Source organism: Megalopta genalis, chromosome 6 (genome assembly GCF_051020955.1).
Source record: "Megalopta genalis isolate 19385.01 chromosome 6, iyMegGena1_principal, whole genome shotgun sequence".
NCBI lineage: Eukaryota > Metazoa > Arthropoda > Insecta > Hymenoptera > Halictidae > Megalopta > Megalopta genalis.
Genome location: NC_135018.1, coordinates 14,754,205 through 14,876,044, shown reverse-complemented (window position 1 = coordinate 14,876,044; position 121,840 = coordinate 14,754,205). Strand labels below are relative to the sequence as shown.

The following is a 121,840-nucleotide window of genomic DNA, read 5'->3' as shown; positions in this document are numbered from 1 at the left end:
GACTCGCACTTGTTTCTCACTTTGAAATAATCACTGCCATCTGCACTGATTCATTTTGGTCTCCGTGGATCGGAGACTTCTTCTTTGATCCACTTGGTCCGCAAATAGTACTTGACATATGCGAACGTGTGAGTGAGTGTGGGCGTGTGCTAGCTAGCAGGCGAGCGTGTGTGTTAGTTTATAAGTCGTCGTTGTAAGAAAGGGAGCCATAGCGAATTCCGACTTCGCTCTGACTCCCTTTCGGGTCTCTAAAGCAGCAACCTCCTCGCGGTGAGATCCGGGCAATCGGTATCATTCTCGGTTCAGAAAATGTTGCCAATGGCAATGATTTTTCAATCGGGGATTATACCGAGCAAATAGCTGCAAACTTTATACTGTAAAATGGTGTGTATTGTAAAAGTGTGGCCCCTCAGGGGCTCGCTTGCAGGAGGGGTCTGCAAGCGAGTACGGGGGGTAGCGTCCCCGAGGTACCCGAGTCGCTAATTTCGCATATGTCCAGTAGTATTGCCTTAGCTTTACATTTTCGCATCTCGTTTTAGACTCCGCCACTGCAGATAGCTGTGGTGGCCTTGCTTGCGCATACTCTTGGGTAAGTCCGGACACATCTCGATGTTCGACGAGTGACCATGCGGCGTGGTGATTCGAACGCGGACCCTCCTTCTGGGGAGGCTCTCGCTTGGCACATTCGCTACATAAGCCGTCCTTAGCTCTCTCTTGGGGGCGGGGCGCAGGGCGAGAAATCCGACCCATTGTGGGATGATCCAACTTTGGATCATCATTCCTCATGTGATCGCGCCGGTCATCGTGATGTGCGAGGCTCCAGACTTGTGCGAGCATTGTACGCGTCGCGTCACCCTCGAGTCAGTGCCTTCTGTCCTGACTCGCACTTGTTTCTCACTTTGAAATAATCACTGCCATCTGCACTGATTCATTTTGGTCTCCGTGGATCGGAGACTTCTTCTTTGATCCACTTGGTCCGCAAATAGTACTTGACATATGCGAACGTGTGAGTGAGTGTGGGCGTGTGCTAGCTAGCAGGCGAGCGTGTGGGTTAGTTTATAAGTCGTCGTTGTAAGAAAGGGAGCCATAGCGAATTCCGACTTCGCTCTGACTCCCTTTCGGGTCTCTAAAGCAGCAACCTCCTCGCGGTGAGATCCGGGCAATCGGTATCATTCTCGGTTCAGAAAATGTTGCGAATTACAATGAGTTTTGTATCGAAAATGATACCGAGCTAATAGCTGCAAATTTTTAACTCTTTTTGACATTGATATTTTCTAATCATAGATGATGTTATTATGCTACACATTCATTGATAATTTATGTATAGAAATTTAATTGTGTTCCTTATACTTCTTCTACGTTAGTTCACAACATCGTTGGTTCATCGTTGCAAAAGTGAAGCAATGATGGATGATGTCGATAAGAATCGGGCTGAATTGAGCGAATTCCCGATATATTTCACTGTTTGAGTCCGCCTGAGACCACGCAAGAATCGTATCCTGTTCGATTCCGCTCAAATTTCTTAATTCCACCCCGATCGGGTTTCCGCTTACGCCTGTCCGTACAGGCATTACGCATTTTTGATAATTCATGAAATTTTAATTCTATACTGTACGAAAGAATTATATAAATTCTTTTGACTTCTTTGTGTTATAAAAATATTCCTCTTCATTTTAGTGACAATTAAATTGTAATGCAGATGCATTGCTTGATATTAATTAACTTCAAGGGAACGAAATTTATTTAATCTGCTTGGCTTCGTTCACCACGAACGTTCTGTAATATACAGATTAATATTTAATGTGTATAAACATAATTTGGGAAATGCTTTACGCACATCTCGGGATAGTGTGGGATTCCATATATGTTTTCCCGCTGAAACCCTATCTCTGCGCTGACCCTGGCGGCAGTCCCTAGGAGCTCATTTTACTAACATTCCGACTGAGCTATCAATTGAAAAATACGAAAGAAAAGAAGTAAAATGCTGGAATTTATTACCTGCAATAGCCTTGTTTAATCAAATTAAGAAAGATAAAGCCCGGGTTAAAGATTTCAACATTTTAATAACGTTTGAATAGTTACAATTTCTCAACGACTGAAGTTTCTTATTTGAATTTGAATCTTTTCCCGCATTTGAATAGATGGCACTAACTGGAATTTCTGTTCCAAATCTTCTTTATCTACAGATAGTAAGCGCGTTCGTTTGAAATTACTGATTTATTAATACTCATTTATTTTTTAATCGATATAGTTTCAATCATATTCGTCCTTTATAAAAAGCGTTAATTTATTCGATTAACAGCTGGCAGCTACATCTATCGAGCGAATGGCGTAGCATGTCACGATGGGCATCCGCAAGAGGGCGCGCGAAACATTTGGTTTCGCGACATTTCGGCGTGGGGGTCCATCGCTTGTGGCCCTCTGATGGCGGATCGTCGAGGCACCGTCATATAGTAATTGGTCTTTCAGGTATCATATAAACAGTATATACTATGGGCATCGGAGTATTCGAGGCAGTTCAATGCTCGAGTGCGCGCAAGTACGGGAGTCGTCGAGACGCGATGCTGAATTAAATCTTCCAACCGCGATTCCGAGTCCTAACGTTACATTCGATCACGAGTTAAAGAACCAGTGTTGATCATTGTGATAGAGAAACCGTCCACCGATACACCGTTCCAGTAAGATCCAAGGTGTATCCGGAATTGGCACGTGTTCCCATAAATTCGCAATGGAACGAACCGGATCGGCGGAATAGAGACCAATGAAAAAGAGATGTAGCAAAGTGCGAGCTAAAATTCAAATAATCGTGTGATCGGCTTCGATATTGTCCGTTAAATGGTACCTAGGCGTAGCTGCGCCTTCGCGTAGAAGGTTTGCCGAATTAGTGAGATGTTAACCACTCGTGTGCCATGATAATGGTTCACCTATGGCGCGAACATCGGTCTAATTCAAGTTTCTTATCGGAGCAGAGACAGTCGTCGGCGTGTCATGGAGGACGGTGGTGGTCAAGTGCATTCTAGCACGCTCCTGGAAGAGACCTTCTATGTCACCTCGAAAAAGAACACCTACTACAAGGTGAGGCTGACCGAGAAAGGTCTCAGCCTCGAGAAGGACAACAATGGTGCGACGAAGGTTGAGACGATCGCGTTGGGCGACATAATCGGCTGCAGATGTATGCGCTCGAAGCGCAAAAGCGCGGGAAGCTGCGTCTGCGGCCCGGGCACCTCGAGATCGCAATTGAAGCTGGTCGAATCCGCCGAAGCATTCCAGTGCTACGACGAGTTCGACACCTCGGCCTATCTTTACATTTACGCTTACACGCTGAAGAAGGCCCGCATGAAGGATGCGAAGCGACGCGAGAGGACCACCATCACTCTGCGGTTCCGTAGCTTCGACAAGTACGAGGACAATCTGCGGGAGGCGAGCAGGTGGCGGCTGGCCATCAAATGCTTGATCGCCAGCGTGCCCGTGCCAAAGAGCTTTATGAGCCCCAGTCACGGGAACCTTGAGTCGCTGATCAACGGTGAGTACTGAATGGAGACGCGATAACGGGCCGCTCGATTAATTACAGCCACCCTACCGGAGAGCCTTCTTTTCTTTAAGCAAATCGACGCGACCGCTGATTAGGCGGACGATAACGTTAGGTAACCGACTGTTCCTAACGCCATTGCAATATCTGTGGCGGTCGCGCAAAACAAGCGTACATCAGAGGTTGAACAGTAATATTATGTAATGATTTTCAAGGGTCTGTACTCTGCTGTCAGGACACCGATGCCTGTCCTCTCGACATTTTTTTAATGAGATAAACAATGTTACGTCTGCGAAGCTCGCGGATAATCGAATATACAGGGTGTCCCACCTAACTTGAACATCTCGATTAACGCGGTTATTATCGAGGCAACGTGATCGAGAATTGAAAGAATCACTCGTTCAAGAAATCAGGACGTTTTTGTTGTGATGTCATAACGACACGATCAAGTTCAAGACTTCGGTCTGGCAAGATGATCGTGCGACCTTGGAATTATCAACGACCTATGATCTCGAAAGACTTTGAGTAAAACTTTCTGTTCACACAATGTTTGCCCATTTAAATCTAATCATATTTTTCTCGGGCATTTCTATTGTCAATGAGAAGAGAGAGAGAGAGAGAGAGAGAGAGAGAGAGAGAGAGAGAGAGAGTTGTTCGAGTTTTGTAAATGAGAGTAGAGTTGCGTTATTCCGTTCGTATAGGATACATTTCATACTTTTAGTTGTTTGATGGAGGTTCAAAGATATTCAATATTTTTTCATTTAAATTTTAATGGCCTGTTACGTTTCCTGGCATTGTAAACGCTGAGTGATACATGTACATTATAATGTGAAATACTTTCTATTACATAGCCTGCATATGCAGGCTGGTTGCCAACATGCCTGCCTGAGTAGGTCCAACTGAATGCATGTAATATCTTGGTATCTAATACAACAAGTGTTTCCTGAGTTCACCTCTGGCTGAGGTAAACAATTAATTCTGTGATGCTGAATTAATTCGGGGATGCATGCTTGGTCCTCTATCTTTCTCTAGTTTATACTTGGCAAGTATGTATACCTTTGAGAATTCCATTAGGTTTTCGGTTGATCAATGTTGAACGGGTAATTAATTATCTTACGATAACATTCGCTATAACAGTTATGCAACGCGTTGCGTCATTCGTCTAATTTTAGGAAATATTTATAACCCTTATGAACACTTTTTTTTTTAAATTCAATTAATTTTACAGATCTTGTGGTATTTTATGGTTCTCGTGTTCGCATGTTTTATTGTTTTTTTTACTACTGCTTCTGGTTAATCTTGCACTATGCTTCAGTGAACGTGTATATACTTGCGTAGTCACTTTTATCTTAGTCATGAATTTTAATGGATAGGTCATACGCGCATTCATTTTCAGTATCATGCTTAAATGATATTATTCATTGTCTAAAAAAACACGAGAAAGATTAATGAAAAAAGGATACTGAAAATTTAATATTGCAACCTGTTTGAATTTCACAGAAGAGGTCTTGACTCGTGGTTTCTAAAGTCCACGATTCTCCGAGGTTTTAAAATGAAAAAGAAATGATCTTTAACAATTAGAACATTACTTTACGCTTTACAAAATTAATCTTTGCTTACGTTATCCCCGGCTATTTATTTAGAGATCTTATAAATCGTCTGAAAATCAGCCGATCAAATGAGATGTTCTCCCAATTAAAAACGAGGCGGTCCAACTGTGAAAAACTCGTTGAAATTAGGCCAATTTCCGTCAGAACAGTGCGTCTGGAACCTTCCGTTCGGGTTCCTTTTCATTAGCGCGTTTTCTGCAGCGTAATATCCGCAATTTCGAGGAGCAGAAAAATCATTATTCCACCGGTGGCAGGACTCGTGTGAAATTTATGCGCGTTCGCTTCCTGTTTCAGAGGATTCGAAATTATTCTGCTCCCAGTATATTCTTCAAGCTTGCACAGGGAGATCATTATACTCCACGCCATCCAAATCAACTAATTTTTCCCATCCCTGAACATCCTTGAATGAAAAAAAAACATATTAACCATTTACCTTATGTTTTACATAAAAGAATATTTATTCTGTTGCAAACAACAGAATTTCGTTATTGGTTAAAAGAAATTATTATTTATTCTATATAAATTGACGATTGACGACTGACTCGATATTACAAAGTTGTTTCAATTGAATTTAATCATTTTGAATTCTACGTTAACTAAAATAATCTATCTCTCTTTGTTTCTATACATCGCTGTTAATGTGTTCTGCGAATTTTAATGGTTCTTCAAAAGAGATTATTGTACAATACTTTTGTTATACAATATTTCGAAATCTCCTAATCCTGAAATTCCTTCACGCTTTTTGACGCAATCGAATTATATTAATGCTACCAATTTCCTGTTTGGTAAGTCAGAAATGAAGGAAAAAATATTTGAACACCTTTCCATTCTTTATTCGCAACGATTCACACTGTTCTAAGAATCGCACGGTGCAGCAACAATGACGTAAATTTATTTGAAAAAACCCAGCAAAATATTTACGAAACATTTGCATCGAGTGTATTTGGATAGTGTCCATGCCGATAGGTGAAATGCTGACGTTTGTTTCCTCGCCGGAAAGAAGGGAGATATAAGTATTTGCAATTGTTCAAGGCGAAAAGATTGATTGAACAGTGTGCGAAAAATTTTCATAGAATTATTTTTATCCATTATCCACTTTTCATAGAATTATTATATCCACCGATCCAAGTGAGCGGCTAATAATACAAAACATTCGCGCGTTCTTGAATTGAACACATACACAACACACACACAATACATACACAACACAGTAAAGTAAGTTCTTGCTTCACTGTCGCGTTAATTGCTTTGTTTCTTTGTCTACACGCTGCGTTTATCCACAATTACACAACGCCGCCGCCAGCGATTTGTGTGGTCGTGTCTACTTTTATACACGGAAGAGGCACGATGCTAAATGTTTATTGCAATTTTTACTCAATACAAAAGTTAATTTCTTCTTCGAAAATTTCTCAATACAAGAATTTGTTCCTCCACGATTTCTAAATATAAAAGTTTATTCTGTCGAAATTTATCGATGCAGAAATTTATTCTTCCACGATTTCTAATTATAAAAACTTATCTTAGTATAGAGAGATTTATTCTTCTACAATTTTTCAATATAAAAATGTATTCTTTCAAAATTTTACAATATAAAAATAGATATATTTTTCCAGATATTCTCAATGCGAAGATTTGTTTATTCATCAAAAACCTCTAAATACAAGAATATGAATTTATTCTTCGAAAATTTTCCTTAATACAAAAATTTGTATTTGTGCTCGTTAAAAGCCAGCAGAGATATCCGCTTAAATATTTCCAAGCTTTAGAAATATATCACACGATTTATTAAAATTTTATCCTGGTTTTCAGTTTCGGCTTTGTGCCGTTATTTTCCAATCTCAATTTATCTCGTTCATTTCATATTTTATTTTTGCAACGTTTTCAAGCGTTGCAAATGCAGAATTCATTTTACTAAATATTTACCAATGTTTCCTTCGCATCGAATTTTATCGTTTCCCAATTTTCATGCTAGTCTCCTATTGTTTCATATATTGTCCGTAACGATATCTTCCGATATTATCTAAAATGAGAAGGATTTGCATTGTTAAAACGTTGATTTCTTTTATCAATCATCATAACAATTTAACAAAGGAATATTCAAGACATGCTACGATTTTAAGTAGTATAAAATTATATAGTGTATAACATTAATTTGGCTATCTACATGCATGCATAATGTGCATAAACTACAAGATGGCAGCGAATGTGTTAATGCACGAAGATCCAAAGTCTTGTCGTAATAGTAAAATAAGTGACAATAAAATATGTGACAGACTTAACAAAATTTTTATCGATATTTGTCACTGCATTTTCCTCAATTAGTACTCGCATTTTTAAATTTACATTTTATTTGCAATGATATACGTTCAAACGTTGCAGCTAACATTTTCAATCGTCAAAAGTACGTAATGTATTTCATTTCATCCACGTTTTCATCGGGTTTTATCCTCCTCCTGCTGGTCCGCTGCGTTTTATATCCGATTGACATTTTCATATTATATATATGTACATCTAAAATGAAAAGATACTGTCTTCCATATACCAACAGATTATTTGAAAACTGAAGTAACCACATTGCTAATTTTCATCAGTATAATACACTTCCTTGTATGTCAAAAACGTGAATGCATAAAAGTCCACAGTCTTCTAGTCGTGATAGTACGGAAATTGTATTGCGCATTGTGCAATACATTCGCCACAGGCATTATCTTCTGTTATCTCTCAATTTGTACCAGCATCCTAAAATTCACGTTTCGTTCGCAAGAACATTTCCAAACGTTGCAGTAACATTTTCCCTCGTCAAAAGTATGTCACGCACGTCATTGCATCCATGTTTCCATCGTGTTTTATTGTATTCCAACTGGCCCGCTGTGTTTTATATCCGAGTTACATCTTCGTATTATATCCAAAATATGAACAAATTGTCTGCCGTCGACAAAAATATGTCTCGCGGGAAAATTGAAACGTGCATCGTTTAGTAATTTTCATCGGTACAATACACTTCCGCATACGTTAACAATTTACAATGTACACATCTTGAACGCATAGAAGTCGACGGTCTAGTTGTAACAGAATTTCGAAACTGTATCGCACGTCGTAATACAATTTACATTAATGTTCCTGGCTGTATTATGTTTCATCGCTTCCTAAAATTCACGCGTTCCAAAATTCATCACCAAACTATACCTATCACTAAACTATCACTAAACCATAGTAGTACTTGCAATCATCAGAAATATGCTACATATTTTATATGATTCCATTGTTTTCGCGATGGTCTGCTCTGCGTCTCGTGCCTCGCGCAACAACAATTCCGATCTTTCCGCGAGAAACGTAGGACGCGCATAAACGTCTCCGGCCCCTTAAACGGAATACATAATTCGTGGTTTCCAGAGCGGCGCGACACGGGTCCAACAAATCACGCGACATTCAAACAATCGGCCGGAAGAAATGCCGCTTAAGCGGGAAGATTTATTAACCTGTCTTCGAAAAGTTCGTTATTCGGTGCGGCGAAGGTGGCCGAATCCAAGAATTCAATTGCACCGGTGCCAAATCTTTGTCTCTTTAATAACACCGGCAACCTGTAGGGCATTCGGCGATCGCGTCTCATAAAACGATCATTCCAGCGCAGAAGAATTTCATCGGCGGAATACATAGATTTTCCCGTTACACGGAACCCATCGAAAAACCATTGAAGCTGTTAAGTCGTTTGCAATGGCCATGACTTTATCGTCGGTCCATTAGTTTCCTGAATAGAAATTTCTCATTAAACGCGGATGAGATAAGCTCGCAAGGGCGATCTATGCAATCTACGCAATCGAAGGTAATTAATGGACTGGCAGTCTTTGCGAAATAAACATTTGCATCGACCACAAAACGCCGGGATTACGTGGAAACAGTTTCCTCTCTTAACCATCTTAAATTGCTCTGGTGTTTGTACCGTTCTTTGTTACGATCGCCCATTTCTTTCATGAGCATACTGCGGATTTTTGTGCTAAACAAAAATTGTTCGTTTTAATAGCAAGATATAGAAGCTCCGTAAGTATTGGGTTGGCAGCTAAGTAATTGACGATTTGCTCAATGAAATGAAAAATTTTTTTAACTTGGAACGAAGTTTAATCTGTAATGTATTTTCCATTTTGTTCGATGACCTTTTGCCGTCTCTCTGACAACTTGAAAATTCCACGCTCGTAGAAAGTCTGATCCTTTTCGGCCAAAAACTGAGTTAAGTGAGATTTTACAGCGTCATCGTCGTTAAAAGTTTTACCACGAAGGGAGTTGTCCAGGGATCGAAATAAGTGGTAATCCGATGGCGCGAGATCAGGGCTATATGGTGGGTGTAACATCGATTCCCAACCGATATCCATCAATTTTTGCCGAGTGGACAAAGACGTGTGCGGCCTAGCATTGTCCTGGTGGAAAATGACACCTTTACGATCGACCAATTCTGGTCGCTTTTCCTTGACCGCTGCATTAAATTTGTCCAGTTGCTAACATTCACGGATAATATAAAATAACATAATAATAATAATAATAATTTTATAATATAACATTTACGAATAACATAAAAATGGGAGTGAGAGACATCTATAACTGAAATCGGCAATTACTTAGTTGCCAACCCAATATTTCTTTCAATTCTTTAATTAATCTGTTTAGTTGAAAACAATGCAATAGCATCTTGAAATTCATTAAATGTTTTCACCGGTTTGTATTTTATCTGCTCGTTTTTCTCGTAAACGCATAAAATTCGCAGCCAGCAATTAGCATGCTTCAGATAAATATGAGGATAATAGAATAAACGCTGTTTATTTTCGTTTATTTTGTTTCGTGATCATTGCAGATCATCGATCGTCTAGGCTGTCTAGATACAGTTTAGAGTCTTGCAGTCTAGAGGAACGACGCAGAGATTGAAAACAGAATCATTCACAGGTCGAATAAAAGTTGCTCGTTCACCGAGACGATTGCCACCTAATTAAAAATCGTTTGTCAATGACGTTCTACCGTGGAAATAGCGTGAGCAGTATTTTTTACGTTCATTAAGCGTGAACGCAGCCAGCCGCGGGGGCGTCTAGTGTTCGTTTTGGGTGAGCGCGAGCTTTTCTGCCTTCATTTTGTTTGCTCAGCCGGCTTCTTTGCGCGGACCATTTAGTAACGGGACACCCTGTATAAGGATCATATCATTCTCAATTAAGTGCTTAACAGACCGTGATTAATAGATGCAAGCAAAAACTCTATTGAAAGGATTAACTCACGAGGGAAAGACTCTGTTCTTCGTGGTATAAACGCAAGAGCAAAACAGCGTTGGCGTTTCTTGCGAATAACGTGATCTATTCGATCATTCTTCATCCATCTTAAGCCGCTCGATGCTCTGGTTTCGAATAGTCGTGGCAACTGCTTTAATTACGAATTTTAATTACACGGGGCGTCAACGTTTTTCATTTTCAAATGCATTAAAATTTGCTAGAAGATTGGAACCCCGATTAACTCTGGATCGTCGAAACGAAAACGAAATCGTATTCTATTCCAGATTTATTAAAAATTTGTTTATAACGATACGATATAAGCAGACAGAATTGTCTCGTCTTAGTCTCTTTATGTTCGTACTCCGTTTTATTAAACCTGCCGGAAGGGCAAACTCTGGGATTTTTTTAAAGGAGAAACTAGAGAGGTTGTCTCCACGAAACTTTCCACGCTTATTTATACATATTTACACAACCTTCGTGAATTTTTACACACTGCTATCGTTAAAACTATAATAGTTAGGCACACATCAATGTGATTGACCAGGCTGGGTAAATCTCAATTCACGAGGTTCGATGAAAACGTTGGAAAACGTTTATTAGGATTACGGATTAATAACCTTGAAACGATTGCAATATACATAATTCAATATTTAGATTCTTTGTTGTATCTTTCTAACCGCGCATCCCTGTACGTCTCGGTTCAGCCCGCCTGAAGCCTCCAATTCTTATCTACTCCTTATGTGTAAATATTCGCTCTTTATCAGAACCTCGGCCACGTAAACTATTCATTCATACATACGAATCTTACACTCGATATTGATTCTTCTTGTGAACTAAGCACGCTTTTCAATAATGTTGTTGTAAAACAAATTGTTCGTTCTAAAAACAGAAGAAACAAGAGCCAATTTTACAGAAAGTACGTAAGTTAGCGCAAACTTCCGCGGTATACAATAAATTCTTCCTAATTGACGCTCAGATCGTACACAAAAATGGACAATTTGGGAAAATGAGACACAATCATTCGGGCCTCGCGGTTCATCTTTATAGTTGTTGACAAACGGGTAACTATAAAAACGAGCGGCAAGGCTCGAATGAACGTATCTCCTCTTCCCAAATTGTCCATTTTTGTGTACAATCTGAGCGTCAATTTTCTGTAAAACTGGCTCTTGTATCTTCTGTTTTTTAGAACGAGCAATTTGTTTTACAACAACATTATTGAAAAGCGTGCTTAGTTTGCAAGAAAAATCAATATCGAGTGTAAGATTCGTATGTATGAATGAATAGTTTACGTGGCCGAGGTTCTTCCCAAATTGTCCATTTTTGTGCACAATCTGAGCATCAATTAGGAAGAATTTACTGTAATTCAAACGTTCCGGTAGCGATTTTTTACTAGGCCGTGGAACTTCATTTCGCTAGACCAGGATGATGCTTCAAAGAAGAGAAGTAATCATGCCACAGCGGAGCATAGGATAGTAGCTAAGAACAATATCCTCCAGAGATTTACGCCATTGTTCCATCTCGAGGAAGTGCATAGCGAATAGCCGCATAGAATCGATCGCAGAATAGCTCGAGAAGGGTCGCGGATTGAAATTCTTATTCAGACATAGTTCCCTTGGCTTTTTAGCCAGACCTTGCGTCGCCATTTGTGCGTGCTCCGGAGTGCTATAGTTTACTTGTCCCTGGTCAATCGTAAAAGTCCGACCTCGCCGAAGAAAAACCTCTTCCGTTATCGCCCTTCCCATCTTATTGGATTAATAATTTCGTGGTGTAAAAAGATGTTTTCTGGTACTATGGTAATCGGTATCCTGTTTTAATTTCGAGATTTTTATAAAGAAATAGAAAAATCTGCTTCTTGTTTAAAAAAATTACACAACTGTGCAAGTTCGACATGTAGTTGTTCCTTATTTTACAGTAAAACGTTTTTACCGTGACATTGAACATTTCTTAGAACTTCACTATCTTCTTCTAAGAAGTTTGAACACTAAATCTACCACCGCAGCGCCGATCGAATGACTGGTTTTCGCATTCTTGATTTCACAGTTATCGAATTCATAAAGCTGCTTCCATTAAAAGCTGTTCAATATATTTCCTTTATTCGAGCTATTATAGAAAATTGTAAAAAATTTGAATAAATTCTATCTTGTAATTATTGTTAAGTAATTTTTGTTTGTCGCTTTTTTTTTAGACCTCGGTAGGTTTGGTGTTAGAGAATATTAAAATACAAAAATTTAAATCAATTCTTCCAATTGATCGTAAAATGAGTGATCGAAACGTGCGACGCAAGCGAACAATGTTGCTTTCTTAAAGAGCAAGCGATGAACGAAAAGTTCAAACCGTTTTTCAAGCAATGAAAAATCAGAAAAATATAAAAACGATTGTTCTATTGCAATTGAACACGAAAACAATGATGGATGCGTGTAATGAAAATCGCAAATAATGTTTTTCAACTGATAAAAAGCAGCCGAGGCAGAGGCAGAGGCAGCAGCACGCGTGCTCGAAATGCATGAAAACGTTGCTCTTGTCGGGAAGAGTGCAGGATTGCAAAATGCATAAATCACTTATATAAACGGATCCGACTCATAACTCCGGTATTAGGTAATACTTCACACGAGATGGGGAAAAACGCAGCACACGTGCGCGTCGGCAATATAATAATACTGTTTGCTGATTGATTCAGAATTGCAACAGGAAACGAGCAAGCAATTTCTATCAATATTTTATTCCGTCACGATCTTTCGTTTCATGTAATATTGCGTAAGTTCGTTTCACACGTTCGACTTCCGACAGTAATGAATGTCGCCGGGCAAAAGTATTCGAAGCGATATGTTTAAATGTTTTATAACTTGGTTTGACGTCGACAGCGATATAATACCTCTAGGAGAGAGTGGGGTAAAAATGGCTCGTGCAAATCATGCTAATTTATTTGCGCGAACACGACGCTGCAACAGAAAAAAAATACCGTCGCAGCCGATTCGCGGGAATATATAATCCTCCGCGGTGATAAAGGTCCTCCGGACATCCGGAAAGCACAATTTAAACTGTATCAATCCAATCGAATACAGAAAATTCTGCACTTTCTTTTTTGTCTGCACGCTGACGACGAATAATTTGCAGAATCGTGGAAATTTTAGAGCTTCGAAGTACGACAAGTTCATCGATTCCTTCCCGATTGTCTGTAGCGTAGTAAATCTCTTTCTTTAGATCATAAAATGCGGCCCGAGAAAGCAGATAAACGACGCTCGGTGCAAAAGGATTTGACGGATTATTTGTAAGAAATGAATTTATGTAATCTCGATCCGTTTTTATGTTCTCTCCAATCTCCGATCCGATAAGAACAAATTCTAAAATTGTGTACATTCTACGGGTTCGAGAAATGAAACATTTATTGATTTATTGCAGCGGTTGATCTGATTTGATCTGCTCCTCATTGGCTTGGTAATTTATAACACAAACAAGTGATCAAACGAGACGCGTACGATATGAAAGTTTTCATAGCTGAATTTCGCAAACTTGGTTATATCGTGCGAACTACGCGAGTCAACAAATTACACTTTCTCGACGCCGATAAAAATAATCTACAAGATTGTGTGAATTGTAGACGTTCACAAGGAGTATAGGGAGTTAACGGAAAAACAATAGCGATCACGCGTTATGTTACAACTGAACGTTGAAAGACTGATCGAATGATCTGATAAAAATGTTTGATTAGAAAACAGAATAAAGAGCACAGTGCAGAAAATCGTGTAAATTCTAAACGTTGTTGAAAGAGCGAGAAGTTTATTGATTTATGGTAACGGTTAATCTCGTTTTATCTTTTTCTCACTAACTCGATAAGATACAGTACACAAAGGCGACTAAGGGTATCCGTGAAAATGTTGATATAATCGAATCATGTCGGACTCAATTGCAATTAATTGCCATAAAAGATTATATCGAGCGTTGTCCCCCGCCGAATTACTGCATCGTAAGTTTTCGAGGTAATCGTTTATTCGGCACGATCTGCGCTCGATAATATAATATGTGAACCAGGAACATAATGCAACCTATGCGTATAAACTATGTATAAAACGAACGTGTTTTTCATGCCAGGCATTAGAACGCCTCGAGCCATGCATTCTAATGAAACAATTCGTTGACATGCAGACTGACCGGATGAATGAAAAAGGTTAACCGACGTGGCGATATTTCTTTCTTTTTCTATACTGGGTGGCTCCGAAGTAGGTCTCGAATTGTGGTAATGTAAGGTCTCGACCGGTTACGAAACTTTGCATTACCACAATTCGATTTTGGAGGAAATAATATTCGATTCTCCAGACGTGCGATTCCGCGGCATCGGGAATCGAAAGCTTCGAAAGCAAATGAAATCATTTTAAACGTGAGCAGCAGCGTTTCTATCTAATCAGTGGATTGTATAGAATTCCTTTGACGATATTAGTACATACTCACGGACGCGAACGTCGTAGAAAAAAAGTTCGACCTTTAGAATTTCCGAGTTGCGGATTTCTCTGTAAATTTCAATTCTCACAACACAGTTTGAGAAATTTTGAGACGGAGGGAAAATCAATTTTGTTGGTTGGAATATTTCTTCCGGTGCAAATGAAAGAAGCGCAATGTCAACTTTAATTTGAAACGAATTCACAAATTCTACGAACGCATGAAAATTTTTACAATCCAATTGTGTGAGCAAGACATTGAAACGAGTGTGATGCAATTGCACACTTCGTCATCGAATCACTCATTTATCAGATTCGAACAATTTAAGTTTCTTACGGATTACGTTTCGCATATATTAAAGTTCATTAACACTTTGATTGCTACGACGCGACGGCGGCGGCGACCTTCGAGCGGCACAGTCTTTTTATCAAACTTGATAATCATTTTCCATGACGATCTACTATGTGAACCATAAATTGCTAATAGTTTTTATTCATTTCTATTTTTCTATTATAAAATGAGTTTTAAGAACACGAAGCCATGGTTCGCCTTTAAGGGCCTCTCCCGTGCATCGTTATAATTTAAATTTATCTGTTGCCCGAGTTGGCATCGTAGATACAAAATCCAAAGCGTCGATTTGGCAATTCTAATAAGACATTAATCACATAGCATGGCGGTGCGAGTTTTTCTCCACACAGCATTGAACAGATTGCGGAATCGAATAATTTATTTGCCCGAACATGGAAATTCGTTCGTTGCTTTCCCAAATGTTAAGATGCGTTTACGTATCTTTTCATTTCTTAAAAAAAAGGTTTCCTCTAAAGATTTACCTACTTGCTTTATTTAACGTAATACGATGCAACATTAATAATAATACATGCAGGTATATATATATATATATATATATATATATATATATATATATATATATATTAATAATAATACATGCAGTAATACATGCAGGTTTATACACTGCATTTCTATGTGTTATTTTGTAAAAAAAATTGTTGTCGATCGTATTTTCTTGTCAGCCAATGCGAATCTCGGGCGAGATTCCAGGTGTTGAATAAAGAAAGAAAAAAAAGTTATCCCGATTTCGCGTGTCTGGGAATTCGGTGTTAATTTGCATAGTACGGTAAACGAAACGACAAACAACTAGACAGAACAGAACCGCCATGCCGCGTGTCCGTTTCCCTCGTCCAGTTTCAATTTCGCAGCCATGCAGTGTAACACGACACACGTTTATGTAACAATTTCACGGTATGTACCATCCAAGACTTGCTTCACACGCAATCGTCCACGACCGTAGTTCAACGTTCACAGGTCACCCTGTAGAACGAACGGCTGACTTGATTCTGGCTTGTCGAGCTCCCGGCGATCAACGCGTTCAGCAATCTTTTCGTTGGTAGATAAATAAAATCAATGCGAACGCATCATCCACTCGGTGTTATGCAGATATTGCGAGCGATCGTGTCGCGTCGATTATACGACCCGGCGTTTGTGCCCGAGTAATCGATTGCCTTGATTAATCGAACAATGGTTAATTGTCGAAACAAGCGTCGCGCGATTGATTTATCGGTTTTCTGCATTCCTCGCCTCCTACCACGCGGTCTACTTTCTCTTTTGCAAACAGTATGTTATTTTTTCAACGGATCTAGTGAAATTTTCCCTAAGGGAAATTTCTTGCAATCGGGATTAATAATTCGATGAAACATAAATGAATTTCTTATCGCCCTGTACGTTGATACAGAATGTTTTTAGTTGCTTATTTTTTCATTTGGAAATATAATTGATGGAGATTTATCGATATTATGCATGGAAAACGACATCCCCAAGGGAGATCGTCGACCGATCGAGTTCTTTCAAACCGGACATTAAACGTTAAAATGTTGCCAGTATTTACTCTGACTTTGTATAATTTTTCATTGAAATAGAAACGTTCGATGAGCCTTTATTCGTTGCTGGACATCGTACGTAGCCATTTTAATATCTCGAAGGGATGTTCCATAAGAGAGGAACTAAAAACGATTGAAAATGTTACTTTTTCCAAACCGTCCAGTTTTTCAGGGGCCACCCTGTAGAATAGAATGGAATCTTATTTTCAGTTTATCGGCACCGAGGAGGAACACGTTTGTACATATAATCTCTCAATTATATTATTCAATTATTCTCACTTTATCGTTCCGCACTCTCCCAAAGCGGATCCGAAGTGTATAAAACGGTAGACAAGGCGACATCCTCTATAGACTCGAATATTACACGAAGCAATCTAACGAGATGTAATCAGGAATTTTATGTAGGTCGTTCCAGCTTAATTTGGCCGATGTCCACGCCCGCGGTCTGCTTCGGAAAAATGTCGGGACCCTTTTGGCGCCTCTAAGACGCGACACCCGCGACCCAATTGTTCCTCCAGACCAGCGACTTACATATTACATAGAGACCCGTGGTCGAAATCTCGACTCGCGTCGATATCGTTAGCAAGGTCATAAATAAAACTTTCATCCGGCAGATTGCGACTTCGGATGGACGTAAATCGTAAGCTGTCGCTTTATCGTTGGCGGGAATTGAATTGATTTCGTCGTTCCTTTCGTTTTCATCGTTTCTCATGTGCGAATGCGAACCGAGATGGCGTCGCTTCGGGATTATACATATACCAGGGTTTCCCATAATTAAATGTATATAATATATGATATGATAATATATGATACGGGGCGCGCTGCATAATTAAAAACCGCGATACTCCGCTGCCGAGCGATGCAGCCTGTATTAAAAGCCGAGCGTCAAGTATCGGTACGTTAGAGACACCCTTCTGGATCGTAATCAGATTGTCACTGCATACTTCGCATCGCGAACGTCTTCGTTACAATATTACCAACAACATCTTTATTATTCAACGATAGACATCGATCTCGCCGAATCCGGCGCACTTTATGGCGCCGAGAAATTAATTTCATTGCGATTGATCCATTTCGTCGTGAGGTATATACAGGGTGTCCCATAATTATGTTAACACCGAACCTGGAAAGGACTGATTCCTGAGGTCATTCGAAGTAACTTCTTCCGCAGCGAAAATGCAAACCGCGGCTTTCTTTACGATCTATTAACGAAAAACACTGACCGATGAGGGACGAGCACAGCTGGCTCAAGACGGCCGAGCCAACGAAGCCCATTTCCGCCGATTGGCTCGGCCAATCAAATTTTATTGAAACAGTCTAATTATTTCCAATGCCCTATCGTTTTATGTGCGTTCTCTTGTCCGCTGTAACTCTAAACCGTGAATCCTGGTGACCATTCACCGTAATTCTTTCAGCAACTTCTTCGGTTCTTCCGAGATATGTGAAATCACTGCGGACGATTCTTTGGTTTTCATCTTAAATACCAAAATATAACTTTCTTGGTTTGTCTGAAACCCGACACAATTTTCTTGTCAGCCTCGAAACCACAATAACGTCCTGGTTCTCCTTAAAAAATAATAATGCTATTCTCGTTTCCCTGCAAACCACGATGCTGACGTGTCCGTTCCATAACCATAGACTTCCCTCATCTTCATTTGAAATTCGTCGAATTTTTTCATACACGCTTATCCGCAGTTATCTTTTATTTTCTTTGTTTTTTTTTTTTTTTTTTTTTTTTTTTGAAGCCGACCCCCCACGGTAAAAACAGACCGTAAATCTCGCGGCGCGAGTACACGGTTGCTTGCGACGCCTCAGAGCCATGAAATTAGAATCCCCTATCGAGGCGATGTCAGCAACGATCGTTCTTCGAATTCGCGTTAGTGTGGCTGGTCTCGCGACGCGTCCGTGTTTACGATATCGCCCGCGATAACGGCGACACGCGGAAGATAAACATAATAATGACCGAGCGGTGATTTCACCTGACGTCGACACCTCGTTGTTGCTTTTACTCTGTACTTTCACCGCTTACGTGTAACTCTGCGCGTAACAGGTTTACGTAAATCCGATCGCGGCCTTATTAAAGTTTTCACCCGCGGCGGACAGACCTGTACACGATTTTCTTCGCTCTTTTCCTGGTTGCATTCCGGTAACCTATTTTCTTCCGCCTGCCGCGTCGTACATGCCGGCACACTCTGTTTACGGTATGTACGTATGTATATGTTGCAACACAGTAGAGTGTCGCACACTTGAGCTGGGCCTTGAGTACATAGATACATACACCTTCGCTTTGGAAAAGACGACGATTAGTTTCGTCGTGCAGCTTCCATCGGTTTCTCGACGGCAGGACAATCCGAATATCAGCTTCCGTGTAGCGCAGAAAAATCGCAAGATAATTTCTATTTTGTTTTACGTTCACAGAGTTCGCAAGGTTTTATAGCTTTTATAGACGTATCTTAACACTTTATCGACCGCTAGCCTATTTATCGGCTTTTCGATTGCCAATGTTTATCGATCGCTAGCCTATTAATCGGCTTTTCGATTGCCAATGCTTATCGACCGATAGCCTATTAATCGACTTTTAGCTATCGACGGTTTTCGCTTCTTTACTGTTTTGTTAGTAGCTGACCTCCTGTATGCTGACCTCCCCATATCCTTATGAATTATAATTATAATAATTATTATTATTTATTATTATTTTTAAAGGAATAAGCACAACACAATGAATAGCGAAAATTTAGCCGGTACTGGGAGCAAATGCGCGCGCGACTAAGCCAGTCCTTACTGAGTGGCAGCCTTAACCACGACCGGACGATAAAGTGTTAAAGACATTAAAGGCGGGAGTCGTAGTACTACGATTTATCTCGACTTCTCATAAATATGTACTTTAAAACATTTTTTGTAATTAGTGTTTAGTTCTTTTAGTTTTAAGAGTTTAAATAAACTTTTTTAAGTCTAAATTTTTTTATGATTACACAAAATATCGCCCGCTCTAGGACAAAAAACGAGGCGGGGCGGTCGCCGCGTTACCTAACATACTTTCGTCAAGATCCCCCGCCTTTAATGTGTTAATATATTTGTTTATGAATACGTCGTTGTATTAATTGTATACAAAGAAATGGAACGCGTACAGAAATCAATTAAATTAAATAATCGGGACAGAGGATATTGGTGAGTAATTAATAAATTGTGGTGGCAGGGCTAGCGTTAGTATGACGCTAGTAGGGCTAGGTCTCGAGTTGGGATGTCTTTTAATCGTTGTTTTTGTAAATGAAGTGTTGAAGTTTGAAGTTTAGGGAACATGCAACGATAGTAATAATTTTCGACGTCTTTTAAAACTTGGTACAATTGTGAAGGAAAATATCAGAAATGAATTATTTCGATTTACAAGGTAACTATAGCGTTAACGCGACATTGGTAGAACTAGATTTTAAATTAGAGTGGAATATTCAAGGTGTGCAGGAGTTCGTCTCGATCAACATTCATAAAGACATTTTTATAACCTTCCAGAAAAACGTCTGTACAATCCCAATAATTATACAATGAATAATTGAAGAGTAATGGTTGGACCATTTAGTATACTCGCTATTAACACCAACGTTATTACCGAGTGCTGTTAGAACCGTAAGATCATGAAATATAGCGGTGACGAATTTAATTCGGCCATGCAGCACCATCGCTAAACAAATTGGCCAACTTTTTACAGGGGCAGTTTTATTATCGCAATAATTGTGAAGGAACGAGTTTGAAGATCAGCCTGTTGAACTTGTTGATAGTTAGAGCGTTAATATTGTGCTGTTTAAGAGCAGTTTCCGACTCGTCGAATGACTTAGATGTTACTGAAATCAAAAGCGAGGAATACAGCGGTAATAAATTTAACTCGGCTATAAAATGGATCAACGAACGTAATAATTTCCACGTGAATATCTTTACATCGACAATCGTGGCATGAAACGTTGTACTTGTCGGAAACGTCGGACTCGTTTGGCAGCAACAATATTACGCTATTATGTTCCTCGATTATACCCTAAACAAAAGCCTGGGGCAGCAGTAACAATACGTTGTGGTAAATTCTCTGCAGCGTTCTCTGTCAAAACTCTCGAAAAATATGGGATTTCTAATGGTGTGAACCGAATGAAAACGAACTATAAATATTTAATCGATGGACATCAACATGCCGTACCTCGGCACTCGGCATACATTGCAATTGCAAATCGATAATCCATCCGCATTCAACTATCTTCTTCTTCTCGCATCTCAAAAGCTACGTTCTTTCTTCTCTCAGACTCGCCAATTCACGTTCAAAACAACTTCACAATTCACAATAAAAAATGTATGAAAGATTTATAAAATAAACATTTAAATTCCTGTATGCATTGATAATTTTTATAATCCTCCATAAAATGCTCAAAATAAATGAGGACCGGTGTGTCTAACGAGACACTGGTCCTCAGATCTATTCGCATCATAAACACGCTCAGAAATAATTGCTAAAATAGAGGAAGTTTAACTTGTCTTTTAAAAGTCTTTTAAAGTCTTTTAAAAGTCTTGGTAAATTCTCCGACCAGGACAAGAAACCTCACATTTCTTGAGAAACTCTCCCGTTGTGTCGTGGCGACATAACAGAGGATATTTTTCAATTTTTATTTCACAGCGGCATTACACTTTCTTCATCTGTTCTATTACGAATGAAACAGTTGTCCACGTTTATGTAAATAAATTGAATGAAAACCGAAATCTTTTCGTTTCATTTCGTGACAACTCCTCGCGCAGGGTCGCGCTAAATTCAATTGCCTGGACGCGCACGTTTCTTTGAAAATAAATCGCAGGGCGAGGGCTTAAAAACTGCATAATTTGTCATTCACCCAATGTACATACCGAGGCGAACCGTGCTTCACGATCTCTGGCCGAACCTAAATCCGCAACACGATCGCATGCAAGAAAGGAGGACGAAAGAGAAGAAAAAAAAAAGGATAGACTGCAGCGAAATCTCGGCGAAGGGGTTGGCGACTGCAGCAGCAGAGTGCTCTAAAGATTGAAGACGCTCGTTGCATTACACGTCACGTAATCGTCTAGAGATCCTCCGTGGCATTCTTGACGAACGTCATCGATCCCAACTAGGATTCAGGAAGAGAATTTAGAATTTATTTACACGTTACGGGTTCGAGACCCTTTGGCGTAGCAGAAGTATTGGAAATTATATCACCATTGTACCGTTGTCACCGGAACTCATACAGAAGCAGCATTGGATCCGCAATGGTTCTATTGCGTTTGTTTTTAAATTTTGAAAGGAGAAGGCCATATATTAATAATATAAATAAAATAAATAATATATGAATATAATATATAAAAATATAATAATAAATAATATAATAATAATAAAAATATAATAATAAATAATATAATAATAATAAAAATATAATATATAAATAAATAATATAAATAATATAACAAAGGCCATCATAAATTAACGCTGAACATTCTCTGTAGTATTGCCAGAATACAGCATTTTGTAGCATTTTTGTCACCTAGTTTTGCATTTAGTTAATTAACCCGTTCACTGGGACCACTATCTCGATACCTGTCTTCATTGTTCAAATGATTCGTTAGAAGCAGCCCGATCTCGTAAACTATTCAAATAATTTAGCGAAAAGGTTCTGCTCCTCTGAATTGTTTTATATCGTGCGTATAAAATGCAATATATAAATCGTATAAAATGAAAATACTGCAGATCGAAAGAAATGTCTTGGTTTTGGAGTCGAAACAGCTTCGAAGGTTTAACAAAGCCTGACAGCATTTATATTCCCGGTTTATAGTAATCTTTTAGCTGGCAATGGAAAATTGTCTTCGATCCTAATTATTGTAAATTGACGTAAGGTAAAAATACTTGTTACGAAACACTGTTTAACACCGCGAACACAAACAATACCATCAAAAACAGCCCGATTCTATCCGCATGTTTAAACATTGTTCGTTATAAATTCGCTCATGCAAATACTATTGCGCAACGAATTCTTTATTCGCATTAAATAAATGTTATCTGGAAACATCATTCTATCGAACTAAATATTCAACGATAACGCTTTTCCGTTGTAACAAGATCGACGATGATCTTACGCCCCCCCCCCCCCCTCTCCCCTGAAAAGCGTTCCATAATAGAAACTTCTTTCGCCTTACGAAAATGAGAATTCGAATGAACGAGATCGGCATCTAATTATTAGGTCTACCGGATAGTTCTGTCCGTTTGAGAAATGAAAGGAAATAACAGATTTTTCATAAATTTAGTAATATTTATATTGTACAATATAATTTCCGTCGTTACTTATGAACTGTTGCCAGCGTGATGGCAATTTGTGAGCAACATTTTTCAAAAATATATGTCTCGAATGAATATGTGCATTATCTATTGAAATTTGCAACGACATTATCAGACAGAACTTTCCGGTAGACCTAATACGTACTACGATCGAGCGATTCGTAATTTCTGATGGGATCGTTTTTTCGTAAAATTGTTGCAGCGTGTCCGGGCGAACAGAGGAAGCTGCTCGTTCTCCTGAACCCTAAGTCGGGGCCGGGAAAGGGCCGGGAGACCTTCCAGAAGAGGATCCATCCGATCCTTTCGGAAGCGGAGAGGCCTTACGAGATGCACATCACGAAATGCTCGAATTACGCCCGCGAGTTCGTGCGAACCAGAGACATTTATCAATGGAGCGGGCTGCTGATGGTCGGCGGCGACGGCATAGTGTTCGAGGTGGTGAATGGACTTTTCCAGAGGCCCGACTGGGAGAGGGCCCTCAGGGAGCTGCCCCTTGGCGTGATACCGTGCGGATCCGGGAACGGCTTAGCGAAATCCATCGCGTACGCTAAACAGTAAGTTCCGTTCGAGCTTAATACCCCCCTCCGGCCTCGACTTGGTCCCCCTTTTCCTCCATCCGCAACCCCGAGTAGGTCATCCAGCTTTTAATCCCTGCGCGACGAATGCCCGTTCGCTAGACTCTTCGGCTTTACCCCTCCCTGCGGCCTAGACAGTGTGCAATGCTGCAGCTATGCGCTCCGCGAAATTCGAGGGACGATCAATTCCGACAGAATCGTTCGTTTCTGGACAATTGTAATTGGCCAGACGTCCTAACGCTAGATTTACGGTGCACCGAAAAGAGCAGATGTTTTATATTAAGTTTATAAAAATAACGACAAGGCATTATGTTCTGATTTTTAACGAGCGTTATTGTAATATTTGCCGAAAATAACACATATATCAGAATAATCGTAGATTAAAAAATTAGCGAGCCGTCGCTTCGAGCAGTTTCGTAAAGCTGACGTTGGGGGGGGGGGGGGCTTGAATAAACCAATCATGCAATAAGCATGATTTTTGCCAATATTTTTGTAACGTAAAACATTGATGAAACTTTTCGCCGCTCTACCATAAATATTCTTCGACATTTCAAGAGACACGTACATTTTTTTACGTTTCATTTTATCGACGTTTACTGAGATAATAAATCTTGTTCTCCGTGAACCTCCCGGTCGACGGTGTTGATTGGCGCGCAGTCATTATTTCGTTGGTTGTAAAACGAAAAATAAAACGGAGTTTTTATTGTAATAGCACTACGCGTCGTATGAAGCTAAATATGTACTGTTAGAAAAATACAAGAAATAAAATGATAATACAGGGCTCGGAGAACAAAGGAGTGATTACGCAAAAAATTGCTTATATATATAGTTAATATTAATAATTAATATTAACAATATTATATATATATATATCTTTTTTTAATTTTTATTTCCATTGTTCTCGTGTGACGGCTATACAAAATCTCTTGTTTTTGTAGAAAGAGATTTCTCTCTCTTTCTCGTGTACATGAATAAATTATAAATTAAATTATATAAATGAACATTTAAGATTCACATTAAAGCGTCAATTTTATTTTACCAGAGATATTAGCGTACAAAAAGAACGTCAGTAATATTTGGGAGTACATTGAAATAAATAATGAACACTTTATGAACCGGTAGTTTTTTAATAGTTCTTTTAAAATCGAAGATCAACACAATTCCTTAAAAAATTGTTTAGAAACTACAATAGTAGTTTATTGTACATAAAATCCATCAAATTATTTAGATTATTATAATACAAGTAATACAAGTTCTTTTAAAATTATTATTTAGAAGAAAATTATCGAGCTTCACACATAAACAGTGAAATATTTCTCAGTACCTGTAACATCTGTATTGTATTTACCGAGATATTGCAGAAAGTGCCTGTTTGCTGTTATTTCCAATCGAAGAACAATTTTTAAACTATTGAATAAATATTATTCAGAAAATAAGAGTGCTGAAAAAGAAATAATTACGCGCGTAGACAAACGTCCCAGCCCCGAATCTCTTTGTTAGCCCGTTTCCTTTGAAACTTGGTAAACAATTGTTCTTATACATAGAATAACCATATTCGGGTCATATCAATCACAATTTAACTGGCAACGATATTGATTTGTTACATCGAATTCCATTGCGGTCCAAAGGGTTAATTGTTCAAATGTGAGCGGTATAACATCGTTTAAGAGACATCGTCGTAGCCAATTTATCATATGTATTGATATAAATTTTGTTGATTGACAGCACGTAATTACCTCGCGGCGCGGCGTTTGCCATCTCCAGCGTCGATTTAAAGCTTAATCAAACGATTGGTAGATAGGTTCGAAAATATCTTCGGCTGCACGAAAACAACAAACAACACGTATCGCGCTCCTATTAATCTGACTATGCGACAGTGAAAACGGTGAATTAAAAGAATTATGTAACGTCGTAATTGAGCGACACAATTCCCTGTAGCTGTAACGAGTAGATTTTTATGCAAAATGAAAATCGTCTACATTTATTACGACATATATATGTATATACATACATATGTATACATTTATTTCTGCTCTTCATCATTTTGATAAGTCCAAAATAATACTCCAGTATCTTGAAATCGTTGAAACATTTTCACTCTTTTGAATTTGATTCACTCATTTGATTATAAACGCATAAAATCTCCACAGTCTAATTGAGCAATATTGTATTAGTGTGTTACAGAATATTCCGATAGTTTTCATGACATTTTTTCCAAATTTAATGTTGTTAATCGGGGACGTTGGGCCGTCAAAATTAATTTTTACGCACAGAATGACACCACTTTACAATAATATCGTGCATATTTTTAAATATAAATATTCTTTGCATATTTATATTTATTTAACTACGGATTTTATGCATTTATGATTGAAATCAGTCGATCGTACAGACAATTTTATTTTGCATAAAAATTGGCAGCCTGGTCGCCACTGCGGCGAACGGTAAACCTTTCGAGCACAGTCTGTTCGAATAAATTATTGTAATTTCGTATGTTCACATTTTAACGATGTTCGTTCAGCAATCAACTTGTTAACGTACGATTACGATATTCGGTGCACCGATAAATAATCCACAATAGTGATCAAATCTCACGATTATTCGGTCGATGAATACCAAATAATGCCTGCGTTTCTCTAACAATATTTATTGTTATTTTTCGACATCGACGTCTGAAAAGAGCGACTATCGTTAATATTTTGCATATCTTCCAAAACGCGATAACCTTTTTTAAAGTTAGACCAAATAACTTGAATTTTCCAAAGACTTTAGACCGACTAGTTTACCAGCCATGGAGCACAAAATAATCAATAAATTGAAATTCGTTGGAACTACGAAACGCATTGTTCAAATTTTTGTTATCGCCTCGGATAAAAAAAAACTCAACAGATATCATCAGTACCTTTATCATTTCAATCAGTTGCAAATTTTGCAAAATTGTATTTGCTCATTGTCCAGTAAACAAGTCGGTCTAATGTTTCGGCAAATTCCGAGCCATTTAGTCGAATATTATCATTTTAACTGCCACGCCAACAACCTCAAGAATTTCGTATGATTAAAGTACTCTATTCAATCGAATCAAAATTGAAAAATTAGGTTATACGATATCAAACACTTCTTCGATACGTTTCTGCTACTCGCTGACCCTAATAAAATTATAAAGACATAACAGATTAGCGTAAAAATTAGTTTCCGAATCTAACAAAATATTTCCGTCACCTACATACATATCGTTGACGCGTCAGTGAAACTGTTAAAAAGAGACGTTGCTGCATCAGTCCATAGGAATTGTTAATCGAAATACCACACAAATATCGAGAAACAGTTTCAAAAGGCTATTTATCCTGCGAACAGGCTAGACAATTGAAAATTTGTCCGCAATTAATCGCAGGCCGCGCAATCCTTGTGTTCAGGATGCTGTAAACAATGGATTGCGGACTCGCGGTTGGGCATTATAAACCAAAGCCGATTTCGGGGAAATCGTGGCGCACTCGAAAGATTTGTTAGATTATTACCCCTAACGTTTCTAAACCGCGGCGTTCGTAAGCGCCTCCTCGAAAACACCAACTCGCCGGCCACCTAAATTTCATTGACTTTAGAGTCATGATACGTAGCCGAACGGTTGGCCGCTGTAAATTTTCCAGTCAACAAACACCGTGCTCGCCGGCGACCAGTTCAACACTGAGGCATGTCTGCGGCATGATTTCATGTTGCTAACGAGTTATCGCTTGCCGGCTCGACCACTATAAGCCGACGATAAATCGACCAAAACGACCCGATGGCGAAGCCTGTCCGTGCTCGGAACTCTAGCCGGACGAAACCGCCGAAGCCGATCCTGTGCCAACTACTTAATTAGTCGAGTGATGTCGTTAGCGATTCGATCGTTCAACCGGAATCACGAACGATCGATGCTCTCTTTAAGTCGGCAAATTCTGTGGATGCAGCTACGATTAAAAATAAGTTTATAGAGCTTTCCACAGAAACGTTTATTGATTTTCAATAGTTAAAAGAAATTAGAGATCGTGTGCACCAACTATAGTACTCACGCGACAAGATGGCACCTTTACGTTTAGATTCCCCCTCTTACTAGCTGCCCCCACTGCTGCAACTATTGGCTGAAATCGGTCAGTAAGAGGGGGAACGTAAACGCAAAGGTGCCTTCTTGTCGCGTAAGGAGTATACTCGAGTAGGCGAAATTCGATTGTCCAAAGTTGCTACTGTCCAAATTTGCTACAAATTTCACATTTGCACACGAGCAGACCGCGGATCTTTCTGCGAATTCTCATTTTCATTCGCCAGTTTACAAACATTACAATTGAAACAGTTTTTTTCTTCGTCGACCAAAATGTTACTCGTCGTCAAAGGAATATAATAATGCTATTATTCCTCATTAATTTATACGTTTCCTTGCATTAGAAAAGAAATTGTGAAATTCATCACAATTTGCTCGATATTGCTGGCGATATTTAAGTAAAATTTCATTTTTATCAATTCTCATTTGTTGTAACAATTCAATCGCTGCAAGCTAATTAATTTGTCAGTTTCGGCATCAACTTTTCATGGTCACAACTTTTTGTCAGAAACAACGTATCCTCTCGTGAAACATGAAAGCGTATTATATTACGTCGGAAACAACAGGTGTGAAATTAATTTCATGTTCTTTAGGAAGGTAGGAAATCGTGATCGTCACGCATACATAATGTATACGACAGCTGGTTATGAACGCGTCAATACCATCTTCGACTCTGGTGTTCCTGAGAGAAGCTTAATAATCCTCTTCCAAACAATAATCTTGAAAGAAGCTGTTAGATTATATTGCTTCGGATAATTCGTTACTTCACAAATAAAACTGATATGGTTGCTGGACAATTTATTTAAAAAAAAATCCTTAACTATTGCTCTTTACGATCTTTATGCTGCTCTTTACGATCTAAGACTTTAATGTATTTAGTAAACCGGTGTTTCTAAGTAATTAAAATACCGCGTAGCAGCTAGAAGAATATATTAATTTTATTTTGCACCGCACATTATGACCAGACGTTATGAATTTATGGAAAGAACGAATGGGCGCGATTTAAAACAGCAACTTATTAAAATTATTTAGAACAGGAAAGAAATTGTTATTTGGCTCCTATAGGTCTTGCAACTGATGCATACAATTTTTCTAATTAGTCTAACATCGTAAGCAATTATTCAAACGGTGAAGCAATCTCTTTCTATCTCTAATTTCCACAAATGAATCTATGTAATAACGATGTATCGCAAATGAAATTCGCAGTTGAAAATCATCTGCTGAAGATACTTGTTACGTCGTTCTCGAAAGCATATTCCCAGTGATATCAGAGTTCAGAGATTGAATATCAATTATCTTATGAGCCAGCGATTTTTTGAATCTGCACGCTTTAGCAGCGCGTCGTGCTCGCTTATGCTAGACAGCCGGAAATGATAGTTCATAAATTATTGCAAAAACCAGGTAACCTGCGTGAGAAGATAATCGCACGTGAGCGACGATGGTCGAACAATATACAATGAACTCCGTGAGTCGGCGTATCGAGCGAGCCTGAATTATTATTCACGATTGCGGCTGCGAGTTTGCGTAAAACGCGGCCGCCAGAGACAACAGGAAGTCTCATTATCTCATCTCCTATCTACTAGTAATAACCGCCGTTAATTTATCGATCAATGCGTAACAAGTGCCGAGGAGTGAGGGTCGTGATGCACGTTCATATCTCGATGCTGAAATCAAAGTAGTAAACGTGCCAGAACCAAAACCCATTATCGGCTAGATAATATTGGTGGTAGATAGAAGTTCGTTCCTTTCATTAATAGCGTTAATTATTGTTCGAATCTTTATGCCGTTTTAAATTGAACTTGCCGAATTCTGTCACAAATGCATCAAATCTTCGGTTTAATTATCACGAGATTATGGACACGTACGTGCAAAGTAACAATTTTCTGCATCGATTGTAACGCACAGCTTGCAAAAATGTCTCTCCTTCTTCTCGACGATTTCATTCAGTTGAATATGTTCGATCGATGATCCCAGGTTTCGATTATCTTTCCATCGTTGTAAATTGCATCTGCTTGCGACAAGAACATCGAATCTGCAGTCCGTATGCCACATCGTAATCGATTCTGCGTTCCGCACTATTATTGAAATATTATCCCGACTGTATGAAGAACAAGCTTCTATTGCCAATAAGGTAATATAGTTGCAGCAACTGTTTCAATAATTCGCAGAGGGATGTTTAAATTCTCGTGTACGTCGGCGGAGCATCGAACTTTTTCTTTTTTTGCCAACGACAGTGAATCTGTTTTCTTCGTTCGGAAACAAGGAAATATGCGGGATGGAAAATTTATGTAATGCGAATACGAGTTTTTCTTGTTCGGTTTCCTTGTTAACAAATTTTACGGCAGAAGAATGAGGCCATTGCGCAACGTCGAGACTTCGGGTAGTTAATATTTTCTCCGTTACGTCGGCCAATAAAATTATTCTTTATCGAGTAACGATTGGACCGGGAACTTCGTGCATTTACGATAAAAGCGAGTAGACCCGATTTAAAAAAAGTCACAGGAAGACTAAACGAATTTGAGGACAGAGTTGGGCAAGATTCTATTCGGACGACTGATATAAAGTCTGACGAATACAATTTTGTACGACGAATAAATATCCAATCGAATAAAAATGCATCTAGATCAAATTTTGTCCGCGCGCGCGAACAAGGTTTTATTCCAATAAGAATTCGTTCGAATAAGATTCATTCGTACCAGAATTCGTATAAATAATCGATTTTAATAGAAATGATAGAATATCAAGAGTTTTTCATAATTTATCGATTCATTTCTTCCACATTACTTTGTCCAATTAACTGTAAATTTCAAATGTTGCATCAGTGTGTCATGATATTCTCATAAAATTATTCGAATAAATAGTTGGAATAATTCACGGCGAATAATGAATAATTGTTATTCGAACAAAGCATTCGACTAAAAAGAAATTCGGATAATTATCTTGGATAAATATTTATTCGAAACGATCCGAATTAATGTCCAACTCTGTTTAAGGATAGATATCTGTGTTATTAAAACGATTAAACAAAGAAACTTCTGTTAAACTCGATTGTTACACAATCGCTAAAGAAGTGGTTTATATTGCATAAAAATTCGCAGTCTCGCAATAGACAGATTAGAAAAAATGTAATGTTAAAATTTTTAAGTAAAGAAAGAAATTTTCATTTGACCCTTGCTGGTTGCGATCGACGAGGGCGTTTCTCTTCGTATAAAAATCAGCAGCCCGGTGACAGTATCCTAAATTGTGTGTATCGAACTACCGCGAATCACTCCATTTCCGTAGTTCGCTCGCGTCTTCCTGAACTTTTCCGCCAATTGGCCTGTTTCCGTTCGCGAAAAAAGCCGCGCGGTTTCGAGAAGTTCCGCCGTAAAAATGCTGTACGAGCGACGAAGCAACGTTTCGAACGACGCGATCGCATGCAAGCAATTGCTATTAACGTAACCGTATAACACTTTTATCGGCCCACGCGGAAAGAAACCCGCCTAATCCAATAATCCAACGCTTTCGTGTAAATACCGTGAATACCTGATCGTGACTGTGTATCCAGCAATTAAACTGCGGCCGGATAAAACGGCAGATAAAACGTACCGAAACGTTCGCTTAAACACAACGGCGCATGGAATTTATAATTAGACCGCGAATTTTTATTCAGATTCTCATTTTCATATTCAGCTGTATGATAACTAAAGCGTTGGAAAAAAATAATATCTTTCGTTGATTCAAAGACCTCCACGTGGTACATAAAACGAGCATCATGAATATTCGTGCACGTGTTTTCCTTTCCGCGCATTTTTAGATATTCGCTTGAGAAGCGTAAATGCACGAGATCCGCGGACTATTCACGATCGAAGTGATCTGTAAATCTTCACGATTGTTCGATTTCTATTCGCGATTTGGAATTTTTGTGGAGATTTTGATCGAAATTGATTAACGAGATCCCGCTGTTATCAGTTGCCCGGACAATGAATTTTACTGTGTAAAAGCTTGCAAAGATAACAGATCGACATAGTCATAGATAGTCTGTCAAACTCAAAAGCTAACTTGGGCCATAATAATAAATAAACAATGCTTAACTTTAGGTGGGCCGCAAAAAAAAATCAATGTTCATAGAAACAAGTATTTTTATTTTGACTAGTACATTGTAATAAACATATATAAAGTTAAATTATTGTTTACGTCCTGATACTTGACATCACAAATGTTCGTCTCGGGCCGCGAGTTTGACACGCCTGGTCTAGTGTGAAGCATTTATTTCCAACCTCCGTAGGATGCCGTGCTTTCAACTGGCATCTTTGAAACCAAATAACTGTGCAAAGGACTAACTCCATTGTTTTCAGTGATTTTTCAGGATTAACTCTATTGTCTTCAGTGATTCTTCAGACTGTCCTTTTAGACGAACTCTGGCGAGAAATTCTTCTGTGTCATTAAAAATGTCCTCTGCTATTCCTTTCAACTAATATCTGCCAACGCAACGTGTCGCTAATGACCCAGATATCGATGCGACTTTAATCTTTTAAGCAGCAGGAAAAAAAATTGCTGTCTTACAGCAATTTTTAAAACTAGCTTGAACATTCGTCGCCGCGCACGTGATATCATTATCGCGTAAACTACGCTATGCTTTTTGTCGCCAAGCATCGCAATCGTCGTGAAAATTTCTGTTCAGGCCCGCACACTTTGATCGTAATATTTTTACGGTAGCTTTTACTGACACGAAAAATAAGAATCGATTGTGTACAGTTCCGTGCGAAGTGAAAATTAGTGAAATAGCGTGGACAAACGCGTTACCGTTGCAATAGTTTTATCGTAATAACCGGACGAACCTGTGTTGCAACCCAATTCTTTTACGAAAACTTACGGTCGTTTATGTGCAGCTTTCTAAAAAGCAAGAATGAGTTAAGCAACACGAAGAAACGCGTTAATGTCGCAATCATTTTATTATGGATTACAATCTTGCGAGCAATTAGAATAATTAACGTGCAGATTTCTACAACGTAAGAATGAGTTGAAGACCCAAGGGAATTAATATTGTAATACTTTTACATACCTTTAGGAGCAAGAATTAGTAAAATCGTAAGCAGACATACTTCTTTTCTTTCTTTAAACGAGTCGGATGACATAACGAAATATATTATCTTCGTAATATTTTTAACACGATCTTTATCTTTGTAATATTTTTAACATGATTTTTATCTTTGCAATATTTTTAACATGATTTTTATCTTTGTAATATTTATAACATGATTTTTTTACCTTTGTAATATTTTTAACATGATTTTTATCTTTGCAATATTTTTAACATGATTTTTACCTTTGTAATATTTTTAACATGATTTTTATCTTTACAAAAGAACGAGGATCGCGTACAATTTTACGCGAAGCAAAAATTAGTTAAATAACGTTTCCAAACGAAACATTAGAGACATTCGCGAATCGTTCTGAAAAACCCAAGACTTTCTGAAGTAGCGCGAAGGAACAGCGATGAAAATTGGAGACAATGGCTAAAGCGTCGTTCGCGCGATGCAACAGCAGTTTTCAGCGGAGTGCGCGCGAACCACCCCGTATGCGGTGGCTGAATCAAGTTGCCCCAGTTTCCAGAACAGCGACGTAAAGTCGATTTTTTTTTTCATCGGAAACAGCGACGGCACGTCCGAAAATGGCTGAAAAGTGACACACCGAGCAGACCAGTCCCCGAGGGGAATCGAATGGTATCAAGGTCAGATGGTTTCGCATCTGCTTAGCCCGCCCGACGTCCATCTGCTGTGTCTTTAAAAAACGCATGCAGCCGGACGGATGTGTTCTAAAACGGTCGATTACGAAATGCGAAACCCGTTTGCGATCACTGGACTGCGGAACTTCTCGTATTCGTGCTTGAATTCCGATTTTGAATAAAACGCATAAATTAACTCACGAAGAAAGAGAACGAAACACCAACACTCGGTTTCACTTTCTTTTCAGCGATTTGCATGAGGTGACCCACCTGTCGCTGTTAGACTGTAAGTCTTCATGCAATTATGCTAATTTTCCGAAGATTAATGAAATACAACGGTTCATTGAATTCATCATCACCGGATACATTAACGCTGCTCAAATAACGTTCGAAAGATCGAGTAGATTTTTTAAAATTCAAGTATCCATTAAAATCTGCATTGCATGAATTTTAAAGGAATTCATTGTTCTTGTTTTTATAAGCTGACGCACGCCGAAACATCGAAGTCCAGAGAATTTAACATGAAGCATAATAACGCTGATCAAATTACCAGTTTATCGTCGTTTATTTGACAAGGGTTGAAATTACGTGGACGAATCGGTCGGAAACGATTCAATAGATTTCTTCGTTCAGTTGTCTGTTCCATTCAAAATGGCAGAGTATCTATATAAACGAATAAAGTCAGCGCTGTTATTTTTACAAGGCGATACATACTAAAACGTGAAGTTCACAGAATTGAAATCTAAGTATACCCGCGTCGCAAGAATAAATTCATTGAATATGATTGAATAAGTACCTTTATTTACGGATCTATTGTGATCACAGTCACAGAAAGTCTGAACGAATTTATCATCGCCATTTTTATAACGCAGTTTAAGGTTCATCAAGACAGTTTTTTGCCTATTGCTTATGCATAGAAGCTATCGTCACCCGTAGTGACGTAAAATTCTACGCGGTTCTACAATGCGAACATTCGTCAGCATGAATATTTCGCAGTCGTCCTTGGCCCTGCTCATAAATTCGATAAATCACCTTTGAACTATTCACGTATTTATAGTATGGAGGGGGGGGGGGGGAGGTGCAAAAAATACATTATTTATTCGGAAGACAGATACTACACCGTGTGGCTTCCGTGAGAATCGTTATCGATGATTTTCATTATTATTATTAACCCTCGTTCGTTTTGGACCACGGAAGAACCGCATCGGTTATTTATGTAACAGAAACACTTCGTTGAGAAAGCTGCCCTAGAAAATTGTAAACAGAAATGTTCACAGTTTGTACGTCGGTTATCATCGAGCCTGTTAACGTCACGTTCGCATTTATCGGGTGTTCGTCAGCGATGGACGCGGTGATTCGCGTCATTTCATTATTTTAAAATACGGCGTGCTGTAATTCGATCGCCCGACTTCAGGAAGTTAAGTAATGCAATTTAGGCGAGCATGCTGAATTGATAGCTAATGGAAAGCGTGGTTATCGTTGTGGTCGTGTAGCAGGTCCTGCGTAATAGCAACCGGGAGTGGAAAAATTGAGTCGTTTTATTTTCAGTCAGACCAAATTGTGTCCAAGTTACTCTTTGTATGATATTTTTTTTTTCAAAATTGCTCGCAACTTTAAATATTATACATGATCTGTCATGTAAGTCCCTAAAACTAGAGTCTTCTGGCCCAGGCTAGAAGCGTTCTTCATGATCGTTTTAAGAAGAATTAAAGTGGAAAAGGACAGACGTATATTTTTAATGATTGTTTCAGGGAACCATACGACTACAATCCCCTCCTGATCAGCGCACTCTCCGTGGTGAAGTATAAGAGCACGCAGATGGACCTGGTGCGAGTGGAAACCAGGAATCAGATTCTATTCTCGTTCTTATCCGTCGGCTGGGGTTTGCTAGCAGACATTGACATCGAAAGCGAACGTCTGCGAGCGATAGGAGGTCAAAGATTCACCGTTTGGAGCGTTGCTCGTCTCATAGGGTTGAGAACCTACAGGGGCAAGGTATCTTACTTGCCCTGCGATAAAGTACCGTCCGTCGAAAACCTGGGCAACGGGAAGGCCTACAACGAATACGTGAAAGACACCCAGATCTCGCACTCGAGGAGTTACGGCGATGACTTGGACAGGTGAATCTCTTTGTCTTTGTAATCGTCACAGAGAGTTTGAATTGAATTTTCATTGCCTACAATTTTTGATGTTGATGAACACTAGTCCAGATCTCTCAAACACGCCCATCTGCGAAGAAATTGTATATTCGGGACATTCAAGAGTCCACATCTTTTGCTTGGAACGTATTTTTTTATCCTGAAAACTGCAAGTTATTTAAGTGGAATAGCGATCACGAGTATTCACAAATATATGATTTGCTAACAGTTAAGATACAATTTTGTTCACTGCATCATGGTCTATTTGTGACTCAGCAACTTTGGTTCCAAGCATCCTTTTCTGTCTGAGAAACTGTGATAGTTATTTAAGTAGTTTGCCTTGGCTGTCTCAATGACAAGTTCGATGAGACAGATGGAATTTATTTGGCGATTGAAACTTCTTCCTGGATAGGAACCTTTTGGACGGTTGAAAAGATTTGTGAAACATGAAAATGAATTGCGAACACCTCTGGATTAGGTTCTCCGCTTATTAATAAGTGCGAAGTAACTGTTACCTCTTTCGTTTTAGGTGTAGCAAGATCAGCGAGTCGAAGAGCTTCCATGACGCGCTTGACGCAGATCCAGCTATTCTAGACGACTTCGACGGCTGTGATGATAGCGAGATAATAAGCGAGAGTATTACACTCGAGACAGATGCAGAGAGGAGGCACAGGCTAGATAGCTTCTATTCAACGACCTCCGCGAGGTCAACTTACTTTAGTACGGGTTCAATTTCTAGTTATCACAGCGTCGTCGAGCCAGACGCCGAGGAAATCGGTGGGTACCTAACTTTTCATCCAGTTAGGGTCTTCCTTTGCACAACTCCCAAGTTCTCTTCATTTCATCAAGCCATACCGTACATCTACCTAAATCTACTTACTCTAAAAAGCAAGCAGCACAACTCTAAAATGCTTTGAAAACAAAAAACAATAGATTCTCTGTTACTTGTATCGTTGCTATTCGAATTGTAGTTGAAATAATCATTTTTATATAATCAAGATGCAGAGAACAACATCAACCAAGTTATGTACGGCCCCTCTTCGAGATTGCCTGCTTTGACGTCAGAGGTGTCGAGTTCCTGGACGCAAATTCAAGGTGAGAAACTTGGTTTTAATGCACCTTAGGTACACTTTAAGTACACTTCGTTTCATTCTCTAATTATAGAAACTCTTGGATCATTTCAAGCAGCACTTTCTTATCTTTTTCTATCGAAAATGTATCCATTGTGTTCTCTTCGAATCCTTATCATAGTGTACTTTTATCGAGCATCATGAAAATAAGAGATGCGTCTAGCGAAGCTAACTCAAATAGCAGCCCTTTTCTTGCTGAAGTATGCGTACGTCTTATGCATTGTTGCATATTCAGCGCCTTTATCCGTCCGCGATCCTATTATAGATATGGTATCGTAGCCGCATTTGTTTCGTGCTGAAAACCGTGCAGAACGTCAAGGACAGACACTGATGCGAGCTGTTTTGCTCACCATGACCTGTATTTGGACATAATATACGAGCACACCTTGCTCGACGATAGTAGAATTGTCTTACCAGAAGCGAAACGCGAAGGAAAACATAGCCAGGACATTACAAATTACAGTAGTTAATCACCATGAAATATAATCAAGCGATTTTAATCGTGGCAAGGGCAGTGGCTCAAGGTTAAACCTGTTGTATGTTTCAGGCGAGTTCGTTATGGTTCACGCGGCATATCAGTCACACTTGGGCCAGGATTACTTCTTCGCGCCCCGTGCCAAGTTGTCGGATGGTATTATTTGGCTCATAATAGTTAAAGCCGGTATTACACGAGTCAATTTACTTCAGGTAAATAGTCCAATTAAATACATTACTTCCGGCCGCTGTAATTAATTGTCAATTGAAACATGCTGTTGAGAGAATTACACCGCCGAAGTTGTACGGCTTGGTAGCACTGATTGCGATCATCTTATACTATTTCATTAATAATGTAGATGCTTGCAGAAAAAACAGTAAAGTCAATATGACTAGGATATCAGAACAGTAAAGTCAATATGAATATCGCTAGCAACAAGTATCATAGTTCAATCCCTTCACAGTTGACACTCTAAGCTTAATAATTTCTATGCTGTATAATGATTCCAAGGGGGATCACTAACGTATTCTTTGAAAAACGATATTAGTCACAAAAGAACGTAGCTTCTGCAATAAAGAAACAAAAGAAGTATCATTTTGGGGAGGATTAGGTACGCTTCTGTGGACTGTGAAAGGTTTGAGACATAGAGCTATTTACCATAGATGTGATTACATTGTCTTAAAGAGTGCTTGTTGTGCCTATTAGTTCCTGTTGGGTTTAAGTAATGGTACCCATCTAACACGTTCTGGCATCGACATGATACCGGTAAAGGCATTTCGAATAGAACCAGAGGAGGACGTTAATGGTCACATAACCGTCGATGGAGAACGAGTAGACTATGGACCGTTGCAGGCAGAAATATTCCCGTCTTTAGCGTCGGTAATGTCTCCTTGATACAAATGACAGTCAACCGTATAAGGAGCTAGCAAATGGAAAATGAAATGGTACAATCCTAGAACGTGAACGTTCAATTATTATGGTAGTATGGTCGAGGCGACAATACTGTATTAATATATTTAATGTATATTCGGGATTGGTACTTTAGTCTAAAAGCGGTGATAGGTGTATATTCTAGACTGTCAATGTAACACGAAAATCATTCCATACCATGTAATCAATGTATTTTTCATTTCATGGAAACGATACAACGCGCATTATAGTTTCTGCAAACTCAATGGTTGTCACACTTAATGTTATTCATACTGATATCATTCCAATAGTGCTCGTTAACTAGTAACAATTCAATTACATTCGTTAGCTTAAGATTTATCTTCCGGGCAGTTTCCTGTACGACGCACAATTATTCCACTGGCTTTACGCTAGTTAGCAGGCACTATTGTTACAGCTGATGGCATAAGGATAAGCTCCGCGAAATTTTGTTTCTCATTACTTACCTAAAAAGGTCATTTCATTTAATTGTTTTCGTACTCGCGTATTGTACACCCCTGTCTGTATGAAGTATTCGATCGAACAAATCAACCGTCTTATCATTACAATTATTCAATCAAATTTTCTTACAATCTTCATCGTTCAAAGTGTTAAAAAGAGAATGTTTAAATGCATAGTATTTTATATTTGTTAAGAGAAGAATAATATCTGTTATTTTATTAACACGTTCCGTGCCACGTGTACCATCGATGGTACACGCTTGCATGTTTACTTAGTGAACTGAACAAATTGTTTACAAGAAATTTAGAACCGAAGAATCAATTTCCACCGCAAGAATGGGCGTTGATAAGTTTTTGTTACGTTGTTATGTGTACGAGAATTAATAATTGCACGTAATACATCAAGTTTTAGTAAAATATCAAAGTGTGAAGATTCGAGTAAAAAAAGCTCGGCACGGAACGTGTTAATATACTTCTTTTTAAATTGTTATTTCCCGTTTCGATTGAATGCTTTCTGCCAGGAGTAATGCATTGTATTTCTGATATAATTGTTTTACTGATACGTCGTGGCTTCCAATATTAGCGCAGAACAAGGACTACATAAGTAAGTCAGAACAACTCTGTACAAACATACTGATTTTGTAGCTTAAATGCATTTTATGAGCAAGAAAAGGTACACTGTTACATGGTCCAACATCAGCGATACAATATTGATTTTACAGCAATAGTGCTCAAATTTTATACACAAACAAACAAACACACACATACACGCGCGCGCGCACGCGCAAATATATAATTAGTGAATTGCATTTACTATTAATGAGAAAATAAAAGTCAGTCTTTCGGTACAAGTTAGAGTTTACTATAGCTTCTTGTCTTATGCTCATATTCGAAGTATTTTTTTAGAATATTGTTAATTACATTATCTGATGTAAGAACATATCATGATTATCGAAGTAGCGTGCGACATGTTTAAGAATGTCATACCTAATCATGAGCATATAGATATACCGCGTAAGTAATATTTGTAAATAAAGTATAATTACGAAACGCAAGAGAAATATTTGATATTGTATTAGAAAAGAAGATATTAAAACAATTATATTATAATAAGATATACTTACAAAGTTATCTTATATATTGTTATTGAATTGCACACTTTGATATCAAGAGAAAAAGTTTTCGAAATGCATTTTTTCTGTGTTTCCTAGTTCACGAGCATCTCAACAAAAATCTAACAATTTTTGTTGAACGCGTGCATACGTGATATTTATTAGTTTTGTATAAATTATATTGCATAGAATTCCGGCGATTGTAAATTTGTGCCAAGAGACGCGCGAGGTTTATCGTCTATTAATACATGATTTTTTAATTATCCTTCTTATGCCAAATTTTATGTTTATATAGGCTGTATTACGAATGTATAGAATAATTATGCATAAGTACCGTTCCGTTAATTTTTGTATTGTGCAGAACAATGAATCTTGTAAATGGATATTATTTTTGTTAAAACATAAATGAATTGCAATAATTTCTATTTAACAATTTTTTTAAAGAAAGAGAATATTTAAATCATATATAAATTTAAAAAATTTCATTTTTAATTCACAGACAATCACAGAAAATACGGCTCTGATTTAATTTCAATTGCGTTAGTAAGAAGCAACATTGTAAAGTTCAGTCTGTTTTTCGGTTTATGTGACATAAAAATAATGAATTCACTGCATTGTAAAATAGAATTATTTAATTAAAAAGAATGTTTAAATAGCACACTTGTTTGAGATATGCTCCGTTATCACTCGAAGTGAAACTTATTTGTCATCCTTGAAAAGTGTATATATGAAAAGTCCATGTATATGTACTTTTGTTATTCCGCACTTTTTCGCGGAAATAATCGTTAACGTTTTTAAAAGTGAATCCTCCGTTAATGTTGACTTTAATAAAAATTATTGAACAAAATAATAATTGTAGATGATAATAAATTTCATAGTATAAACAGATTATTATTCCATAGATCCTTAAAACCGCATGAAACATACTCCATCCTTGTTCGGTCATAAATATGTCATACAATGGACTAGAAAAATTCATTATCTGTCTATTTATCTTAAATACAATTAACTCCTGTGATGACTGTACACGACGCACCTTGTACATAAAGTTTAAGAGAAACGCAATAGTTTGGATGTATCAATTTATAATTTATTTATTATTAATACGTAGTACAAGAAAAGTAGTATAATTCTCACTTTAAATACTAGTTAGAGTAATAACCCAAGTTTCTATTCTTCTATGTTGATTGGATTACGGATATTAATGGATCAATAAACACTTTGCTGCACCGAGTTTCGGTAAAATATGTTATAAGTGCATAAACATCCGCAGTTTAATGATAATGCGTCCTCTGTGGTACTCAGTAATAACAAAGACACAGTAACAAGAAATTAAAGAACATTTGTAAAATATCATATAGTGTACAAAATCAATAATTTCTTTTAATACATTTGTTTAATAGCTTCCGGGGAAGATATATATGCGCTGTACATATAATATATACATAACATATATGTATGTCCCTATCAAAATGAGATACTTTGTAAAGTTCTACAAGTACCGCTAGCAAAATAATTACTTATGTACAGAAAGTATGAAGTAATTACAGAAGTTATTTACATGACTCCGTTCCCAAGCGGAGAGTACTAGCTGGTACAGTTTATCTTAATTAAATATTGTATGTTCATTTTGCAAAAGTATTGTAATGTGTCTAACATTCGTTCCCTCATATAGGATGCTAAAACAATTGTATTATTCCAAACGCTGGAAAAGTTTCCTCTGCCAAACATTCCTTTTTCACAGTGACGAACTGCATTTTTCAAATTTAATGTCAGTGCAATCGTTACATAAATATTCGGTTACTTCTGCTAAATATTGACAGCTTTAATTTCACACTCTCGAGTAGAACAATCAGACAGATAAATGTATAATGCTTATAGTTTATCTCATTTTTATACATTAGCATTGCAGCTGCAAGTAGAATAAAAAGTATAAGCTGATTCAGTAATGATACTGCTTTAAAACATAGATAAACTGCTTTTTTGCAAAAGTTACTTACTGAGTATCAAATAACAGAAACTTAAAAAAGTGCGTGCATTAGAGTAAGAATATGAAAATAAATGTATAGCAATTCTCTCTTATAAATATCTACATACACTAAACCTTTCGGCCGAGTAATACTTTATTTGCAGCTTTTGTCGGTATTTGAAATAAATTTTGTCTTAAACTATTAAAAACATTATCGAAACAAGAATGATTTATGCAAAATCCTATGAGTTGCAAACATTTAATGAGAACTTACATAACTCATAAGTGAATGAGTTAACTTTTAATTTTGTTGTAAATGTATTTTATGATCATCCTAAAATTTAGTTTCTTTTATGACCGATAGCGATATTAATCTGTGTTAGATATATATTTTCGATTAACGATCGGAACATTTGTTAAAAAAAGATTAATTAAGGAACCAAGAAAATACAACTTGCGAAAATGTTATTAATGATTAACTAACAGATTTTCAACAGTATTTTCATTCTTGCTGATGTGATTCAGTTATAATTCTTACGTTTTCTTAAGTGAAAATATTAAATGCTGCTCAACGTAAGAGTTTAAAACAAACTTTTCCCGGAATTGTGTTAAATATATAAATAAAACTCGTTACTTGCGTAACAGATAGTGTAAAGTATTAATCTCTTATTTAATTTCACGTTCTGTTGAGTTTGTCAATGAAACTGGCAATGCGATGATTGTAAACATTTAATTCATAATATAAAAAGAGTTCAAATTAGCCAACAAGTCTTTCATACCATCTTAAATTTGGTTGGATGCATTTGATAACGATAAACGCGAATAAAATGTGCTCAACGCTTCTACCGCTTCTTGAGAGTTTTTTTGCTGTTGTAGATAAGTTAATAACAAATTAATTATATCATGAACCTGTTTTTTTACCGTTTGTATATCATCTACCTTAGAATCAGAATAAAAATTCGGAAATAATTTTAACTTCTCTTGCGCCAATTGCAGCGCGTTATAACCATCACCATCTCGAGTCACAATCTTCGCTCCCGCTTTCAAGAGAAGTGACACAACGGATATACAACAAGTCAGCGACGCCAAGTGTAATGGAGTGTTACCTGCTCTGTCACGATGATTAGGATTTGCACCGTGTTGCAGTAATAACTGCACCATTTCTGGGTAACCCCTGTTGAGTCAAAAAAGAATAATTATGTGCGCTGTATCAACACTTTAGTTACAAGTACACAAAAAAATTGCCCAATATCAATCTTGTGGCAGCATACTGCTCATTTCAAGTATTGGTTCAACATATTTAAAGACTTACTGGCTACAAGCAATGTGCAAAGGTGTCTGTCCTTTATCATCTAAAACATTAGGAGATATTCCATTGTCCAATAATTTTTCCATTATCTCTGTATTATTTGTGCATGCTGCCAATCGCATTTTAATACCTAAAGTTCTATTAACTCTATCGTAGTATGGCCAACAAACGGGACGATCTCGTGATGAAACGAATGATTTAATTTTTCCAGAATAATGAGGTTCTTGAAGGAAAAGAAAATACACGTATAAATTAACTGCTACAAACATTATACAGGAATCCATTTTTAGAAATTACATACTATATCTTATAACGTTTGTGGACCTCGAATATGCACATGGAAGACTCTGCAGCTTCAAATGCTAAAATAGTTGTTGTTAAATAATGTTTTCACGATAACTTCTTCAGAAATTGTTTAATATTTAACCGAAATAATACATCACCTCATGAAAAGATCCGTAACTGTGTTGTAATGGCGCGCTTATCGGCACCGAAATTCTATTATTTTCAGTATCCGTAGAACTTTGCATCGCGGAGAAAGATGAGATCGGCGATTGCATGCTGAAAGACCTTGCTTGAATGAAGAAAGTATTCGGTCCGCTCTCGCAATTGGATGTTGTTGTCAACGAAGTTGTTATTGTTGTTGTTGTTGTTGTGGCCACAGTAGAGTTGACAGTACCGATCTGGCTCACCGACAGATTTTCATGCTGCGTGATTGAACTGTCGTTTGAATCATTGCCCATTTCTACCCCGGAATCCATTGACGTCATTTTACATTAAAACATCCGGTAACGTTTTACAAATACAATTATTCACCACTTAAATCTGACATGGACTAATATCAGAGTATAGGAATATCGTGTCCATTTCAGACTGAAAGGCGCAGAATTGCTATACATAATGTGCAATGTGCAAGCAGTGCATGTAGTCAACACTTTTTCCATTCTTTATACAAAGCATGTAGCCCTCTGCGGATGTTTCTTGCACCAGCTTAATAAATGTTGCTCTTCTTTACCATATGACCTAATAATTTCTAGATTACTATGGATAGGCAAGATTAATTAAATATATATGTAATAGAACATAACATCATTTGCTGTTGAAGCGTGAAAATCATGGAGAAGGAATTCTAGATTCAGAAGAAGTATTAAATCAGAATCGAATATCCAAAAACCGAGGAAGAGAATTTTCCTGATGTTCCTAAATATCTATTTTTTGAGTATTTATCCCGATTGATATTTGGCAGCCATGAACGGCACGTGCTCTTAGTTCTTTATATATTTGTTTATTCAAAATTCATCATTTATTGACAAAATTGTCACCTGTGGAAGGTTGAACAATTGGTTAAATGAAAAGAGCAACTTTTTGATAGGTCATACAACACGTTTCAAGCATTATTTCAGAAATTTCGTGTTATTAAATATCTCCAATCTCTAATAAAAGTTACTAGGCGTCTCACAATGTTTTTTGGATATTTCTCGAAAAGGATAAGCGAGCAAATACAATTAATTGGTGACTAATTATGGGCAATTAAAGAGCAATTTTTTTAGCTATGTTTCATTAATATTGGTTAATATGGTGAGCCAACTTCACACGGGTCTCGATTGCGGTATTGTTCCAAATTTCGTATCTAAACTTTTGACATTTTTCTAGGGAATTTGATTCACGTAGGAATGCAAGTGGTCTGACTGAATAGAAATGGCATAGATAAATTGCACCCGGATGCAAACGTCTAATTAAATCATGTCTGATCATTGACACTTTCACTTTGTTTATAACCTTGTCTATCGTTAAGACAGCAGGAATGATCCGTTATATTTAATATACATTCTTTGATATCTTCTTTATACATAAATTAAAAATTGTGCGACATTCCCGACAACATGTCTTTAACTATTGAGAAACAAATCGAATTATTATTATCTGGGAATTCCTTAGAGATTGATGACACGCATGAAGAGATCCATGCCGCACAAACTGATGTATTAGGTAAAAATATATTTTACACGATTTTTTACACTAATAACTTTGAAATATCATTTGTTACATTCAGACATTGTGAATTTGAAAACTTCAATCAAACGATACTTTAATCGCTATTATCAAACATTATAAATATGTTACACAATGGGTTGAGAATTACACCGTATCACGTACGAATTTATGGTGTATATAAAAATTGTTTACAGCATATTTATATTAACAACGGTCTCTGAAGTAGTAAAACATGTTTCAGGATCGAAAACGTCCAGTAATTATGTCCCAGTTTGTCAAAAGACTGTAGCATACATTGTTGCTGCTGTTGTTATAAACGAACATGGAGAGGTATTGATGATGCAGGAAGCAAAAGCCTCTTGTAATGGTAAATGGTATTTACCAGCTGGTCGAGTCCAGCCCGATGAAAACTTATTGGATGCTGTTAAACGGGAAGTTTTGGAAGAAACAGGCCTTATATTGGAACCAGAAACACTGATATTAATTGAATGTGCAGTTGGTTCATGGTTTCGGTTTGTTTTTACTGGCAAAATAATTGGTGGCAAACTGAAAACTTTAGAGGATGCAAATAAGGAATCGTTGCAAGCTTGCTGGGTGCAAGATATAAATGATCTGACCCTTAGAGCGAATGATATCATTCCTTTGATAGAGAAAGCAAAATCTTATATTGTGAACAAGGATACCTTGCATTATCCAAATTTAATTCCAGTTACTAAATCATTAAACAAATTATTGTTGAGACTTGTAATTACTTCAAAAAAGAGAGCAACGTAAGTTAGCATACAATTGAAACTTTCAATTGTACTTGTCAAATAATACTTTCTTAAAAATTTATATAATGTTTTATTTGAAGTTTATTTTCGTATGTACAGGGTAATCATTCCTAGCGTTGAACTAGAATGAGTTATTAAAATTTGTTGCTTACCCTGTATATGTTATTGCTTATGCTTGACTTCTCTTTAGTATTTGCGCTTTCAGTATAAGGTCACTGGTGGTAGTTTTCATAACAGAACAACAACAATCTGACTATGACTATGATTGTGGATGAAGGCTTAGATTGGAGTATACTAGGTACACATTCACGCACATGCACTGTACATATACAATTACGACAATGATTTCACTTCTTGATACTAATTATTTTATATATTTTCTGATTTATTTGCTCTAAATCCTAATCGTCACGTACTCTTAACATATCTGTAAATATAAGTATAAATAATACATACTTTAATAACATTTTTGAAACGTATATCTCTAATGGATTCTAAAGTCACTAAATCATTTAATGAATTTCTTAATAACAAGTGTTAACATTTGACCATTAGCCATAACAATGTTATGCGTACCTTATACATTGAAAATCTGAAGATACACTTTATCAACAGGAACAAGTTACACGTTCTTACATCGAACGTGGAACCGGCTTATTTACCGACTTGTGAAATTAATCCAAATTGTAGTCTTCTTTCTACTTTGCATAATTTCATGGAAGTAAGTTGTTATCTTGTGTAGAAAATTAAATTGTGTGAGTAGAACTACAATAGAGTTTTCATCAAATAATTGTTGCAGGAACTGTTTGGTAGTGGAGTTGCACAGCATAAGCCACATGGTATATTGTCTGTAGAATTTAGCGGAGAACAAGAAGGAGACGGACTTTGTTTAACATTATTGGTATCGTTCAAGCTGCCTGTAGAGGATATACCTACTATTGGAAAGTATATTTGGCGCGAATTGCCCGATAATGTAGCCACAAATATATCTTATCGTTTGCCAAGAAATATGACACTGCCTTTAAATGTTATTCGATAAAGTAATGTGTGAATGTATATGTAATTATACATCAAACAATTTTGAGATCTTGTATCCAATGCACTCAGTCTTAACTTGTGGTTTTTAGATATAAAATTAAACAATCTTTAACACGATTAACAAATCATAACAAACCGCAAGTATAAATACGAAATATTTGAAATACCCTTAAAATTCATTTATAAAGGCGATTGATAGTTCAATTTATGAAATTACGATTACAGTATAGCATAAAGCAGTTATATTAACTAGTATCAGCATTTAACAATGACTAACTGAACAGAAAAAGATATTTATAATCATGATTTTACGTTTATCCTAGTCTATACCAATGATTTTTTAAACAGATGTGAGTATATATTGTATATCATTCACGGAAGTATATAGTGTAAGCAAATTAATATTAATTCGAATCATCTATATAAGTTTTTGTATTATTAGCGAAGAAACTGCAAGGACTTCGAATTGTTACCAAAAATTACTATATCTCTGCTTCGATCTTAAAAGTTACAGTATAGTAATATTTTGTGGAGCATTAAACTTTCAGAAACTATTCGTAGTGAAATTCGACAACGTATTACACAACGTGTATCGAATAGAAATTTATTTTTATACATTGTGAAATATAAACAGAGATTATTGTTATTATTTACATTCCAAATAGATAATATATAAAACAAGTACATTATTCAATGTACCTTAAAATTCATTGAGCACAAGTATTTATATACACATATACACAAATAATTCATAACACAAATACATTACAATATGTATATCATATATATTTATGTTGCATCAATGATATACATTATTAAAATAGTATATAAAATAATCCGAATACCTTATATTTAAAAAAAAAACAGGTTCAATTATGACAAAAAATATTATTTGTAATTGGACGCATATAAAAGAATTGTTATGTATTTTATGAGCAGAATAAATATGTTAACGAATCATTGATATATACAAATTTATTTAAAGCATATGCAGTTGTATAATAAAGTAATTATTTGTTAATAAATAGTTCGCAATAAAATGGAAACTAATCATAAAACGTTTTAGCAAATTGAGTAAATAAAATATCTGAAATAGAAAACTATGCTTGGTATACAATTGTATAGTTTTATGTTATAACAAAAAATTCATTACAAATGTTATCTGAAATTGCACGTGTCCTGTACTTTGCACATATTCTGCAATATCGTCAATGAAATTATACGTAATTCCAAAAATATATGTTTATACATTTGTAGACATTCTTATGACTACGATCGTTGATTAATTCTGTATATTTCATACATGCTTAAGTTGATGTTAATATTTCAACACCGTTCGTTAATCTTTCGTCGTTACTTTCGTGTTTTATAGGAACAATGTTGTTTGCATTAGATATCACTTTTATATTGGTAGATGAATTTAACGGTACGTTATTTGCAAATGCATTTAAGGATGCAGCATCATTAAAGTTTACTGTAGTTGGCATTGCTGAATCTTCATTAGTCTCGCACTGATTAACACTAGCATAAGTACCTATGGTATGTTTCTTCATATGAGTTGTTAAATTTCCACTGTGATAAAAATCCTTTCCACAAACTTTACATTGAAATGGCTTTATTCCGGAATGTATCCTTTCATGTATGGATAAATTTCCACTGTGCCTGAATTCCTTACCACAAATACTACATTTATATGGTTTGACTCCCGAATGAGTTCTTAAATGCGTCGATAAATTTCCACTGTGACTAAACATTTTCCCACATATCTGACAACCATAAGGTCGTTCACCGGAATGCGTTCTCATATGGATTGCCAAATTCCCACTATGAGTAAAACACTTCTCGCATTGACTGCATTTATAAGGTCGTTCTCCGTTATGAGTCCTCATGTGTATGAACAAATTACTTTTGTGTCCGAATTCTTTGAAACATATTTCACATTGGCATTTAAATTTTTTCCCTACGCTCAATTCGGAAGAGGTTTTCGGTGGTCTTCCAGGACGGTTAGATTTTATCGAAGACACCGGTTCGGAAACAGTTATTATTTGATTTACATGTTTCGGTTGTTGCGATTCTTGGGAAATCTGTGGCTGTTCGGGTTTCCGAATAGGATTTACATGATATCGTTGAGTCGTATGATTCTGATTCGCATTGATTTCCTGATTTGTGTGGAACATCATACCGTTTTGCATGTAGTCTTTCATGTATGCTGCGGGATCATTTTCCTGAAACATTTACAAATATTCAATGGTATATCATGGTATGACTTGTCAATATCTGAATAACTCCAAAGTTCATGAATTTTAGGTTTCAACTAAAGCTCATATTATCCAAATATCAGTACTCGAGTAAATTTGCTTGCCATTCTTTAAATTTGCTCACCTTAATTTTAATTCAAATATATAATAAATATTTTGATTGAATAATAAACAAAAAAATATGCTGGTTAATTTGTAAGGTCAGGCTAAAGCTTGTGGAGTATTAATATTTATATTGAATAAGCATCCAAGTACTTAGGTATATTTGATTACTCTGACTAAATAAATACCCGATTATCTATATATATTTGAATACATGTACCCTAATTTGGCTATTCAAACAATAGTAAGAGCTCCAATTTCAGAAATCAATATATACTTTATAAAGTAAAATAATAAAACCCACTTCCATTTGAAATAAATTTTGTTGTCCATGGATTTCAGTCTTCGATTGTATCTCGTTGGACAGCTGTGCATGACTCCAGAATTGTGGTAATTGATTGTATTTGTACTCAACACCTGCACCATTGAACAATGGATACGAGGAGTTATCCAATGATACATTAATTCTGTTATTAACATTGACATCTTCTATACTTATATATTCATGTTTTATTTGTACAGGATTAAACATCTACGAATATAAAATATGTTATAGAATTTTACATTGTATAAATAAATTCTAATTTATTAATCTAACAAAGTAAAATGATGAAAACTTTGTTCGAGGCTCTCAAAAAATACGTACATTTTTGTTTGGATATTTTAAAAGTATCAATAGCTGTGCTATTATGTATTTGTAATTCTTTTGAATTCGATGAGTTGTTAAGAAAAACAACATAAGTGATGCACTATTATTTCACTGCGGCTGTTCATTATGTGCATATTTACACAAATGATTATTTACAAACAGCTCTTAAAATATTGTTTAATACATTAGTCATTAGATAATAAGGGGTTGCTTTGATTGTATCAGAACATTGAGTCTGATCGGAGTTTCTGTTCTGCGAAGAGTATGCCAACAATGCCATCTATAAAGACCCCTTAAATATGTATTCGTGTTTCGAAATTTTTATTATTATAAATATTAATTATTATAGCAGGTATTGTATTACATATCAAAAAATAATTTCATTCGTGTTTTTCATTACATTCTTTACATGCAGATATGTTGCACAATTTTATACGAAACTTGTTAGTCTTTTCTATTGGCAGCAATTGTTACCAATCAGAAATTAAAAGGTGTTTGATACAGTCTGATCTGATATTTCTTTGGACATCATGGATGGATAACTACATTATATTATTTATCGATGCATTTAATGTTCTGATGTTGAGACAGTTGTAAATAAAGATTTTGGTTATCTAAAATTAGACTTTAAACAACCAGTTGTATATTTTGTTTAAATAACATGACGACAACAATGAAAATAATGTCACTGTTGCACGTTGGTCGCAATACAAGTCAGTAAATAGATTCTTACTTTATAAATACTATTTTTAGCAATTAATGTGTGTAGTAGTACAATAGTCACAGCCGATCTGTTTCTTAAATAAAAATAACTTCATTCTTCAATTTTACAGATTTCGCTTCCATCACCAATGGTTTTCACTTATCTTCGGCACAATATTTGGACCAGCGCCGGAGAGAAAAGTATGTAATTTTACAAAATTTCTTGAGTAATTGAAGAACTGATTATAATATCACTTGCAGGAAAGGTTTACCTGTTAATCCAAATGTGTACGGTCCTCTGATTACTCTGCCGGATTTTTCTTATAGAGATAATAGACCTAGTCCTTACGGATCTAACCAGTTGAAGCGTATATTAAAACATCAAAACTACATGGTATATATTTCGATTATACTTACGTTAAATCAGAAGTATCAGTAATATTGATGAAATGTTATGTTTATAGAAACGGGTTGAAAAGTTGGTTGATGAAGTTGATTACGCAGTTGAAAGGCACAGTAAATTGTTAAAAGAAAAGGAAGAAAGAAAACAGGAGATACTGAATAGGAAATTGAAACCAAAAGGGCAACTACTTTTAACAGATAATTAATATACCCATGTAATTATATATATAAGTAAATAAATTCGCTATACAATGATTTATTTCTTTTTCAGTTCATTTGCTACTTGATTATGTAAATGCTGCAGCATTAAGTAAAAAGATGTTTGTCCTATATACATTTATTTGTTTATTTAAGCTCATAGTCCATTGGATATTTTATGAGCCTTGGGAAGTTCTCTCTTTCTTCTTTAGGTACATCTCTCAGTTTTACTGGCACTGGTTTCAGTTGCTCAATTTGATGAGTGACATTTTTCAGCATGTCTTCAGGTACATTTGAATCTGGGAAAACGTGCAATCTTTGCATTGTATGTCTTCTTTGTAAATTTCCATGCATGGAACTGTAAACTGCTTTTATCATGATCTATGCATTGGAAAGGAATAATGTTACTTCATCTAAGATATATTAAGATCTAATAATTAATGATTAGATACCATTGCTGGATTTGTTTTGTGCAATTCCCACGCGAGTGTCCAAGTCGCACCTCCATGATATCCTGTATGATGAAAATATACACGTTTTTGCCATTCATCTCCAGGCAAAGCAATCATTTTGCTATTTATTACTATTACATGATCCCCGCAGTCATCTGTGTACAAATTGATGATAAAGTATACAGTACTAAAAGTCGAATTATAATTGAATGTAAAATTTCATTCAATTAAAATTGTATGTAACTAATAATACTTACTCAGAGGATGGTATATAGGTTTGTACAAACCCTTAAGATATCTTTGAATCACTTCAGCACTTTTATATGGATTTTGCCAAGTTGCATCGTATATGTGCCAAATGCGCGCAAAAGTACCCCATTGCTAAAATTGAAATTATCAATAGGCTTGATAAAATTATTTCAACAGTCTATAATAACTGTTAACTAAATATGAATAATATATATAATAAATATATAATAATATATAATAAACAAAGTTTAAAATTTCAAACCTGGCCTTTACGAAGTAGAGACATAACGAACAATCAAAATCAACGGATATAACAATATAAATGTTTAAATTGTATCGTCCATTCTAGTTTTCAGGTTAAGTTCTGAAGTTGTATGCAGAACTTTACATGAACGCAGCCTACGTTGTTCTTTAAGTTGATACTACTGAAATGCAGGCTTGCTGGAATGAAACTTTACGCTTTCCCTTCTACGTATGTATGTATATACCATGAATCAGATGCGGTTCAATCAGGCTCGGTCCTCCTCTAGTTGTAAGTGCTTATATATTTTTGTCTTTTGATTATTTTTGTGGTCAGACTTTAATAGGTGAAAGATAAAAATAAAAAAAGATAGACGTGTCATGTATTTAATAAATTATTTTAAACTTGATCTAAGCTCTCTCGGTTGTGCTGCTCGATTGTCTAAAATATAAGGTTGGATACATATTCTTTGGAATCAAGTTTTAAAATTGATTAAAGCTACCTCTGTATATTGAAAAATATAGATTGTTATTTATCATACAATTATATTTAATCCACAGCAATCTAATCATCCCAAATGCACGATAGTAATCACATTTTTTTAGTATATTTTCTGCAATATTGCAATTGATAGAAATAATTGCATAGATATAAGGTAAACAAATGTACAGATAAGGTATTTATGCTCATGGAGTTATCAAACTGTATTTCTGTAGCATCGCATTCCGAAAGTAATATTCTTTCAAATAGGCGCGCCATATACATTTACTGACTCCAACAACATTAAACACTCGTAATAGAAATATGTACACGATATGTACAATATTCGACAACAAAGTGTTATATTTAGGCAACTATGACTCCAAATACGTGAGACAGGAAAATCTACTCCTATACCTCGTTTGTGGTAATAAAAAATTATTAGAAATCGACAATAAGATAATGGCGCTATCTGTGGTGAAATGTTCAACTAGTTTTAATTATCTAGATGGCGCTACCATTCAAATATTGTTGCATTTTACGTTGCTGTAAAACGCAAATTTTTAAATTTACAAGATATGTTTGAAAATTGCATATTTTATGTTAAAACGTTTACTTTCTAGTCATGCAGTTTATGTATCGACTAATTTTATTTATTATCGACTAATAAAGTCGAGTAATTGAAATAGTATTGAAAGCACATGTAATGGAATGTATGTATATTCCGCCTGACAAACTGTTGGAGACAACTAAGTCTCGCTATTTTTTACACATTCAGAGTTTCTATAAAACAGCGTTTGTTCCTTACAAGTTGCAAATCTTTGCAGTATATATTACACAGTAATATGATATTATATATTTATTATATATATTTATTATATTATATAATTAACAGTATTTAAACGTTAATTATCTACACTTTTCATTAGAAACTCATTCGTTTGCACGTTATGCCGATGAAGATTTTCGCTTCCAAAAATGAAGCGATTGCATATACAAAAAACCAGAGATAATATTTTAGATGTGTAAAAATAAAATAATTTGTGAAGCACATAATTCATCCATTGCGTTAGAAATCTCAAAGGATTTGACCAACGATATGTGTGTGTAGGATTACAGTAATTTCTCTCAGCTTGTAAACAGAAATGGACAACTTGAGAACAGGAGATACGATTATTCGTGCCTCGCGACTCGTTTGTATAGTCGATAGTTTATATCATAGTTTATATATGCCGATTTGCCAACGGCTATAAAAACGAGCCACAAGGCTTGAATAATAGTGTCTCCTCTTCCCAAATTGTTCATTTTCTTTTTTTTTTGTCGATTAATCGGCATTTTCGTTTCCAAACTGAGAGACAATGTCAGAGAATGTGTCCTCTAAATAACTTTTCCACTGCATTCAATAGAATAATTCAGTATGTTCCAAGCCCAAAAATTCTTCGCCGAACGGTAAAAATTTTTCACCGACGTTCGCGCAATTTTCCTTCTTGCAAAATTCATACCTCGCCATACTCATATTTATGCTCGCGATGTCGGTGAGTATAGCTCGATTGGAGGATGCACCACCACCTTGGATAAATCGTCGGACGTCGCGGTGTTAGCGTTTTATAGTGCATTAATTAGTCCGCGATGAGGAGGCGGATAAAAAGTTTTTACAACGTTGTAAATGCAAAACGGTGAGGCGGGGGAAGGGGGGTGCCTGGCTCGCTCGTGCCGCGAGGAGATCCGCTATTTAATTCCCTCTTCGTTTTAACACCGACCGACATTTCGATGAGCAGTACGGAGATGCACGGTAGCGATGGCATCAAGTGCATCGCAAGCACGGGCTTGGACCGAGAAATTTCTTGTCTACGTAAATCGAAAATTAATGGTGTTGTAATTACTTCGTAATTGTATTTGTGTGTTTGTAAGTCGTAACGGTTACATCGGAACGTTTGAATGTATTTATTCTTCTTTAAAAGAGGTGTGCGACTCTTCTTGAAAAGCACGGATTGTCCACTTTTAGAGGATTATTATAAACTAACTCATTGAACCGTTTCATTTGCATTTCTATACATTTTACTTATTTTTTTTTATTATACAGAGTGTCCGAAAATTATGTTACATCCGCGAAATGAGGGATTTCTGAGGTCATTTGACGTAACTTTTTCCTTAGCGAAAATGCGATCCGCGGCTTTGTTTACGAGTTATTAACGGAAAACACTGACCAATGAGAGACAAGCTATGCTGCGCGCGAGGCGATCGAGCTAACGAGCGGACGAAGCCCAGTTCCGCTGATTGGCTCGGCCGCCTCGCGCCAGCTGATCTCGCCTCTGATTGGTCACTGTTTTTCGTTAATAACTCGTAAACAAAGCCGCGGATCGCATTTGCGCCAAGGGAAAAGTTACTTCGAATGATCTCAGGAATCTCTCATTTCCCGAAAATAACATAATTTTAGGACATCTTGTAACGGAACGACGTATAGAAGTTTTATAACTACAGCAGTTGTCTCGTTAGCTCGTCGGTTCGACGGAGTCGTAGTGAATATTTTGAATAAATATTTATTTCGAATAGATATATCTTTCGGTTTGAAAACATTTGTGTTTTCGCGCATCCAGAACTTGGTCCCATCGCTGGTGCGTGGACACGCGTGTCCCACGTGGACCGCAAACCGTTTATGGCGTTACCGCGTTCGAAAGCGGCGGCGTTCGTCGCCGCCGAGGCGTGCTTTATTGCCGTCGCTTTATTAGGCTTTCGTTTAATTGCCTCGGAATAGCGCGGCGGAGCTTGGCATACTTTCGTCCCGAGTTACGAGCTAATCGTGCTTTCTAACGAGCATGGCTCTTGTTTTAATGCGCCCCACGAATTTTTCTTCATTTATGACGCTGCAGCAATCTTTCCTTGTTGTTTCCCGTCGGCAGCAACCTTTACCTAATAATCAAATCTATCTACCAACAGTCTTTCATGTTGCTTGCACGAATGCAAATTGTTCGTCCTTAGTCCTGGTTGCGCATCCGATGCTGAAGGTTGCACAGAAAATGGCCATTTTCTGAGGTCCTTGCGAAACAGACGTTCAAAAGAACCTCGTGTCGCAACTACGATATGGATCGTCATATTTGTTCGAAATATAAGGGGACAATCGCAGGAATAATCGTAATCGGAAACGCTTCACGAAATTGTAAAGTAAATCGAATGGAGGCAGAAGATAAATTTGATTGGACTGTGCGTGTCTTGTTCGTTGAACTAAAATTGAAGCTCGGAAATCAGATTCGTGAAATATGTTTTAGTCAAGCTGCGAGTGGAATCGGTCAGCCGCCTCGAGGCCCGAAACCGATTTTTCTCCGTTCAATTAATAAGTTAAAGAATTAATTGTGCATAGAAATACCTTCTCGTCGAGTGAACGTTCAAGGTTGTAGGCGACGGCTTTCCTGGATGTGGTCGCAAGATTCGGCCGTTCGATCGTTCTCCACTTGCACGTCGCAGGAGTGAAATAGTCGCAGATCGCAGATTCGTTCGAATACAAAATGCAAAATGTAAAGTTCTACACTGTCACATTTATTTCGGTATATTCAACTGGCGCACATTTAAACGGCAATCACTAAGCGAATATTGTGAGTAACGACAGCAGAAGTTGTCCGCAATGTTAATACGCAGAAATTAAAATTAAGAAATGTTTGAGGTCACTTTATAACTAACTTCAATGGTTATGTCAAACTAGATTGATCGACGTTGCCGGTCCGCTTGATGCTTTTTAAACGTACTTTTTATTTCTATCGTCGTCGTATGTAACGTCGTTCGCGAAATGATTAGGTGGATCGAGAGCGCGCGGATCACAAATAATAATTACGATTTACAAAGTTGTATTGTACACACGCTGAGGTATCGGGCAATTTCATTCAGTTTCGAATCGTCTCGTACAAATTTTAGAACGATCGTCGTCGAATCTTTTCAGCTACAGCTTGAATGCACGACGATTGTTGCGCCAAAGAGAAATAGTTTCGCCATGTACATGTGCAGTTCGTACGTTCGACACTGTTAAATAACGCTTCGAAATTGTCGGAAGGAAAAGTTCAATCGGAGAGCAACGATTTCATGATCATCTGGCGATTGCGATGGATCAGATTTCCTAACCGTTCCGGCAAGAACGAAAATATGGCACTCAAGCTCGGATTCATTCTCGAATTACCATTGTTCGCGTTTCAAACCGTAAGAAGAATAAATAAATAAAATGAGAGCGTTCCGCCGGGATTGCTTAGAGTCGTTTTACTTTATTAGAGCGTCAATGTTCCGTTGACTTAACGAAATTAAATATCGTACAATTAAATAGAATAATATGGCGTCGTTCCGTTTCGCAAAACGAAATGATACAGCATACAGCACACGGAAAAAAAAGGTTGAATATACAACGCAGGGAAAATCTTATATGATCCGGAAACCGTCTGATAGACTCGCAAAATATCTACGTTATCGATACGCTTTATCGTACATCATCGTGTCGTGTCGGTTATGGATACACGTTGTTTGATGACTTCTCGCGTCAATGACAGAGCGTCGACGAATATCGAGAAACAAACGTAATAATTTAATCATAAATTAGCTTAACAGACTTACGAGTGTAACCTACAATATTACAGTCGAATATGTATTGTTCGACGATCGGCGCCCGATCGTCCCGCCTAAATCGATGCGTTTTCCGCACACGTTCACGCCAAGATGGCGGCGATCGCGCCCCTCTTCCCGAGTTTCTCGGACATCGACAGAGCCGTTACTAATTATAGTTTCGGTTGTAAAGTGACCTTATAAATTACGGAACCGTTACGTTCTCCTGTATTTTTGGTAAATTATGCTACACTTCTACGTTAAAATGTCACGTTCTTCGCTTCGCGTTGATCGTTTCGGGGCCTGCAGTCGTCAAGAACGCAACCTTAAACTCCTTCGGATATGAATTTCGATTCATCGTGAAGAACAAACGAAATCGTAGAATTCTAGTTTAACAGAAACAAGCAGAAGATTTGCGGTAGATTGAAAATACTTTTAAATAAATTAGGCTCTCTCTCTCTCGAGTATAGTCCTCGCGCGACAGGAAGGCACCTTCGTGTTCACATATTCCCCCTCTCGCTAGCTGCCCCAACGCCGCGGTTGGCTGGAGGGGGAATGTGAACACAGAGGTGCGTTCTTGTCGCGCGAGGACCAGATACTCCTTCCGTCGAACTTAAACGATCGAAGACACCAAATGCGGGAACACGCTGCCAGCATTCTCGATGTCAATTTATATTTGACTCTTATGTTCGATACCTTCATATTGTTTGTAATAAACGAACGGTGGAAGAAATTTCAATGAACACAGCGGAGGAATTTCGAACGAAGTAACAAAGAAATTGCTGTGCCCGGACTGTTGAAAAATCACTGTGAAACCGACGTTGAATATTTTTCTTTGGATTTCATTAACACACCCCACTACAAAACTGCTCGCTTTACGATTATTAGTCCCTTGATGCACGAATTTTTCGCTACTCTGTTCTACAACATTTCTTTCGGTTTGTACACGATGATGTCGCTACGCGAGCGACGTAACCAAAGCAGCGGAAGTCACAGGATAGAAAATTATAATTAAATTATGCAATGAACTATCGAACGGTATGCATCAAATACAAATCTGCGTCGTGCCTTTCCCCTCTGCCGGCTCGCGGAATTATACTAGATTGAGTAGCAAGTTCGTTCGCTTCTTTTTCTATCCGTTTTGGATTCGATCACATTACTGCGAGTTCCAACAAAGTCCAACTGAAATGACAGTCTCGTTGCAAATTATACTAGCCTGCGGATTTTGCATAAATAATGTACATCTGGCTACTTGCGGTTGAAACAGAAAATTTCTATTTTGCACGAAAACTCACAGTCTATTCTTAGTTTCTATTTGTTCAGTAGCAACAGGAGTTAGGTCTCCTAGTTCAAAAAAAAGACAAAACAAATTATAGCATCGTTTAATTGCTGCCTTTAGAAATAGTGGATCGGTTCAGAAGTCAATCAGTGTGAGTTCGCTTCTCTTTGAATACGAGTTACGCAATGCAGACACATCTTTATCATAGGATCTCTCGGTCGATAAATCAATACAGTCGATTTCCTTATAAATAAACAATAGATAGCAGCACCTGCATCGACCACGGAACGACTGAACAAAATTGTTCCGAGGGATTTGTTCTTTTTCTAAAGAAAACGTACACATATCTCTTTCGTTTCTGTTCTTGTCAAGTGCTCTTTTCTATGCCATCTTATAATAGAAATTCTACTTTGCATTATCAATGGCATTGTTATCTTCTTTCCAGTTAATTTTCAAACTTCTCGTTCATCTAAATTTTAAGATTAACGGACTTAACGCTGATCGGCTTCTCAGCCGTCCAGTTACTTCCTTCGCGAGTGAAGTACACGTCAGTAATATCCGAACTGTCCGCTCAATCTAATACATCCTCCGTTTCTCGCGCTCGATAATTACCCCGTCCACGAAGAGTTCCCACGCGACATCCCCGAAGACTCGTCCGAAACTGGATAATCGACTTAGCCTCTGTCGCTAGACTATTACAGTACTTCCGGTCGGTCCGCGTCGCTGGCCCTTCAGATCTCTTTGCTGAGGACGACTCCGCAGGGTTGCACCACCCCGATGTTCGTCAGCTTCGGCCTCTTCGAGCCGCTCTTGGTCTCGTCCTTCTTCAGCAGCTCCTCTATCGAGTACGGGTTCCTCTTCCGCTGAGGTTGCGCCGGCCTTGGCTCGGCCGCCGCTTCTTTGGCCATCGAGTTCTGCTCGTTTCCGGTCTCCGCGATCCTCGGCGAGGGCGTCGTCTTCAAGTTCTCGGCGCCGTTCGGCGGCGGACTCTGCTCGTTCTCCAAGCTGCCGGACGAGCCGGAAGTGCTATGTCTGACGAACGCGCTGCGGTCGCTCCCGATCTTCTGGCCCAGCTCCAGAATGGTCGGCGAGTTCTGGAACGGCTTGTAGTGGTCCTGGGACTCCGTGTTCTCGTCGAGATCGCTCTTGTCCAGGGAATCGTCGCTGCCCGTCATCGAGCTGGAGCTGGACTTCAGCTCCACCTGACTCGTGCCGCCATTCTGCTCCGACAGACGCTCCACGTCCAGCGATCTGAAAACGATATGTTCCTTTTCTCAGTCTGCGCGTTTTACATGTTCTCACGTTTAGCGTTGTCGGTCTTTGTTCGCTCGTCGCCATCGGGATGCGGTTAATTTTCGTTCGTTTGTTGTCACCGGGACACGGCTAATTTCTAATCAATTCGTTGCTGGCCGACTGCAGATCTTAACGTATCGAGATTATCGGGGAAAGGAAAGACCTTTTTTATTTTGCTGAAAGCGGTAGCACATTCTCTTGGAATGGATCATTGTTCAACCGTATGCTCAATTTTTGATCGAAATCATCAACGATATCCTTTTACCGATTACACGAGAAATAAGTACAAATTTTTTAAATTGCAAGGTCCATGATCCTAGTCTCTAATTTCTTATTGTTTTCTGTCGTTCCAACTGGTAGCATTGTTAAGAAATCGTTTCAGTAATTGTACAGTGAACTAGTGCCTCTCCACAAAATTCAAGTTAACAAACGAAAGTTTGAGGATACCGTCGGACTGCCTGAAAACTGATGAACACTCACGTGAAGGACTGCATTCCGTGATGCAAGTGCAGCGTGGTCGCTTGGTACAGGGACGAGTAGAAGCTCGGGTTCCAAGATGGCGCGCTGGTGTTACCGGAAGTCGTAGAAATGTGCAGGGGTCCCAACGCCCCCGGATAGAACAGTTGGTAGTCCGTTCTCATTAGCGCGTCTGCAAACGAAACGCGTAACAATTGTTTAGGGTACCTGCAGCCGTCATGCTTCTGAACAAACGCCTCGCGCCCAGCGTTCCGATATTTTTTATTCAGCAAATTGGTGTTAATCGGATCGACGGGGCCGACTAATCGCGATCATTATGGAACCGGTTGCCGAGTTAACAACTGCAGTGTTGCGAAAAAACGAGGCATGCGATCTTTCCTTCAAGTTTAATGTCTACATTTTCGAGCTCGTCAGTCTAAATTGAGGTCGGCGGAATAAGAGGAAAAAGGGGGACCGAGCAGGAGGATATCGTTTTCATCGTTTCTTTTTTTTTTTTTTTAACGAGCTTCTCGATCCCGTACCAGTTTTACAGACAGCAATTCATAAGGATTAATTAGCGCTTGGTATCGAACAGGTATCGCCTCTGTGCAAGACTCCGTGATGCGGAAAATATCGGTGCTGTTCGACGACGGAAAATTTTGGTAATTTTTCAGTATTTATTACCGAAAGATCGAGCGACGTAGGGCCAAAAATTGTTTGCAACATATCCGGACACGATTGAACTTTGCGGGTAAATTGTTTTTTTGTTCCTCGGTGCTTCTTGTGGGTGTCACACCTACCGATCGCCAAAAATGCTTGCAAGCATCATCATAATTTCCGTAATTGAGTGGGTTAGAATCGTAGTGGCGTAAGTCGCGTTTTCCTCGTTCTGTGAATCAAGGAGTGTTATCGTTTTAACACTAAATCTACCGAGATATAAAAGCGACTGACAAAAATTGCCCGATAAGAATGACAAGATAGAATTTATTCAAACTTTTCACAATTTTATTCACTGTTATATTTAATTAATTTCGACAATTTTTAATGGAAGCAGCTTTATGACTTCAACAATTATGAAATGAAAAATGTGAAATCCGGCGGTGGTAAGTTTAGTGTTAATAACATGCGCGTTGTTCACTGACCGAATTTATTGTTAAGATAATTCAGAGTTAAGGTAATTTATAATATATAATTTATTTTACTTGTCTTTTTAACATTTTGATTATATTGTAAGACCTAAGTCAAAATTTAACTAACTTAATTTTTAATAATCTTAACTGTGTGATTCTAACTCGCTCAATCAATGAACATAAAATTTGAAACATTGGTAGATTCAATGTTCCTCGGATGCGCATCGGAGAATAGAAAAATCTATTAAGCAATTATGGACCGCGGTTCCCTAATATCGTGCTGATCACCGAATTCCGTGATGCAATTTCGCCACGGTGCACGGTGATGAGGAAAGAGAGCGAATTTAGAGACAATTTGCAGAATAAACGAGGTAAATTTTGGGGCAAATTCTCAGTTGCTCCAAGGGGTTGCGTGTCGATCGTCTCGCGGCAGTCCGCTGACGAGTCAATCGGCCACAGGGTATTCTCGAATTTCTCGTCTCCCCTTCGCCCCTTCTTCCTCTCCTGCCGCCGACACGCTATCTGCCGTTTCCCTGCTACTCTCTACCCGTTCCCTCGTTTCGATCTCGATTGTTGCACTTCTGGGACCGTCCTCGTGTCGGCTCGTTCCTTTTTTTGCCAAGCTCGTTTCTCGTCTATGGGGCGGAATCGCGGCGACCCGACGCGCGGCGAAAGGGACAAAACAATGCGAAAAAATGTCGGGCAACGAGCCCACGATACGGACAGATGTTTAGGGGATCATTAGCCGGTAATGGCGCACTTGCGACGCAGCTTTCCTCCGCGTAATGACTCACGAAGCTCCGAGGATGCGCGAGAACAAGTCGGCCGAAACTCGCAGCGCAACTGGCCACCGTTTAGCAATTTAGGATTTTAATGATCAACGATACCAAGGGGAAAGAAATGCTCGTTGTATCGTGGAGATACGAAGAAGAGATATTTAATATATATATATATATATAATATAATATAATATAATATAATATAATATATATAATATATATATATATATATATATATATATATATATATATAATATAATATATATAATATATATATAAAATTATATAGAAGAGATATTTAAGAAGCTTCGATGTGATACGTTGCAAACGTTTCTCGTGTGTCAAACGTGTGTCGAACACGAATTTATTTCTTTGCACAATATTTTTAGGATGTCTTTGAAGTAATATTTAAATTTTTGTTCACACGGACCTTCCTGTTGAAAGTATTACTCTCTATCCTTATGGTCAATCATCAAAATCTATTTATCAATTTTTTCAGGTACTCCTTCTAGACACGTTAATTTTTCTATAAACCTTAATGAAACGTGAACATTTAAATTAATTGCCAGAAACTAGATAGATAAATAATAATATTTATATTCAGGATACAAATGGACCCCAACTTCGCCATCAGAGAGTTGATACACATAGTTCATATAGTCGTATCCGAATTAGGATTTTCATTCTAATTTCTCTCAAGTAAATTGTAAAAATACAGCTTTTTTTGTATAATGTCCTGCATTTTTCGGCGTCAATTATGGTTGAATTTGTATTGACGATAACTCCGCGAAAAATCATCGTAGAAAGATGACTCTTTTTTAAAAATTAAAGCTTGAAATCTCTACTTTAAGATAATGTTTCTGGATTTTAAGTTCGACGCCACCTTGCCACTGTAACCCTTTAAATGCGACGCCTCGTTGTCACATTAAAAATTGCCAAGTTCAACGAGATGCACGTACATTGCAAAATTTGTTTCGGTGATGCCGTTTGCAGTCGAACGAAGTTCGATCCTTCCGCTTTAATTTCAAAACAAGAGAAACTTGACTGCGATTTTTTTTGCGAAGTTACAGCACTTTAAAGTAACCCTTGCATTTCGCAAGTGATCCTCGTCGGTCGAAGTTGGCCAATTTTTGTTCAAAATTTGTCTACGCTATAATTTTGCCGAACAGTATACAGGGTGCCCCAAAAATGTCTCGCAATCCGGAAATAAGGGTACCTGAGGTCATTTTAAGTAACTTTTTCCTTAGCGAAAATGCAATCCGTGGTTTTGTTTACGAGTTATTAACGAAAAACACTGACCAATAAGAGGCGAGCACGGCTGACGCGAGGCGGCCCAGTCAACGAGCGCACGAAGCCCAGTTCCGCTCATTGGCTCGGCCGTCTCGCGCCAGCTGATCTTGCCTCTCATTGGTCACTGTTTTTCTGTAATAACTCGCAAACAAAGCCGCGGATCGCATTTTCGCTAAGGAAAAAGTTTCTTCAAATGATCTCAGGAATCCCCTCCCCATTTCCGAATTATGGGACATTTTTGGGACACTCTGTGTAATTATAAGCATTCGCCAAAACAATATCTGGTGGCTTTACGGAAATTTCGGGCACTGTACGCGAACGAACGTGAAACAAGAATAGGTAGCAATAGCAGATCGTAACGAGGCTGAAGCAGTTTAGTCTATAATTATGGAACAATGGGGCTGGTTTTACCTCTGTTGGCTGTGTTCGTTGAGACTTGCGAAGCGTAGGGGCTGGTCGAACCGTTCTCGATGGCCGCGTGGTCAGTGTGAAGCCCTCCGCCACGGAGGATCCGATTCACGGAGGACACGGAGGGCAAGCTTTGGGGATCGCAGGCTCCTTGCCGGGCCAGCTGCTCACGGATCTCCCAGGCGAACATCGTCGGCTGTTCCTGCTTCATTCGTAGAATCTTTTTAACAACTGTGGGTGTGGCCACTTGCTGCAAAAGTAAAAAGCAGTTGGCAAGTGACCATCGACTGGAATACATAATTTCAAGCATTAACCTGGCGGCTGTTACTGCCTGGCCATCCCGCGCGATCAACGTTATCCTCGAAAGTGCTCTTAACACGAGAGTATCAATTCTGTCGTTTACGATCGTGTTACGATCGCCGCGTAAATTTTTGGCACACCAGTAAAATTACCTCGCTAAACACTTTATCTCGCCGTTTGATCCTTACGTTGCACGCTACACTTCCTGGTCATTTTATTTGCCGTTCATTAGCGCCGATTTCTAGGTCTCCCGCAGAACTTGGTTTTAATTAATAATTAGAAACGTGTGCGGAGAAATTCGTAGTTCCGAAACGAGCCCGGCCACTTTGGATTTAGTTTCTTCATTCGCATGAATCTTCCTAAATGCAGCGAAATTTGCTTCTAATTAATAAGTGAATGGACAGATGCTTAAGAAACGCAATTACGCGAATCCATTGTTATCAACGGTTCCGTCGTTTGTTCCGCCATTTCATAAATTAGTTTACAGTGCCAAGAATTCAGAGACGAGTCATTTCTCTGCCGCTTCTTTCGATGTATTACAGGTTTTGCAGTCAAAAATTAATCCTTTTGTACATCATATTCACTTTTTTGTAAATGAAAATCTTTTTTCAATCGTTTTGCAAATTAAATTCGCTTATTTGCAATTATTTGTTATAAAATTTAGATTAAATTTACAATTTGAATTATATTTCATAAATAATCGTTGAAGATTAACGAACAGTAGTTATTTGTAATTAAATTTGTATTGTGAACGAGCAACGAGCAACGAGCAATATAAATTCCTGTTAAATTTAAGCATTGAACAACAAGCGAGCAATTTCGATCTGTGAAGCGGTTAATTTTATTTCGTCAATATGGTGTGCAAAATAATTAACTTTGCAGTTCTAAAAGGTGAATATGATCTACAAAAGAATTAATTCGGTGCTCTGAAAGGTGAATATGATCTACAGAAGAATTAACTTTGAAGTATAAAAGGTGAATATGATCTGCAAAAGAATTAACTTTGCAGTTCTAAAAAGTGAATATGATCTGCAAAAGAATTAACTTTTCAGTTTTAAAAAGTGAATATGATTTACAGAAGAATTAACTTTGAAGTATAAAAGGTGAGAATATGATCTGCAAAAGAATTAACTTTGCAGTTCTAAAAGGTGAATATGGTCTGCAAAAGAATTAATTCGGTGCTCTGAAAGGTGGACATGATTTACGGAAGAATTAACTTTGAAGTATAAGAGGTGAATATGATCTGCAAAAGAATTAACTTTGCAGTTCTAAAAAGTGAATATGATCTGCAAAAGAATTAACTTTGTAGTTCTAAAAAATGAATATCATCAGCAAAAGAATTAATTCGATGTTCTAAGAGGTGAATATGATCATCGGACGAAAAATTAATTTGTGGTTCTAGAATGTGAACGTGATCTGAGCGAAAGTATAAATTCGAAGTGTCTTCGAATTGAAGATATTTTCAAATTCTACTTCGAAGCTCGCGGTTGATTCCGAACGAGTCGTAAAACAGGACGAAGAATGGCGGGCTAAGTAAGAGAACGTAAAGGACGTTTTATGGGTCCCCCGAAGTAACCACGTGTCGCGTCCCTTTCGCGTTGCTCAAATTGTCGACGTGTTTAACGTCTGCACAGATCGCCGGATAATGCGATAAGTAAGGAAGCTAAATTTGGGAATCGTCGAAATCTTCGGGTAAAATCGACGGAATAAGGACGACGGCGCGGCGGTGGGATTGAAACAGTGTTATGGGGCTGTGCCACCTGATGTTCCCCCGGAGGGGTGATCCATATCGCGGCCATTTCCGAAACTTAAACGTTGATGCCCGCGATCCTCGCCCCGATATGACACGATGTTATCGATTCAATAGCGTAATTCGAGTTCCATCGATCCGACTCGCAAGATTTTGTCTCGCGTACCTCTTTAGTTCGTTTGCTACCTTTTTTTTTCTTCTCTCGTCGATCAAAAAACAGTGATGCAACCGGCCCGATCGGGCGTACACAGGTTTCTGATTTCTTCGCAATATATTCCGATTAAGATCGCTGCAAAATCCTACACAGCCATTTACGATCTTGATCTGTGTTTTTGATCATTTTCGCTCATGATCGCGCATGTACAATTCAATGAGCCATTTAAATGTAACTTTTTATCATACGTTTATGTACGTTCCCTTTATTTTTGTACAAGTAGCTGTCCGGCGAACGAAAACCTGAGCTGAATGTTTCTTAAAGTAATCGTTGTTTAATTCAATAAACGACATTATCGTGAACTGTTTTCAGGCCGAGTTCGTACACCCTTGAAAACAATTTTAGCATTTCTTCATAGTTATAGCCTTTTGTCGAAGTGTAATATAAGATTTAGCGAGACATACGATGGATTTTTACGAAATGGCATCTTCAAGACATCTGTAGTTGTCTAATAGAACTACATCAATTTTAACCCTTTGCACTCGAAATTATTTTAACTTTAAGGTATTTCTTCCAACGTGTACTATCTTGAATTTGTAATATTTTCGTATTGCATGAACGTGAAAGCGATCTTATTTTTGCTCGTACGATACATTTTAAACAGCTCTTTAAATATAAGCGAATTTTATAACGCAAACGTTGCTTTAAAAAATAATACAACAATTTCTACTCTGGTGTCCCAGAATCGATATTCGAGTGCAAATGGTTGATCTAAAAAAAAAGGTATTTATTAGAAGATCTCTAAAATCTTAAGAGCTTGTGTATTTCACTTCTTTTGCATAACATTATTTAACAAAACCTCTTCGAAAATTACAACGCTAAATGAATATAAATCGAGTCAGAAGCGCCAAAACTCGAAGTCCATTGATTAGCCACGATTAACAGCTCCTACAAATTCTCCATTTTGGTAAACAACTTGTGCTTTTGTCAATAATTAATTTTAGATTGAATACAGTTAGTAGAAGCTACGATGTTGAACGATCGCGAACGCAAGTTAGAAGTTCCCGAGTCGATGCGACCGCTGGGACGGTTGCCGATTATTATTAACCCGGTCATTTTTCGTGGCGTGTGGTGAGCCCGCGTTATCTCATCGACAAATTAACCCGAAAGTACCTAGTCACACTGTCGTCGAAATGGACAGGCAGGGGCCGCGGCCACATGTCGTTCACAGGTGAAGCACGTTAGCCCGGGAATCAGATAACGGGAAGGTCCCAAAGGTAGGCGGGCAAAGGGCCCGGCCACTTTGCGATTTATCGTGCGACGAGTTGTTATGACGGATAGCGACGGTTAGTCGGAGCGACTGATATTTTCTCACACGCTCAACGGACAAGCAATGAAACCAACGTCGAGAAACTAACCACCGAATGTTCTTCGACGGGTCGCAACCTTCAATTTCGATTCGATTGATAAAAGCGTCGCGGGAGAACCGATCACCGTACTTTCTCAACCGAACACCGAACGATCTGTTTTTTTTTTTTAAAAGAACACGATTTTTCGGAGCCTCCTGCAGAAATTAGCGCAGCGAATAGTAAAGCAACGATTTTTTGCCACCACGCACTAACGAAGTTTTCATGATTTATCGTTACTTGTTATTGTCAGTATTATATCTGAATGTGTCTTTGTATGTGTTAACATTTTTCGAGTGTTCGAATGGTAATTAAATTTAGTATATCTATTATACAGCGGATTTTTACGCAAAATAAAAATTTGATTAATTGCCGAACAGGGAAGTCGGGCACGAGATTTTTTCGTTTGTTAATCATCTTTAAGAAGTTCAAATTAATACATCAGGATTCCTAGTTTCTTTGAATCGTTTCACCTAATCATTTCTGTCATAAGTGCATAAAATCTGCAGTCTAGTTATCATTATTATCATTGTGAATATTATTATCATATTTTTGCTACCATGTTTTGTCGTTATTACAATTGTTAGTATTTTTTCCATATGTCCATCTAGTACATTACGTATGTTGTCAAGTATTTTTTCAGAAAATTGCATGGAATTGAACGCTCAACGGACAAGCAATGAGACCAACGTCGAAACTAACCACCGAATGTTCTTCGACGGATCGCAACCTTCAATTTCGATTCGATTGATAACAGCGTCGCGGGAGAACCGATCACCGTACTTTCTCAACCGAACACCGAACGATCTTTCTTTTTTCAAAAAGAACACGATTTTTCGGAGCCTTCTGCAGAAATTAGCGCAGCGAATAGTAAAGCAACGATTTTTTGCCACCACGCGCTAACTAAATTTTCGGAGAAATTAATGGTTGACGGAATGGCGGTCGCTCGACGCAAACGTACAATTGTTCGACGTTGAAATTACTGTAAATTAAAACAATAATTCTTCGATCATCTATTAATCCTTTGCACTCGAGTGACGACTCTGAGGCGCCACTAGAAATTGGTTATTTTTCAAAATCATTGTAAAAGCATTAGATTCGTTTATATTTAAAAAAAAAACTGTTAAAATTACATTGTACTTGCCAATAAGCTCAATTTCATACGCATAAATCGCAATAAATTATATAAAATAGAAATATCGTAGATCGGAAAATGTGTTTTGGATTTCGAATTCAAACAGCTTCGACTGCAAAGGGTTAAACAAAATCATGTTTTACCGGAATGACGTTCTGGGAGAGAGAAGAAACTGCGAGAAAATTGCAACGAAATTATAACAAGATTACAGCAAGATCGCAACAAAATTACAATAAATTGCGTAAGACATGTATTTTTAAACGAGGCGTTTGTTTAAAGAAGAAGGACTCGATCGATTTTTTTTCAGACGAAATTCTCCAAAATCGAGTTCCGGCCAGACTGTTAACCGGGCCACAACCACTTAATTATTTTCGCAAAATCTATAGTTTATTGAACCTTATAGGTGCACAGACTGCGGCTATCGTTCGAGCAAGCACCGTGGCAAAATTGCATCGTACTACACGTAGTAACGCGTACCCGTGTTTTATTACAGTTTAGCCCCGGTTTACCGGAGGGCTCATCTGCTCCTCCGTCAGCCCGTGAGTTCCGTTCGCATGGGACCGGGGGCTCGCGGGACCCAGGGGCCCGTGTCAGTGGTGCTCAATCCGTGCCACGTTCATTTGACTTGCTAATGAACGCGGGCCCTCGGATAATTTTATGCTAACGCGATGGAAATGTTATTCGACGTACAGATTTTCGAGATCGCCGATTTCACCGAGCCACGAGCCAGGGGAGAACGATATGGTCACGGGGGGCCCGATTTTCTGCGTGCGATCCTCTACATGTCGGGGTCATTGGCTAGTCATACTCTGTGCGATGGTTTTATATTTTTTTTTCGATACCCCGTTAATTTTTCCACTTCGCGTACTCGACTTCTGAAATTAGATTTACTATCACCATTATCTTTATCAATATTATAATTATATTTTTACTACAATGATTTTCGTGACTTTTTCATGATTTATCGTTAGTTGTTATTGTCAGTATCATATCTGTATGTGTTTCTGTATGTGTTAACATTTTTCGAGTGTTCGAATGGTAATTAAATTTATTATCTATTATACCGCGGATTTTTATGCAAAATAAAAATTGTCTGCATTAATTGCCGAACGGGGAAGTCGGGTAAGAGATTTTTTCGTTTGTTAATCATCTTTAAGTTCGAATTAATACATCAGAATTCCTAGTTTCTTTGAATCGTTTCACCTAATCATTTCTGTTATAAATGCATAAAATCTGCAGTCTAGTTATCATTATTATCATTGTGAATATTATTATCATATTTTTGCTACCATGATTTGTCGTTATTACAATTGTTAGTATTTTTTACATATGTCCACCTAGTACATTACGTATGTTGTCAAGTATTTTTTCAGAAAATTGCATGGAATTGAAGTGTGTTTGGTATGATTAAATTAAAATTGAAAAGAGTTTACAACATCAGTTATATTTTCAATGTTCTCACGTATTGCGGATCCCATTAAAATTAATAATGTGTAATGGATTAGCGTAATAATTAATTTTCAGAGGAAATAAGTCTGACATACACATACGGGTGACGTGGCAGTCAAAGTGTTAAAGTAAGGATAAGAATCAACCATGCTTTGAGAAACTATTCCGTTCTGTTGTGATAACATAACAATCTTATATGCGTCAACTTTAGTTCAATCTTCTATGGGGGAAAGTATGTGAAATAAAAATGATACGGTTCTTACTATTGCGTTAAAAAATTTACTTGTACGATTTTGGGCGCGTGTAAAATAAACATACTACAGAAATGTCTCCCTAACTGACGCTCAGATTGTGCACAAAAATGAACAATTTGGCAAGAGGAGATACGATTATTCGAGCCTCGCGGCTCGTTTTTGTAATTGTTGACAATTCGTAACTACAGAAACAAACCGCAAGGCTCGTATAATCGTATCTCCTTTTCCCAAAATATCAATTAGAGAGACATTACTATACACATACTGTGTCACTCCTGGCAGTATTCGCTGTTCAAGAAACACAATGAAATTAAAATTGGATTCACCAATCGTCGATTAGATTCGTTTAACCAACTCCAACCAAAATGAACGTATAATATCGTCCTTCATTGTAGTATCCGCAGTTTAAAAAATCGAGTGAAGACACGGCTCGATCCATTGTTTAACCCCTCGCACCACGATTTCTTTCACGGTTGCAGCGATTGGAGTTGTAGTTCACAATTCGCTAAAAGAATAAGAAAACCTGATAACTATTGTATGCCTACGTGTTCCCCAATGTCTGTACATTAATAGCAACAAAATAGAATATTATTTGTTAGACGATATCGTAGGGCGAGGGATGAAACACGTCGCATCTATTTCTATAGTTCATCGATAACTTCATTTTCCATTTACTTTGTTTTCAATGTCGCTCTCCGAGGGAAGATCGCGCGCTGGCAATTTTCGATAACGGAGACAGTTCGAAAGAAAAAGACCTCGAGAAAGAGTCGAGGAAGGTTGGCAAGCTCCGAGCAATTTGTCACTTCTGGAGGGCAGCGTGCCGGACACGGCATTATTTGCGTCCGATCGATGGATGGAGCCGAACAGCCGATCCCTAAATCAATCGCGGTCGATATTCCAGTGGATGTGGCAAGGTAACGAGGAGGATCGCAAGAATGGGCCGGTGTCCACTGAATGGCACCGATATGGAAGCACCACTGGTGGCCAGAACGTTTAAGGGGGTAGCCTGCTCGTTCGCCTAATAGTCTCGGGGGTTAGGACACACATCGCGTGCTCCGGGGAGCATCTCAGATTCTAATCTGACACTTCCGTCGTCATTTCCACAATTACCCCTAGCCACGGTGTATGTGTCCCAATGCCTGCCCCCCCTCTCTCTTACTCTCACCTTCTCTCTTATTCTCTCTCTCTCTCTCTCTCTCTCTCTCTCCTTCTCTCCCTCGTTGTCGGTCACATATCGTTGTGCGGTCTGCGGCAGACACGGGTCGCTGATCGACGATGTCTTTCGTGCCAGTGTCTGCGTGTACGGTGGCGCACCACAAAAGGAAGTTGGCCGGGCCGGACAGACATCTGGCGCTAAACGTTAGATAACGTAAACTATCGAACAGGTTGGCCAGTAATTACCAGCAAAGGGGTTGGCCTCGCTCTGTGCCCGTGGTTATTACCAATGATACGTCCAACGAGGACGTGTCCCAACGTCTTTTCGGCTCTCTCGCCCCATGCCTCACCCCCTCCTTTTTACCCGAATTATCCACTTTCAGTTAAGCTGCACTCGCGGCGTTCTTGCTGCAATTGCACCTTGTTAACGTCCCGACGACTCGAGCAATCGCAGCGATCGGCTCGTCGGTACCCACAAAGTACCACCGACAGAAGAGTAAGTCCGATTTGCTCCCGGTTCTGCGATTCTGCGAGACGTCCGTCGACAGTTGGCAATTTTGCCACCTTTTCTTGTTGTAATTGGCCGATGGTATCGTCGACTTATGAAAAGCATTCTACAGAGTTTTATGCGACATGGAAGCCTAATTTGGACGCACGGAATTTGGGTGTGCGTTCGTTTTCATTCATCGTTGATTGGCGCATCGTTGCACGTCTGCTGCTGCAGCGCTTGGTGCAATGAAATCTCTTTGGAATGTATGTATACAAAATACAAGAAATTTTCGCGTATATAAGAAATATTGTGTTATTAAGGATAAAGTATACATAAGAAATGTTATGGAAATATTTTTATACAAATACATTCGCGTTCGATCTCTTATGCTTATATATTCATATTGATTATCTTGTACACATGATTATGCTTATCGAACCGCGGTGTTTCTAATACCAGTTTTAAAACAATGCCGTCCGCTTCATCGAAGTATACAATGTTTTTGATTGCTAACAAACAGTAGATAAACAAAATTTCTTTCTTTCTTTCTTCAATAAAAGAGTCTTCGTAAAAGTAATTCACTCAACCTTTCTTTCCATTTTAAATGCAACATATTCATTCTTAATCTCGGTCTAACTAAAAATGAACGAACTTCGTACATCAAAAAATCCCATTTAGCAGAAATGCTTCTAATTTAACCCATCGCGGTCGCGCGATAACTCCAAGACACCGCTAAAAATTGTCATATCACGTTTCAAACTAATTTGAATATCGTCAAATTTGTTTATGCTTGGAAAACTGTTAACAGTGTAACTGTTGCACGAGTCACAAAATTAATATAAAATCGCGAAATACACTTACAGGTCAGAAAAGCTATTTTATGGATTTCGAGTTAAAAAGGGCTTCGACTGCGAACGGTTAAACATATTTCTGCAATTTTTTTTATGCAACGAAAAGCCGTCGACAGAGCTTTTACAACTAGTTTTCGAAACGGATCAATTCCATCGAAGTAGCGTTCGTAGGATCGCGGAGTGCGAACGACAGCCGTTCCCCGGATTCGGAGAAAAATAATAATTTCATGGAGTACTGGATATCTCACGAGATCGCGGTTCGATCGCGCGAAACTCGTTATAAATGCGCACTGTAAATAAAATTACCGTTAACGTGATGTTCGCACGTTGTAAGGCCTCGCTGTGCACACGCGGCCGGGAATCGTTGATGTTTGTTTTCCACGTTCCAGGACGCACTATCGGCTCCCGCTAAATCATTCATCGAAAAATTAATACTTACGGCGGGGGAGGGCTCTCGAACGCGAGCCGCTATCGCGGCCGCGAGAGATCTTAATTACCAGATAAACGGAAAAGCTTCCGATCGACACACGCGGATCGCCGGGAAAGCGAGCGTCTACATGCGAGAATATTTATGACAGCTCGCCCGATATGCATGCGGCCGGCCACACGTAGCTACAGTGCAATTTAGTGGTTAATTTAGTGGAAAATTGATTTTCCCTGCACCCTCGATGGAATAGCGAGCGATCCGGCCGCGGTCGAGAATTTATGATGCAAAAATGGAAATCACCCGGGAATCGTGAAGGGGTCCGTTGTAGATTAGGCTTCTCGCGAAACTCGTTTCTCTTTCTTCGCGTTCGTTCCACGGTCGTTAAACGGTTTCTAAAAATGTAAGCCGCCGCCGCCGCATCTGTACCGGAGTTACATAGTACGCGAAAATAACATGAAATCACGTAAATCGAGCGACCGACAGCGAGGGAAGCAGCAACGATGACTCCGCGCACACTATTAAATATTCGGCCAGAAACCGAAATTACACGGGTTACCGCAAGTATTTTAAAATTGACCAATCGAATGGTCGGCGAACGTCGGCTCGTCCACGGTCCTCGCTGCAAAGTACAATGATTTTTTGCGCATACTCCTCAGGGACGTGTAATCTCGTGCGCGTATCCCTCCCTCCCCCCGAGTTTCCAGGCGTCCCGCAATAATTCAATATTGCGCAAACACCGCGCCGGTAATTTTCATTATAACGCTGTATTTCATCGCAATAATTCGAGCGGTGCGCGTACGGTATTCGGGAAGCGGATCGGTTCCAGGAAAGCTGAAAAATTTGCTGAAAAAAGCCGATGATCGAAGCTCGCGACGCGACGCAGGCAGAGAGAACGAGAGAGAGAGAGAGAGAGAGAGAGAGAGAGAGGGAGTGAGAGGGAGGGAGGGGAAGAAGAGAGGATATATGGGAACACCTGCGAAGGGGCCCAGTTAAACAAACACAGAAAAAGAGGAGAACGACGAAGATTGCACGATTTTCTCGCGGCTTCGACGTTCCTCTTTATTATCGGCGTTTCGACGGGGCGTACATTTTTCATGAGACAATTTCCTCTGCCGTGATGGGAGTCCATTATCCGACGCGTATCGCGGCCGGCGCGGGCACGTATGCACCACGGTGCCGGAGATAATAACGAAAGTACACGGGACACGCTTCGGAAACGTTACGTTGCCGAGAACACGTGTAGATCGCCGATAGTTCGGCAATTAATTCGCGAAATTAACCGGCCGATCGGCAAATAATGAGAGAGGCGATCCTAACTGGCGTGACGATCCATTACGTCGCGATAACGATTCAACGCGAGCGAATCCGATCGATATAACGCTGTCGAGGAGTCTAGCTTTCTATCTGATCTGCTCGCGTTCCGCTAACACCGTCAGCGAAATTTATTTCATCCCCGCGGAATCCACAGAAACGCGGGCAACGAAACTATCTCGGAACGATGCCTGTTGGTTCACTGTGTGCGGTTAAGAAACCCGTTTAGTCTTCGCGATGGTACTAATTAAGTTGAACGAACATAGTGCACACAAAGTATAGGAGGATGCAGCTCGGATATAATCGAGATCCTCCGCAGAATCGAGATCCGAGTCAGAAAAACTGAAAATGTAATTTATTTGTTCAGCAGCGGAGTTGAACGATTTCGATAAATTCTTTGGATAAATTTCTGTTCGAATAATACGTAAAATAAATTCTACGAATACAATTTTATTCGAATAACGATTTGGATAAATTCTTCGGATAAAATTCTGTTCGTGTAATAAATATATCGAATAAATCTTTCGAATATAATTCTATTCGAATGACGATTTCAATAAATTCTTTGGATAAAATTCTGTTCGAATAATATATGAAACAAAATTCTACGAATAAAATTCTACTCGAATAACGATTTGAATAAATTCTACGAATAAAATTTTATATGTTATTCGTTATTTGAATAAAATAAATCCAATCCAGATGAACAGACAGTTTATTTAATAAAAGGCATCATTTTGTGTACAATATATTCGTTTATGTTCATATATTTCATATATGTATTTCGTTAATTTTGCACCAATAATATGCAGCAAAAAATATTTAGGAAACTTAATATGTTGTTCGACGGTGCATAAATAATTTTTCCGATAAATCGTGTCGCATAAAAGGGAAGTACCCTATTCTCCAAAATACGATAAAATATTAGTGATTCCATGTGGCATCGTGTCAGTTTTGTCTCATCCGATATTTTTCCATCGATTAGCGATAGAGTTTTGCTTGCGAAAATTTAATTTAGCTTGAATGTGATTTTTAATGGCTAACACGTTGCGCGAGAACAGCCGGATGCTGAATACGTCTGACATACCAACGACTGGGACTCCTTTAAGTGGTAAGATCAAATCTACAGAGCGATTTCGTACAGAAGTATCATTAAAACGGCAAGCTATAATTTCACGACCCACTGCCGTTCCTTTTCGTTAGACGGCAAAAATTTCAGCTGTTTTTCCAATGGAAACTGGAAAGCTGCTTTCGGGAAAGGAGGTCGATTTAAAAGCACCGTGTAATTAGGGACCCGACGCGCTATACCATTAACTGTATTTCCGCCTGCGTTTAATACTCGAAGCCAAGCGAAAGCGTAATCTTAAACAATTAATGAAAAAGGAGGAGCAAGAGATTTTTATCGAGCTTGGTTTTGAATTTCAGACGGAAACTTGAACAATTCATAAAATTGAGAATAAGAAACATTGCTACGTGATCGGAATTAACATCTTGATTTACAGAACCCGTCAAAATGACGGGTCACTAATTTTTTAATTTATGATTATTCAGATCGTACAGATACATTCATGAGTTATTTATTCAATTTTTTATGTTACTTACGACAAATGTTACAATAACACTTGTTAAAATTCAGAATAAATGTCTTATTGTTACCTTTATAAACTAATATGAAGCAGCTGTTTCTTATGCTCCGTAAATATAGTGTTGAATAGAATTCGTTTATTTTTTCCAGCATAAAATAATCCACTGTTGTCAAAAGTTTAGAAATTGCAATTGTAAGAAAAATGGCAACGAAAAGAACATTTCTAATATCGACGTGCAAAGTAACAACAATTGATCTTGATCTTTTATTTACCGCTTTTATGTCAATAACAACGCAATGAACATTAATGGTCTGTGAGACGTTTTAACCCATTCGCTGTCAACTACGAGATACTCGTAGATTTTTATAAATCTAAATTATAAATCTCTCAATTTATTTACTATTTATAGCTTATTATTATTTGTTACATATTATTATATTTTACTTGTTATTATTTATTTAAAAAAAGAAACGTTGGCGTCTAGGACAGATTTACAATAATAGTTACATTTTTGTTGATTTTGACCAGCAGCCAAAAACGTTTGCCGACGCTTGATCTAAAAAGATCGTAGCTGCAACGTGATGCAACGTGAAATCATCCCAAAAGAGATTAGAATTGCTTGAAGTAAAAGAAAAAAAAGAGTTGTTTCGATTACTCAGAACAATTAACCCCTATACGACGCGGATGGCTCGAAACGCAATTGACTCGACGACGCGACGCGGCGTGGTATCGCGGGGAAGTTCGAGCGACCGTGTCTTGCGGTCGTTGAAATCACCGTCGCTATACATTTCCGATTCGAGCATAGAGCACCGCTCGGGACGGGCGCGTCCGTGGCATCGAATCCGTCGTTCAGCCGCATCACCTGCTCGTTAATCTAGCGACGTAGAATCCGCGGAAACGCGTTATCCGCTGGCTTGACTATTTTGGCGTCTCGGTCGGCGAGCAAAACGAGTAACGCCGCAATAATGGCCGCTGATGACGATCGTTTACATGCGCTCGTGATCGTCCCCGCGCACAGTCAGAATTTAAATATGCTTTTCAGGCTGGCTGCCGCGGGATAGGAGAAAAGAAAGAGAGGAAAAGGGAGAGAGAGAGAGCGAGAGAGAGAGTGAGAGAGAGAGAAAGAGAGAGAAGGAGAGAAAGGAGGAGTCCGGTTGCAATTCAGCGGAGGTCGACGCACGGCGACGTGCCGCGTTATTAAAATAAATTCATTAAGCCGAAACCCGGAGGATCTCGCGGCGCGGTGCGTGCGCAAGAAACCTGCTTGTACGAGCGGCGTGCAATTATATTGTCATTAGTGACGTCACGCCGGTAATACAGCATACCATCCGCTTTGTTGGCCGCGCATTCGTACGAAGCGTTTCGCGGGATCCATCTGGACGGAGGATAATCCGGCTCGCCACCTCGCAGCCGTTGATTATCGAACGAGCGCCAACCTGCAGCCTGGATACGTGATATCGTCGTTGCGCCCGAACTCGTTAACTTGCAATTTTCTGAAGACCGAGGGAAAACGGAGCGAACGATGCGATTCCGCGGGGAGGAGATTTGCGCGAAGACTCAATCATAGGACGCGTAAAAGTCGACTTTTTCTTCGATCTTCTTGCCGGAAGGGTTAAATGTGATAATTACTAACGCAGCGTCTGCGTCGCGACGGCCGTAGAACGAAAGTTCTTCACCTCTGGCGTACTGAATTTTTGAGAAATTTCACGAACGATCGACCAACACCATCCAACGAGCGAACCTTTTTCTTGTTGTATGCAAAAATAACGTTTGTCGTATCCTTCTCACAGTCAAATTTATACAACATTTTTATTATTATACTTACAGATGCCCTGCAGGCGTAATTTTGTATTTGCTTTGTGATTTGTTTCACTATTTACAGCAAAATCGTCCCAATTGTCCTCCAAATTGTGACCAAAAATGGACAATTTGGGAAGAGGAGCCGATTGTCGATAACTATAAAAACGTGGCGCAAGGCTCGAATAATCGTATCTCCTTTTTCGAAATTGTCCATTTTTGTTCACAAGTTGAAGGACAATTGGAGAGAATTTACTGTATCGAGAATTTTTGTTCACTCGTTTGATGTAAATACTTATCACGAAGTTCTCCATTACGCTTTGAAAATAGCCGTAACTAGCCGGAAAGACGCTAGAATTGTGCCCAGGGGTCTGTGAACTTAGTGGTAAGACAGCTCGTTTACGGTAATATCGCTCAACGTAAGTGTTCATTCGCTGAACAGGTGAAACTAGTGGAGCTATCTACGTGTAAATGATGAACTCCTGTTTCTTTATTTAACAACCGCACGACGGACCTGCTCGACGAAAATATAACTCAGCATACTTAGGTAAGCAAGAACTTTAATGAAACGTTTGAAAATTTCTAATTATCAACGAAAGCTGGATAGTCAAATAACAATAGTGAAATATCTGTATTGGGATTGAAATAAAGCCAACCCCGTCGTCCGAGCGTTAATAATTATTGAAATTGTAAGAATGCTTTCGTCTGCACATTTACTGTACATATTTACATATACATATCTATTTACTCAGATGTATCTTCTAGTAAAAATTTTGCAATTACGATACGTGTGCGTGTCTATTTATTCAGATGCACTTTGTAGTAAAAATTGTGCAATTACTATATGTAGAATGATATTTACGAACTGCGATCCTGCAGACACTCGCACCCACAATGGTCATATTTTCTGGACAATATTATTATGTATTATATAATATTTTGACAATATATTATATATTTTATAATATTTTGACAATATATTACATATTATATCATATTTTGGATAACATCGAGTCCAAAGGATGCAACCTGTTTGAACACCAACGACGAAATTCCGCCTGCGAAATTTGCCGCGATCGGCTAATTAAAAAGAGAACCGCGGAACGCAATAAATAACGGTCGCTCGAGTCGGCCATGTTGGATATTAGCCGTGAAACGACGTCGTACCTCCCCTCCTTCGAAATGGATTTAACATGCATATTTATTAGAGGCCTTACCCGAATCGCTCTGCAAAGCCCACACACAATGTTTCCGAACTTAAACGACTACGAGAGATTACTGAAAAATTATTCACGATCCGACAAAAAGGAAACCTTGCGGGGCCGCGTACCCCCGGCACTGACATCGGTCCCCGTTCGATCGTAATTGAATGATCGATTCAATCATCCCGGGGTATCGTTAAGGGAAACGGCGCGCCGGTGGAACGGGGTTAAATTCAATGAAACGCGGGATCGTCGGGAAAGAATTTAAAATTTAAATGGAACACCCGTTAAAACCGCGTGTCACGCGCCGCCCGGACGGAATTCACTTTTCCCGTAAGCGGCCGACTAAAGACCGTTAAGTGCGTCTAATTCGACCCGTTTTCGACCGAACGATCGGTTTTACGAGCGGCGTCGAGCGGCGATTCCTCTCGTGGCGTCGTCGTTCCGCGCGGAATCGATGCGGCCCCCCGAGATAATTTCCCGCGACACCCGAGACCGCGGACCAAGAAAACCGTGCAAACCCATGAAATTATGCAAATGCGGCCGCCGCCGCTGCAAGGTGTTTGGATAATTGCGTGCACCGTCGGCCCCGCGCAGCCCTTACTTAAAATCACATCAGCGCTGCGCTCGGGCCCGCCGACGATCCCTCCGTCTCTTTTCACCTTTTCCTCCGGCCGTATCGCCGCCTCTCTTTCCCTCGATCAGTGTCACCGCCCCATAACGCACACATCTTCTCCGTGTTTATTACGCTTTTTGTTCTCCTCCTGGTGGTATCCCTAATTGCGATGGGCAGAGGGTAACAACCCCCATCGGTAAACGTATATGCACCTCTCCGCGGCGTTTCGTCGAATGACTTTCTTCGTTCACGAATTCCTCGCATCGATCGGGTAATGACTTCGATTGACCTTCGAACGGTGATCACGCTTCTTTCAATATCGCTAACGAAATTACAAAGATACGTCGACGAGCAAGTTTTCTGATACGTTTCTTTATCGCAGCATACTTTATAATAGACGTTGCACGAAGTTCGAACGGGTGCGATTTTGTTATTGTTACGAAACGATGCACGTTAGTCGCATTTAGGACTCGTTAGTTCTAGTGTTAATATCACTAGCTGTAGCGTGACGTCGAATTGACTCCGTGTCAAAGGCGGTGGCACGATGTCAAATCGACTCGATATCAATCATTTCAATCTAATTTAATTTAATTTATTTTGATTACTTTCTATATTCGCAAATTGCTGTTCAGAACGATTAAACAGAGAGAAAATATCGAACGCTTCAAATTCCGCTCCGGATTTTCGAAGGAACTACTAGAAAGTCGACGGTAGATAAAGTGTTAAATTGCATTGTTTTTGTTACAAATGCATAAAATCCGCTGTCTTTTATCACCCTTATCGTGGAAAACATATTCGTGGAATACATATATTTATCTTTAAATCATTATTTAGTACAGAAAGTAAGCCGAGAGGTCCTAATTTTCATTTCACGCGCCTCTCACTTGTTCAAATCCTATTCCGCGTATTTTATAGCATAGATTCTGTAGTTCTACATTTTAAATATAGATATCTAAAATATCTAAAAATAAATAAAATATCGGAAATTTTTATACATCTAAAATAATAATAGCATAGAATCCCCCAAATTCGTCATCTTACTATTATACTAATATTTATGATCTTCTTAGAGATCATGAATATTTAATTGGCATGTGCGAGAAGATACGCTAAGAAAAATCACGTTAGGTTTTAACATGCCTGCAAAACGTGTCAGAAACATAGTAAATCGTCTGGAAAATGTTTAAAAATCGTTCCTTACGATTTTTGATCTCTTAGGTGAACCTAACACGTGGAGGAAGAGTGCTATACAAGCGACACTCACCTTTGTTTTGCTGCCTCCGATGCTTCCCGGCCGGATGCTTCCCGTTTCGTAGAATCTTGTCAGGATTTTCGAGACACAACCATGGGAAACGAGAAGCTGTCGCGAGATATCGCAAGGCCTGACGCCGACCAATGCGAGTTGCACGATCCTTTGTCGAACACAGTCGGGCAATGGTCTCCCGTTAACAAAGACACCACCCAATTGATTCACTCCCGCTTGGCCTGCAACAATAGATAATTTTCTTCGATGTTTGCACAACGACACGTGCGAGGTTCTCTATGACTAACACTGTTTTCGAAAACCATGTCTTGCTAACTATACGGCGGATCTTTGCGCAAAATAAAAATTGTCGTCGTCTCTCGTATCGAACAGAAATTCGTTAAAAATGTGTATTATCTTTTAACGACGTCAATACAGTATTTTTAACCCTTTGCACTCGAAGCTATTTTAACTGAAAATATAAAATCATTTTTCTAAATTATAGTATAATATTTCTACTTTATATGATAAAATGCATTTTATGCATATGAAATTGACTCTTGGGACTCGCACAACAGTTACACTCTTAATAATTTTTTAAATCTAAACTTTGTTAATATAAAAATTATCTTAAAAGGTGATATAACGAATTTTAGTGGTGCCTCAGAGTCACCACTCGAGTGCAAAGGGTTAAACTTTTCCTCTGTCTTTACTGTTCCGTATTTCGTTTATTTACTTTTGCAACAATTGTAGAAAATTCGTAGCTCACAATATCGCATTCGATCTGCAAAAATCTACTAACGAACTCATGCGAACTCTGGTAGCAAAACTGAGACACGTGGAAGATCATTCAAATCAACGATAACGAACTAGATCATAAGACGGTAGAAATGTGGTATTTCTACTGTTAGTTTACTAAATATATATAATATTTACGAATATAATATTCTCTATGCTGCTTGAATAATTTTACATTAGTCGAACATTTTATGAAGCGAATAATATTCATCGACAAAGATGTGTAAATATTGTGTTGGAGATCAACGATGTATGTATGGTCGTGTAGGTGTGAGCGCGTGGAGCGTTTGTTTTGTTTTGGAGTCTCGGCGGTGCTGCGGTGGAATGGTCAAAGGGTCTGTGACGCTATTAGTTTGTAACTGTTGAGTATTTTCAGTTTCGCCCGAGTTGCAGAACAACGTGCAGTTCGTTCATTATGTATTATATTACTATTGCGTTGAATACGCGACTACACACTGTGCTGTGATCGTTTAGTTTGAATAAACATTATCCTGAAATTATAATTATTATATATATATATATATTAATATTAATATTATAATTATTATATAATTATATAATTATATTATATTATAATTATAATTATTATATTATTATATAATTATATTATATTATAGTTATAATTATTATATAATTATATAATTATATTATATTATAATTATAATTATTATATAATTATATAATTATATTATATTATAATTATAATTATTATATATATACAATTATTATATTAATACTTATACAAAAAAAGAACGTACATACTATTATTAGCGTAATGGACACGATTGCAAGAATACGTAATAGACGATGAACATTAAAGATTGCTCGAAGAGACTCGTACAAAGATGAAACACGGCTAATGCATATTGTTTTATAACTAGACTGAGGATCTTTATGCAAAATAAAAATTGTGTGCTTTTCACGCAAGATACAGAAGCTGCATAGAACTTTCTTTGTATGTTGGTATTCTTAAATTTGTTCAATCTTCTCGCTGTTTTAAAATTTTACGCAATAAATGCATAGAATCCACGGTTATATTCATAATAATGACATGATCAGATTTATTTAAACTGCGTTTTTATATTATAATATATGCTTGAACGAAGAAGTTCGTATAAAAATTTCTGATAAGATCATTTTTACAGTATCAGGAACGGTAAAAGAAAAAAATCGGGAACCAGTCATTTCGACCGGTTCGGTAGTTCTCGTGATACAGTATAGTAACGTTCATAGAATTTTATCTGAATACGTATCTTTGCGCAAAATATGGACACAGAACTACTACAAAGTAGTTTCGGGCAACTGGCGCTGAACGACGTCGGACGATGCCTAAATGAAATCATTAGCCCGAATTAGGAGAGAGGATTGGCGTTATTGCCAAAATGCAGGTGTTTAGTCCTACATCGGCCGGTTTCGGGGGCCCATCGGAATAGTAATAATCTGCTAATAGCGAGTATATACGATTTTGGGAGGATCGGTGGGGCAGATGGTTTCCCCGTTCCCTCTAATAATCGCTGACAAGTCGGATGTCTTCGACGGAGGAGCAGCCCGGCTGACATTCTTGCGTGCGTCCCTTTGGAAAACGAAGACGTGTAATCATCTTCTATCCGTCGCGCCGCGCCGCCGGATGTCGACCGCCGGGTTGTCACAGAAAACGAACGAGGATCCTCGTTCGAGTTGGTTTCAACTAATTTTCGGACGCTTCTTGTTGCCCCGGATTACAGCTTTTAACAATTTTTCACGCACTCGACGAAACGTAACATTATCGGCCGCTCTCCCCAGTCTTTTTCTCTGCTAACGGTCGTCCTGCCTGCCATTTCCCACGTATTTAAACTTGCTACATACTTGTTAAGAAGCTGCACTCTGGTCAGCGTGGCTCGAGCGACCGGAATTTGGAAAGGGGGCCTGGACGTTTACACGAGGTGCTAATTAACAGTTTGTCATTTTTGTCTAATAAATAGACCGCGGATCTCCGTGCGAATTATAATTTTCGTACGTCATTTGGCAAAAATTGTAATTAAAGAGAAGGTGTCCTTGTTGACTAAATGATGACTTAATGTGGACAGAAAATAAGAAAATAATAATAGGAAATTAGATTATAATAAGAATTATAAACTTAATAAGAAAATAATTTATAGGATTTTTTGAATTTTTAAAATCTCTACATACCATCGATGCATACAGATCCATGGTTTACTAATACCTTCGGAAATAAAGTAAATGTCTCGACTTTAACAAATATGTAGTAGATTGGTTACGTATTCAGTAAATAATAGAAACGCATGATAAAAGTTGCTGTATGTGTGCAACAAAATACAGAGTTTCTCGAGTTCGAATATTTCCACCATTTTTCTGAAAACCATCGTTGCAGCATATTGTAGTTTACTAACTTTTATAAACGATAATATTTTCTTTCGTGTACTTTTTATTTCGTTTTTTCCTACGTACATATTCTTTCCTCTTGCACCAAAGGCTTTTTCCCGTGAATAAATGAATGAAACGATTGAAATCATGCAGGTTATTCGGTACTATGTCAAGTTTACACCAAGCGACACTTGTAAAGCTACACTGTAAAGGATGTCCATTGAAACTACACCCCAAGTCGAAACGCGACTTTTAAACGTCTGTGGTCTAATAATAAGCGTTTAGTATCGAGATACTTCGTAGCCACGGCGCGTTGGATGTTTCGGTATTTCGAAACGCTGTGAAACGAATACGAAAGGGTAACAGCACTCACGATTATATGCGAGTTAGAACGAAGGCGAAACAGAGTTATTTCGTAAAGGCGTTAATCTTATTTGACGAGATCGCGAGCAGCTGTCGTCGACCCGTGGAGTTCCAAGCGATCCGAGATCAATCGAGCGTTTATCGACGGAACGAGGCTCGCGCGTGCCGCGACGGCACCAGTTTTAGTGGTCGAACTCTTAACAGAATCTTCTTTCATCTTCGCTGAGGCGACACTTTTAACCGTCAATAAATTCGTAGTTTTAATGGAGCTTTCCCTCAGAAAGTTGGGCGACCTATGATGAAAGGAACGACACGCCGGTGACTTCGAAACGAGCCGTGCAACAACTTCGACTTAGAGCTCGTGAAGTATTCTTTCAGGGAGACCAATGATAGATAACGACCATAGATCTTTATTGCAAACTCTTTGCTCTTGAAATAGACTTTGGTTTGTACACGTGTATCTGGTATATCTTAACGTAGATAGCTTACATTACGTTGCATATTATTACTGGTTCTATTTGCTGAGTTACATCTGTTTTATCATAATCTCTCCTTTTATTCTCTTTTGCTTTCTAACTTTATCTTCTTTTTTCTATTTTCTTTAGTCGATTTATTCCTTCTACAATAAGCTTCTCATCTAGGATCCTCTTCAGACTCAAGTATCACCAATGTATGTATAGTCCTCGCGTGACAAGAGTGTAAACAAATTGTGTTTACATTCCCCCTCTTACAAGCTGCGACAGTGGGGCAGCTAGTAAGAGGGGGAATGTAAAGACAAAGGTGCCTTCTTGTCGCGTGAGGACTGTATGTTCGAAATACTTTGACTGTGCGCAGCGTTATTTACTAATAATATTGTTATTAATATTGTTATTAATATTAATATTATTGCACTAATAATATTGTTATTGTTATTAATAATATTGTTATGCTGTTTTCAACTTATCAAAATTATTAAGAGAAATCATTTATTTTTATTCGATATGTACGACGGCGAGGGTCGAATAATCGTATTCCCTCTTCCCAAATTGTCCACTTACAAACTGAGGAACAATTGGAATGAATTTTCTGTATTTCCCACAAGATTGTCGAACAATTTTGATCTCTTATTAAGATCCGCGGTCTAATCATAAGTTAAAAGAGTTCGTAGATAATAGAAAGTCGATGAAATAACGATTGACCCGATTAAGAGCATTCTAGTTTCCGAGAAACGTCTCCGCGAACGATTCCGCAGCCGAAGGTGGTGCCATTCGCGGATATCTTTTTTCCAGTTCTCACTCTCTCTCTCTCTCCAGTCGATAAATCTCGGGTCTTGGCAAGCCACTTTCGATCATCGAACTTTATACAGCGTACCGTAAAACGTCGTCGGCGTCGGCTCGCGATAAAAACCTAATAACGCAAAGTTTCTTGAAAATTCGCCGGCGCGGCGTCGAATCGGTCGTCGCGCCGCGCCGCACCGCGCCGGCGGATCGTGTCGCGGCCACGGGAATCGTAAAATCGATAATGCTCGGAATAAAAACGTCAATCGATCATCGATTTTACAACCGCGCGTTGAGAATCGCGCGAGCGGTCGAAGGACCACGGAAATAAAACTTGAGTTACGCCATATTCGGCGGGACTCCGGCCCCGAGGAGGCTGGCCGTCGGCTTCCGTGGGGGAAGGAGCCCCGATCTGGGCACCGGGGACGATACTAACTCGGCCATAAATCCTGCCGGTGGCTTACCCGCCGCGAGAACTCCCTAATTCTCGAGTCGTTTCGGTAGCCAACGATTACTTAACGGCATAATTATTACGGAATCCGAGAGACTTTATGGCCGCCGTTTACGGAATCCTCCGCGTCGCGTCTAAGACGCGCGTGGCGGAATGCCGCGATCACGATAATTGAAGCATTCAGTTTGCCACGGCTGATAGGACCTTCGGAAACACGGTGATTATCGGCGGTGAGTTGCGCGTTAAATTGAAATACGATGTTTATTCCAAGCGGAATCCGCTAAACGTGACCGATGAGCAATTGCCTCGCGACAAGAGTTTCTTCGGATCTTGTTGAACTTTTATTCTAGTATTTAGTTTTGTGGTAATGTACAACGTTCACCGCGCTGTGTTCAGCGAGATCGTACGTCGTACCCGTGAATCGATCGACAGTTACTTTGAAAAAGTAACACATTGCAGCGGCATAACTGTTCCTCGCTGTGGTGTCAATAGGGTAAGTGTGTCAATTATCGTGCCAATTAAAGTGACACACGTCTGCTGAACTTCTCGATAAATGAAATATTTTCTTTTACCTACAGCGACTCCAGCGTTAATGTTCGGACACTTTTCGAAACGCAACAACTTTTTCGAGAACTGGACTAAAACTTTTTGGACGATAGAACGCGACCAGTCTACTAGACCATAATTGGCATGCGTTTTAAAATTTTGCTACTGCTTAGAAGAGTGACAAAAGAAAAGCAAAAAAACTGTCGTTTTTCTTTCTTAACTTTTTTATTTGAGTATATAAAGAAAATCGTCGAAGACGAGCAGAGATCCGAAGATCGCATTAATCGCGAACCGTTCGATTCCCGTGATCGGATGCTCGTTAGCGGATTTAGAGCAAAGTGTTCGGCCAAACTGGCCGGTTGGTATGAAAACCGAGGACGAGAAATTAGTGGTAATAAGAGAAACACGTCCGCGGTACTCGTCGGCGAGTGATTTAATGGCGGTCCCGGGCAACAGCGGCGACAAACTTTTCGGCACGTTATTACGCAGAAATTACACGAAAAGGGGAGAAATTCTCGCGTGTCGATCCCTCGTTACTCATCGCCGATATCCGACAGCGCGAGCAACGATTTATTCGGGTTTATCGGGCAATTATTACTTCGCCTCCTTAAAAATCCCGTCGGCCGGGTCCCGGTTCGCACGCGGGTCCCACCCTTTTTCCTCGCCCCCCCCCCTCCTGTCTCTCCTCGCGCCGTTCGGTGTGCACAGAGTTTCCCCCCTTTAATTTCGGGGACCGAGTTACACGGAGGACCCAAACGAGTAGAGAGAGCGTGTCGCTTCCTGTTTCGGCCTCCTCGCGCGGCGCGGCAAGGAGGATCGGCCCCGAAATTACACGCGGCCAGAAAAGCTGACAGACCGACACGACCGCCGGCCAAATTATTATTACGGCAAAAACGAAGCAGGAAGTTGTCCCCTTATCTTTATAAAAATCTGCCAGCGAGACACGAAATTACGCGAATAAATGTCGGATTCCCGGTCGAACCTCGACGCGCCGCGCCGCGCCGGACCGAACGTGCAAATTCATCGACCGTGAAGATCGCTCGACAACAGCGCGCGGCGGTTTCGCGAGGAAAAACCGGGCAATTCGTGCGGTCGGTCGGGAACACCCGAAAACCCGTTTGTTCAGCTTCGATTGTCATCTGCGGTGATTGAAAATATCATGCTCGACGGGTGTCCCTGAAAATGAAACCTTCGTTGGGATTCGTGGAATCGATCGCGTATCGATCGGATACAAGTGCAGTTAAATTCTCCCAGATTTTCCTTCAGCTGGCAAACGAAAATGGACAATTTCGGAAAAGGGGATACGATTATTTCGTGATTCGCGGCTCATTTTTATAGCTGCCGATTGCCAACAATTATAAAAACGAGGCGCATGGCTCGAATAATCGTATCCACTCTTTCCAAATTGTCCACTTTTGTGTACAAGCAGAAGGAAAATTAGGGAGAATTTACTGTACCGCCGCGGAAAAGAAACTTTCAGCAATTAAATATTTTCGCGATGTTTTTCATTTGATAGGATGCACGTTAATAGGCCTTTCAATAGACTGCGGATCTTTATGCGAAATAGTGAATGTCCGCATCAATTGCTAGACAAACGAGTCAAGTATAATTTTCTTCCTTTAATAACGTTATTAAAGTTGAAATTAGTACGCCAACATACTTAGCTTCTTTCAATCTCTTTACTGTTTTAGATTGTATCCACTCATTTTTAAATCCGCAGTCCAGTGATTAATAAATAAGAACGAGATAATTTCCTTTGAAATGATAATTTCGAAAGAACTTCTTACATTAATCCAAATAATCTGATGGATCGTGGATAAGATTGTTGTAGTTTTTGGAGAATCTTTTATGATATTAGCTGTTTGCATTCGATTTTAACAGAACCGGCAGGAAATTGCAGGTGGAAAAAGTGGAAAAAAAGAACAGAGCTAAAAAATGTAATACTTTTGTTGTTTTCTTTTAGCATCGCCACTGCGGTAACAGAAGATATTCTCACGTAGGATTGTACAAAATAAGCGATGGATTTTTAGAAATTGTAGAAAGATCTCTAACAGTGCTGAGAATGCAAAATGATATAATATTTATGTAGGTAAAAAAATGGTACTGATATTGCTGCAATTATAGAAATTGTTTTTTGTATATTGAAAAGATGTCAAATATAAGTTGGAGAAATCATTTTTATTTCTCCTATAGTTATAACGTTAACGATCTGCAAATGAAAATGTTTTCATGACTTAAAACGAAGATAGTTCAAAAACGCATTTTCTTATTGTCGTCACTGCGGTAATAGGAAATATGTTCGAGTAGGATCATATCGAATGACAGACGACTTTTTAAAAATTATTATAGACAGAGAATTTTTCACAATGAAAAAACTGTGCGAGGTGACTTAAAAGGTAGGAAAGCAAAAATGCTGTTGACGCGTTGCAGCAAAAATAGAAATTGTTGTGTGTTCGTGAGTTGTCAAATAATATTGAGAAACTGTCCTTTCTTTCAAGAACTATCCGTGTTTCCGTAATTATAGAACTCCTAAGAGCTGTAGAACGGCGAAACCGTAAGAACTTACCCAGAATTCTCGGAAAGATAGTTTTCAGCAGCAAAAACGATGCAAAGTGATCATTAAATACGTCGAAACGTCGAATATTCGGTAATTATAGATGGAAAAAAATTAATTTTGAAGTCGTCGCGAACGGGTCGTGGCGAGGTCAGTTTGATTATTCCGTTACCGACTTGGAACTTGGTGGATCCGCGACGTCGGATTCATTATAATGCGTTCTTAACAAAATTAACGACGTTTTAATTGTAATTTATGGTAATCGTGTTAACGTCTGATTGGGCTTTCGTTCATTCTTATCAAGTAATTCTCCGGAGTTTCGTGTCGCAGCGTCGCATCGCCGAGGTTGTCGAATGGCGCCTCGTAAATCCTATTTTCGTAAAATTGGCGATCGTTTTGAAGGATTCGACGGGTTTGGCCTTCGAACTTTTCTTCTTCTTTGCGACGGACAAGCTATAAATGTGATTCTTTTTAACGAGCTATATCGAGCAAAGAGGAAAAATAACATCAACAAAGTTCCTCGTATTATTTGCCGATATTACGAGTTTTCCTATTGGAAAACGTTTCTGTTTGCACGCGGAGAGATTAATAAGTGTAGAGGTCAATGCGGATTCAATTGCATTTGTAATTATTGCGGAAAGTTCGAAATGGACTTTAACTACTCTGTAATTCCAGTGCTAATATTTCCTGACACACAACGCTAACATTCAGCAAATATAATTATGGTATAGTTCTTGAGATCTGATGCGACTTTAATTACAGATGCGAGCGCAAATAGCTAAATTCACTTACGACATCTAGGATCATAAATTGTAAAATAAATTTCAGACGGGTCATTTCGGTGCCTTGTATCTGGCAATTAATGTTGATCAGCGCGCAGGACATAATTTCTCGTGCACCAAAGAGGTCAGAGGGAAAGTAAATTCGCTAAACAAAGCAGAAATGGCGAACGTTCGTTTCTAGCGCAGGCCTGGGTAAAAATATTTCAGCTAAGAAATATAAATATTCGCGAATAATATTTCTTCTCAATTGTGCTCCATATGCTACATTTGAAACTGTCATTTATTTCTGTATCGAATGATATACTAATCTATCGATTATTTTACAAATATACTTGTATAATACGAACCTGAAAAACATTTAATAGGTGTTAAATGCTCCAATTACATGCATTAATTAAGAAAAATATCAAGGAAATGTTCACTTTTCAAAACAATCCGTGTTTGTACTTTTTTTATATAGGTTCATTTTCTCTCATAAATATGTATTAATCGTGTAAGAAATGGAATTTCAAATAATTTGTAGAAATTTGGACGCATGAAATGCTACTTTAAATAATTATATCCAGAAGATCTTCGATTAATAATTTCCTTCACCACAACGTAAATAACTATCTTCGATACATGCGCCTGTCACTGTGACGTCGAATAAATCTTGAAATATTATTTATTAATTCATTATTTTGAATAATTTATCAAATACTTTTACCCTGGTCTGTTCTGGCGTTGCATACCGACACGTGGCCCATCAAATTTCGAAGATAAAGAAAGAGGTTAGGGCAGGCCGGCAAGGGTGTATCTCCGGCCACATAATAATGGTCAGCTTAGAATTAGCGAACTAATGCGAGCGAACGGTGATCGCTATCAGGTTTGCCATTTAGGCCCTAACCAAACTATACACCTGCCTACCCGTAATCACGGCCACGTCTACGCTAACAGATTTTTGTTTCCCACCCTGCCGCTCGTCCTTTCTCCCTGCCGATGCACAAAGGACACGCGATGCAACCGGAATCGATCACGAATCGCACCCGTACGCGCAATTCAAACCTGAAATCGATATTTACACTTTCGGCACAGGTGTCCCAAGGTGTGTCTCGGTTTCACAGCCAATTGGCCGTGTTAATGGATGGAATTTTCTGGTTATTTCAGAGTTTTATGGATTTCAAGGTGGTTGGACGCGAGGCTCGATCGACGGAGGCTTCCAACTGTCGCGATAAATATTTATCGCTGTTCGATCGGATCCAGAGATTCTGCTGTAAAAACAGACGGCATCTCAGCGTCTGATTGGTTGATGGAAGAGAAATGGAACTCCAGTAATTCTGGAACTATTGTCGCTGGATCACTTTCGATTCTTAGGCTTCATCAGGATTTTAATTAGCGGCTTGTCCTCGTCTTTTTATATTCGGTTTACTTTCCTTTAGAAAATATCTCGTATAGAGATATGCATTTCAAAGTTTTTAAAACGATTTCATTAATTTCAACAAATTTCTTCCAGGAACATATATATATAGGACAAGCCGCTAAAAATTCTATATATATATAGAATTTTTGCAGTTGGCCATATGACTGTTTTTGTACATCAGGGTATTAAGAAATAGATCAGTAGAAGCACACTGTTCATCGGAAAATAATTTTTCTTTATTTTCTCCGGACATTTTTATCCGAACTGTAATAAGTGTTTTGTAACAAAAATGAATTGGTTAGAATTTCAAGAAAAATTGAAAGAATTTACGAATAAGGATTTATTAGTCACAATGACTGTTTTATTCCTCCTTGTTTGAGTTGAACGATATATTTCTTTAAAAGGCTGCGCGCTACAAATGAAACAGGATTTGTCGAGGCGTGTATTTTCGAAAAATGTAACATCGGAGAGACGAATTTACAATCTGTTGAAGAGTGTGTACGTATGTATTTCTTTGAAATGTAACAAACCACAAATGAACGTACGATTTCGTTGAGGTATGTATTTCTTTAGAATGTAACACCACGAACGAGTTCACGATCTGTCGAAGGTTGTATCTCATTAACGCGCGACATCACGAACGAACCATTATTGGTTTCAGATATACAGCAAGAACGGCCGAAGAAAAATACTACAGTAATGTACGCGATTATATTTGAAATGCGAACGAGAATATTAAGAAATACACGTCCGTCCGTCTATTTTCCGTTTCTTGCAATTATAGGATTGTGAAAACATTCGTTTTCCACGAAGCTTCCTGGTTGCATTAATAAAAAAAAAAAGAGAGCGATCATCGGTTGTTCGTTTAAGAGTCAAAGCTCTGAGCGTAACGGGTCAAGTATTTCCGAGCGTATAGTCGAACGACCATCGACCGGCAATCATCGTTCGGCACATTGTGCTACAGGCGGACATTAGGCGAGGGAAAACGGAGAACGGAGGCAGGGCATGATAGGAGCGAGGCGCGGCGAAAGGGAAGAGGACAGTGCGATGTAATTAAAGTCGTTTAATAACAGGTCTATAGATCTTGGGCTCTCGATCCGCCGTATAAAATTCTTCGTTAATTACTGTCAAACTGACTTCCAAATCGTAATTTACCTGATGCCTCGAGCCAATCGCTCGGGAACGGATACGCTCACGAAGAAGGAGGGAAAATACGAGTTCGTGGCGCGGATAGAACGAAAAGGATCGACGGAGAACAGGAGAGAGAGAGAGAGAGAGAGAGAGAGAGAGAGAGAGAGAGAGAGAGAGAGAGAGAGAGAGATGGGAAGGAGAGGCAAAGAAATAGAAGGGAAAAGAGGGAGAGAGACTCGCCGAGGAAAGGAGGGAGAAAAAGGAGACCGGAGTGATTTTAATTTTTACTGTCGATTGCACGGAACGACTCGTCTTCTGATCTCGCCGACGGTAGCTGACCTCGTGTTAAACGTTCGAGAAACGATAACGACGAGCCGCGCCGTTGCGTAAATCAAAAAGCCGGGATACTCGTTGAACTATCGGCGAACAGTGCCGTATTAGTGCCGCTAATATCTCTGCTCGATTATAGCCCCAGTCGTATCCTATTTACACGGACGAGCTGTTCTAATGGCTCGTCTTTGGGAAATCATTCGAACACCGGACCGACCTCAAGCCCGCAGATAAGCCAGCGTGAGATTCATTTCGACTAGCCGCTAATTATTTCACACTTTGCACGCTTAACGACAACCGACACGATCCGGATTTTATTTTTGAAGGTAATTATGTAAAAAAATAAATAAAACCTTTTATTCGTTAATCCTTGTAAAATTTCACAGCGCAATGATTTCTATTCCGATTCAACCTTTGTACAGAAAAATCACAGCTTTTGCAAGATTTGCTTCGAGCTCGCTGGTAGATGTACGTCAGAATAAATCTTCCGAGTGTCGCGATCTCTTTGAAAAGTGTGTGCCTGATATTCGTCGGAAAATGTAAGCGATGACGAGTAGAATTGTTTATATTTCTTTGTTTGCTCGTCTTATTTCGTGCTGGTATTCAAACATTCAAATCATCTTATTTACGAATATATTTTAATTGCAGCTAAAATTGTAATTTAAACAGCAAATTTTCACGCATGGCGAGATCGTTTCGATATAACGTACTTGCAGCTAACGTTACAAAATTTAAAACGAGTGTTTATAAAATGACTTAGTGATGTTATTGTAAAAATGGGTGTTTACCCGTATATATATATATATATATATATATATATATATATATATATATATATATATATATATATATGAATAAATTAAATCATACTCGTCGGAACACAAAATATTAGCATTTCTTCGCGACGAGTATACTCGTGAAAATCGGCTTACTTGTTTAACGATAATACTGTAGCAAATATCGCAGTAAAAGTTTCGTCGAGCCGTTTGAAAATAATAGACGACGACGACAACGACGACGACAGGGTAACGTGCAGCACCGTAGGACGTGTACGTGAAAATGGCGGAGGTGAGAATAGCGACAGGACTTAAGGAGAAGTTTGAAACGGTTCGCGCGCGGCGCGTTCGTTAATCCATAACCGTGCGAACTCACCTGTATGCGGCATATTGATCCAAGGATTTCCCCGATAACCTGGAACAGAAAGGGACGGCTCATTAACCAACCTAGATCATTGCGAAAATCGTCGGTCGATTCTGAAACCGCACACGCAATTATTTTGCGGCTGCCGTCGGTGTTTAGAGCATAACGATGCCCATATTTCGTCGGTGTACACGCGGCCTCGCATGTGTGCGCCGCAGTTTACGGGAACACAGGCTTTACTGTTAATGAATTTAAATGTATTCAAAGGGCGCGCTTGACGCTTGACATGGCAACCCTTAAATATGCAACCGTACCACGCGGGCAAAATATTACCCGGCACCGAACACCGTGACTCTCATTCCGCGAAAAATAACGCGCGGCCGATTTCTCGCTCGCTCGCTCGCTCGCTCGGCCAGTTGTTGTTAATCACCCTCGCGTCTCCGCCATGATCGATACCACCCGGTTTTGTTCACGCGATCGGTCCCATCCAGCCACGATTCTCATCGGACCCGTCGAATGAGTTATCAACGGGCGTCTAACGAAAATCACGGGGGCGTGCATAACTCCCGCGCAATTATCCGAGTGAAACGAGTTGTCGAAGACCTGCCGATAAATTCATTTAGCGTGATCGGAAGGGAATTATTCATGAGATACGGCGGGCTGTGCTCCCGAACAATAATTATTGGATCATTCTATATAGGGACGACGTGGGCTGTTTCCATGTTAATCGACACCGCAGAAAACAAATATCCGTGGACGTCGGAGTAATTGCAAGCTTTTCATGATCGGTAACATTTTCTTCGCTTAATTCCAGCCCTCGCGAAACCGGCGTTCGCGAAATGGATGCGCTTGTTTATTGGACGACTTTGTCCAACAGCGGACAACCGTGGAATTAGCGTTCCAAATATTTTGTAAAATATAACGAAAGAAACGAAATCAAGGAAATTACTGCGAACATATTTTAATCGATAGATCGTAGAATTCTCTGAATAATAACAGTATCTTCGATTAATATGCACGTCCTTCTTCCATCCTGCATAGAATACATACACCGTAAGTGCACGAAGATGATCGCAGCTTAATCCTCTAATCGCGGGCGAGTTTTTGATTTTCCGGAAATGAAATCGCGTTTCACCTTTATTTGTTACACGTTCTAAGAATTAGATTGAAAGGAACGTGAAAAAAGAGTTCGAATATCAAAAATTTGTCAAGAATTTGAAATTCAGTGTACGGATACCTCTTACACTGACAAGCTGCAATTAATTATGTAAAATGGAAATACTGTGGGTCCGAAGTCACCATAGACTCTAAGACACCACTAAAAACTGCGACACCACGTTCTAAAGTAATAATTCCGTTGTTACCAAATTCTTTTACACTTCCTGTTAACACTTAGCCAACCGAACGGGGAGATCTCTCCGTTTTAAATTCAGTCGATTAACGACCGAATGGATGATCAATGAAAAATTGAAAATGATTGCTTAATTTTATTAAGATCTGCAAGAGGTACGAATGCTGAAGAGAGAGAGAGAGAGAGAGAGAGAGAGAGAGAGAGAGAGAGAGAGAGAGAGAGAGAGAGAAGTAATCGATGCCACATATAAGTTTGCTTTATAATTTTTCTTTAATCGAATGAAATATTTTAATTTTATGAAAATTTTTGAGCTTTCTAGCGCGGTCGTGGAAGTGTTAAAAGCGTAGACATCGCGTGAATCAATATTTTCTATGCATGGTACGCAACAAATCGTATGAAATGGAAATACCGTAGGTCAGAACAAATGTGTTCGATTCAACGTTGAAACAGCTGCGAGGTGCAAAGGCTTGATAAACACGTAACGCGATCGCCCCCCCGCGAATCGAAGCAACTCGTTGCGGCGCACCGTTTTCCTAGAATCGGTGGGCTTTCCTCTCGCTATGGGATCGGCGAAAAACGCAGGCTGTAGCGAGAAATAATTTTCGGAAATTGCAAACGGCGGCCCGACGTAATGACGGATTCTATCCTCCCGAAGGAGCCGCGGCGGAAAAGGTTGCGGCCTTGCGACGAGTAAACGGGTGGGTGTGTCGGCTTCGGCTTGAGAACTCCGTGGCGAGATCGAGCGGGAGCGGAAAACTACGTGGAATGCGTGCGTAGCGTGGCGGGTGGCGTGTACTTTGTGATGCAAATTAATGCGCGATTACCAAACCGCCCCTAACCCCGGCCGCCCCTTCTCCTCGTTACCCTTGCTCGGGTTCGTGTCGAGGCCTCTCTCTCTCTCTCTCTCTTCTCACTCTCTCGCTCTCTCTTTCTCTCTCTCTACCGACCACCGGCCACCGGCAAATGGCCACGAGGCTGTGTTGGTGGCTGTGTTGGTCGCTGCGTACCACAATTTCAGGTGTTCGCTACGTGCAATGGGCACGGGACCCACCCCTACACCCTCGCGACCGACTCGATGCCTACCCACGCATTAAGCCTGGTTACACGCTCGCTACCGGCTACCCTAATCTGATGTAACTATTACACGTTACGCGGTACACGGACCCTCGTATCGACGGAATATTCTTTCCTTTGCTTCTAAGGCGCCCTCAAGGCCCGACCCGGCTGATTGATTCGTCGCGAAAGCGAGCGACGGACTTGGTGTAGGCTATTGGAGCCAGTTACCGTGGCCTAGCTAATTGTACACGCCTCTGGTTTTTATTTTCGAGCATAATTAATTTTCTATTCATCGAGAAAAACGGATTAACCCTTTGCGCTCGAAGCTATTTTTCATTTTCATTTTATATGGCAAAATGTATTTTATGCATACGAAGTTGTGTTTTTAAACAACAGTTACACTCTCAACAATTTTTTAAATCTATACTTTGTTAATACAGAAATTACCTTAGAACGTGACGTAACAAATTTTAGTGGTGCCTCAGAGTCACCACGCGAGTGCAAAGGGTTAAATTCTTTCATTTGAATTCAAACAATTATTTATTCGTCGAAGCTAAACGCGTAAATGACGGAGGTTCTTAAAACACCGCAAAAATTATTTCTATTTCTCGATATCGAATTCGCGAAATGGTTCTGCGAAGCTTGTGCATATTTTCTCTGTATCTATTCCAAAAGCTTTATCGGATAATAATTATTATTATCTCCCAAAATTCTTTGTTCGATGTTCACAATCGCACGTCACTTCATCAAGTTCACACTCTTTTAGTAAATTGCATTCTAAATGTTGCATTGTACATAATTCAGGAAATTAAATTTGGCACTGATTAACGGAGATAAGCTTAGAGAACTAACTTTGACATTCTCGGAAAATAGTGTCACAAATTTGTATTTGTGAAAAGAAGTACCAAAATTTTTAATACCGATTCCAAGAGATCAAGCTTGAAATTAAACATTTGTATTCTAGAAACACTGTCCTAAATATTAAGATAAGAATTTTAAAATTCAACGTAACACTGGTTCCAAAGACAATATGTTGAAATTAACTTACACGTTCTCAGAAAACGGTGTCGCAAATACATACAAGGAAAAAGAGTTTAAAACTTTTAGTACATTATTTCTATTTTTATATATTATTTAATAAGCTATAACATATATAATAACATGTGACGTTCTTCTCTCTTAGAAACAGCGTCGCAGAGACCAAGCAAAAACATTTTTAAATTCAATGTAACGCTGGTTCAAATGGTTAGAAAATTCTAAGTTAAGCTAATCACTGGACTGTGGATAATTAAATAAAAATCCATTTTCATTCTCAGCATTTTCGATCAGCTGAAACTAATGGAACGGCACCGCTAAATTTTTTTGTCTTGCATTTAATGCGTTGTATTCGAGCTTTCTAATGTGCAAAATAATCCACGGTAATCCTATTAATTATACCGTCCAAAGGAGGAAGGAGCGAGCCTAAATACGTATCATTCGGGTAGCGCGGGGAACGTGGAATTGGGAGGAAGAGAATCGAAAGTAACGAAGTTCAGTCGATCGCAGATGGAACCGGTGAAAACTCGAAACCAGAAGAAGAAGCCGGGAATGTTGTGCGTACGGGCTCGCATCCCGCAAGAAAACGACCGGAGTATTTTTGCCCAGCGTCCGCGCAAACACCGGGAAAATCGACGGCGCAAAGTTATTATGGCGTCGTGCCTCACGAAAAACTCGACCCTACGTATATGGCGTTTGTAAAGTTCGCGGATACTAAAATTCCATCACGAAGCGATTTCAAGGTGTCAAGCGATACTCGTTAAAGCTGCGGCCGCATGAAACGCGGTCCCCCTTTTTTCGTTCACCAAAGAAGAGCACCCGATCCCGTACGATCACGTGTAGGTTTTACTTTAATTAAGGCAATCTCCCATGAAATTCTGCCGCAAGAAACGAATGTTTTAAACAAATGTTTCGAAACGATTTTTGCCAAGTCATATCAGTAGACTGTGCGGATTTTATGGAATTTGTCAGAAAAATGGGTATCGGAAATTCGAACGAGAAGAAAGAGCAAAAGGATTAAAGAGTATCGATGCGTTGCATAATTATTCAAGAAAGGAAGAAGTTCCTAAGCGACTCTTGGTGCTTGCAACAATTGCGGAACATTTTTATTTCGCATAAAAATCCGCAGCCTACTTATTAGCCGTTGAAGAATTCAAGACACGATACATAAAACGAATTCTGGTTTCTCTAGTTGCAGTTTCATTAACACTTTGAATGCTAGAAAATGATTGCCAACAAATTCTGCAAAATCGGAGAGTAGCCTAACTTGCTGGTATGAAATATTTTTCTTAAACCGGACAAATTTTTCTTAATGATGGTAAAATTGAAAAGTTAAAGATTGTATGGCATGGATTACTTTCTCGACGTTATTATGTTTTGCGAATCATAATAAAATTAAGAAGATATAATAGAGATCGGCGCAGAAATCCATTTCCAAGTCCAAATAGTTCAGTCAAGGCGTTAATTAAGTAACTATTTATTTTCAAAGGTTGTCGAAGAATTGCGTTACCCGACAAGAAAACTGACAAGGCACTGAAAACGTATCAGCGGCATCGTTTTGATTTTGTGAGACATTCTTGGGCAACAGTTCGACACGATGACAATGTTAAATTCAGTTTCGAATTCTACGGATAAAATATTAGTTAAAAATTGGAGTATATTGTTAGCTACTTTAGAATTCGTCGACGTGCCGTCGCGTCACAAAATCGTTCGAGCAGGTACCGTTGGTTTTAGAAATAAGGAAACTCGATGAGCCGTTCGAGTGGACAACCGAGTGAGCATTTGAACGAATTAGGCTCGAGTCGATCGGCGATCCAGGCCATTGGCTGCACAATAAAATATCTCCGTAATAAGGATCGGACAATTATTATAAATCAAACAGGGGGCTCGGGTGCGCGGATCGTTCGCCGCATTTCTCGCGCGCCACGTGTTTTGCCGGTGTTACTCTCTCGTGAACACGTGTCCTGCCTCTCTGGCTTCACTTCTTTCTTCATCCTTCACCCTTCATCCTTCATCCTGCTCTCTGTCCTCCCTCCCCCCTCCCCCTCTGTCCTGCGGTACGTGCAAAAGTGACGTACGCACCGAACGATCCTCCGACACGTTGAATTTTTCTTCTTTTGTACCGGGGGCCGCGACTAACTTCTTTTGGGCACGCTATGATCCCGATGTTTCAATTACATTGGCCCAGTGAAAGTCCTGCTTAACGCCGAATGCTTTCACGAAGACGGACGGACCCGTCGAAACGGTGCACTTTGGGTCCGATATGGTCTACAATTTAACGCAAGAACTGTCGCTGGAAGTCCTTCGAAATTGTTATAGCAGTGCACAGAAATTAAACGGAATTTCCAAATGGGTCGCGTATTATCGAGTTGATCGAGGAGGCTTACAGTTTTTTTTTTTTTTAGTTTAGCCACAGTGGCGGCCTTACAGGACTAGCCGAAAAGTTTTGTCAAAAAGTACGTCTTCGAATTTGAAAACCAAGTTTCATTAAATTATGCCTCTTATATATTTTTCATTTTATTCAACATATTTATTTATGTTATCTATTTTTATATATCGTGCCGTCGTCGGATCGAAAGAAAAAATAGCAAACCTTTGAAGCAAGATCAATATTAAAATAAATGTTCTTATATTATGCTAAAATAAATATTATATTATATTAAAATAAATGTTCTTATTGACTATTTATATCTTAACACTAAATGTACCGAAGACTAAAGGTGACTAATACGAGTTGCTTCGTAAACATTTCGAGATTCATGCTATATAAATTCTTCAAAATTTTTATGGCAGTATATGCCATAATATATGTATATATCTTTACTCAGGCATATACTGCCTTAAAAATTTTGAAGAATATATATATATATATATATACACACAAAATTTGTTTTCAAGCTTGTAACGATGCGATCATATTTTTTATCGATAGTTCCGTATATTCAAAAGTAGTATCGCGGTTTTGTAAAATTTTGTTCCTTTCATTGAGTTTTCTAAGGTTACCGGCCCTCAATTACTCGCACCGTATAATTCAGGTTAGGTGAGCAGTTCCCAAGGGGAGACATAGAAAAAGCCCCCACGGTTCGTGTCCGAGCATAGAATCTTGTTTTTTCTCTTCACACCTTCGTTAAATTGTAGAAGGTACGCGTAATGCCTGCATGATGAATCGTAAATACATTTTTATGTGAGATCGAGACGCAGGCGGCAATTATAAGGTTGAAAAAACTCGGCAGCGGCGAGCAGTTCAAGAGACATCAACGCCTGCATAGGACGCTATCCAACTGCAACGATGATCATCGAGCTCGGGCATCGACGACTTCTACGGGATAAAATAAATCTACATCGTCTGGCCAATCGTAAACTTAAAGATTCAACTACCCTACACGTTTTTAGTAATGATATCAGAATGAACAAAGTACACGCGTGGATTTGATTACAGTCAGCCCATTAAATCTCCTAGTTCCTTGGCATTGCGTTAAGAAAGGCGGAAAACGCATTCATTAAAATGTCCAAGAATTGGAAATTATTAGAAACGATAGCAACGATTTTAAATCAAGCGAAGCGAAATGTTCTCGAATTTGTCGTAGGAATTTTCAATTCGGAATTTATTTACACATTTCTTCTGAACACGTTCTTTAAATTTACCGTTCATCGGAGGATTGGAAAATATTATTCGGTCAGATTTAAAATAAAAACGTTTTCAAATGTGTTGTACTTTTATTTTTCCACCGGAATCGATGATTAAAATCGTTCTCAGACTACACTGTCGGAATAAAAAATAACGCTTCTGTTTCATAGTTATCAATCGTTCTGACTGTACAAGCTAATTTTTTTCCCCCGTGCAAAGCGAGAAGATCGTAGGCAGGTAACTAGAGTGAGCTGAAAGAACTGTAAAATCGCAATAAAGAAGTCCTGCGGTTGCAAAGGGGGCGACGGAACAATAAAATACGATGCTAAACTCCGGCGATAAAATGAACCTTGAAAAATGCAAATACCAAATCACTTTGGAATTACTCAGATGGCAAACGGATAGACATGCACAACTTTATCATCGCGGAGACAACTTTCTCAACTCTCTGAAACGGTCTCCGCAGAAACATAATTTGCCAGAGAATTCACCCTCGGAATTTCACGAAGTAGCAGCTGCGGTTACATTGGCTGAAATATTGTCTTGTTTTTGGAAAAAAAGACATCGACTTGCTGTTGTTTAATTTTTGTAAAAATTATATATTGATCTCGTCTCGCGATTTTCTCGGATTTTTCGATAATATCGATCTCGCTTCAACTTCTTTTTTCGATTTACACTTTTCAAACGATCAGTTCAATACGTTCATCGACATTTTAGAACGTTTTAAAATAAAACAAAGCGCAAACGATTAGACCAAACATTTCTGTATGCAACTAATAGTTTTCTACAATATTTTGTAGAAAAAATATTTCTGAAAATGTCTAGTCCACGCGACAGAATGTCGATTGATGTGATTGGAATTAAGAGTGGAATCAAGTAGTCAGAGTTAGCTATGAGACAAATGACAATTCGAGAACTTCCAACACGCATTCTTCATTAGTTTTATTTTACGAGATAAAACTATACTTTTAAAGTAAATAATAATTTCTAAAAAATTCAAATTATTTTAATCCATCAAGATAAGTACAGCATATTATACAACAGTATTTTCATGACATTGAAAATTCTAGAGAAAACAAGAACAAGATTCTTCAGGGTATCGAGTAGGATAGCGGAGAGCTGACAAATTGCTGTGCAATTATGTTTTCGGGGAGATAATTCACAATTGAATAAGACATATTAAAAAAATTTTTTGATTCCTTTATCTTGTTTATCCCGCAACAAAACAATTTAATACGTCTTATCCCATAAATTTAAAGATAATCATGTGCCTTCGCTTCGTTTTCGGGCATGATCAACCTTATATTTATCGAAAAAGACGTATTTTCATTCAGAAATGAACAAACTAAAAGAATATAAAAATGTAATAGGCCACGTTCCATAAGTATAAAGTCAATTGTGCCGGAAGGCGAAGCAAAAGCACAACAATTGGTCACGGCACAGTAATCGGCTCCACTACCCTATGTGTAGTGGATCCGCTATCTTGTGTCGTTTATATTTCTGCGACCCTTATACGTACCCTCCGAGTCTCGTCATTAAAAACACTTCGAATTCGTTGTCGCGATATTGTCTTTGTTTCTCGAGACGACACGATATTGTCTTGGTTTCTCGAGACAAGAGGACACGATATCATTCCCGACCCTTGTGGAATCCCTAACGAAATAGCCGCGAAGCGTCGGAGGCTCCTCGTGAAAGTAGGTTGGCATTTCCGAAGGGAACGACCGATCCACGATTGCCGATAGAAAAAGGAAAAAAAGGCCGAGGCGAAGAAAAGTGTTCGCGGAAAAGGTCGCGCGTGGACTCAGCCATGTGGTAAAACCGTTCGCGTTTTCGTCGCGATCGAATCGCAGATAGTCGTCGTGCTCGCGAGCAAACTCGGCGAGCTGGCGCACGTTTAGGGTTAATTCGCCGGGTCCGCGATCCGCCGGGTCTCGTTTTTCGCGTACGTGAAAGGGAAGGCTCGATTTGAGAACCGCGGCGGCAAATCGCCGGTAAGGTCACGCTTTTACGTGTAAGCCCTAAGCGAAATCTAGTTTTTGTTTATTCATTAGGTTACCCCGCGCTTTAAGTGGTACGTGGAGAAGGCTTGCCCCGACACAGGGGGGGAACGCGCGGGGCAGCGAGGTGGTTCGGGAGGGCCGCAGCAGGGGGGGACAGGGGGTGGACCGCCGTATCTCCGATATGCCACCAGCCATAAAAATCTGAATATATTAGGCGTACATGCACACGACATCTCGCTCGGATCGTGAACACGTTACCCACGATAATCTATGCTCGTTTCTAGCACACTTTAACACGTTTCTGCGTACACACTGGCCGCCAGCTACTCCGGCTACCTCTCGTTTCTGCTCCTCGACTTTCTCGACGCTGTTTCCCGCCCGTTTTGGTCACTTTATCTCCCAAGAAATTTCACCGGATAAGCGATTCAGCCGGTCGCCGGACGGATCGGCTTTGATTTTGAACGGTAGTCTTATTTGGCAGAAATGTCCCATGTTTCTTGCAAGCAACCTCGAGAATTGCGCATAACTTATATTTTATTTTTTTATTTAACCCTGTACCAGTCCATTCGAAAACTCTGCGTTCTTTGATTTTATTTAACTAATGGATAGTTTCCCGTGCAAATTCAACGAATAAATAAACAAAGACTGAAGTAAATTATTTTGGGAAAATAGAAGATACAAGGTGAAGTAGAGACGTTCGTGTAAAACCACGGATTTTATGTATTTATGGGGAAAATGTGTAGCTGTAATTAAGAACAGTAGAACGTTTAAAAGAATGGAATAACGTCAGTATATTATTTTCGTTGTATTCAAGTGATTAAAGAATGATGCAAAGGGACTTTGCGGGGGGAAATTGCAAAGAGACTCCTGTTGCGTGTAACAGATACAGACAATTTTCATTTTGCATTTTATGGGAGAAATTACGATTTTATTTTATTACAGCGGATTCGTTCATTTTTATATTACAGAAATATTAATTCAAAAAAGTATCATTAGAATTATGATGTTTCCTGCACAGATTACAGATCTCTCAAAACCGAATTTTTTTTTTCAGAAACCACGTTATTCATTCACCAGATTGTCATAAGCACTCTTTTACCACAGTTTTATCAATCGTAATATTAATTGCACATACCGTATCATGCTCATCTACACACAGTCCGACGTTAGTCACTGATAATTAGTATAAGCTCCCTTTAAAAATGAATCTAGATATCGGAGTAAAAAATGTACAAGACCATGAACGCTAATAAATCTGTAGATTACGAAATGATGGTAATTCTCGACCTTAATAATTTTGGGATTATAGAAACGGGCATACGTAAGCAAGCTATCGATGGTTATCCAGCCCCTTGTATCGTGCATGCATAATATCTGATTCAATAAAAGCGTAACTCTGAAATTAATTCGCACGGATCTGCAGAAAGATCGCCTCGATGCAAAATAATTAGGAGAATTCATTTTCTGGAACGTGATACACGTGAGAAAATGTAAAGCTGTTCTCAACGGATCCGGGAACGAACGAACGGTGTCGCTTAATTATTATTTCTCTGCTAAACGAAAAGCAAAAAAGAATCCCTGGAAGGGATTTGTTGAGTAACATAATCCTGTTCGATTTATCCTACATTCTCCGGCCGTTTGAGCGTTTAAATACCATCGGCTCTCGAACACCTCTAACACGAACGAAAGGATCTTGATCACACGGCGAATCAACTAATTCTTGGACAACGATCGCTAACATCTTCGTCTAAGCTCGTGTTCGTTCAAATTACCATTCAGCCGATTTAAAGAGACATCTGCGTCTTTTCTACGAGCCTTTAAAAATGACCGCGCGTGACTCAATCTACACCGTGAATGTTCAACACAACTTACAAATCACGGAGTTAATTGAAATTTTATGCAACCGTTACTCCACTTTCGGTTCTCCGAACTTCGACCATAAAAATTTGCTATTCGCACTCTTCGCTAAGAACCAGAAACTCTGCTCAGGACCGTTGGAAGCCTGAAACAAGTTCTTCGTCAATTTATTAAGAGAACTATTAATTGAACGGGATAGAATCAGAGTGGCATAAGTCTCATTTTCGGAAAATTCTAACTTGTATCTTGAATTGTAATCTATACACGGCAAAATCTTAAAGAAAACGAGCGAGATAAATTGTAAAGTTACTATGAATTAACTTCGCTCTAAATTATCCTAACGATAAATATCGCCTGTAAACAATGCACATGCTGGCAAACAATGATATTCATCGGTCTTCACAGTGAGGAAAATGTGACTTACACCTATTCCAACCCACTCAATTGTCAATCTCTGATTTCTAAATAGTTATTTTAATAGATTGCAAGGGACAACAGCGAAGTAATATTCTTTCTATTTCATTATCTCATTTATCTTTCTTCTTTCATTTATCTCATTCCAATAAGATAAAAATAGGAGTTCGTGAAAACAGCGAAACCGGTTATCGTTGGTTAACCGAAATTGCTGTGCGTTTGGTTCGTTTTCGAACATAATTAACACGTTATCATCGGGAAATTTCGAAAAATTTACTTTTATAAATTTGGTTATACATTTAAAAGAAATTTCTTCGAAATCCTAAGCATCCTCGCTATAACCTTGTTATCGAAATCTTATCGTTAGCTTTGAAAATATTAAATATCTTTTTAAAATATCGACGATTTCAAACTTCACCGATTTTCTCTCGCAAGGCGTATAAATAAAGATCGATGCTGCGACCCGCAGATTGGTATTAACTTTATGTTCACCGAATAAGACCTGTTCAATTCTTTGATTAACACTAACCGTACCGGTCGCGTTGCCTCGTAAATTACAGTATTGAATTTACTTAGACATTTCCAAATTTTTATATTCATACATGTTCGGACCGGTGGACGATGTCTTATAATTTCAACGATTGTAGAATAAGAATTGTCGAACCGGCCGTTCGATCGGCAACACAGTACGGTTGTTGTTCAAAACTGAAACAAAACAGAAGAATAAAATATTGAACACGTCTTATTCGAGGCACAGCGATCGGTCACTGCACAGTAACCGGCACCGCAATTCTAATCGACTGTTTTTCATCTAGCAGCTTCTAAATATTGTCGCATAATCAGCGCTCTAAATGCAAAGCTGTACAGCCACATTCTACACCTACACCCGAGTCTGCAGCGGGGCATGGAATTCGTAACACGCGAAAGACAAAAATAATTAGTAGCCACGGGCGAGCGTCACCGGTGAGCTGTTTAACATTCGCAGGCATGGTCTCGCGGGCTCCGTTGACCAGGAACCGAGGGAAATCCATTTTCCGTCGGTCGTGCTCAAGGTTACTGGAAAGTTCAACCCGGGGACGCGAAGGATTTACCGGAATCACGACTTTTCTCCACGGAGAATCGACATCGACGTCGCCGGCCGGGGTAAGCTTTCGACAGCAAAGCGGCGAAGCAGCGAGCAAAAAGGGCGTTCGAGCGGGCCGAGGGGCTTGGGGAACGGGGAGGGGGACTGGTGGGGGGTAATTAGAATAATTCGGGCCGCCGTGGTTCACGCCACACGGGCGAATTTGCATTTTAAATGAAGCAATGGCGTGTCAGAGGCCCCCGGTATGCCGCGCCTGCTCGGGAGAGCGGCAGAACTTTGTGTTTTATAAGGAACTTTAATATTTATCGCGTATATCCAAACCGAATAAAGCGTACACACACATATACATACACAAACGTACACGCACACACGTACGACCGGTCGGTTCCACACGTACGTACACGTACGTAGGTGTGTGCAGATCCGTATATCCGCGGCTGCCTTCTTTGGACGCAGTCACGGGCAGTTCGATCGTTCATGCCCGCATTCTTCCTTCCTTCTTTCATCGTGGCGACCGGCGAGAACCTCTCCCATCCGAGACCCCTAACGGTGGATCGTTATCGCGTAATTAGCGCCAACTGATTTTCGTGTTATGTCATCGACACGCGCACGACGCCCGCGATGATGCCAGCCGGTCATCGGGGACCGTAAGGGGGCGGACTCGGGGGTACCGGACACTTTCGAGAGGCGTTTTTGATTGGACGGTACGGTTACTTCGCGATTAACCCATTCACCCTTCTGGGCTTTGCTCGACGCCTTTCTTCTTGGTATGCGAGAGCTCTTCGCTCGCGCGTGCTTCCGCTCCCGGTGAGCCGAATTTGAACCAACGTCTAGATTACATCTAATTTATTACTCGCGGTCGCTTAACACCGCTGTTAACACCGTAAACATTTCTTTTCTATAGGCAAAGCTAACGTCCATTGCCAATTAACACTTTGCCCGAGGCGTTACTCGTGTGTGGGCGACGGAATTAGGTGGTTCGAATTGAAAATTAGTTTTCTCGCTAATTGCAAAAAATGTGGGGATCTTGTAGAAATAATTGATGCTATGTAATTGTTTAATTTTTATCCGATGAAATAAGATACTTGTTTTTGAGGTCGTTGGAGTGGGAAAATGTTTTGTTTTATCGTTAACGATGCTGTAAGAATTTTCTTCTGGTGTAATGCACGGTAGATTAGTTTTGGCGTTAGTCTAAATTAGAGTATTGTCGGCTAATTGGATTTATCTTTGAAGGATAATTCCTTTTAATTCGAATGGCAACTTTGAGGTATCAGTAAAAATTGCAATATTACTTAAAATAGTCTGTGTACGAGTAAATTCGTTTTTATTTAATCGATCGCTAAAAGTTTGTGACAATTGCAGGTATGCGATGTTGTACGAATGATTAGGCTTAATTGCAGATACATGAAAAAGGTCATATAGAATGGAATATTATTGAACAAGCTTCGACTGCGAACGGACACCATCGCAATTAATATAATTATTACAAAAACTGCGATTAGGTCAAAGGAAACGCAAAGAACACGACAGGATTTAGTCAATATCTAGCGATCAATTCGAATTGACAGCTGTTTCATTGTGAGTACTGTGGAAAGTAAAAGTGACCATCGAAATCATGTTTGAAAAACAGACGATAAAAGGCAATGGTTTTAAACATCGTGAATTGTGTAATTATCGAGACAAAATATGTATCATTTTTATCGTTGGATAGTTAGTCAGTTTGTCATTTTTAATGAGACCAGGAGTACCGATAATTATAACTATTCTATTCCACGATACATTAATAGAACTATACTTTCTTTTTACTATCACGCATTCAGTTGAAATGTGTTGAAGCGGCCATACATTGAAATTTGATTGAGACAATTGTTTTGTAATTAAGAATTACACCGAGACTTTTCGAACGAACGTTCAGTGGCTTCGATTAAGAGACAATGTCGCGTAAAATCTTTATTTATACGAGAGCAAATTGTTTCTCGTACAGAGAACGCGACACCTTACATTTTTCTTCGCACAGCTGCTCCATTCAAAGATCAAACAGCACGAACCAACAAAAAAACAGAAGAGTCAAGCTATAGACACAAAGTTCTGTTGCAACAAAAAAAAAACAATAAGAAAAAACGAAAGGAATCGCGTCGCAGCGACACTTGCAAGAATCGTCGGTTCCCGCGAAGCCTCGGAAATTCAATTTGCCATCGCAGGACATAATTAATAACCAAAACGAAATCCACGTACCTGTTGACGTTTCTTGCGGCCGAAGACGATTCTTCAACGTCCCAAGCGCATCCGGAAGGGCCCTCGAATCGCCTTCCCTCCTCCCTCGAAAAAGCCGATTCTCTTCGTCAGCGGACAGTCACGCCTCCGCGTTCAATCTTCCATTCAACGGATCATAGTTCTCAGACCGTGGACACGTTCATTCTCGGCACTTGAACCACGGATTCGGCGCGGGTCACAGGAAGCGATTCCGCTTTCACGGCGAACAAGATGGATACGTGTCTTCCGCGCGGGTGTCAGGAGAAACCCGACTCTGTAATGATACACCTACGTCGCGGGAACGTTTCTCTCCGTGGTGGCGTGTTCGAGAGCTCACTGTCGAAAACTCCGCTGTTCAATTGTTCCCCTAATGACACGCGATCAACGCGATTCCGGCTCGTGGGACGCGCGCGGCAAATGTCATCTTCGAGGCGGTTCCCCTAGTTAGCATCAGGTCGCTTCCTTCCTGCTCATCGTTCCCGGCACTGTGACCTCGAATACGTCTACCCTCTATCCGCTGTCCGACACTTCGTTCATAGAGTCTACGATTCACAAACGCTCCTCCCCGTGCCAGCGAGTAAAGTTCTGTCATTCGAGGAACCGGGAGAACTGCGGTTGGAACACTCTCACGAACCGGGCCTCCTCGGAGGATGTGCTCGAGGTGGTCGCGTGACACTCGGGGTCCTCGGTTATCGTGGGATCGATTGCGAGCCGCGGAGTGTCCGGTGGTCGATCGAGATCGGTGGATCGATATATATATATCGTGTCGCTGTGGTCCCTGGACCGATCGGCTCGACTTGAAGGCGCGCCGGTTGCCGGAGCTCCAGTGGTACCGGTCTCGCTCGGCGTGTCTTCTCGGACCTCCTCCAGGCCCTAGGCACCTCGTGCGCGCGTGCAGCTACTCCTGGTAGCCGTCGGAGTGGCAGGTCCGCGCGACGAGGGCGAACGCGCTGGACGACTGCGGTTGGCTAGCGACCGTGCGGCGAGAAGGACGACGAGAATGACGGCGAGAAGGACGGCGGCTAGGAGGGAGGAAGAGCGAGGAAGAGCGAGGAAGAGCGAGGCGAAGCGTAGGAAAGAAGCGAGACTGGTGGAACAGAGGCCGACGCCGCGCGATACCTCTCGGTGTAGCTCTCCGCTTCGTGGGGACGTGGCAGTGAGAGGGGGAGGGCTCGACGAGGAACCCGAAGAGAAGGGAGGAGAAGGATGCCGCCGAAGGGCTCGAAGAGGAGGAGGGCGGCGCGGCGCAGGGTAGCTGCGATGAGAAAAAGATGAGAGGAGAGACGATGACCAGGACGAAATGATGTGGACCATGCGGAGGACACGACGTGTCTGAAGTGGGCTCGGCCCGCGAACGGGGGTTACGGGCTTTGCTTTCGATTTGGCCCCCCCGTTCCCGGTGCCACGAGCGATCCACGCTTCGGTCGTGGTGTGCCTGTTCGTGCAGAAACGCCTACGTATGGGTGGAGGTGCGAGCGAAAGAGAACCGGCCCGCTTCCAGCCAGAACCGAGGCAGATGGAGAGCTTATAGAGAGGGGAGAAGGTGACGGTAGCGTGTTGTCGCGTGCTGAACCTTCGGTCGGGGCTGCCCCTATGGCCCGTGGCCCACCATGCCCACGGCCGTGGCCCCTGCGAACGGAATGCCTCGCTCTCTTCCTCCCTCTATCAACGGCGGCCTCTCGCTTCCTCTGTCACTCGGCCCCGGCGCTCTCGCTTCCTCCTCTGACAGCGGGCTCCCCGCGGACGAACGCTCCCTTTTCTAAGAGCGTTACCGCTTCCACGCGAACCATTCAGCCGATCGACGACCAAAGGGGGAAGCTGCCAGCGAGACCGAGAGGACGACACGGGGGTGGGCGGGCTGAACGACTCGACTACGGATGGATTTCCTCCTACTCGACCGGGACGATGATCCTCCACTCCTCCTCCCACGCGCCGGTTCCCATTTCCTGCCGCGACGGTGGGACCACCTTTCGCTGGATTCAGGGCGATTCGGTTTCTTTAGGGTAGGCAGCGAGCTTCTTGGTGGTTGCATCGGTGATCTGGTTCGTGGCGCGGTCATGTCTAGACTCTAGATTCTCGGGTAGGGAGGACGGTCTTGGGTGGTCAACCTGGCAAACAGGGTTCGATTCGTGTCCTGGATGTAGAGCAATGATTCGCTGCCATATTTGCATTTAGGTCAGACTCGGAACAAGGTACAATGGGTGCTAACAGCGACAGAAAAAACTTCATCAGATTCGTCAATGCGAAACTCGCTTGCTCTTAGGCCAGTTTCAGGTGCAAAGTGTCTTGAGTGATAACCCTGGCAGAAAGGATTTGGTTTAAGTCGTCGATGTAGAATAATGATTCGATTCCACATTGGCTCTTAGATTAGATGGGATGCTTTGTTTTGGGTGCTAATCTCGGAAGAAAATAGCTTCATCAGATTCGTCAACGCAAAACTCGCTTGCTCTTAGGTCAGTTTCAGGTGCAAAGTGTCCTGAGTGGAAACCTTGGCAGAAAGGATATGATTTGAGTCGTCGATGTAGAACAATGATTCGCTTCCACGTTCGCTCTTGAATTAGATAGGATGTTTTGTCTTGGGTGCTAATCTTGGAAGAAAAAAGCTTCGTCAGATTCGTCAATGTAAAATCATTATTCGCTTGCATATTAGCTATTAGGTTCGTTCAGGTGCAAGGTGTCTTAAGTGATAACCCTGGCAGAAAGGATTTGATTCGAGTCGTCGATGTAGAATAATGATTCACCTCCGTATCGGCTCAAGATGTCTTAGGTGCTAAATCTGGCAGAATATAGGGTTCATCGGAATTATCAACGTGAAGTAGTTATTCGCTTGCAAATTATGGCGCCTTGCAGCTGAGAAACGATTTCACGTCAAAACGGTTTCAACGACAACTTTTAATGGCAGTCTCAGATTTATTTGTTGATTCACGAGGGAGCTGCGAAGAAACGCGTTACTATTGCAACGATAAGTAGGTAATTTTTATATACAGTTGTAGAGTTTCGTAAAATATAATTTATTATTTAAAGAAAAATGTAATTGATATTGCTTGCTTGACAATCCGCGAAGAGTTCACATCCGGACGTTATTCAGCATTCGTCAAATTACTTGGTGGCAACTATAGATTACAATTGTACATTGTACAAAACCATTAAGCAGACTGTCAGTATACTCTTTAGGATGGAGTAACTATTCTTATTGGAGTAACTATAATTTTCTTAATCATCATACAGAAACTTCAAAGGATTAATTTACTACATCACGTGTAAGAAAGTTGTTTAGAAACCTAGAGTTGATAGGAATCGCAAAGAGAACAGTAAATAACTACTTTCTGCAATTTACCACTTGCTCTCCGTTTCGTTGATAAACTATAATTTCCCAGAAAATATCAATCTGGATGCATTACGTAGGCGCACAAAAAGAGGTCGAAGCGAAAGTGTTGAGAATATTCTAAAAAGATATCGATGTACGAGTAAATGCTCTCCTCTCGTTATCGGGTGAAAAATAGTGTATTCCTCACGGTCATAAAACGAAGACGTGAAATGCATTTATCACCGAGCTTATCTTTGAAGGCTGAAGCGTTATCGTCACACCTAGAGATGCTTCGACAGATTTTCCTGTAGAGTAGCGATCGCCGCATTTCGTCGGTGTTCGAGTTCGCGCGAAAGTTGAAAGATTAAGAAGAAAAATAAAACTTTGTACAAGTAGGATGTTCTCTCCCTGTGCAAGAATGTCGAGGCGCATCTGCAAGATTGCGGACAAAGTCGCTTCTTTTTTTCTGCGAAAGCAATGGTTAAAGGCATCCGCGGACCAATTAATTTGGCCCGAACAAGGAGAATTGCATTCGTGCGATCAGATGCGGTTGATTTCGACGGAGTTCTGCAGTTTTCTTAGTTCTCAACGGTACTTTGGGTACCCACCGCCGACACGATTTCGTGCGTGACAATTACGTCTTTTCCAACGGTCAGCGTATTGCGGCATGTCGAAAGTTTTTTTAACGCCCGCAAGAACTTCTATTCACGCTCACGCGACTCTGATTCGCCTTTTCCAGCGTGTTCGATGGAATTATAATTTTAGCGTGTTAAATCAACGATAACCACCCGCACGATTAAACCTGATTTCGAGGTCCGTAAGAGCCTACTTTCGCAGATTTATTGCGGAATTAAGGCCGCTCGATTCCGTCGATTATCTTGGAACGCTGAAATGGGGGTTTGTAACGAGTGTGTTTTGTGATCTTACGATTTTAGAAAGCGGTCCACACGCATCGAGACGATTCCCTGAACGCCGGATCAACATTTGAGATCGAGGCCCGTCGAGGAAATGAAATCTATCGCCGCTCTGGCTGCTTCTTGCCCAAGTTGTTGAACTATGTCGATCACGTCGACTCTTATGGACTGTAATAAAACTAACGAAGTATTGGACAAGGTTGCATTAACACTAGATTTACGGAGCACTAAAAGCGCCGGTTTCATGTTAGTTTATAAAAGTAACAATGAGACGTTTATTCGGATTTTTAACGAGCGTTATTGTAATGTTTGCCGCGAGCAACGCATCTGCCGAATAAATAACTCGTAAATGTATCTTTACAATCTGAATAATAGTAAATCACAAAATTAGTGACCCGTCGTTTTCACGGGATCCGTAAAGCTAGTGTTAATTACATATACCTTCACGTATTCGTTCCTTTAACACTAGAATTTTATCAAACCAGTCAAAATGATTCTGGTCCCTGATCTTTTCATTTACGGTTTCCGATGTTATAAAAATATTTTTAGGAAAAATTTGTAGGTACACCTCTTTGTTGAAGTATACATTATAGCATAAATCATAGGAAGTTTAAATAAATCCAGTCTCGGTATTTTTATAAAACGATTATCGCGTTTATGGCTCGGCAATTCTAGCGTTAATTTTAAATATGCAACGATTATAGTAATTTTGTGCCGATATTCCTGTGTAATGTGCGTTTGTTTGGTTTAAGTTCATTTAGCAAGCATTAGACTATGGAATAAATCACGGAACTTACTACTTACTACTTAACTTAATTATTTATTTGAATTTTTGTTTTTACTTTCAATTTCAGTAATTTATTTACTGTTTACAGTAACTCAACCTAATTTCCGCTCGATACATTAGTTGCCCTGCACAGTAGGCGAATCTATTTTTTTACACGATGCGTTGGTTACTGTGCTACTTATCACGGTATAGGCCTACATAACCTCAAATCTTAAATCATTTCTGTCGCATCTTTAAAGAAGAGAAATGTAAATATGAAAATTTGTTAAAACAGTCATCTCTAATGTGAACTTTTAAATGACTTGTTATTACATCAATCGTGGCTAAGTATTCAAGGAGATGGAGCACAGTAACTGAAACACAGTAATTGATCTTTATAGATCATAAACAAACAGAAAATTTTTTCAGACAATCTCCAGAACTGTTTTCTTCTTTCTCTCAATATTCAAAGGAGCTTTGATACTTGTGTCATGGGAACATTTCTATCGACAAAAGAAACTTAAAAATTTACCATTAAGCCCTTAAAAAATGTCGTTTACATCGATGAAGACGTGTTTAGCAGCGAAAGCTCCCGAAGTCCGTGAACAGGACGCAGTAATTGACTCGCTCACCCCGTCTTCGACAAGCCTAAGATTTTCACGAGACACCGGCATTTTAGAAAACGACGATATCGCGTCGCCGTAATGTTCCGTGGCATCGTCGTGCTCGTCCAAAACGAAGCACAGATCAAACTTAACCGGCAGACAGCGCCGTTCTTACGCAACGCCAGAAAAACAACGATCGCGTTACAAAGAACGGTCTCGGGCTCGTGTAAAATCGCGGCCCTCCCGAGAAAACGAGCCGAAAGTGGGAGAGTCCGATGGTTGTGTAATGACGCTTCTTTCTCTGAGGAAGATGTAATCATTTCGGTCGTGGCACGCGAGTAATCCTCGGCGCGGATCCGAGGCGTTCCGGCCGCGTTTCCTCGAAAATCGAAGAAGCGCGCGCGCGAATTCTCGCCTGTCGCGCTCCCTTACATACCAGTCCTTGGAGCCATTTTGTGGATTCTTGCGCAACAGAGCATCCGCTGGCTCGACAATTACATAGGACCTGGAAACCATCGTTTACTGGGCCGAACGTCGAATTAAACCCGTCGGTTAAACGGTAGACGCGTGGCCGCGGATCGCCGGTTTCGATCACGAAACGCCGGTGCCCCGGACGCGATTCGAAAGAATCCATCAGTCATCCCGGACCGAGGAATAATAATTTGCCATGCGTGAACAGAGCGGAGTCGCCGGTTTTTTGCCTGTCCCGCCGACCGTTCCTCCTACATTTCGGCCCTCCTTTGTCCCGGCTCTACTTTTCTCCGTGACTCATCGGGGACGCGCAATAATTGACACTGCTCCGGTACCGAACAGCTTGGTGGCTTCGTTCGTATTTTGGTTCGTTGGTATTGTCGTTTGTTAACGCACTTTGTGTGCGGTAGAAGTATAAATACCTTTTTAATGAATTTATTTTTTTTCAATTATAAGAACATTTAATATTTGAAAAAAATTGATAACAAGATTTTTGGAGGATTTCTCGGATCTCACGAAGAGATTCTTTTAAATATATAACGAAATTAAAAAAAAAATTAAATTTTTTAGAAAAGTATTAACCCTTTGCACTCGAGACTATTTTAATTCTAATTGATGAGATTTGTTTCAACCTAAAACGTTGACATTTGTTTCAACCTACAGTATTTCCATTTGGTATGTTTGTTTTTATCTGATGCATATGAAATTGAACGAGGCAATTTATCGTATACAGGCACATTTAATAATATGAAAATTCTTTTGAAAGTCGCTACTCGAGTCCAAAGGATTAACATCTCCACCGCACGTAGTGTGTTAACACTAGGATCACGGAATCCATCAAAATGACTGGTCCCTAGTTTTTTAATTTACGATTATTCAGATTTGTAAAGATACATTTAAGAGTTATTTATTCAATACATGTGTTACTTGTGTGGTAAATATTACAATAACAGTCGTTAAAAATGCCTCTTGTCTTACGATTTATTCTGAAAAAATGCGCACGCGCAGACTACTTAACAAACAACTAATCCATAAAGCTATGAATATAAATAATATAATATATAAAACAAACAATTATTGACAATTATTATTAAACAAATATTATTATTAAACAATTATTATGGATGTAAAACAAGTAATTAATGTACAAAAACTATAATTAGTGTACAACAAACAATGCACATTAGTCGCGTTCAGGGCTCGAGAAAATCCGTTCGTTTACCAATAAAAGAATTCAGGCTCGCCGGTTCCCGTTAGAATTTTCTCCGACGCATCGCGGATCAGGAAGGACCCTAAAAGCGCGAGCATCTCGCTAATTTCCCGATGTCGCGCGCGCAATAAACGCATAAAGTTCCCCGTGAGGTGCACCGCCGGCAAGTAGCGGCGAGGTAAATACCTTGGGGACCGCGATGATACGTAGAATCGTCTGTTCGCCGGCGAACAGTGTCGTCGAAGAAGACATCAAAGTGTTGGATTCCTGAACGTCAACGGGGCCCGACGCCGCCGCGGGGCGAGCCGCTCGTTCCGAGCCAGCAGGACACGGCAAAGAAATTTACAACCGCCGGTAATTAAACCTGTTCGATGCGTTCGATAAAAGACGACACGCTGCGTCTCCTATCCGCGCGTGCACACGCCGCTCGTTCTATCCGTGGCTACTGTTTTTCGGGATCGGAGAGAAAAACGGAGAGAAGGAGAGGGAAAGAGAGAAAGAGAGAAAGAGAGAAAGAGAGAAAGAGAGAAAGAGAGAAAGAGAGAAAGAGAGAAAGAGAGTAAAAGAGAGAGAAAGAGAGACAGAGAGAAAGAGAGCTGCTAACGTTCTGCGAGGCCGCCCTCCGAGGGACGATTTAGAAGATAAAAATCGGGCCCGCCGGCTCACTACCGGTATCTGTACCAGTTATCGCGATAACTTTCGTCTCCGCGCGCCGATCTCGGGCCGAGCTTTTACCGAAAGCGTGTGCCCCCATCTAAATTATCCCCGGCGCGAACAGGTGCGCGGGGAACCGACAGTGACAGTTTTACCTGGGCCACGGCGATAAATTGCCACTCGGCCGAGAACCGACTAGGCTCGTTTCTGTCCTGGCCCGACGTAATTCCGACGCCGAATTTCCGACTTCGTTAGGAATCGACGCCGGCCCCGTGAATTGCGACAGGCTTCGGGGCCTTACGGGGCTGGACATGGGACCCGTGTATTTCTGCGGATTTTTATCTGCTTTGTTTGACTTTCGTCGGGACGCGTTTTACACGATGTAAGACAGACTCGTGGTATTTTCTCGACACTTTGTTGGAGAGGTTCTGCCCGTTTGTTGTGGCTAGAAATAGAAACAGTATATCGAAAATGAATTAACGCATAGACTGCCAAGCCTGTTTTGAAGAAATCTATTCTAGACGACAACGTTTTTTTCTTTTAAATGTGTGTGAATCTCAGTAATAAATAAATTCTCTTTTGAAATAATAAATCCCCTAATATAAAACATATATATATATATATATATATATATATATATATAATATATATATTATTATATTATATTTAAAGAAAAGGATTTATTTATTATTGATTTATTTAAAAAAATAAATGTTGGCGTTATTGGAAATTAGAGTCGAGAATTAGAGACACAGGTTTGAATATTTTTAATATATATATAAATATAAATTATATATATAAATTATAAATATAAATTAATATATAAATATATATATATATATATATATATTAATTTATTATATATATAAATCCTATATACTTTAATTTTGAAGGTCACCAAAATGAAGGATTAATTTTGAAGGTTTCCCGTGCGAAAATATTGCGCGTTTTTTTTCACGTTATTTGTGAAACGAAACAACGGCGGCTCGAACGTGTCCACACTACAAGAATCCGCGAATTCTCGTTAGATCGGCAAGGATCGTGACGAATCGATCACCTGTCCGTCCTTATTTTCGGGACGGGAGACACGGTCACAAAGGGCAGAACACAAGCGTTTCGTTGTGATCTTGCCGATGTGTTCCCTGGCCGGTGGCCAGTGGGCATAGATTAATCTATTCGAACCATCTGATGCTCCTCGAGTTAGGGGTTGCTACGTTGCTGTTACGGGCTACCCCCGACAGGCATCGTTACGATCTGATAAAACGGGGCCACACAGTTTTTATCCTAGTTTCGTGAACGTTCTACGTATGTCATAGATGGGTAACGATGTTCGAATTTCCCAAAACGCTTGTACTACTGGTGTAAGAAGAACCGCGCGTTATGTGTGCGCGTATGAACAATTGTTTCGTTCGTAAATTATTAGGAGATATTTGTTACTTTGATCCATTTGATGTCGGCCGAAAGAGTCGTCCCTGACCAGAGTAAAATGTACACCGAACCTGTTTGACGTAGTTTGGAAAATTTTCGAAATGAAATCAGACAAATTTGGTAAAACCTGACAATTAGAAAATTCAAAAAGAAATAGCAAATAAGGAACGAAACTGTCACTTATTAAAAATATTAAGGAAACATCATTTTCTCAAGTGTAGGCACTAAAAGGGTTGAATATACAATTTTTGCAGCGACTCACGTGTACATGGGTGTGTGCGTGTTTTACTTAAAATTTCTCGAGGGTTCTTACTGTAAGATTGTAACATTCTCAGAGCAGAAAGATATTTCACGAGGAAAAGATATTCGTTGCTATTTTTTTTCGCAAAATCGTAGAATAGGTATATTCTAACAATTGAGAAGAGGCTGACGTTAAGAATAAATACAATTCAGTTCAACGACTCACACTTCTAAATTTGTAATACAATCAATAATGAAATGCTAGTTACAATATGCTCGTTACAAATTTTCTACCACTTTTATAAGTGCTTTGAATTTATTTAAGAATTACCGACGAATTAACGAGAAAACGGACGATCCTTTGTACGATCGTCTGCAGCTAACGTGACATTACAATTTCCTATAGATTCTGACGTCCGAAGGTGTGCGTTGGGTTCCTGCGGTTTGCTCGAACTTCGAAACAGTTCGTTGAGCAGCATCGTAACATTTGGATGAACCGCAACGCGTTCGCAACACCGGTTAACCATCGATGATCCGTGAACGAGCGCAACCTGTGCGGCAAAAGGGACAAAAGGAGGAGGGGGGAGAGTGTGTAAAAGATGAGGTAGCCGGTGTTTGCAGTCGAACGTCGAACAATCACTCTACAGGGGGTCGTTACAGGCGCCAAGGGTGCGGTGGTTGTTCTCTTGTTTATTTGTCGTCGAATCACCGATCCATTAAACACCGATGGGAAACGGTGATCGACGACATCGAGCTTCAGGCTCTCGCGAGCGAGAACATTCGACGCGACGGTTTCCAACTAATTATAAAATTGGGAAACGTACGATAATTTCTTCGGTTAACAGAGATATAAATTATATATTATTTTGTCATAAAACATTTCACGATCTTCGATTTATTTTTCAATCAATTTTCGAACGAATAAAACGTTTTCTCATTGTGATATCCTCGATTTACCACTTTCGTTTAGCAACTCGTAGACCATATTTTGCGAAACTTGAACATTGTTTGAGTTGTCTATGTAATCGTGAATTTAACTGAAGTGTTTGTAGCCATGTTAAGGTCGTGTTGGAGATCTAGAATTACAATTTCTATCGTTTTCTATTTTTTATAAATATAAAAATAATATATATTATTTTTATATTATTATATTATTATATATATTATTTTATTATATTATTATATTATTATAAATATTATTTTATTATATTATAGTATTATTATATATATTATTATATATTATTATAATATAATATATATATTACAATTTCTATCGTTTTCTATTTTCTGTTTTATTAAAAATAGGAAACGATAGAAATTGTAATATTTATATTATACATTATAATAGATTTTAGTAGATATAATGAAAATATCGTAAATATAGGTCTCTGCAGCAGTGAGAAGATTAAAACATTGACGTAGCCCAGGCATCGAAATACGTCATGGCTCGAGAATCAAGATCCGTCGCAACGAATGAAAAAGTTGAAACCGCCGAAAGGTTGAAAGCAAACGACACCAGCCAGCAGTGGCGTCGGTCAGCAGGATCATCGGATCGGTAGCACACGTTCGGCATCGAGTAGCACGTCGGAGACCAATTTGCAAGCGATTCGTTGCCTTCAGGGAGGCGCGAAGAGGAGCACCGCGGCCGGGAATGCATCTAAATGAAAGAAGAAAAGGAATCGCGACAGCGGAACGAGAAGAGAGAGAGAAAGAGAGAGCGAGAGAGAGAGAGAGAGAGAGAGAGAGAGGACTCAAAGCGAAAATAAAACCGGTTCGAACTATTAACTACCGGCGGCAAACGGAGCGAGAGGAAAGAAGGGGAGGGAGGCGAAGACACCGGCGAGCTGATAAAGGGAGCAAACAGAGAGAGGATCGTAGAGAGAGGGATAGTCTCGCGAAAAAGACTCCTATTTTCTCGATGCAATTTCATCGGCGGCAATTTCGCCGAAAACATGCAGCTGCTGCCGCTCGTGTAACCATCGCACGATATTAGGACCCTGTCTCCTATTATTTTTTAGGCTTAGGAATCGCTCTTTTTGTGCCCGAAAGGACTTCACGGCGTTGCCCGAGATCAAACATTAATTTTGCGAACGGAGTCGCCGTTTACGGGGACAGGGGGTGAGAGAAAGAGCGAGACGGCGGGGAGGAAAGGGGAAGGGAGAAGAAGAGCAGGCGTGCTGTGCGACGACGAGCAAAAAGGGCAGGCCGGTCGCGCAAGGTGTTCGCACGATTTTGATGAAACAATCAAGGCGGCGCCATTACCATACGCAGCCCCACTAAAAGATTTCGGGTCATGTCGATACAACTTAATTTGAGAGCTCGTTTCCGCGCGGTCGCCATTTCGCCCGCGGGAATTCGCATTAAAATGCGCGCGAGGACGCCGATGACATTTCGAAACGATTCCCCGACTCCTGGAATTAGAATTCAACGCGGAGTTCATTTCCTACAAAGTGTACGGTTATTTTTATGAAGATGGCGCACTTGACGACGCGATGATCGAGAAGCGTTATTTTTGAACCGTTGAAATTGTGCACGTCGATACATTGTGCGTGAATTTGATATAAAGGTGTGCGTTGGCGTTTTAATTTTGTATTATTTTGTATTATCGATATCAAGTATTTTCGAAATGTTTCTTTCGTCGACGCAATTGAAGCAGATAATCGGCCAACTGCGGACCACCCTAAAATGTTGATGAAACTAAGTGCAAGAGGGAATTGCGATTCTATTCGTAACTATTCTTGTCGGAGAATGATATTAGCGGGCCGCGGATGTTATGCATTTACGATAAAAGGAATAGGTAAAACGTAAGAATTTGAGGATGCTGTTTCTGACAGTTTATTTAAACTTTTCTTATTCGGATACCGAGAAGCGAGCACGCTTTTTTAAGCTACAATTTTAAGCTACTTAGTTGCTGACATATTCTCTATCTTTCGTACAATATAAATGTATGAATAATCCATGGAGCACTATTTAAAGTTAACGGTTAAATACACTGTGTAGCGGATGAATCTCACCTAATACTTTAAAGCACATAACAACAACGAAAAAAGCTTCGATCGAACCAGATATTGATGCATTAGTATCTCAAGTTGAATGCCAAATATCATATTAATTGTGATTTCTAGTTATCTTCTTAGATTTCAATGAAATTTACAATGAAATTTTATCTATACAATGTCAAATAAAATGTATCAAACAATGTCTAACTAATCAGTCTTTTGCTGTCTTTGTAATAATGCTTTATTCGGATAATATTTGTACAAGCAAAAAATATTTTTCGTACAATTCGACAAAGCAATGCAGAAGAAATAAATCGATAAACTATGAAGAAACACTTCACATTCTACCATTTTCATTCAATTATCTTCCGTATGAATTCCTGGACGAATAAATTCTTACTCGAATAAAATCTTATTCGAATGAATTCTTATTCGAATAAAATTTTATTCGGATCAATTTGTATCTAGATACATATTTTACGATTACATATTTATTCGATAGCGTCGAATAAAATTTTACTCCTTGATCTTTATATTTTATCCGTCATCCGAATCAAATTTTGCCCAACTCTGATTTGTATCAGCAGAGATTATTAATTTACGAATCATGACTGAAACAATAAGTGAGCACTCTCTCTCTCTCTCTCTCTCTCTCTCTCTCTCTCTCTCTCTCT

The 121,840-nt window shown here is 39.3% G+C and overlaps 7 protein-coding genes and 1 long non-coding RNA gene across 10 annotated transcripts; 4 read left to right on the top strand and 4 right to left on the bottom strand.

Moving 5' to 3' along the window:
- Positions 1-2,481: 2,481 nt before the first annotated feature.
- On the top strand, positions 2,482-40,512 carry Sk2 (Sphingosine kinase 2). The gene is made up of 7 exons (XM_033468892.2): positions 2,482-3,523; positions 23,230-23,581; positions 35,133-35,501; positions 36,049-36,296; positions 36,519-36,614; positions 37,197-37,336; positions 37,830-40,512. Exons 1-7 carry the CDS (start codon positions 2,989-2,991, stop codon positions 38,016-38,018), a joined length of 1,929 nt encoding a protein of 642 aa, XP_033324783.1. The 5' UTR covers positions 2,482-2,988; the 3' UTR covers positions 38,019-40,512.
- A 180-nt stretch (positions 40,513-40,692) lies between these two features.
- On the bottom strand, positions 40,693-43,823 carry LOC117219620 (uncharacterized). Its single transcript, XM_033468905.2, has 4 exons — positions 43,346-43,823; positions 43,204-43,264; positions 42,906-43,125; positions 40,693-42,767 (listed from the first exon to the last, which is right to left on the bottom strand). Exons 1-4 carry the CDS (start codon positions 43,670-43,672, stop codon positions 42,377-42,379), a joined length of 999 nt encoding a protein of 332 aa, XP_033324796.2. The 5' UTR covers positions 43,673-43,823; the 3' UTR covers positions 40,693-42,376.
- Positions 43,824-44,555: 732 nt separating this feature from the next.
- LOC117219638 (8-oxo-dGDP phosphatase NUDT18) lies at positions 44,556-47,668 on the top strand. Its single transcript, XM_076523048.1, has 4 exons — positions 44,556-44,891; positions 45,139-45,667; positions 46,286-46,391; positions 46,470-47,668. Exons 1-4 carry the CDS (start codon positions 44,786-44,788, stop codon positions 46,707-46,709), a joined length of 981 nt encoding a protein of 326 aa, XP_076379163.1. The 5' UTR covers positions 44,556-44,785; the 3' UTR covers positions 46,710-47,668.
- LOC117219629 (uncharacterized) lies at positions 47,666-50,069 on the bottom strand. The gene is made up of 3 exons (XM_033468919.2): positions 49,715-50,069; positions 49,373-49,600; positions 47,666-48,933 (listed from the first exon to the last, which is right to left on the bottom strand). The coding sequence occupies exons 1-3, from the start codon at positions 49,805-49,807 to the stop codon at positions 48,016-48,018; spliced, it is 1,239 nt and encodes a 412-aa protein (XP_033324810.2). The 5' UTR covers positions 49,808-50,069; the 3' UTR covers positions 47,666-48,015.
- Positions 50,070-50,218: 149 nt separating this feature from the next.
- On the top strand, positions 50,219-51,076 carry mRpL52 (mitochondrial ribosomal protein L52). Its single transcript, XM_033468109.2, has 4 exons — positions 50,219-50,430; positions 50,551-50,620; positions 50,681-50,813; positions 50,884-51,076. Exons 1-4 carry the CDS (start codon positions 50,379-50,381, stop codon positions 51,025-51,027), a joined length of 399 nt encoding a protein of 132 aa, XP_033324000.2. The 5' UTR covers positions 50,219-50,378; the 3' UTR covers positions 51,028-51,076.
- mRpL13 (mitochondrial ribosomal protein L13) lies at positions 51,062-52,144 on the bottom strand. The gene is made up of 4 exons (XM_033468099.2): positions 51,983-52,144; positions 51,729-51,852; positions 51,472-51,626; positions 51,062-51,400 (listed from the first exon to the last, which is right to left on the bottom strand). Exons 1-4 carry the CDS (start codon positions 52,004-52,006, stop codon positions 51,167-51,169), a joined length of 537 nt encoding a protein of 178 aa, XP_033323990.2. The 5' UTR covers positions 52,007-52,144; the 3' UTR covers positions 51,062-51,166.
- Positions 52,145-58,607: 6,463 nt separating this feature from the next.
- Positions 58,608-109,885, bottom strand: Poxn (paired box pox-neuro). Of its 3 annotated transcripts, none has more exons than XM_076522688.1 (6): positions 108,555-109,885; positions 93,907-93,945; positions 80,802-81,022; positions 63,658-63,904; positions 60,072-60,240; positions 58,608-59,549 (listed from the first exon to the last, which is right to left on the bottom strand). In XM_076522688.1, exons 2-6 carry the CDS (start codon positions 93,917-93,919, stop codon positions 59,030-59,032), a joined length of 1,170 nt encoding a protein of 389 aa, XP_076378803.1. In that variant the 5' UTR covers positions 93,920-93,945; positions 108,555-109,885; the 3' UTR covers positions 58,608-59,029. The 3 variants fall into 3 exon arrangements, with proteins under 3 accessions (XP_076378803.1, XP_076378804.1, XP_076378805.1); XM_076522689.1 differs by having other exon boundaries at positions 63,658-63,859; XM_076522690.1 differs by having other exon boundaries at positions 63,658-63,856.
- LOC143259637 (uncharacterized) lies at positions 91,047-93,121 on the top strand. Its single transcript, XR_013033656.1, has 2 exons — positions 91,047-91,850; positions 91,955-93,121. It is a non-coding gene; the product is annotated as an uncharacterized LOC143259637 (long non-coding RNA).
- Positions 109,886-121,840: the final 11,955 nt, after the last annotated feature.

Bases quoted from the DNA above. Each gene is read 5' to 3' on its own strand.
- mRpL52 (XM_033468109.2), top strand. From the start codon at position 50,379: ATGACGACAACAATGAAAATAATGTCACTGTTGCACGTTGGTCGCAAT. The intron at 50,431-50,550 runs GTCAGTAAATAG...TCAATTTTACAG, and splicing joins GCACGTTGGTCGCAATACAA to ATTTCGCTTCCATCACCAAT. The intron at 50,621-50,680 runs GTATGTAATTTT...TATCACTTGCAG, and splicing joins GACCAGCGCCGGAGAGAAAA to GAAAGGTTTACCTGTTAATC.
- LOC117219629 (XM_033468919.2), bottom strand. From the start codon at position 49,807: ATGTTGTTTTTCTTAACAACTCATCGAATTCAAAAGAATTACAAATAC. The intron at 49,601-49,714 runs GTACGTATTTTT...TTATATTCGTAG, and splicing joins TAAAATATCCAAACAAAAAT to ATGTTTAATCCTGTACAAAT. The intron at 48,934-49,372 runs GTGGGTTTTATT...TAAATGTTTCAG, and splicing joins AAAATTTATTTCAAATGGAA to GAAAATGATCCCGCAGCATA.
- LOC117219620 (XM_033468905.2), bottom strand. From the start codon at position 43,672: ATGACGTCAATGGATTCCGGGGTAGAAATGGGCAATGATTCAAACGAC. The intron at 43,265-43,345 runs GTGATGTATTAT...CAACTATTTTAG, and splicing joins GTTACGGATCTTTTCATGAG to CATTTGAAGCTGCAGAGTCT. The intron at 43,126-43,203 runs GTATGTAATTTC...TTTTCCTTCAAG, and splicing joins CACAAACGTTATAAGATATA to AACCTCATTATTCTGGAAAA.
- mRpL13 (XM_033468099.2), bottom strand. From the start codon at position 52,006: ATGTCTCTACTTCGTAAAGGCCAG. The intron at 51,853-51,982 runs GTTTGAAATTTT...TTTCAATTTTAG, and splicing joins CTCTACTTCGTAAAGGCCAG to CAATGGGGTACTTTTGCGCG. The intron at 51,627-51,728 runs GTAAGTATTATT...ATTTGTACACAG, and splicing joins ACCTATATACCATCCTCTGA to ATGACTGCGGGGATCATGTA.
- Poxn (XM_076522688.1), bottom strand. The intron at 60,241-63,657 runs GTAAAACCAGCC...TTTCGTTTGCAG, and splicing joins AACGAACACAGCCAACAGAG to ACGCGCTAATGAGAACGGAC. The intron at 59,550-60,071 runs GTGAGTGTTCAT...TATCGTTTTCAG, and splicing joins CACGGAATGCAGTCCTTCAC to ATCGCTGGACGTGGAGCGTC.
- Sk2 (XM_033468892.2), top strand. From the start codon at position 2,989: ATGGAGGACGGTGGTGGTCAAGTGCATTCTAGCACGCTCCTGGAAGAG. The intron at 3,524-23,229 runs GTGAGTACTGAA...AAATTGTTGCAG, and splicing joins CCTTGAGTCGCTGATCAACG to CGTGTCCGGGCGAACAGAGG. The intron at 35,502-36,048 runs GTGAATCTCTTT...CTTTCGTTTTAG, and splicing joins TACGGCGATGACTTGGACAG to GTGTAGCAAGATCAGCGAGT.
- LOC117219638 (XM_076523048.1), top strand. From the start codon at position 44,786: ATGTCTTTAACTATTGAGAAACAAATCGAATTATTATTATCTGGGAAT. The intron at 44,892-45,138 runs GTAAAAATATAT...AACATGTTTCAG, and splicing joins CGCACAAACTGATGTATTAG to GATCGAAAACGTCCAGTAAT. The intron at 46,392-46,469 runs GTAAGTTGTTAT...TAATTGTTGCAG, and splicing joins CTTTGCATAATTTCATGGAA to GAACTGTTTGGTAGTGGAGT.